General features: G+C 37.5%; 3 protein-coding genes across 3 annotated transcripts; 1 reads left to right on the top strand and 2 right to left on the bottom strand.

Moving 5' to 3' along the window:
• Positions 1-4,006: 4,006 nt before the first annotated feature.
• Positions 4,007-18,449, bottom strand: LOC100368748 (ataxin-7-like protein 3). The gene is made up of 11 exons (XM_002738694.4): positions 18,247-18,449; positions 15,722-15,828; positions 15,359-15,375; positions 14,645-14,813; positions 13,797-13,882; positions 11,586-11,663; positions 10,041-10,087; positions 9,510-9,619; positions 8,079-8,177; positions 6,937-7,076; positions 4,007-4,858 (listed from the first exon to the last, which is right to left on the bottom strand). Exons 1-11 carry the CDS (start codon positions 18,292-18,294, stop codon positions 4,761-4,763), a joined length of 999 nt encoding a protein of 332 aa, XP_002738740.2. The 5' UTR covers positions 18,295-18,449; the 3' UTR covers positions 4,007-4,760.
• An 11,981-nt stretch (positions 18,450-30,430) lies between these two features.
• Positions 30,431-114,421, bottom strand: LOC146735009 (uncharacterized). The gene is made up of 2 exons (XM_085506933.1): positions 114,200-114,421; positions 30,431-35,127 (listed from the first exon to the last, which is right to left on the bottom strand). Exon 2 carries the CDS (start codon positions 34,009-34,011, stop codon positions 32,695-32,697), a length of 1,317 nt encoding a protein of 438 aa, XP_085363059.1. The 5' UTR covers positions 34,012-35,127; positions 114,200-114,421; the 3' UTR covers positions 30,431-32,694.
• A 7,663-nt stretch (positions 114,422-122,084) lies between these two features.
• On the top strand, positions 122,085-123,398 carry LOC146735008 (putative G protein-coupled receptor No18). Its single transcript, XM_085507314.1, has one exon. The coding sequence runs from the start codon at positions 122,085-122,087 to the stop codon at positions 123,396-123,398; it is 1,314 nt and encodes a 437-aa protein (XP_085363440.1).
• The last annotated feature ends 8,421 nt before the right edge of the window (positions 123,399-131,819 follow it).

Here is a 131,819-nt window from a genome sequence, read left to right as displayed (position 1 = left end):
TGTTCAAATTTTCATGAAACTGTTAATATTAAAATACTTTTCCATAATATTTGAAAGGAGGGGTTATTTGAGCCAAGGTGAGCACCCCAGTAAGTATAATAATATGACAAACATCTTTATATCTAAGGATTGAACGTTTATCAACAAATATTGTGCAATTAGTTATAGTTTTTATATTAATATTTTTTAATTCAGAATCTCACCTTTTTAAATTTTTTTTATTGGAAATGGTATATATAAAATAGAACTGTGGTTTGTTTTCAAATTGGTTATTTGCTGATATCTACCTGTATGTTGTTATTACCACATTATAAGTGAAGATAGTTTTCAATATAATATTCCTATATGTGGCAAGATCTGTGATCCCTTGAAGCTTTGAGTGAACACATCTTGCTCACGGTTCTTACTAAGTTGTGCAGTCAAACAAGCAGCTTCTTTTACCAAACTCCACAATTTTGGAGAACACAGCTCACAACAGTTTTATTTTTTTTTAAATCATCATGTGCCGTCTATCAGATTGATACTACATTTTGAAGTCGTTGCATCTTAATTGTAAACTCCATGTTTTCTAAATTGTAACCCGTCCATACTTGATAGAATGTACGAGAAAGTGCAGACACTGACAAAATGTAATTTTTCACACAATTTAATTGTTTCGTTTTTGATAGATTACTGTAACAGGTTTTGAATGGTTTCTGAAGTGCTAGACTGCCAACCATTTATTCTCACTTAATTGGTGCTCTGAACTGATTTTCTATGAGAACCAGAATTATATTATTACAATTACCTGTGTGTGATTATAGCTATCAGGTATTCAACTAAGATTATTGCTTTACAACCGAGGACAGAATGACATGTCAACTGCTTGTACTGGTACACTGCAAGTGTGGAGACTTGTGAATATTGTCTTGTTTTGGTCTATTACCACCATGCATTATCTCGATGGCAGCATTTTCTACATGCTCTGTAGGATTTACTATACATGCTGCATCACAATTGATGTAGACGTGCAGGACAATCATTCATGCAGTCGGCAAGTCACATAATTATCATCCTTGACGTCGTGGTGCATACAGACAAGTGTTCCTACAATTCTCGTAGTACCCTTGGCAAACGTACATTTTTTTCCTGCAGTCAGCATGTATACGAAACAGTCACACTGTTCTGTCCTTGGTTGTATCTCTCATTTGTACATTAGTTTTAGTTAGATGGTGCATATTGATATCGAATATTTGCAATCAAAAAAGTCCGAAATATTGAAATGAATAACTTCAAATGCTGCAAATTGCCTTAAATTTTGCATTATCAGGGTGTAACATATCATTCAGTGCTTTTGTTTAAATTATTATATAATTCAAAATATTTAAAAAAAAAAACAACACTTTTATAACTAGCTTAGCTATTGTGATTTGAACACATACCAAAAATTTGCACACTATATTATGTTATTTAATCAGGAATACTGCAAACGTAACTGCTAATTTAAACTCCATACATTCCTAGTTATTTAAAGGCTGCATTTTGACTTGTAAATGAATACTATACAACTCAATTGTGCATAAATCTTTATTATGTGTTTTGTTTTGTTATGAGTAGTTATACAAGTTTTCCATATTTTCACAAATATTTTAAGTCGAGATATTTCCTGTATTTTGTCTTTATTATGCTTGGTGTGAATATACAAGGACGACACATATTGAGTGTATTGATAATGTTTCATCTTCTTAGTCTTCTGCAAATATACTTCTGGCATTGTTTATGCATCTGCATGCCTTAATTTAAATTGCTTCTTAGTATTCATTCTAAAATCAGGCACAATTTCAAGTGAATTTTAAGAAAAACAAAGTTTTATTTCGCTTTTCTGAACATTTATCCCTTCTACAGTGTATTAAGGGAAATGATGAAATAGTAATGCATTCTGGGTAAAAATGAGCTGTAAATAAGCCTGCAATACCATCCTGTGTATACTGAAAAGCAATTTGTAATCCAGTTAATAAACTTTTTTAATGACATTTTTCAGATTTTTTTCAATTTTACAAATTCTCAATTCTCGTCTTAATTCAGTATTTAAACTTTTAATGTTCATATCATCTATCTTAGTTTTAATACGAATCATGTGACATCACTAACTGATCATGTGACATCACTAACTGATCATGTGACATCACTAACTGATCATGTGACATCACTAACTGATCATGTGACATCACTAACTGATCATGTGACATCACTAACTGATCATGTGACATCACTAACTGATCATGTGACATCACTAACTGATCATGTGTGGGAGATGATACATGTATAATGTTAGCTATGGTGTATATTGAAAATTACATGACTGTGCAATATTTAATAATAGACAGCGCTATATAATTCAGTTCATAGCACCCGCCATCTTGAAAGTACTGCGTGATTGCTCCATATGTAGAATTCGCATGTCCTAATATGGTAAGATGCAAATACCCAGAGCAATACTACAGTGTCAGATGTATTGAAGTTTTTATTTGACACATTACATTTTTTTCATCGAATGTTAGTTGTTAGGCCACTGGAATGAAAAAACAAATTAAATAAGTTACTTAGGTGTGATCACAGACCACAGTGAACACACTTGATCATTACAAACTTAAAGCGAAGGGGTCGTCACGTGCACATGTGAAGAGTCCCAAGCGACATTAAAAATGCTAAGGTTCATGGGTAGATGCTTGTTTGTAAACAACGACACGCCATGCCCATTTGTCGCATACGCAGGTGACGACTCCTCTGCTTTAACTGAAACATTGTCATTCCAAATAATTCCTCAAACCATCAAAACTTTTTTTCACTATTCATAATGTTCAACATGTTTCTCAGACAATTTGTCTGATTCCATATTTAGCTTTCCACATGGCAGTCGCATGTACTTCTTATTTTTGAGTTGTGTACTTCTTTATATGGATTCATTCTGGGTTTTTGCAACAGACGCACAACAAAGAAAACGTTCAAATATAGCGCCCTCTAGTGTTACAATGTTGTTATTCCAGAACAGATATATTAAATTTAATATACATATCAGTGTTTATTGATATTTTAAGGTTTTTTTTTTTCCCATTATTTACAAATTTACTATGTTTTTAATGTTCTACTTCATGTTGTTTCACTTCATCTATTTTAACCTGGGTGGTTATAGAAGTATTTCATCTAGTGTTTTATATCTTATTTAAGAATTTTTACTTGCTTTCCAAAGATTGTAAACTTTACATGTTATTTATTGTAATTGAATTAAAAAAAAAAAGTCTGAAAGGCTATTGTTCAATTGTTTTACTCCAACCCTATGGTAAACCATGCTTTTGAAAAAAAAAAAAAATGTTTTTGTGCCCGGCAACAGTTTTGTATGTGCAAGTTGTAAGTGCTTACATATAGTGCATTTTTGCCACAAGCCATATTCATGTTTTGGGACTACACAGATGACAGGGCTATGTTGCCATCTCTCTATCAAATGGCGATTTTATGCGCTATCCTGGTGTCAACCAGGCTCGGTTGAACACAAGCATCTGCGGACCTTAACCAAGGTTCCCTCAAAGTCGCATTCGTTAGTGAATGAATCTCGGCCAGTGGAATTGGCCTTCCCATTGAGTCTGTGGCACACTCACCCAGGGTAGGGGTTGACCCTTTAGATGTTCAGCCTGAGGTAATATTTGAACTTCGGTCTACTGATCACGAGTCTGATGCAACAACCACTACATGTGTATGCTACCAGTGATCGGTTACAATCAACAATGCTTGAAATCAAACTGCAGTAGCTTTTTCTATTAGAAAAATCCTAAAATGTCCTCTAAAAATCAGCACAACGTAGTTAAAGTACCAGTAGCTCTCCTTTCATAGCAAGTTTTTTGGTTGTAATTATCCTCCCACCTACTTTGTACATGTCATGGTGATAAGCATGTTATCAAATTGCTTTTAAGGTATGGCTATAGAGGGACGTAACAAACTGATCAATTGAAAGAAACTTTTGATGCGAATATTTAGCAAATACTTTTGCTGTTGCTTTTATTACAGTACACATATAGTTGAGACTTCAAGCAAAATTTTGCGAACAACACAACTTTGTTATTCTTGCAATAAAAATTAAATAAAGACAATAATATAGGGTTAGGCAACTGCGACAAACATCAAAGGAATGAAATGATGTTCCGTCTTATTTTACCATTAATTGATTATAAAGACATGTCCAAGATGCAGGTGGGCATGCATGCACGTCATAAGTCCCCCCTTTTTCAGACTGTCCAAACGGAGATTAAGAAAGTATACAACAATCTATGCAGAATGATGATCTACTAGCACATTCCTGGTATACAGCAGCATAATTTCAACAACAAAGCAAACAATGCCGATATTGCAATACATAAAATAATGAAAGAAATTAGAGGCACATACATTGTACATAAATGCATGCATTCTTGCTGCAGTATAAACACAAAAAGAACAAGGTAAGGAATAACAGCTGTGGTCAGACAAAATCATATACACAGCACATTCATTTGTTTGTGACTACGTAGATATTAAACAATATGACATCACTTCAAGGAGCTTCAATTTATTCTTTTAGAGATAAATACACATGCCAATAACCTAATATGCATGAATGCTAAGATTCGGAAACATGCTTCCAAATAATTTAATATTGTTTGTTTTCACTGCAAGCAGCCTTTTTATAAAGAAGTGAATATTTCAATAACAGTTTTATACAGGTCATAAGGTCAGAACAGATATTTTTTTCAGATTTCATTGTCATACTGCACCAGTGTAGAAGTCTTACTTTTCTTGTGTCTCTGTTGCTTGGATTTCTTGTATCTCTTTGCAGTACTGCTTGTACCTGAAAATAAACAAATATCAAAGAAAGCTTAATGCATAATGTAATATCTATGTACCAAGTTTCATTGAAATGCGATTAGAACAAAAAAACTATGAATTATTATTATTAGAGAATTAAAATGAACAAATTTCAACCCAAAATTAATTGGGCCTGTCTATTGTTCTAGAACATTTATATACCAAATTTTATTCAAATGTGATGATCAGTAATTGAGATATCAGTGTTAATTAATTATTTTAATTAGGTGATTAATAAGCATAAATATTTACTAAAAACTAATTGGGTCTCTGCATAGTCCTAGGTTCAGTGAAATGTAATAATGAATACTCTATAAATGTTTCATTAAAATCCAATTAGTGGTTCTATCAGTGGAACATTCATGGAAAAAAATAACTAATTATGCAAATTAGGTAATTAATATCCACAATTATTTATTCTAAAACTAATCAGGTCTCTGCACAGTCCTTAAGTAACTATGTACCAAGTTTCATTGAAATGTGATGATTACTACTTGAAATATCAAAAGCTGAAAATTAATTAATTATGCAAATTAGGTAATTAATATGTACTGATATTACACTAAAAACTATCAGGTCTGTGCAGTGTCCTATGATATCTATGCACCAAGTTTCATTGAAATGTGATGATTAGTACTTGAGATATCAGTGGAAAAAACCAAAAATTGATTAATCATTATGCAAATTAGGTAATTAATATTGCACAGATTTTTACCCAAAACTAATCAAATCTGCGCATTAGTTCGGAGCATCTATGTGCCAAGTTTCATCAAAATCCAATGAGTAGTTCTTTAGATATCAGTGGAACAATCATGGAACACCTAAAAATCAGCTAATTATCATGCAAATTAGGTAATTAATATGCATGGATTTTTACCAAAACCTGATAAAATCTGCGCATTGGCCCAGAGCATCTATGCACCAAGTTTTTTATCAAAAATCAATGTTTGGTTCTTGAGATATCAGTGGAACAGACACACACACAGACATACTAACTGCAAAGACTCCCTTTTTGTGCTTTGCACATGGGAGTCAATTACAATCATAGTAAGATAAAGTTTCACCAACTACATGTATGGTCATCACTATATTCATGCCCAGGGAATGCAAATAAGAGTCAATTACCAAATTAAATTTATTTCGGAATGATGTCATAAGCATGGTCAAACAGTGGGAAAAAAAAAGTCCCCTCTTGATAAATTCTATTTGCCAAGTTTCAGCTGAGATTGGTGTTGTTGATTGCCTGTAACTACATAAGCTGAATGAGTGAAGTAGAGTTTCAAATTTCGATTTTTTAATTAACACTAAGACACAAAAATTGTATCTTGGCTTTGTAACTACTTTGAACAAGCTTACATGTATGTCCAGAAAGTGGATGAGAACACATAAAAATAAAGCCAATATGGCTGCCAGTTCTACGATCATGCCAAGAGAGGAAAAGATGCAATCTAAAATTTAAGACATGCAAGCTATGCAAATTACAATCTGTTCAGTGCTTCCAGTATTGATCCATATAGGATATAATTAATGGTTGCTCAGAGTCAAATGGTTTAGAAATGTTTTGAAGTAATGCACATGGTGCTCTTGAAGTTTTAGGAAATCCATTTTTGGTAGAGGGAGATTGCACTGTAATGGACAACTGGATTTCACCATTTCACCAGCAATTTTGAGATATCTAAGGAGTCATACATGTATGAAAAACAGATATATGAACAAACAAACTCTAGTAACACTTTGTGCATTTTAAAAGGTGGTGGACATTATGCAGCACATGTTTGAATTTCATGTAAAATAAACAAAGTATTCTTATACACGTTGTGTACAATGTTATGAGCCCCATATATTCAACAAAACGTGTCATGACAATCACTGCCCTTTAACCCAAATCGAGTAGTCAGATATAGCATTTATAAAAAATATCAACCACCACCATTGTACGCCTACCGGTAGTAGAGCATGTCATCCCTGTTCCTAATATACTGTTATATGAGCTTGATTCCAACAACCAACATTGAATTCCATAGCTATGCATGTACTGAATAATGGAGGTCATGTACTTACTAGCAGTGGAGTTTGAATCAGCTGGTGATGGATTGGCTGAACTCCCCTCCCAATGAAGGACATCACGGAATGAATTTGCATTTTCTGAATCTTCGTAACCATCAATATCTACATGTATATCATCATTGTCGCCAAGGTTACTGAAAATAACAACAACATTGTCTTCAACAAAGTAGCAATAAGAATCTATTCAAACTTGAACAAATCGGTCCATTAGACAATGACTAACTATTTACTCATTTATGAAAGTATATGATTGGGTGTGGTTTTCACTGGGATCATCATTGTACACCAACCCTGGTTGTATGTGAGCATAAAATAAAGACACCTTCACCTTGAGTGTGACAGTATAACTGTATGTGCTGTCACATCTATGTTTTTATGTGAATGTATTGAACACACTGCTGTTAGTACCAGCAGATGTAGATTGGCATTTCTGGTCAATGACATAGTCCCTGTTTGTAGTTGACTGAATTACCATTCAAGAACACAATTTTATGTATGGTATTTTTCATAACCTTATACAACATCTGTCAACAAGAAATGATTAGGGAATATAAGAACAGGTAATGTTATGATCTGACTATACTAGTCCCAATTGTTCACTAGTGAACAAAACATCTGACTATCTTGAATCATATTGTAAAACACACAGACGTGCATATATAAACCAAGATTCATGATGTAAAGTTTGAATTCGATCAGTACACACACATGTAGGGTAATCCACAAGTCCCAATTTTGTGTCCAAACATTGACTATAAAACCAACATGACCACCAGTTACACATTTTGAAACAAATCATCCTTAGTGTATGGTCAAAGGTTAGTTTACATCACAGTGAATAACAAACAACATGACAAATTTTTGTTTTCTTTTGACGTGCATACAATATATGTATACCATTATGTCTTGTGCAACTATTTTGACAAGTCCAATACCGGTAAATGATGTCAGATGGATTGATGTAACTCTGAAAAACAAGTTACTGGGAGAACTAAAAACATTGAGAATTGACTTTTCTTATGTGTGTGATAATTAAACACTCGGATGTTCCATTCTGAAATGGCTCAGCAAATTAATGCAGTAGCTTACTAAGATATTACACATCTGATTTGAGGTGAGAAAGCAAATTGACTTACCCATCTGTTCTGACTCTTACTGCATCATGATATCCACCTAATAAGTAGGCTCTGACAGATCGTCTTTGCTCATCAGAATGTTGAGGACAGCGGTGGGATCTGAAACAAGTCATTGAAATCAAACGCCTCAGATAAGTTATTTAATGATTAGTTGAACATTTCTGATTACATGTACATATAACAACAATTTGTCAATATTGTCATAAACTGGACACTGGTGGTGCTATCACTGAAATATTATTCAGAAGTTCTTGGTTATTACAGGCTAGGAGGCATTTTGTAAAATCTTATTGTGAATATTATTGTGAATTTCTAGTGTCAATATTGCAATTGACAGGTAGCATTAGTGGTAGGGTAAAAAAAACGCAGATTATATACACTATATTAAAACAAGCCATGCATGACACAGTCCTCTTTAGTTATGAAATTTAAGGTACCGGTACATCTGTATATCTATGACATCAAATTTGAATTGAATTCGGCCATTTTGAATCAGATCGTCAAAGCAAAATATCTGTAAATCTATGACATGATGTATAATGAATATTTTGAACATAACCAGTCATGTCAGAGATATGGTAAGCAAATAACACCGAATAAACGGCAAGGTAAAGACTATGTCTAATTATAGTAAACACGTACTGCGTGCGTGACTCGAACCGGCGCTCGCGTACGGCACCTAATCGCCTAGCTTCATGACACTACACGTCTTCCCCTCGGCCACCGGGCATCCCCAAAAAAGGATGCTTAATAACCGAGCTTATTACATGCAGAGAACATGAAACCCGTCCACGCGATACGCGCCACACAGCATGGCCAGAATGCGGCAAAGGCCTTCAGATCTGGCTGTAGTAGGATGGTGAAAGTAATGGTACAGCATTGTAACAGTGAATAAGTACTGAGAAATAATTTTAAACTCATAGTTGCTGTCGACATAGGAAGTAAAGTAAGCAAATAACACCGAATAAACGGCAAGGTAAAGACTATGTCTAATTATAGTAAACACGTACTGCTAGCGTGACTCGAACCGGCGCTCGCGTACGGCACTAGAACCTCTTTCAATAAAAGAAAATGGCTGGCAGTCTGCCATTTTGAATCTGATCTGAAAAACAAAATGACGTGCATCACTTAAGGTCCCATATTGTCCAATGTATGCAACAAGTTTGAACAAAATCCATCTGTAAATATCTAAGATCCGGGTCCGGAATGCCAGAAATGCTTGATTTAGATGATTTTTCAACACAAAATCCTGAATCAGATCGTGAAACAAATTGATGTGCATATATATAATATTATGTATGATGTATGTGTGAAGTTTGAACGTAAATGGTCCAGATATGTCTAAGATATATGTTCGAATGAAAGCACACACAGAGGTCAATCCGTAGGTCCTTGTTTTCAGGTGGTGTTCGAAAAGGGACTAATAATTACCTGGTACACATTTTTTTGGTATGTTCGGATATAACACCACATGTACTCATCAATAGTTGTTTTCGTTCTTCCATTGATAATGCTTCATGTCCTGGTAGATACCCCGTAGACTATTAAAAATTAGATATGACAGAGTTAAAATATGAGTTTTGTTGCAGCTAGACTCTTTGTGTAAGGCCCAACATGTAATAACAGCATGAAATTACTATAATTATAAAAGAAAACTGACAAACCAACTTGGTACATTACACATACATTACACATACTGGTTATCGTAAAAACTTTCAGACTATTTAATAATTCATGAACCCAATTCATTTTAAAAAACTAAAAATTATCAAATGTATTCTTTTAATACACTTTGTTCAAAAAAATTTAAACTTGGATTTGTTTTCTAAGTTGTTAATGCATAACATGGCACAGAAATAACTATAAAGCAAATTTAAAAAAATATATATTAATTTTTTATTGGTACTATATCTGATACAATAATATCTAATATTTATTATCTGTATTAAGATTATTCCATACCTTGTAACTTACAACACTAGACTCTGAATGTACACTGTTGGTATCACCTTAAATAATGAAAGAAACATTCATTCTCATTTGGGTAATAATAACCAGCCCACTAGTAAATGGAACCTTTGCAGGTTTCTATGTCAAATGACATTTTTGTCTGAATACCGGTACATCATTATTATCGACCATTTTGTCGTCCTTATCGTATTTGAAGCTGTTTGTGATAAATCAACTAAGATAATCCTCCAAGTACCCATTTGATACAACACCAAGGATTTGAGGGGAAATGTTTGATTATAGTACCGTGAATTCCTCAAAATGTGCAGTCTCTTTGTACAAATTTGGGTAAATATGAGCCATTGACAATGTCTGGCATAATAAGACTCAAATCCACAAGTTGAACATTAGTAACAACAAATTATCCAGAAATGTTTTGCTTGAATATGTTGTGTAAAACATTAAAAAAAAACATTGTAAATTGTAGCCAATATGATTCCTGTTCAATAAATATTTATTTGTTTTAAAAACAGGAGGGGTACCCAGACAAATAACAGCGCAATTTACTTACACCATGGAGCTAAAAAAAGAAGGAGAGAGGACCCTATTGTCTTTCCTGTGTACCACGTTAGTTGGTTCTTGTTTGCTTAGCCAAAAGATAAACAATCTCTTCCCTGTTGTCTGTTTAATCCCTTCTAATTGGATTACGTGATTCGTGTATATTCGGAACGCATTCGGTATTCACCGGCACACTGTGTGCAAAGGCCTCTGGGACGGAGAGCGCGATTAGAGTTGACTGCGCATGCGCACAGTAACAAACAGTACAGTAATCTTCCAACCTAGCGGCGAACCATCGATAAATGAAATGCGATCTTTACCGATCACTGGACGTCGCTCGCAGAAAATGAAAATAGAGTCTAAAAGCCAACTTCACAATGATAATAAATCAAGTTGAACTGTTTTGCAAATGTTTGTGGAAAATTTGGTAATCAAGCCTCGAAAATCGTCAACTCACGTAGCACAAAAATGTTGTAAATTGACGCCAATTCTTGAATAATCGTCCGACTGTTGTGCTTCCGGTCTTCAAATACGCAGAATGACCTAATGCACCAATCACACGCCACTGCGCATACGCAGTGACCTTATTTGTTAACTGCGCATTCAATTTTATGAGAGGGGCGTACATCTCACTTGAAATACAGGACTACGGCACGTCTCACTGTGCAAACATACACCAGCTATCGTGGATTTCCATAGAACGAAATTCAATGGGTTTAATTGGATAATCTGGGCGTGAAACAAAGGGAGTTTATTGGCTTATATTGCGTCCTCTCTCCTTTTTTTAGCTCCATGCTTACACATTCACAATTTACCCATGGCAAGTTCAATGAGTTTATATGTACACATTGCAGACACACAATAATGAGCTGTTATGTCGCAAGCAGCTGGATTAATTTGAAACTTGAAGATATTAAAAAATCAGTTTTTAAATCAAATTAACAAAATATGTCAACTTTAAGGCAATTACAATATTTTGTATACTATACAAACACATACCATTTTTATTTTTTCCTGACTTTGTAGCTCGTCTTGGTGAATTAACCATCTTTTCTTTCTTAAGTTTCTTTGATGGATCTAAAAAAAAATGAAATAATAAAATCCTGTGGGTCAGTTAAACAGTATATGCTTGCGCGTAATCTGTCATTATTTTTTTACTGCTGCTGAGCCAGTCTACTCAATTCCTAGTGTGGTCCACATGATAAAATAAAATGTGTGATGCAAATGTGATAAATGCACAATCTGAAAGTGATAGTACCTCCTGTAAATGTGCGTATATTTGTGACAATTTGAATAAAAGTTGTATTTACTGTATGCTCAGGTAACCAGTCACACCAAGATAGAGAAATGTGTTTATTACTGTACTTATCTGGGTAAGAGCCCATGCCTGGGCAAACGCCCCCCCCCCCCTTTTGACACATTAAAAAAGTTGAGGTCATATTCGGGCACATGCCCAGGGGGTCTTTTTCTACAAAAAAAATATAAAAAAAACTATGTCCTATTCGTTGACTGTGGTTGTATTAACAGTTGACTTTCTTGAAGTCTGTTGTGATACTTATAAAAATTTTTAATTGCGTAAAACAGGGGGTGAATGCAAAATAGCTGCGACAGCTTTCTGCCTTCAAGCAAATCATATAAGGAGCCTGAGAGCCGCTAAGCAAGTGTCGCACTCGTTCGGCTTTAGCGTAGTCGACAATGAAACCAATGTTGCAATATTGTAGCAACCCGTACCTGGGAGAGTGGTTGAAATCACGTTATTTTGGCTTTATAAAATATTTTGTAGCAGCTTGCGAATTCATAACTGGGGCCAGCAATTTTGCAATGTCACGTCGAAAACTGCCAACTTTTTTACCATCTTTCATCACCGGTATTGCATTTCTGTCATGAAAACTATTCTTCTGTCGTTGGATAAAAAAAACTTCCTATTTCAAGTCCATCGCGATATCCATATAGTGAGACATTCCAATCACTGGAACTTGCTGAATGATAACCTACACCGTGATTGATAAGCATCGAGTTTGATAAGGAAGCAATGTCACGATTTGACCTTTATGATGAAATACTACCGTAAAATCTGTATTAGAAGCCGCATCCCTAATAGAAGTCGCACACACTCTTTTAAAATAATTGAGAACAAAAAATTCCTCATTTCTCATATGTGTAGATGCTCTAATAGAAGCCGCATTTCCCTCTGTTGCATTGTACCATTTCAATAGAAGATGCAGCTTCTAATACAGATTTTACAGTAGTAGTGATGTCATTCTTAGCCAATCAGTAAAGCAGATGCATAAAGGTCAAAGATGATTGTTAGACTGTAAACAAAAGCATCGTGTGCCACCGCAACAGAGCGACCCCATTTTTCTTGTTTCTTTAATATGATTAGACATGAATGAAAAGTGCCAAGCTGACAGACTGCGAAAATCCGTGGATTAAAAGTTCTATTAAAATCCAAATTGTGTTGGAATAAGTTGTAGCGATTTTGTTCGACTGCTACAATGACGCCGACTTGGACTTTGAGGGTTTTGAGTTTGACGAAGATGGCAATGAACGTACAAATAAAGATCTGAGAAGTTTTTTTCAAACAGCTATGAATTTTTATAATTTTTACTGTGTAAATTTGTAAATTATTATTGATCTTGTATGACAGTTGATTCGTAATTTGTCGAGACCGGAAATCATTTTACGCAGTTTAACCCCTGACATTTTAATTCATTTTGAGTTTACGCGTATTGTTTGTCGGCGGGAAAATCCTAATTCAAATGATTCCTTACTGTCGATTTTTATTATTTCTGGTTTATTTGTCACATTATAAGCAATACATTATTTTTGTTTTACTTCTAGTGTTGCATATTGTTCATTTATTTTCGTTGCATGTTTTCATTTGCCGTTCTATTCCCTGCCGCAGTTCGATCTGCGTGTTGTCAATTTTCGCGAATTTTCGTTTTTTTGCCGGGAATCTCCTGGCAAACGCCCACCCCTTCTTTTTGGCAATTTTCCTTGTTTAGGACCCTGGGCTTATACCCGAATAAATACGGTAACAAATTCTAGAATTTAATCAACATGCATTGCAATATTGTGCATGCAGACCGAAGGTACATTGTAAGTACTAACTACACCCTCTGTACATGCTTACTTACATTAATGACATCATTACTTGCATACTCTCATATAAACCAACATAACTATTTATAATAACATAAAAACACTTACAATTTTTTTTGTCATTTAACGGCCAATCTGTCTCTTCATTTTCATCATCATTTTCGCTATCAACTTTACCACTATTGGCTATAAGTCTGAAAAGTCAACAGTGAAAAATGGATATTCTGAGCATTTTTTTTCCCCAAAGTCATTCTTTTTTTCCTGGCCGACGTCCCACAGCATACGAGGAAACTAGATGACTACTTATTGTCCTCAAGGCTATTCAACAGGTGTACAGTATTTGTTTATTACAAGTGCATCCTTAATAGAGGCACATGAAAGCCAAAATGTGTTTTGGCCAGATTTTATGTAAACCAACTCACACTATTTACACAAACCAGCTTAACACTTTGTCTGCTGACACTGTTATACACTAGCGGAGAAGACTTTCAACAGGCAATGTATTACTGTAAAAGAATTAATTATTCACTGGGTTTTAATTTTGCTTATTTCGCTGACTTGAAAATGTGCTAAAATAAAACCCAGTGAATATGTAAAATTGAGTATAGAACACATTATCTGAATGATAAAACAATGATTTTAAAACTCACTAAATACATGCATGCCTAAAATGGTAAATCAGCAAAATTTAAACCCAGTGAAAATTAGTCATTTTATAGTAATAGGTCAAATACAGTACGAATACACTGTATATTCAACACAATTGTATTTAAAACATAGTTGCCTATGATAAGGGTTTATACTGCTTGTCTTATGGAAGGACAAATGAAAACAGAATTGAAAGCTTGTTGTGTGTTGGATTAATACATTGCATATGCTGTAACTGAACGCTATTGATTACATGAAGTAATATATTTGCATGAAACTTATGACATTAAGGGAAAGTGTACACATACCTTCTATTAGCTATTCTACTGCTATTGCGCCCCATTCCCATACATTTTTCTAGATGTGGTGCAAATCGGGATGCTGTTAGTGTCCTATTACAATTAGGACATATACACTCCACTGGTTTCTTTAAAGGCACTTGACCGAATACATCAAGACCAGTTTTCTCAACGATTTCTGTATGTGTAAAACACACCAGTTAAATGGGAATACATTCTACAGTCCCTTAAAAATTACAAAATCTAAGTGTTATTGAAACTTTACAATACAATACAATAATGGTAAGCGTTTTGCTTGTGGGAGTTGGAAGAAAGATGCGAATTCCTGCAATCAATCATGTGACAAAAATGCTGTATATCATTTTTGTAATTAGGTAATTTAAGAGTATGAGAAGAACTTCTAAAAATCACTGAATTCATGACTTAAGAATCAACGTTCACTACTCCAAAATTTTACTGACTCAATGTATTTGTCATTAAATTTGTCGCCCCCTTGAAAAAATGTTTCAAGATGAAACCCTTTGTGTCAGCAAAATTTGCCCCACAAAATGTAGAAAATAGCATTTCAGAGGGTCTAGATTTTAAAGGGGGCAGCCCCCTCAGTAAGGTCGTGCCTTTGCGATGGTGAGCAGAGACCAGCCCCCCCACCCCAATGCAAAATTTCTTGCTGCCACCACCTCTAATAATATATAAAAACTTTCTACTTTGTCCGGTCCCACTTACCATATTGTTTCATTGTTCTTCACACATGACCAGACATAGAAATAAAAGAAATAGAATGTAATTAGCAAATGCACATGCACATGCTATATATAGTATATAGTAATTCATTTTTTTTTCAGGAAATAAAAGTTTAATATCTTCATTCATTGTACAGTTCAAACAAGTGACATAAAATAAGCAAGTTTTGGTAAATTGCTAGCAGTCTTTAGATCACTTTGAAGGATGAGAAAATATCAACCTAGTATTACCAACTCTGGTTTTTCTCAAAAAATTTGTAAAAAGACTGTGACACTTTGAGCAGAGGAGTCCTAATTAAAGTAGAATGTGTCTGATTAACAAGACTATCATTTCAACATAACTTACTCTTCATCGACATCATCATGGAAAAATGAACCAGTTTTACAAGATCGATGGAATTCAAAACATAATCCAAGAGTCAAATCATCAATTAGTTCAAAGAATACAGCCTCCTGAAATATAGAAATAAATACATGATAGTTCCCAATCATTACAAAGTAGGTGTGTGAGATTTCCCATGGTGCATTTCACTTACATGCATGCCCAAGTTTCCTTTTGTTTTTTACACCATTCATAAAGGCATAGAATTTTTTTCATATAAATATTTAAAATGTTTTATAAATCCAAATAGTTGGTTTTAATAAAAAAATGATAAAATAACACATAAATCATTTAATCATTGTAGGAAACCTGCAAAGACTCGTGGGTAATTAATGACCATTATTGCATACATGTATGTGATATGGTATTCATAGTACATGCTTGTTCAATAATAATAGTATTTGCTGCAAAAATATACAGATAAAATAGTCCCTTCAACTTTAATTGCCATGGTGCATTTTGACTTTTCATTTATATTGTTTTAATGTTATGGTTACGCATATTTGAATGATAAAACCCCAAGAATCAGAGAACAGGGGAGCAGCGCCCTCATGCCATGCTCATGAGTCCCCTCACCCTGGGGAGCTGATCCTCTGGCAACCATAAATTCTGATTGACCAGGGATCACATGTGGCCACAGTCTTCAACTGTGACGTGTCTGATAGTAGTTTTTGCCCCAAGGAAGCTATAGAATGCTCCATTTTAACTTAGAATTATCAAAAACTCCACACCCTAGTAGGGAGAACCCTATCTACCCCACTTGGTGGCACCGCTGAATTGCAGTGCTCCCTCTTGCAGTTTTTTTCTAGAAAAATCCCTGTCGCACAAACAAGATTATCAAAAGCCATGAAATGAAGGGTAATAAGATCAGTATTTTCACAGGAAATGATGCAAATATGTCGTGTTCACAATTGGGTGCTTGCATTTGGGTAATGTTTTTAATGCCAAACTACGCATAACTTGTGTTTGTTTTCTCTAGAAATTTTTCTTTTTCATTGCTAACTCAACGACGTGTGCGTGTCTGCCAACATTTGCATATGCATAGTAAGGGAAGCCACATTAACCAAAGTATTGGATGAAGTGGTTGTGACGTACTTTCTTAGTGGTTTTTGTAAAGTCTGGGAACATAATTATGTAATAATAACAGAATATATCATAGCTGATTTACACAGAACACGTCATCCTTATAGCGGGGTTACAAGTGAGGTCAATTCACTCAAGACCATACTATAAATTGTAACCAGTCTTCTAAATGAATGAATCATTTAGAATATTGATATATTACTGTAACAGTAAATTTATGCAATTATTTTTTTTTTACAATAATGTATTGGTGACATGTGAAAGCGCAGGATATTTTTAAAAATTTTATTTATTTGTTTTCTACATAAAAATTTGGAATCACTGTACAAAGCCTGCAGCCCTTTCAGCTATCTTTACCCTGGGTTGTTCACAGGACGCCTCATGCTTACAGGCTTTAGAATAGACCATTTTCCGTTCACTGCGAGAATCACGCGTTATGCGTGAAATCGAACGTAAAAACAGGACAAACAAAGGTCATAGCGTCGTAGTCGCGTCAAACTTCACGTGGGATTCGACAAGCGCGAATGTATTTCGGGGACATTTCCATGCTTAATAATGTGCTGTCCACATTTGATGATAGGCAATTTCGATTAAGTAAGGGTATTCGGAAGCAATATTCCACTGTCGAAGATCGGCCGGTTAATGTAAGCTACGAAATAAAGAAATTCTAGTTCAAAATCAAATCGTTCGATTTTTGCGGCAGACGTTCGACGCACGTCTTTCATGCATCTCGCGAGATCTCGCAAATGTACGGAAAATCACCTATTGTTGTTGGTCTAAATGATATTTTGGATAGAGTAGTAAAACTTTATCTTCAATCTTTGAAATTTATAAATATTTATAAAGTTGGAAAAAATGCTTTTGTTGTGCTGAGAGTACTAGTATTATAATTTATTTTCAGGTAGTTTATTAGTTTGTTCTTATCATTATTTATAGTTGCTCTTACTGGGCTCTCTGATGTGATAATCAAAAGTTCAAATAATGTCCATTTTGTTTGACGAATCTGAATTTAAGAAAACAAACAAATACATGCTCAGTGATGGCAATGCGAACATGCATTTGCCAGCATTTTATTTTGTTCAATTGGATTTACACACTTATTAGGCAGACCTTTCACAAACATATTTCTGCTATTATTATCCATAAACTGTGCGAGCATGGAGCAAAGTGAACAACGTACCGTCTGACACGACAAAAGCTTTATAGAAAAAATGCAGTGAATTTGGGTTAAAATGTCTTAAACCAGTTGGTTACATGCAAACTAGAAAGCAATGACATAGTCGTACAACTTCTGCCAAGTAAATGTCATAAGAAGACGACATTCTGTCATTGTCAAGTACTTTGACAATGGAATTGCTCGCACAGCTGAATGAATGTCACTCGCCGCCGACTGGGTGCTCACTCACCTGTAGTTCGGCGTCGTTTTCTAGGCTACTGCCGACCAAACTTGTCATTTTCTCGGGAATCGTTCAGAATTTATTATACTAATCTTGAAAATCGAAATGCACAGATTCAGACGGTTCATTCTCACCCGTTCCGTTTTTGTTTTGTTTTGCTTTGCCTTCTCGCGAATGAGGTCAAGCTGTATGTTTGTTATTTAATTTCTCTGAAGATGCGCCCTCTCAGGTTCAACTATTTGCTTCTTCATAGAATTCTGTTATAACTTAGTGTATATATATAGAGAGGGGTGGGTGATTGTGAGGATGTGATGAGGGAAAGCTCCGAATAACCAAATTGTTATTGCGTTAATTTGAGCGTATTCTTAAATCTATAACTGTGCTTTTGGTGTGCTCCCGTATTACAGTTTGACGCCGGGGTCACTGGTTTAAAATGTGATACAAATGTGAAAAGTATTTCGCAGTGAGCGAATCTTGACTCATTTCTCAAGTTCTCCACCTCAGTTGCGATTTTTCTCCCTTGTGCGAATATTTATTTGTTCGCATGGACCCCTTTCTTCTTCATCTAGGAAGCGAACAAGTGGAACATCGCAACTCAAATATGATAGCGGCGAAAATATAGCCCTCCATGATGCTGGTTCAGACATCTAATCAATTACGCCTTCAAACCTCGTCAAATCGGACTGCTCGTCTGCCCAGCAGGCAAACCTACCAACGAGTTAATTAATTGATTCGCTTGTTAGACAAGTAGTCTTGTTGGATAAGGTTCGAGAGCAACTGGTTTTTACATCTGAACTAGCAAGTGGTGAGCGGCAATGGATGAAAGTTTATCGCGACGGTCCACATCATCACTGGCGAAAAAAGGTACCTGCGAACAAATAAAGATACATGGATATATATATGGATATAAGTTTGGAGAGGTTATTCATAATTTATTCATTGAATATTGACATGTTTTGTAGTAAAAACATCACAAGGCACATTTTAACTCAATTTATAAAGTGCACAAAAACAGCACAGCGAAGAGATTAGTCAAAACATACAACTTTAATGAATAGCTTAACTTTCTCTAATGTATGGAGTACATGTATGAGAAAGGATACCTCAAAACATGAACCACTTGAAGATAAAGTAATGTTCTGTAGCATAATGATATTTATTTCGCGGGCCTTTGATAAAGTATGAAGGAATGTACTTGTATATTATTAAACTAATGAATATTAATACCTGTTGAAAGATATATGAAGTAACTATTCATTTTTTTACTTAACGCCCTCTAGCGACACTGTGCTTTAGTGACGTAGACACTATGTAGTTGGACGATTCTCAGACTACAATAATAATATCGTTCATGAAGGCATGTTTGAACTACGTTGACGGTCATTTAGAGTCTGGTACACCTATAAAGATATAATTTCTTTCATTCACGGATATCTTCAAATCAGGCGAAACAAACCGGGGTGTAACGTCTTTCATTTTACCCATCAATTGTACATGACCGCTTCGACACTAGAGGGCGCGACATTAGGTGACCAGTGTAAAATAGAATCTACTCAGCGATTCGATATTAATAGAATGTGTGATGAGTTCAACTCTATTTTACCATATGTAAATTCTTATTAAAATCACAAAATTATGGAATCTACTTCGCTTCCTAGTATCTGGAGTTTTGTAATTTCGCAGTTTTTGTAGACATCACGAACTTGTGAATAAATATCACATCATAATATCACATATTCGCTGTAAAGTGATCTAATAAAACAATTTGAGCCTAGTATGCACACAGTCACACACGACTACTGCTAAGGGTTGTGCAGCAGGCAACATGCTTATTGACGCATATAAAGACATATGTACACGAACTTTTGCCTTAGATCTGACAGAAGTATAGACATAACACACAGCCCAATGTAAAGCTCACACTATGTACAATCAAACTACTGGTGATTACTGATAAAGACACGTGACTAGATATAGATTATTTAAGCAATAACCCCCGCCGAAGGCGGGTATACCACGAGATATTGCACAATTCACGACATATATGCACGAGCCGCAGGCGAGTGCATATATGGAGTGAATTGTGCAATATCAAGTGGTATACCCGCCTTCGGCGGGGGTTATTGCTTAATTATATTATACCAGTGTATTGACAATTCGATAAAACTTGTAAAAAAAGAGTTTACTTTCATCTACTAAAAGATCATGATTATGGCCCTTGAACATGAATATTTATAAGAATAGTATGTAGTTGTACGCCGAATGCATACAAAAATTACATGCGCAACACAGTTCAAATTGAATACAAACTAATTTTTATTCCACATGAAAAAAAACCATATCCACGTTGAATAGAGCAGCGTAAACACACAAATTAGCATAACAAAGGATGGCCTTTCTGACCTTTTACTGACGCACAACGCGATTTGAAATACAGGGTCGTGTACAGTTTGGATCATTTAAACAACGGATTTTCCACGTTTTCATTCCGGTTTTTGTACAATTTGAACTGTAATTTGCCCATTGAAAGTACAGTTGTGAAATAAACCGGTTTTGTGACTCATCATACTACTTGTAACTGTGGATATTTGACGTTCAGCGGTACGCGGCGGGACGCGGTGTATCATGTACGGCGACCGGCACAGCGACCTCAGTTCCAACATCTGACATGGATATCTTTGGTATAACCAAAGTTTTGTGACAGTATGACTGACAAGTTTTGTCGTTGTTCTGGGGTAAGTTTAATGGTGTAAGATCGGATTTTCGCATCGTTTTTGTGACACGTACATGATATGCCTTGTCTCAACTCCGGCCGAAAGACTTTGCACGCCGTCGCTCTAATACAGTGGTTGGTGTACACTCGGCACAAATCTGTAGCTTTCGCAATTACATTCATCATCTCCTGTAATTTATTTACCCATAGTGAAGAATTACAATACCATATATCGTCGTCGAATCCTGCGTTGTCCCGTATTTTTTGAAACAGATGGCAATTACCCGGGTGCACTGCAATTTTGTCAGCTGCCGCTACCGGACACCGGTTGTTATTGGTGGCATACATTTTTGCCTGTGACTCATAGTTCTTTTGCATTTTTATGTCATTAAATCCCTCAATTATATCTTGTACTTAAAGATCATGTTTTCTTTGTTGGAAGTTTGCAATCCATCTCAAAGTAACAACACTGAGAACATAGCGTTCTGGCGTTCGTGTAGGCACCTCACGGTGTTGAGGGACGGTGGTTTAGGTTTGTGTGGCGAACGACAATCACCCAACGACCGACGCTCAGAACTTGGATCCCAACATTAACAAAAAGCAATATTATAGTTATATAACTTTTCAGATGTTTTTAATTCACTATTTTTTTCAATATTCTTCTAAAATTCAACCACTATATTTCCCTAAAAATCAAATAATACCGGTTTTATGTATTTCGGTATTAAACCTGTAGTCAATTCATGTTCCAGGGCCACTTGGTTTAGCCGTGCATTATCAGCCAATATACCATGGATTGCATATGCAAATTTTGTGTTAGGACCAATCAAATCAATGGATTAACACCATCAATACACTGGTATAATATAATAGTGAATATGTCATCGATATAAATTTAACGTAATGTTCGATTAGTAAATTACCGATGTTAACTTTTTTATTGTGATCTTGGAATTGCATTAAACAAACATAAACAAAAAAACAAAACAAAAATAATGTGCATAAAATGAAATAACTAGACCATTACTGTTGATTACTATTAAAACGAGGTGGATCGTCACCTGCGCACGCGCGGGAATTGATTCCCAAACGACGATAACGACACACGCTAAAAACGCAAAGGCTCATGGGTAGACGCTTGTTTGTAAACATTGATACGCTATAGCCATCTGACGCATGCGCAGGTGACGACTCCCCCGCTTTAACACGGCTATTTGTTATAGACCAATCATTATTGCTGCTGTGTGTGCTAAAATATACTCGCATGTGAAAAACACAGAGTAGTAATCTTCTCTAATGTGTGAATTCAACCATGGACTCTGATAAAGAGATACAATCTAGTTAATTAATATTTCATCACACCATGGAGCCGAATTGTAAATTATAAATGGTCTCATCACTAGCTCAGTTGCATCATTCATTTCAAGGTATTTATAGAGTGCACGTGGAGACACGAATACAATCACGTTGTCGTACTGTGACCAACTACGATGTATCATCTTTGTATCTTTGCACTCAGAATATAACCTAGATAACAATATATAAGAAAAGATGAATCTTGTCAAAATATATTAGAAATCTTAAAGGATATATGCTTATACTAAATTGTATACGTCATATTGTTCAATTTGTCTTTACATCCATTACAGATTGAAGTCTGGTGAATGGAACTATGCAGTGAACTGCAGAACATGGATTGGCTCAAGAACACAATATTGCCTACGCCAATAATGAGAGCACGTACATTCAAGTGACATAGATACTCAACTCTCCCGCTTCTTCAAAATTATGCTCTTGCTGATAAGATGATGTTGATAATAAAATTAATTAGAACTTCCAATGATGTCACGATACCATTTCTGGATTGTTCAATTTGAATTCTGACATCCATTTTGTTTTATAAAACTATATTTATAATATGTGTATAAAGTACAAATTTGTATAAATTATATAGTCAATTTATATCGAACATTTGTCAATATGACGTCACAATTGCATCATAGCTCAAACATACTAGTATACAGAATGATAATTATTACATGGCGGCGATAATCTGACGTCACTTCATTTAAATCGTAATACATTCCCTGGTATGTAACTACGAGTCGTCAAGTATTTGTATTTGAATATTTTATTTCACCATAAAGTAAATACAATTGGGTACTTGCTAAATACATAATGCTTTGACATTATGGTGTGGAACATGATAAATAGCTCAAAAAGAGCTAGTAAAACATCATGTCCCTACCCTAATTATAAACTAGTCAAATTATCAAAAATATTCTTACAAATATTCAAAGGTAATGTATATAAGAATACTTAAAACTGATCAAAAATATGTCATAAGTGTATCTTCGTCTTCCATACATGCAGCGAACACTTTTCATACACTTCAGTAGAAGTTAACAGACACATCAGAATGTTTTACAATTATGTATTTACAATTGACAATGTTACAGAGATTTGATGTGTAACCTCTAATATTTACAGTTCCTGTAACGAGGAAGGCTACCTCTTCAATACATCGCAAAAACATCACGAGTGACACTGACAGATGTACTAGTAGACATCACAGCAATTGCACGGCGATGCAGATGATGGTACTGTGACGATGTCATATTCAATCACTTATAAATTATGTACAAATAACACCATACCCAGTTAAACTCAGTGAATTGAAATTACAAATCCCAAGTAGACAACAAATACATTACATTTGATAACATATGGCGATATCAGCACAATCACCACGTCCTATCGTTGTACGTCTGTCACCGTGTCATCGATCAACGTAGTGCATTGAAAATCACTCAGTAGACAGTTGTAGACATATAAGTCAGGATGAGATGATAAATAAAACGAAGAATGGATAAACTTGTTCTCCAGAGTTGAATTTGTAACCACGCCCGGAGGAAGACGACTTCTGACCCTTCGTCTCTTGGCCCTCAATGACTGTAAAGATTCCGTATTACCCTTGACACTCGACGTTGAAAATTACTTCTAATGTGATTAGTTTAAAATTAGAGAGTGCTTGGCAGTCATCATGGCATTAAACATGACATTGTGAGTATGGACTGGGCAAGTTCAATACAATAACTCTTGGTGTAAAAATGTAAAGACAATAGTAATATGGCACAGGGAAATGAACACATACTGACTAACAATTGAATGCAATTGTCCTCATATGAGGGCGACACATTAAGATGATGACACGTCTCCTACAACAACACGGCTTGTTATCGTGAACTTGATTGATGTAGGTGGTGTTTTCGGGCACATATTATTAGACCAGGGAATAACATAAATGTTTGTTTGTAATATTAGGTAGCTAATAGTCCAGTGAATTGTAAGACAATCGATGCATTTGATAAGAGAGTCCATTTTATACACTACATCGGTCAGAATAGTGAGAGTAAGGCAATATTTCTGAAAGCTTGGGCTAATATGCATTTACGTATGACACACATAAATCATACTGTGACTATGACGCCTCTATTACGTCATGGTGACGTTGTGTATGATTTGTATAGCCAACAAACATTATAGTGGTGTCAAATATGACTATAAGTTTAAAGGGCGGTAGTCGTCGCGCCACGCATGCGCGAGATATATTGGTCTCATTTAAACAAAGATGGCGACTTTGACTGTTGTGCAGATCAACGAGTACAAACTGAAACCGTGACGTTACCAAGTTTTAATTAGATATTTTTTAGGTGATTGGAAGGTATCGAAGGAGTCATTGGCAGGTCAGAGTCGCGCCCAGGTCAAAACTCGTACTTGTGATTTTCATTAGAAGAGCGCACTGGATTGTGGGAAAATCAATGTTCATCAACACAAATGTCGCACATGCGCAGCGTGACGACCACCGCCCTTTAATTGCTTATTTGGGTTGTTTACACGCAAATAATGTATTGCTAAATAATTGTCAACCACATCACACCCAAACCACTCACACATCATACGATTAACTTCATGTAAATGTTGATACAGTCTTGGAACTGAATTCTGACCCCTCCTTAGAAACTCGACATGTTGATACAAAGCTCCACGCCAGTTAATGTAAACATTGACACAAAAACAATTTGTCTGGCGCCAAGTTTTGAACGTACAAATTGAATTTTAATTATGTAACGATTTTGAGACCTTTACTTATAGCGACAAAATGCACAACCATGATAGAAGCATCAGAAATACAAGACTGGAGAGCTGAGCTGTCAGCACAAACCCCCGCGGCAGAATTGTATGCAATTGGCTGAACACCGGAACCGGAACGGATTCGGATGAAGCCAGCGAAAGCTAATCAAACGCAACTCCAAGTTCAGCGAACGCCGGCGAAGCTAGCGAACGCTATTTTAAAATCGACATAACAGTACAACCCGAAATTTCAATTAATTTAAATAATTTAAATTTTTAGTTGAAATTTCATTGAAATGTAGGATTATTACGAGTTTTGTTTTCATTATCTTGAAGGATACTATTCATAAATGTGTGTACTATACGAAATTAGCAAAAAATACGAACATATGCTACAAGGTTCATTTTGGAGTCAGACAGTACGTTTTTATTCAATATTATAGAAATGTGTAAACTTCGCACATCACCTAGTAATTCATTCAAAGAGCCTCGTTTTCAACCATCTTGGTGATACATTGCTTACAATTGTGTGAACAACACATAATTAATTACTTTACGAAGTACAATACACTATTAAAGAGATAATTAATTTAAAAAAAATGTCACCTTAGAAACTTAAATTCTGTAACAAAGAGCTCTAAAAGACAGATAAACAATTAGATTGAAGAACATTTTCTATGAGTTATTGGTGGTATATATTTTGTTATCCGCACATATTATACCAGTATATTTAGTATATTTAAATACCTGTAACCAGTACTTTTTCCTGAAAATAAAGAAATAAATGCTAATATAAAGTGATATATTGAAAATGGTGTAATGATTGACTGTTATCTCGTTATATTGAATAATTATAAAGGACTATGTTTACAATATACCTTGTATTATTTTGCCTGTATATTATGTTTTTTGTTCTTTCCAGTTTCCAGCAATTTTCTTACCTGGGTGATGTCCTACAATAAGCCCAGTCACACAGCATACGTGAAATAAACAATTGCTTATTGGAGTAAACAACGGTGTCCATGATGTAATCCAACGGATTAACATTGGAAATATGTTCTGGGAGCATACTGAGATTTAGAGATTAACTCGGCCTAGTATCTACCTTCACAAACCAATTTGATAACCGATGCACTGCTGAGATCGTGCCAAGCAGCTCAATAATCTGTTGTGACGTAACTCATTGCCTGTTAGACACTGCACGATTAGAAAGGAATGTTTAATATCGCGAAATGACTACACCAAGCATTGAAATAACGTACACCTAACTTTAATGAAATATCGACCAACTGCAACGCCACCCATTCATTGGTTTGATGAATCCGCCGTAGATGCAGAGGCTCTGCAGAAATTGAAAACCCCGCTGTAGAAGTCTAACAAACACAACGTATATTATCAACCTGTTGACGAGCGCTACTAGGCCTGACTTACACGTAGCTGATATTATAACGGAACCATTTTCGAAATTATATTTTTTCATGAGGCTGTTTAAACGTTTAGATCCTTTGCAAAACTTTGCAAATCTCGATTTTCTCGGATCGCATACATTAAGCTAAAGGCTATGTGGCGACCTGTCAGGTGCAGTCGACGAGTAAATTTGCAAAAAATGTTTGGTATTTATGTTTGATCAAGAGTAACCTAATTTATGAACATTATTAAGGCTTAATTTAATTTGGAGGGGAGAGGTTAATCTGTTCGCAACTCCCCTCCCTCTCGACCAAATCAAATTGCCCTCCCACTGTTTTTTGCTCCCACTGCCTTCTCCCCACTCAGTTTTTGTTCCCCGCTGCCTTCCCCCCACTCAATTTTGCTACCCACTGCCCTCTCCCCGCTCATTTTGTTTTTGCTCTCCTCTGGACACGCAGTTGTACCTACTCTCTCTCATCCAGTTCACACTGTCTTAATTCTCCCCTCTCAACAGTTTCTGCCTTCTCCCTATCATTTCCCAGAGAAGACGTTATGGTCACCAGCTCCAATCCTTAAACCCATGTGAATTGAATTTAACGTTTTTCTTTATAGCAGGCGAATTTAATGGTAATATAAAACCTATATTTTCTATGAATTGACAAAATGCCATGACCAATTTCACCGGCAACACTCTTTATTAAGAGAGTTGTACCCAAGTTCAAATTTTGTACTTCTGAACATACAATGCATTATGGGAGACAATAACAAATCGAAGAAAGCTTAGAAAGAACTTGGGATCGGGGTATTCTCAGTCTAAACATTCTCCCCTTTGGCAATTTGGTTGTTGATGCCCGCGGAAAATTCTGCATTTTGCTCTTACCCGCTCAATCTAAAAATGGAATTTGCCTGCCTTCTGAATAAAAATCCTCTCGTACTGGAATTCCCCTTGAGAAACCCTATTTGTAATGCCCCCCCCAACTGAAGATGTTTTATTTTGCCTGCCAGCTAAAAATCCCCTGCGAACACATTTTGATGTCACGATACCATTTCACGAACAGCCCCGTTGACTGCACCTGACCTGTAGTCTCGCGTGGCGTAAAGTTCATCAAAAAGTGCGTGTGGAACCCACAGTTAACCACGATAACCGCCTCATCAAAACTGATCCAAAATAATATCAGAATATTGCAGATCCGTTTCCGTAGTATGATTTCGCCATGAAGCTCTTTCTCAAACATACTAATTGCAATATGCAAACCAATAGTTTGTTTAATAAGCTTTCTTCCGATACTAAATATATTGCAGCTGCCGTACATACGAGTGTATTCCTATCCTTTATATTTGTTCGTGAAACATCCGCTATTTTTATTATTGACATTACCGTGTTTTACATCCCTAATAATGTACAACACGCTACAATACAAAGTTTATACATGACAGATTTTCCGAATACCACATCAATCAAAAATTATGTATATTGGTAATTGAAGCAAGTTGCTATTCAGGGAACAAAAGACGATGCTCTGTCCATTATCGGGTGATAATCAGGACAAGGACATGTGATGTACTACGCAATAATATGCGAGACGTAGTCGAGATCAGCGGAGTTCTTTTTTGTCAGTTATAATACCACGGACTATCTACCCCAGGCGTTGTAATGTTCCGCCCGCCCGGTAGGATAATGCTATACAAACTGCGGAACATTACAACCTCCAGCGCCTGGGGTACGGACTATCGACAAATATAATATATACGTGCAGCGGTAGTTTAAGAAAAAAAGAAATGAACAGACGTGGTTGCACCTTTATTTCAAGCATAGAAGTTCCGTGCTGACACACGTATATTGGAAAATTTCCAGATGAAAATTACTAGAATTTTTGAAAATGCATGTAGCTTTGTTGTTTAACTATTCATACAGATGTGGGGGGGGGGGGGGGAAACATTGATTGCTGACGAGTAACACGCAAACAAACTTTTTCGTATGTTCGTGCATTGACCTCAACTTGCCATGTTACATCGTCCGATATTATAGATGCACGTGGTACCGATCGACCAATAAGACTGCAGAATTTCAATAACGGGCAGCATACGGTATTATAATTTCATGCAATGTATCTTGAATATTTAAATTTGAAAACTCGAGTACATTTTAATTTATAAAATTTCAAACGACTTATATATGACACTTTTATATAATTTGAATGATACAAAAAATGCGGTGAAACAAGACGCGAGTTTATTAATTACACCAATCAATACAACTTAATGTTTTGTTCAAACAGATGATATTGCACCACGCATTTTGGTCAATTTAACGTAAACGTGGTTTGCCAGGATTGGCAACTGTGTGAACGAGATCACATCAATCACCGTGGTATTAATGTCATTCGCACCTGCCACTATATAGCTTTGCGTCAAACCACTTTAGGCCCTTATTATCTTACTTCAAGAGATTTAAGTACACAAATTACTGAAAAACAAAACAATATGTTATGTTTAGCAAATGCATATGCAAATTTCACAAATATTTTAAAATTTTTCCAATCCTTTGTTTCACTGTAACCACTTTCTGCCAGCTAATTATAAAAGTTATAACAGCGAAGAGTAATTAGCCTAATTACAGTGCGTCTATATTTAGCGAAACATTTTGAGAATATTGATTGCTGTCAGGTTGAACAATTAATATTTCATTAATACGCCGATAGCCATTTCATAGCATGCATACTTAGTAGCCAGCCGCCCACGTCATGCATAACAAATAAAGTATGTAAAAGTGTGTGCTATGGACACTTTTATTTTTTAAATTCGTAAAAAAAAGAACAATAAGTTACAATTGAGTAAAAGTCATCAATAATTCTGTGTACCTATAACTGTCTCTCGTCACAGTTGTTGCGATAACATATTAAACAAACAAAAAACACTCTGAGTCATTGCGTTTCCCTTGAAATGTTTATATCGGAGGCTGCTGTTCCAGTGCGAGAACACAAAAAACAATGGCGTGACCGGGTAACGCATTATGTGTTTCTAGAAGCACGCCAGGTCACGTAGAACCACATAAGTACATATATATATAATATAACAATGTATATCCATTGTATGACCATGAAATCAATCACACCCGATGAGATGTATGTCACTAGTTTCTACATAGAATATAACACACCACACCCAGTTTACGCTAATTCCAGAAGTCAGTTATTAGTTCAGCGGGTTATATGCGTTTGATAGTATTACACAGACAAATGGCAGCTCCCTCCAAAGGCAGTCGTATTCTTGGTAATTATTGAATAGAAGCGAAGATTACGAGCAATGGCCCTTCATCAATAATATACATGTTTATAGATTCTTGTGAATCCCTGCGATTTACTTGTCGTTGTTGACGCCTACAGACAAATGTGACAGAATTATCGAAATATGCATCAGCAGTTGGAGGTATTCATCTTGCTGTTCAATGAATTAATTCCAAAGTTAGAGAACAATTGGAAATTACGTCCACATTCTGTAACATCAAGTGACCTCAGACTTACCGAAACACTTAACATACTCCATACATGGTATACTATAATAACATATTTACATTATCACAATGTTACTGAAACCATAAATGATTTTAATAATAAAAAAACTGTTATTCAATATAGGTTAATCAGCAGTTCTTCTGAATGTATGGTGGTTGTTCCAGTGTAACGCATAACTTAAACTTATCAATGTACCGTGTCTTAGCAAATACAGTACACATTTTGTACAAATACAAAAATACATAGTGATTATGCGAGCTTATCTCAAGTGGCCTAGTTTATTTGAACAGCTTATCAAATATCCGTACTGTAACAAAATAAAGTAGACGTAATGCTCGCGACCTGGCAATACTAAAGAATGTATATGTATTGAGTGTCCTTTCAACAACAAATACGTGTCATAAAATAAGAGATGACATGCACATTTCAAATATTTATATGCAAATTTATTTATTCTAAATAATTGTTAAACATTAGCGTAATTGTTTGTAGACAGTTTATTCGTCAATGCACGAATGGTGATGCAGATGTAAAACAAATTGTGACATAATATATCAAAATAAATATATTAATATAAATTAAACTGCAATTCACACATATATTTTAAAATTAAGCAAATAAATGTTTAAGATAAATTATTTGGGCTTATTGTTGAGACCCTAATATACATATAATCAATTAAATAATATTTGCTGAATAATAACTAATACATTGATTGATTGATTAATTAAAAATAAAATGATTCAACAACAACATATAAATTAATAACAGTTTGATCAAATAATTGATTAGACATAAAAGTAAAATGCTGATTTTGATAATAGGTAAAATTCATTCATCAATATGTCTACTTATTAATAGCTGACCTATGCAGTCGTCATACGTGGTTTCATATTAAAAAAAAAACACGGGGTCTCAAATTAAACTGAATTATTACCAAGACGATGACGATTCATAATTAATCAGTACACCCGTGGTCTGTGGTATGTGGTCATTGTGTTTACGCAATTATGCAAATTCACTATTGAGGGTTTGAGATGAAAGTTGATGAACAGGTGATTCACATGGCCGTTTAGCTTTAATTGTGAATTCTTTAGACCTGATTTGTCAATTGTTTCTTCTATTTGGCATAAAAGAAGTCCAGATATTTCAATACAATTATGAATGGTGTAAACTAAACATGAATTACAATTTATTTCATAGCTTGGCATTGATTACCGGTGTACACGTTGATGCAATTATGAATTACACTGTGTTTTGAATGATATATACGTACGTACAGTATTTTTAACGTCAAAACCGAAGGCACTGAATGCGATATGTCTATTTGTGTGGGTGTGGTGATGGTGGCGTGATTCCAACTTAAGAAACCGTCAAGATTGTAATATACATTATTAACATGGTCATTATTGTAGTAACGTTATTATTATTGTTTTGCTGAAAACACTGTCTACATCGTCTGTATGGGTAGTCTGAAATACCAGGTTCACATTCTTTGAAACCTTGGAGGCAGCGACCAAGCGACAACTGTTTTTTTCTTAGTACATGAATTATATATCCCTCTCAAATTGATGAATGCATAGCCATATCCACCGTGTATAGTAAATTTATATTAAAAGGTCGTGCCCCTGGCGCCGCGTCTTGTTTGATGCGGGTCCCATAGCGACCTATACAACGCGTGTAAAGTACATTGTTTGCTTACACGTAATTGGAACATGCGCCACCAGACAAACAGCACCCTCTATATGATTTCATTAATTGTAGATGAGCAACGTCGTTAAACAGTAACACTACCGACCTTAACTTGTCAGTGTACCAGAATAGAAACAAACGCTTATAATCCTTTATGTCACTTCAAATGAAGACACATTAGAGACATGATGTATAAGCGAGTCTCTATTTAAATAACCAATAACGGCATTGAACTTTTATTGGTACAATTGATGTTAGCTGGTAAATTTACATTTTCATAAATGAATGTGAAGCTTATTATTGCATTTTAAAATATTCTCAAACGATATTCCCAATTAGACCTGAACACGTGATTGGTAGCTTATAAGTGATTTTCAGTACTCTCAAAATTAAATGTGTGGAAATTTCAGGACAGGACTTTTAATATTTCATATTTCTTTTTTTAACACCTTTTTTTTGTGTTTTAGCTTGATGCTTAAATGTAACTTTAATATCTGGCCAATTAGTGTGTTAAACAAGGGGAGTCAATTATTTCAATTCTGGGGCCAATGGTGATTTTACTTTGGTAGCAAGTGGGCTAACCTATAGTTATAGGAACGACATCAAATATATCCTGTGATAGTATATGATAGGAAATTGAAAAGAACATCAATAGAAATGACAGGGTGACTAACTGCCAATAGTACCGGCAAAGACAAACCAATGTTACAATAAAATATATTCAGCAAACTATAGTGAAGTCAATCAAGCATATTTTCTTGCGTTCAACGTTGTTCATCAAAATGTCCACGTGTGACTATCATACTGTTTTTTTTCCTATACCAAGTCCTTGTAAACATGATGATAAAATTGTAGTAAAACGCAATAACGTTCCTTCACAAACATGTATTCCTATGCAATAATGGTAGAAGTAGAATGTGTGGTACAATTTTCTCCACAAATATGTTCCAAAGTGAGTGATGGTTAACGGGTTAAATGATGTTTTATTGAGTTCAATCAAATAACAACACCAATATCAAGACCTTTGGGCTCTGGGTGAGTTTCTTCCGAGTCGTCATCGTCGTCATCATCGATATCTTCTCCATCTTCAGAGTTCTGCTGTAAAGCAGTGGCCCCATCTTCTGACGCGTTATCGATATGTACAAGTGCATATGTAGTCCACGTATTTATAGTCCTATTGTAATTGGCCTCAAAGCCTTGTAATGGACTGCCTCGACCAGAGTCCATGCGTTCCAAGGCAACCGGAATATGCATAGGTGATGAAAATAGTGGTGTACTTCGGTTTTCCTGCTCACTGTCACTACTTCTGTACCCACTGGCTGACATACTACCATCAGTGGATTCTATACTATCCATGTCACAAATGTTTCCCTGAAGTCTGCTACGCCATTGAGGAGTTGCTCTGGTGGATGCTTGCTCACATTTACTTTGCCGGAGTGAGTCGGTGGTATTCGCTGCAGAACTTTCACAATGTGCTTGCATTGTTTGGCAGGTTGAATCACAATTCGTTGCGTTAAGGCACTTGCAAATTTCTTTGCTGCACTGTGTGGTATGTGAGGGTTGCTCTATCGGTTGTGAATCACTCTTCTCACTGTCTAATCTGCATAATGGTTCCCTGTCGCTTTTGAGTTTTTCTCTGCTAATTTGACCCCTGTCACTATTTTTTCTTGGCATCTGCTTGCTTCCGCTGGCCCTGAAGGACACTTTTTCCGAAACTGGTTTCTCGCGAGATTTCAATTTATCAAGTAATTTTCTTTGTTGTATCCCAACGCAATGGTTATCTGAGAACACGCCCACGTACTTCGCTTTCCTTGTCTGCAAATCATTGCGTATAACCGTTGATTTGTGATTGCATTTAAGTATGGCTGGTTTTCTGACGTAAATTGGTTCACTAGTAGATGCTGAACATGTCGACCGCTTATCTTTTTCCTTAACAGCCTCTCGATTTTCTCTCCTTGTAATAAAGGGTTCGTTTACTGGGAAATCAGTCTCTTGGACAGGAGCTCGCGTCGTCTGAGACGTATGTGCAATATTGCTGAGAGAGTAGCCTGAAAAATTGTTCAAAAAATCAACCTCGGTTGGTTTTGGAACAAGACTTTTATAGGTTGCTTCTTCTAGTTCCGGGGAGCGCAATCCATGTTCACAGCCTTGTAACAATGCATAGGTAACCCGGTCGATCTGAACTAACAGAGACCGAAGATCTTTTGTGACGCCAGATAGTTCACCCACTACAGCTTCCAAATCGGTGACAACACACTTCATTTGCGATTTGACTTTCTTATTTTGAGCAGCCTTCATAATTTTCCAGCACATTACTGCTCGTGTCGCCTTTCATATTGACTACCCACAAACAGCAAATACAATAAAATCTGTTTTCAGTAATTCGTACTGAGGATTAATGAGAAGTGTATTATGAAGACCCATAGTATTGAAAGGTTGTTTTAAATTTCAGCGTTCTTTCAGCTTAATTACTCCCTCTTTTTTCGACCATGTGTTTTATGCCTTTGCTAATTTCTCTTCACTGCATATTAACGATTCGCTTCCATACATTGTCGGAAACATATTAATATGAACACAATTTCAATGAATTTAAAACTGCTGTGTGTACAATATTCTCCCGACGTTGACGGTGACGCCATAAATTATCTCGCAACAATGCTGTGTTTCCCGATACGATTTAGCATGTGGAAATTCCTCGAAGACATGTTTAATCACGGTCCAAGCGAGACATTATTCCTAACTACGTCCACCATGCTTTCCCGAAAACACGACGTAGGATCGAGCCAGGAGCCTTGCAGATTAATCGCCTGTGGCCGCTTCTGTGCGACGTCGTAGGAATTGGCGAACATGCACACTGAAATCGCTTCATTTACATTGCGAGATGTCTCGATGTAAAACAGCAGTAGCCTAAAGGGTTCTTGGGGAACGAAATGTTCTTATCAAGTATCAGCTTTCCATCTAGGCGATTGCAGGTCGGAGTGCTACGATAAGTTGTTGATGTGCATTGTATAGCAGACGTTCATGGATCACTGGCAAATAGTATGTGCAGAAGACAATCTACAGAGGTGCAGTCATGTGTGGCTCTAATTTGTTAGGTGCTATGCCTGCCTCGCTGATCCGATAACTCCTCTCTCTCTCTCTCTGTCTCGCGTCTCTACATGTACGAACACAATTTAATTATGTGTAGCTTGTATTATAACCAGGTGTGCTACACAGGGAAGATTGTTGGCGATTTCCCCGATGGCAGGTACAAATTGTTAGATAGCAAACACAAGGATGTGCTGTAGATACTTTATAGCCAGTCTGTGTCAGCTTTAATCTCGGGGTGGTTCTTCACCATTCTCAAGAAGCCAGTTCATGAAATAAATCACGGGAATAAATTATCACGCGGCCCTTTTCCGGTGATATTCGTCTTCGTGCAAATATATCCTATTTATCACCAAAAGAGAGAAAAAAAAGAGGAAATTTCATTAATATGTACAATATTAAATATTGAACACAAGTATCTTTTTAATTTACATGAACAATATTGTCAGACCATTCTAAACGAACAGGCGCAGTATTAATTTCCGAAATATGCAGGAAACCCATAGTGAGTACTATATGATCTTGATTACTATTCTATTATCCGACACTAAACAGACGTAAACCAATGGTTAGCTGACTGACTGGACGATTAGTCTGATTTATAAGCCTTACAAGATAAATCCATTATTCCACTGCAAACAGTCTAGAATTCATAATTATGTGTATTGCCATGGTTACGCTGTGAATAGAATAAAGCATCCCAGTCACATTGTAAGGTTTCTATATGAATTACATTCAGTAAACATATACGCATTTAGTTTAGCATATCGAATGTATCAGTATGTGACTGTGGGTGTATGTGATATATTGAATACGCATACATATTGTATTACTTATTAAGGATGTTCTCTGTACCCGGGGTAATGTATATCGATGAATGCGTATAGCACAATTCCGACACACGGAAATTAACCACACTACATTATTTCTATGCATACACACTGAATGAAAAAGATTAATTACGTTATCCAGTTTGACGTTAAATTCTTGTCACATTCTCCGTGATACATAAATTGATATAAGCCTATTTTTACCGAAATTGAAATATATAGATAGATACACATGACTTTTTAGATATATACATTTGAATGAATCTATAGCAAATCCATATAAAATGGCCGAGCTTCCGTCATGTATTACTTGTCGATTCTGCTCTATCGACTCATTTAGTATGCATCGAAACCTGAAACAATCACCAGGGACATCAAAACATAAACGAACGACACCCTAGAAAAAAACCCATTCATTCTCATGCTACACCTAATAATAGTGCGTGATGATGTTGACTCAGAGTCGAGCTATAGTTTAACGAGTGTCAGCTCTGCATTACAGATGCTGCAACGAGCCAGCGCACAAATGGATAAATTAAAACTTGTTTAATACGAGTCCTGAATAATTGAATAACTAGTGAATAATCAACAACACTGGACGTCGAAAACTGCCACAATAAAGGAGATGTACAGTATACGAATCCACAAATAAAGCCTTCACAAAATCGTAATCTGGAAAATGGGATGATGTTAATGTATCCCTTTTATATGACACTTCATTAGTTAACATTGCTCCGCAATGATTACACCACAGACTAATGCCATTGGATTTCACATACACATTTTAAAATAAGGAGGATACGGAAGTCCGGAAAGAGTAGTAGCGTACAGTGTATAGAACATATACATATGATGCACTATGTACAGTCGAGAAACAATTTTAGCATTTCAAAGTTGCCATAGTTACCATTCAGTCATGATAAATAGAATAATATGTATGAACTACTTAGAGGTGTTATACAGTGCAGTGTCATGTATACAACGACATTACATAGAACATATAGGACAGGAATTGTAGCCAAATTGAATAAGTAAAATAACACTAATATATTACTAATTACTATTACTACTAATTACTAATATAACAAAGTGGGTAGTATTACAAGCACAGTCACTCGTAAATTCAGAATATAAATGTACCCCTGTCTTCAGAAATTAGTATGTGCGTGTTTCAGTCCTTGAGGTAGCAAATGAGTATCTGGTCATGCCGTCCGAAATGATCCCCACCCTTGAGACGAAGTATCAGTATATGCGTCCATATCGTCAGAAATAACTTACTCTGTAAGAGACACAGTTAGAGGGAGAGGGAGAGGAAGAGAATAATTATGCGCCAATGTCGTCAGAAATGACCTTAGTCCGTGAGATAGAGAATGAGTAAGTGCCAATGTCGCTAGAAATGACCCAAGTCCTTGAGATACAGAATAAGTATGTCTCCATGTCACCGGAAATGAACTTGTCCCTTGAAATAGAGAATAAGAAATGTACCTTATATCGATTCCTCGAAGATGATTATGTGCCCATTGTCCTCAATAATGACCCTGGCCTTTGAGTTAGAAGATAATAATATACCCATATCCAGAGTGGAGTTTTCAAGACAGAGAATCATGAACAAAATAACACTGAAGATAACGCTTACTATATATTTAACTGGGCTGCAATTCGTATGAAATCCATACATTATTTCACTGAATTACAATTTTAGAAGTAAAGTTATTTGTAATTCATCACTGAAACATACAACACCTTGATGAGATGCAAAGATCTATATATGTAAATAACGTCCTTCTATGTAATATTGAGTTGGTCATTTTGATTTAATCGCTACATGTGTAATGGACACCTCAGGCCTATTTGTCATCATGTCGTTTAATTTAATTTTATGGCCTTGGTTTGTAACATGCGATAATTGTACATAAAGCCATGCAGCGGATTATCTAAGTTATGAATCTAGTTTTAGTGCCATACGCCCATTGATTCTCATTAATTGCTACGCCTATGTTCGTAATTAGTCTCGTAATTCAAGAACTAATACGTCAAGTTTTCTATATTGGATAAAAAAAGAGTTCGACCTATTTTTCAGAGAGTTCAAATCACTACGCGTCGTCGGTTTGAGCTCATGGAGTAGACACATTAAGAGCAAAAATGCGAACATCTTGAAACGTAACCAGAGAATCTGAGAGCTAATTGGAAAAAAAGATCAAATGGCGTTGACTTGTCGGCTTGAAACCCTCAATTGACAACACACGAATTGTCATTCTTTCAATGCAAGATGTCACATGTGATGTAAACATGTACGGTGATGAGCATCTCACACGTGAATACCTCGAATCTAAGTATGCTGATCATCGTTTCAGAAAATACATTCGTATTCATTATTTTTTGCCAATTGCTGAGATACGTACGAAAAGCACACTGTTATACTCTATAGGCTAATATTCGCTGAGCACTGGTTGCAGTTATACATACAGAGTAACCCGTAATTCCCTAATGCTTACAAGGACAATCATAGATTTTACGCGTGCGAGCAAGTTATTTTCAATAGACGTGAATGTTATGTTTTAAGCAGAATAAACGTTCCACCTTTGCATAGGACATACATGAACACAGGGTTATAATATAACACACATTCACTCAGTGTGAGCTCTCGTGTTCAGACGATAGAAATCTTGAATATGAGTGCCGATTTAGCCGCGTATATTTCGTTATAATACCTTCACCATAGGATGTTTGGATGAAATATACATACTTCAAAGCGAACAATGCTTATTTATTGAAACGCGTGTACAACGCCAATGGGTATATAAGTATAGTCGAGTTTAACACTTAGTGATGCAAGTTTTTGTACTTTTATGTAGTCGAATGTTATAGACAACGTGAAAAAAATCTGACGGCAAGTAAAATTGCTAAACAGATACACTGCTCTGCATTCATTGCACAAGTTTACATGTAGCTTATCGCTTGTGTATGATGTAGTCTGAAGCTACATAAGACTATCGAAACAGGAACAAGACAGTTTCATATGGCATATACAGAACGTGCCATTACGCCATAGCGGCGACATAGATATAATGTCCGCTGACCTACCTTATTATAAACAGCACTATATTGGACTGAGAACCGAATAACTGCTAATACGTGTCGTCTGGTTATTAGAGAAGCTATTAGCTCAACACATAACGCGCAAGTCAGAACCCGAGAAAATGAGCTCAATGGGCGTGTCTGCAGTGACTAGAAGGTCTGACAACTCGCCTGTGCAGCTTGTCAGCTCCTTCACTCAGCTCAACATGTATGTTTTGTCAATATTTGACGTCCGCGAAACGATAATCCGCTAAACTCGTCGATGTCACGAGAAATAATTTCTAAGGCGGGTGACCCCTCTCTCTTTTATTATAATTTACGCATGATCCACCGAGTGTCTTTTTTATTCGCGTTTATCGCGTTTTACACCTTGTTAAACAACCTCGTCACGATGCTTGCCTTGATCGACTTAATGCTTGGTTACGCAAAGTAATGATTGATTGGTACCGTAGATGATGTGCTGGTGGCTAGTATACCATGGAATAGAGTAGTATGAAATGCAAAGCACGCCTTATATGGTGGGTCTGTAATTATAAGCGGTGTCTCGAATACAATGTCATTGTAATTTATCGCACTTGAACATTTCTTGCTAGATTGTATAATTGTTTATACACATTGTTAGCAATAAAATACAATATAATATAATATAATATAATATAATATAATATAATATAATATAATATAATATAATATAATATATTATAATATAATATAATATAATATAATATAATATAATATAATATAATATATAATATAATATAATATAATATAATCGGGTGAACGCGGTGCTTTTCAGCGCTCCCCGATTTTCTGCCTGTTTTGCGTTTTTGCGCTCGTTGTGCGCCCGTGTTTCTACACAGCTGTATATATAGTGTGTCTACCTTTTACGTGAGTAATTTATAGTTGTTGTTTTCGTTATTATTGTGGGTTTTGGAGTGTTTTTGCCTTTGCCTTGGCAAGGTGGTCGGCAACCAAGATGGCTGCCGCTCACACAAGGCCACCGTCAACACCAACAGGTCACCTTACTAGAAACCATGCGGTACGATGTGAAAACATTGATGGCATTCCTGTTGAAACTTATGTGGAGTCGGTTGCATATTTAATCGGGGCCAGTAATATTGTGGCTGCATCCCGTGTTGAACCGATCGGTTATTGTCTTTTTAAATAAGGTTACATGGGTCGACATGGTTTCTGCCGCTGGCCTTGACATTGGAGACCTCCATGTTTCTGTTGAACCTCTTGTCCGCCCCTCTACAAAAATTGTGCTATCAAATGTTCCCCCTTTTTTACCTGACAATTTTATTACTGATGCCTTAGCTAAATACGGGCGTGTCATGAGCGCGGTGCGAGCGATCCCACTCGGGTGCAAAAGACCAGCACTGAAACATGTAAAGTCTTTTCGCCGCCAAGTTTATATGTATATTTAAAATATCTCAATATCAACGGTTTATTACCTATTACTTTTCAAGGTCAGACATATAATATTTACGTTTCGTCTGACTAATTGACGTGCTTTTCATGTAACATGAAGGGACATACACGTAAAACTTGCCCAAACTCTCAAACAACGAATATGCAAATGATGAATGATGAAAACAATAGTGCTCAAAATAGCACTCAAACAGACTCTCAACAGGTGAATGTAGTAACTAATTTAAATTCCCCTGACACATTGCACGACAAAGACGATGACATAACTGATATAATTAACACCCAAGCACCAGATACTGAGATAAATAAACAATCATGAGACCGATGGTACAATAGATAACATTGAAATTGAAACTGAAATGAATACAGATTCATCCAAATATATGAGCAAAAAGCGCACGCGCTCTAGATCACCAGTTCATAGAGAAGAACAAAACAATGACCAGTTAAATGACGAAAATAAATGTGAACCAAGTTCTAAAAAGCGTAACGATGAAAATGCAATCGAAATTGTTGAACAAAATTGTCCGATTGATGAAGAGAGGGTACGAACCCCTCATTCCCCTTCCATTGCACCACCATCGCCTCTCCCACCCCCTCCACCCCACAGACCCTTTCCCCACGTATATGTCAATGTTACAGTGTGCACTCCAAAGCCACAGCCCGAGCTTACGGAGTCGGCCCCATTTCCATCATCTCCCTCACTTGAGTTCACAGTTGAATCCCCGCGCGATTCGCCGCTATCCGAACTCCCCATTAATTTAAGTGGTTTAACTGATCAATCACAAGACCTTTTCAGCACACCTATGTCACAAAATAAAACCGCTGATGATATGGAGGAAACTGCCAGCGAATGTAGTGAGAATGAGGGGTCTATCATTTCAAATGTTTCAACATGTACTGATAACAGCGAATCAACAATATCAAACGCTAATATCAAAACCTTTTTAGTGTCTACACTTCACTCACGTAGATTTATAGACAAGTGTTTTGAATTTTGCCCCAATCTTAAAATATTGGTCCGACATCTGATAAACTACCGCAATACCACGCAGTTGAACACATCTGACAAATCTCGCATGCACAGACTCATTAAAAAAATTAAACAGCAAATCAAAACGGGTAACTTTATCGCTGATTTTTAATTTCCCTCGTTATGATGGCAAACACAATTACATGCGCAACTTACAATTTCAATGGTTGCCGGGACGCCCTCAAACGGTACAGTGTTTTCAATTATCTCAAGCGTGACTATCCCTGTAATATTTATATGCTCCAAGAAACACACTCTCTTGTCTCCGATGAAAATATTTGGAAACTTGTGTGGCGTGGCCTTGGTATTTTTTCTCATGGCACTGTTAATCGTGCGGGTGTGGCTATTTGTTTTCGCCAGGAGCAACTGTGAATATTTTATCACAATCTGAGATCATGCCTGGGTACGTGTTGCACGCTCATGTTCAAATTAATGAAAATCTTGTTCACATAATTAATGTATATGCACCTATTAATGGCGCTGAGCGTGTGGAATGCTTCACTAAAATTGAACAATTCATCAGTTCTCTAAATAATGACCCAGTAATCATGGGAGGTGATTTTAATTGTACTGCTGAACCCGACATTGACCGTAATAGAGGGACTGAACCGGACATGCGCACTGCAAAGCTCCTCAAATCTGTCCTGAATCATCACAAACTGTTTGATGCATGGCGCCAATACCACGGGAACACATTAAACTTTACTTGGGGGCGTGGTGGTACGCTTGTGCGCCTTGATAGGTTTTATGTCAGCAAAGGTATGCGTGGGAATATTGACATAAGCAATGGCGCATTAGCTTTTTCTGACCATTCCCTTGTCCACATCAACATCGCCATTGGTGACAGTAAAAACAAAAAACCAGTGTGGTGTATGAGTACAGAAATTCTGCGCGATGAAGTGTATGTGGCAATCTTAACTGATTTTTGGGCGAAGTGGCAAACACTTCGAAATAATTATGTAAATACACAGGCATGGTGGGATATTGGCAAAAATAAAATAAAGTTACTCACACAACAGTATTGCACACTCAAACAAAATAAATACAAAACCGAAAAACAAGCATTAGAAAAGGAAATTAAAACCATCGAACGTTGTATTGCACACGATGCACCGCTCTTAAACAGTTACACTGAAAATAAAAAACTTCTCGCACGCCTTGTTCAACGTGAACACAAAGGCAGTGCTACGCGTGCGCTACATCAGTTTTTAAATGAAAGTGATGTTTGCAATTCCTTCTTTTTCCAGTTAGAGAAAAAGAAGGGAACCAAAAAGGCGATCTTTCAGTTGAGGCACCAGGATAACACTCTTACTGAAAATCAAACTGAAATACGGAAAATCATACACACCTTTTACAATAACCTGTATACACCTGATAACATTGACATTGAAGCTCAAAATAGCCTCCTTGAAGGGCTACCTCAACTAAATGAAACAGATCGTGATGACCTTGACAAACCAATCACGTTTGACGAACTGAGTGCCACGGTCAAACTACTTCCCATGGGCGTACTCCCGGTATCGACGGAATACCAAACGAATTTTACCAAACTTTTTGGCATATCATTGGAAGTGATCTGTGCGATGTATTTACTGCTGCCACAAACGAAAATGTGCTCCCCCTATCCTGCACAAGGGCCGTGGTCACTCTTCTCCCTAAAGAAGGTGACGTTACCAACGTAAAACACTGGCGACCCGTGAGTCTGTTATGTAGCGATTACAAAATGTTCACTAAATCGCTTGCATTGCGTTTGCGCGGTGTTTTTAGGCAGCATTATTCATCCAGACCAAACTTGCAGCATACCAAACAGGCATATTCACGACAATATAAATCTACTTCGTGACAGTATTGACTATGCCAACTTAACTAACTCGCCCCTGGCTATTGTTGCCATTGACCAGGAAAAGGCATTTGATAGGATACATCACGGATACCTCTTTAATACGCTTCGTGCCTTTGGTTTTGGTGACCGTTTCCTTTCTTACATTCGCCTCATGTATACCAATGCCCAGTCCCTGGTCCGCGTTAACTGCGCCCTTACTACACCCATCACAGTGGCCCGTGGCATTAGGCAAGGGTGTTCAATGTCCACTGCCCTCTGCGTCATTGCCATTGAACCACTACTTCATAAAATTAGGAATGATGAAAACATTGAAGGGTTGGTTATACCTCATAGCAAAAACCAACGTTCTAAACTCACCGCTTACGCCGACGACGTGGAATTTTTCATAACTCGCAAGCAGGATTTCAACTTACTAAGTCGCTGGTTACATGTCTACGAGCTTGGGTCAAACTCTAAAATCAATCTCGAAAAATCAGAAGGGTTATGGGTAGGTAGCTGGCGCAACATCACTTACTCCCCTCTCAATATAAAATGGAACAGGGAGGGGTTGAAACTGTTGGGTGTTTATCTTGGGAATAATCTAACTTATACGAATCAGAACTGGGCTGAACTTGTTGCAAAAGTAAATAATAAGATCAACTTCAGGAATCATTTTGTTTACAGCATGTCTTACAGAACGCGCGCTCTTATCATTAATAATCTGATTTCATCGCAGTTAATGTATCGCTTTAATAGCCTTGTGCCGCCATCGGACGTAGTTCTGAAGGTACAGAAAATGCTGCTCGACTTCTTTTGGCAAGGGCGACATTGGGTATCTGCTGCAACACTGTACCTCCCCTTGGAAAGAGGTGGACAAAATGTTACACATCTTCCAACACGCATAAGTACTATGCGACTCTCCTATATTCAAAGATATCTATATAATAATCATGACCACCCCTGTTTTAAGTTCACAGACTACTTTTTTTATGCAAGCGAGCAATATGTCATATGCAAGTCAACTTCTATGCACCACTATCAAAGCACCTTTACAAAGATTGCCATTATTTTATTGTGAGCTCCTCCAGTGTTGGAAATCTGTCGAGAAAGTGCGTAAGTTCAATGATAATAACGTAACTGATATTCTTAATGAGCCACTGTTTAACAACCCACTCATCATACATCCCATACGAAATGAGCCTTTTGCGCTCAGACATTTTGTTGACGCGGGAATAACCAAAGTATGTGATTTGGTATCAGAAACGAATAAAACTTGGTTGGAGGCCGCTGATATGTCGGATAAAATTAAAATCCATTCCGAGCGTATTCTCCATCTCAGTATCAAGGTCATTCACGATTCTATTCCTACCAAATGGAAAGATACTATCAACACCTACTTCAAAGGGAACGGGAAGTGTAATCAACCTCTTTCACATCATAGCTTTGAACTGCACTTTTCTGATGAACTAAATTTGCCACTATATAAGTTTGAAAATGGCGCAATCTATAAATATCTAATACGTGTCCAGTCAATAACACAACACTTACAAAAACTTGACACTGTTTGGCGGGACATCCTTAGTCTGCCTGAAAGTGCTAAACCCAACTTCAAGGATTGCTATGAAACACCAGTCATTAACAAATATGGGGATCTGCAGTGGCGTATTGTCCATGGTGCCTTTCCAACGGGGAGATTTCTGTTCAAAGCTCGTTTGAACAATTCAGATAAATGTCCCTTTTGTGATGAAGTTGACACACTTCAACACATTTTTTATGATTGTCCATCAAATAGCGCCTTACTCCATTATTTTAATAACATCGCGTCGCGACTGCTTCAACCAGATTTTCGCATTCCGATTTGGTGGTTCACTATTTTACCACCCCATCGCTCAAAACACTTTATGTCGAGCAAGGCACAAGGTTTATTTTGTTTCTTAGCGTGCATGGCTAAGGTTGCAATTCATGTCAGCCGTCGTAATAAAAGGCAAAACAAAGGATCGAGTGAGCCTCTGGACATTTTTATTCAAAGTATTAAGTCGAGGCTTGAAACAGAATATGAATGTTTCCGGATCATGAACCAACTGCCTGAATTTGAGATTATGTGGACGGTAGAGGATGCACTATGTAAAATCGAGGATAACACACTTCGCATTCTACTGTAAACATGGCAGGTACGATCTATTTAAAGCAGGAAGTTGCTTTGTCTTGTTGTTAAACATCGATACAAACGAACATCATTATATTTACAAACTTAGCACACGCACAGGAGCCAAGAGTTTTGTTCTCTTGGTGGGCTATCATTGCACACACTTACAGCAGCGCATATATGTTTTATGTTACTTGTTCTGTGTTTTAAATGTTTTGATTTTCCCTTGGAATTTGGCAGGGGGGTTGGTACCCCCTTAAGTGCGAACCGGTGTCACCGGCCTGCCTACGGGGTTCCAAGGTGTTTTTGTACTGTTACGTGATCGTCTTTTATTTTATTTTACCCGTGAACCAAAAAGCATAATATAATATAATATAATATAATCGGGTGAACGCGGTGCTTTTCAGCGCTCCCCGATTTTCTGCCTGTTTTGTGTTTTTGCGCTCGTTGTGCGCCCGTGTTTCTACACAGCTGTATATATAGTGTGTCTATCTTTTACGTGAGTAATTTATAGTTGTTGTTTTCGTTATTATTGTGGGTTTTGGAGTGTTTTTGCCTTTGCCTTGGCAAGGTGGTCGGCAACCAAGATGGCTGCCGCTCACACAAGGCCACCGTCAACACCAACAGGTCACCTTACTAGAAACCATGCGGTACGGTGTGAAAACATTGATGGCATTCCTGTTGAAACTTATGTGGAGTCGGTTGCAGATTTAGTCGGGGCCAGTAATATTGTGGCTGCATCCCGTATGAACCGATCGGTTATTGTCTTTTTAAATAAGGTTACATGGGTCGACATGGTTTCTGCCGCTGGCCTTGACATTGGAGACCTCCATGTTTCTGTTGAACCTCTTGTCCGGCCCTCTACAAAAATTGTGCTATCAAATGTTCCCCCTTTTTTACCTGACAATTTTATTACAGATGCCTTAGCTAAATACGGGCGTGTCATGAGCGCGGTGCGAGCGATCCCACTCGGGTGCAAAAGACCAGCACTGAAACATGTAAAGTCTTTTCGTCGCCAAGTTTATGTATATTTAAAAGATCTCAATATCAACGGTTTATTACCTATTACTTTTCAAGGTCAGACATATAATATTTACGTTTCGTCTGACGAATTGACGTGCTTTTCATGTAACATGAAGGGACATACACGTAAAACTTGCCCAAACTCTCAAACAACGAATATGCAAATGATGAATGATGAAAACAATAGTGCCCAAAATAGCACTCAAACAGACTCTCAACAGGTGAATGTAATAACTAATTTAAATTCCCCTGACACATTGCACGACAAAGACGATGACATAACTGATATAATTAACACCCAAGCATCAGATACTGAGATAAACAATCATGAGACCGATGGTACAACAGATAACATTGAAATTGAAACTGAAATGAATACAGATTCATCCAAATATATGAGCAAAAAGCGCACGCGCTCTAGATCACCAGTTCATAGAGAAGAACAAAACAATGACCAGTTAAATGACGAAAATAAATGTGAACCAAGTTCTAAAAAGCGTAACGATGAAAATGCAATCGAAATTGTTGAACAAAATTGTCCGATTGATGAAGAGAGGGTACGAACCCCTCCTTCCCCTTCCATTGCACCACCATCGCCTCCCCCACCCCCTCCACCCCACAAACCCTTTCCCCACGTATATGCCAATGTAACAGTGTGCACTCCAAAGCCACAGCCCGAGCTTACGGAGTCGGCCCCATTTCCATCATCTCCCTCACTTGAGTTCACAGTTGAATCCCCGCGCGATTCGCCGCTATCCGAACTCCCCATTGATTTAAGTGGTTTAACTGATCAATCACAAGACCTTTTCAGCACACCTATGTCACAAAATAAAACCGCTGATGATATGGAGGAAACTGCCAGCGAATGTAGTGAGAATGAGGGGTCTATCATTTCAAATGTTTCAACATGTACTGATAACAGCGAATCAACAATATCAAACGCTAATATCAAAACCTTTTTAGTGTCTACACTTCACTCACGTAGATTTATAGACAAGTGTTTTGAATTTTGCCCCAATCTTAAAATATTGGTCCGACATCTGATAAACTACCGCAATACCACGCAGTTGAACACATCTGATAAATCTCGCATGCACAGACTCATTAAAAAAATTAAACAGCAAATCAAAACGGGTAACTTTATCGCTGATTTTTAATTTCCCTTGTTATGATGGCAAACACAATTACATGCGCAACTTACAATGCCAATGGTTGCCGGGACGCCCTCAAACGGTACAGTGTTTTCAATTATCTCAAGCGTGACCATCCCTGTGATATTTATATGCTACAAGAAACACACTCTCTTGTCTCCGATGAAAATATTTGGAAACTTGTGTGGCGTGGCCTTGGTATTTTTTCTCATGGCACTGTTAATCGTGCGGGTGTGGCTATTTTGTTTTCGCCAGGAGCAACTGTGAATATTTTATCACAATCTGAGATCATGCCCGGGTACGTGTTGCACGCTCATGTTCAAATTAATGAAAATCTTGTTCACATAATTAATGTCTATGCACCTATTAATGGCGCTGAGCGTGTGGAATGCTTCACTAAAATTGAACAATTCATCAGTTCTCTAAATAATGACCCAGTAATCATGGGAGGCGATTTTAATTGTACTACTGAACCCGACACTGACCGTAATAGAGGGACTGAACCGAACATGCGCACTGCAAAGCTCCTCAAATCTGTCCTGAATCATCACAAACTGTTTGATGCATGGCGCCAATACCACGGGAACACATTAAACTTTACTTGGGGGCGTGGTGGTACGCTTGTGCGCCTTGATAGGTTTTATGTCAGCAAATGTATGCGTGGGAAAATTAAGAATATTGACATAAGCAATGGCGCATTAGCTTTTTCTGACCATTCCCTTGTCCACATCAACATCGCCATTGGTGACAGTAAAAACAAAAGTCCAGTGTGGTGTATGAATACAGAAATTCTGCGCGATGAAGTGTATGTGGCAATCTTAACTGATTTTTGGGCAAAGTGGCAAACACTTCGAAATAATTATGTAAATATACAGACATGGTGGGATATTGGCAAAAATAAAATAAAGTTACTCACACAACAGTATTGCACACTCAAACAAAATAAATACAAAACCGAAAAACAAGCATTGGAAATGGAAATTAAAACCATCGAACGTTGTACTGCACACGATGCACCGCTCTTAAACAGTTACACTGAAAAGAAAAAACTTCTCGCACGCCTTGTTCAACGTGAACACAAAGGCAGTGCTACGCGTGCGCGACATCAGTTTTTAAATGAAAGTGATGTTTGCAATTCCTTCTTTTTCCAGTTAGAGAAAAAGAAGGGAACCAAAAAGGCGATCTTTCAGTTGAGGCACCAGGATAATACTCTTACTGAAAATCAAACTGAAATACGGAAAATCATACACACCTTTTACAATAACCTGTATACACCTGATAACATTGACATTGAAGCTCAAAATAGCCTCCTTGAAGGGCTACCTCAACTAAATGAAACAGATCGTGATGACCTTGACAAACCAATCACGTTTGACGAACTGAGTGCCACGGTCAAACTACTTCCCCATGGGCGTACTCCCGGTATCGACGGAATACCAAACGAATTTTACCAAACTTTTTGGCATATCATTGGAAGTGATCTGTGCGATGTATTTACTGCTGCCACAAACGAAAATGTGCTCCCCCTATCCTGCACAAGGGCCGTGGTCACTCTTATCCCTAAAGAAGGTGACGTTACCAACGTAAAACACTGGCGACCCGTGAGTCTGTTATGTAGCGATTACAAAATGTTCACTAAATCGCTTGTATTGCGTTTGCGTGGTGTTTTAGGCAGCATTATTCATCCAGACCAAACTTGCAGCATACCAAACAGGCATATTCACGACAATATAAATCTACTTCGTGACAGTATTGACTATGCCAACTTAACTAACTCGCCCCTGGCTATTGTTGCCATTGACCAGGAAAAGGCATTTGATAGGATACATCACGGATACCTCTTTAATACGCTTCGTGCCTTTGGTTTTGGTGACCGTTTCCTTTCTTACATTCGCCTCATGTATACCAATGCCCAGTCCCTGGTCCGCGTTAACTGCGCCCTTACTACACCCATCACAGTGGCCCGTGGCATTAGGCAAGGGTGTTCAATGTCCACTGCCCTCTACGTCATTGCCATTGAACCACTACTTCATAAAATTAGGAATGATGAAAACATTGAAGGGTTGGTTATACCTCACAGCAAAAACCAACGTTCTAAACTCACCGCTTACGCCGACGACGTGGAATTTTTCATAACTCGCAAGCAGGATTTCAACTTACTAAGTCGCTGGTTACATGTCTACGAGCTTGCGTCAAACTCTAAAATCAATCTCGAAAAATCAGAAGGGTTATGGGTAGGTAGCTGGCGCAACATCACCTACTCCCCTCTCAATATAAAATGGAACAGCGAGGGGTTGAAACTGTTGGGTGTTTATCTTGGGAATAATCTAACTTATACGAATCAGAACTGGGCTGAACTTGTTGCAAAAGTAAATAATAAGATCAACTTCTGGAATCATTTTGTTTACAGCATGTCTTACAGAACGCGCGCTCTTATCATTAATAATCTGATTTCATCGCAGTTAATGTATCGCTTTAATAGCCTTGTGCCGCCATCGGACGTAGTTCTGAAGGTACAGAAAATGCTGCTCGACTTCTTTTGGCAAGGGCGACATTGGGTATCTGCTGCAACACTGTACCTCCCCTTGGAAAGAGGTGGACAAAATGTTACACATCTTCCAACACGCATAAGTACTATGCGACTTTCCTATATTCAAAGATATTTATATAATAACCATGACCACCCCTGTTTTAAGTTCACAGACTACTTTTTTATGCAAGCGAGCAATATGTCATATGCAAGTCAACTACTATGCACCACTATCAAAGCACCTTTACAAAGATTGCCATTATTTTATTATGAGCTCCTCCAGTGTTGGAAATCTGTAGAGAAAGTGCGTAAGTTCAATGATAATAACGTAACTGATATTCTTAATGAGCCACTGTTTAACAACCCACTCATCATACATCCCATACGAAATGAGCCTTTTGCGCTCAGACATTTTGTTGACGCGGGAATAACCAAAGTATGTGATTTGGTATCAGAAACGAATAAAACTTGGTTGGAGGCCGCTGATATGTCGGATAAAATTAAAATCCATTCCGAGCGTATTCTCCATCTCAGTATCAAGGTCATTCACGATTCTATTCCTACCAAATGGAAAGATACTATCAACACCTACTTCAAAGGGAACGGGAAGTGTAATCAACCTCTTTCACATCATAGCTTTGAACTGCACTTTTCTGATGAACTAAATTTGCCACTATATAAGTTTGAAAAAGGCGCAATCTATAAATATCTAATACGTGTCCAGTCAATAACACAACACTTACAAAACCTTGACACTGTTTGGCGGGACATCCTTAGTCTGCCTGAAAGTGCTAAACCCAACTTCAAGGATTGCTATGAAACACCAGTCATTAACAAATATGGGGATCTGCAGTGGCGTATTGTCCATGGTGCCTTTCCAACGGGGAGATTTCTGTTCAAAGCTCGTTTGAACAATTCAGATAAATGTCCCTTTTGTGATGAAGTTGACACACTTCAACACATTTTTTATGATTGTCCATCAAATAGCGCCTTACTCCATTATTTTAATAACATCGCGTCGCGACTGCTTCAACCAGATTTTCGCATTCCGATTTGGTGGTTCACTATTTTACCACCCCATCGCTCAAAACACTTTATGTCGAGCAAGGCACAAGGTTTATTTTGTTTCTTAGCGTGCATGGCTAAGGTTGCAATTCATGTCAGCCGTCGTAATAAAAGGCTAAACAAAGGATCGAGTGAGCCTCTGGACATTTTTATTCAAAGTATTAAGTCGAGGCTTGAAACAGAATATGAATGTTCCCGGATCACGAACCAACTGCCTGAATTTGAGATTATGTGGACGGCAGAGGATGCACTATGTAAAATCGAGGATAACACACTTCGCATTCTACTGTAAACATGGCAGGTATGATCTATTTAAAACAGGAAGTTGCCTTGTCTTGTTGTTAAACATCGATACAAACGAACATCATTGTATTTACAAACTTAGCACACGCACAGGAGCCAAGAGTTTTGTCCTCTTGGTGGGCTATCATTGCACACACTTACAGCAGCGCATATATGTTTTATGTTACTTGTTCTGTGTTTTAAATGTTTTGATTTTCCCTTGGAATTTGGCAGGGGGGTTGGTACCCCCTTAAGTGCGAACCGGTGTCACCGGCCTGCCTACGGGGTTCCAAGGTGTTTTTGTACTGTTACGTGATCGTCTTTTATTTTATTTTACCCGTGAACCAAAAAGCATAATATAATATAATATAATATAATATAATATAATATAATATAATATAATATAATATAATATAATATAATATAATATAATATAATATAATATAATATAATAATAAAAGAAAGTGTTTGATAGTACGGTATGTCTTGTTGACGTTAACATGTCATTGTGACATTGACAGAGAATGCTTAAATAAATTTAAATCCCCTACAAAATATAGACAAACAAACAAGGAATATAGTCCGTAAGAACCCACTAAGTAAGTAGAATAATGTTGTGGTTTGTAGCTTTTTTAATTTCAATTTAGATTAAATAAATGAATACGTGAGTTTTTTATATGTTGCTTCGTGTTTTAATTCGAGCATCAATTGTGTCTGACGTCATTTGGACTTTATAGTAGTGTGAAATCTTCAATGTGTTGAAAGAGTGTTAGAGTAACTATCATTTATATCATCAGTTGAAAGTTAACTGGTCCGTCATTTCGAAATTTCATCTTTTGTTGAAATTTTACCCACAAATCTAAACGCAGTTATTCTGGCATTACATTAAATAAAACAACATATGAGCACATTTGCAAAATATTTTTTTTTTTTCGAAATAAATGGGATTGTATTTTACCCTGCGTATTCATATAAATGATATTGCAGTGCGAAACATGGGAGGCTTTAAGTACAATGTTATTAGGTATGCATATCCAGTTCTATCAATAGCAATCTTGATCAGGTATTCAACGCCGAACTACCATGTAACAACGTGTGGCACGATCACACAAACGTGTTTATAATAATTATCATACTGTTTCTAAAAACACTAAACGGGTGATACTCTTTATAGTAATAGTAGTAACGCGGCCATCGCATCACAATGCATACACTTGCGCATTAAAAAACAGTGCACACCTCAGTACATATGCTTAATAACAAGAACTACTTTTCTTTTTACAGTTAATCTCTAGCAGTTTGTATGTACGTGCACATCAGCCAAAACAGTTTCGATAAATGACAAAATAAACACAACCAGCGATGCATTTTTAGAATAATAAAATAAACATGTATCAGGAGTGATTGTCCACTCTGACTGTGTTTTGGCTGTATTTGTATTTTATTATGTTTCCTATTATGTCAAATGCATTCTTAGTTCTTGAGGATTTGAAATGCTAACAACTAATAAATTACGAAACACTTGCACGCCTTCAATGATTTCTTAGAGAGTTTGTTGCGCAACCATACAGAATAATGTTGATGATGAAAACATCAATTTCATATCTTATCATTTCCTTTATTTGGATTACGCCAATGTTATAACAAAATGTTAAATAATTTATGTTGCACACTAAAACATTAACCAATCATATGGTGGCTACATTTCTATGTTCGGTTTATGAATTAATATGAGGTTATTTTTAGGATACCCCCAAAGTACTGTCTGAGTGCATACTTTGACGTATCCTCGTAATAACCTTATTATTATACATCGTTTCCTTCCAAAGATATATCATAGGAATGCCGAAATCAAAAACGTTTGGACAGAATCAGTGAACTTCTTTGTGTGGAGTCCGGTTATTCTGTTTCCCTTATGGTGATTCGACATAGCGCAATCAAATTTAAAGCGGGAGGGTCGTCACCTGCGCACGCTCTGGAATTCAGTCCCAAGCGACGATAACAACACACACTAATAACGCAAAGGCTGATGGGTAGACGTTTGTTTGTAAACAATGACACGCTATGACCATTTGACGCATGCGCAAGTGACGACTCCCCGCTTTAATATTTTGAACAAAAACAGTTATTACTGCGATTTATTTTCTTTCTATTTTTCGGTTTAAAATACATATGTCATATAGGTATACATAATATTTGATCTACCACACAGGATAGTAGAACGGTAATTGCATGAATCTATTAAATAACAAACAAACAAACAAACAAACAAACGAACTTGACTGTCCATCTATTTCTGTGTACAGATCTGTGATACGTTATCAATACTCTACACAGTTGAACATAGACACTGTCAGTGGAACCGTAACTGACTGTACTTGGTTCACAAACTGATAACAGTAACAATTCCATATCCGAATATGCCAATCACCATATGCAACATGATATGAACTGAGCAATGTATAACTTATGATAACTGCAATGAGAACATTTTCTTTTCAATGGATTATCATGGCATTTAACAAATAGTTTAATTAATTCAGACACTTACGCAAGCCTCGTTTTCAATTGAATATCACACCATATATCATTACGTGATACTGTTTTTTATGACGTAGTTAATCACTACGTCTAGACTATTCAATGTTGGCAGCAATAAAACTGTCAACCGATGTGTCTATACTTGGTCTAGTTATACCATCTCACATTTAGGGAGCCTTGATATTGACATAACATTACATAACAAATCCAGATGAAATCCAACAAGCGTTCAGTCATGGCGTGTGTTAAAACAGTACATTCCCCAAGTGAATGTGACCAGCCATTGGTGTTCACTCGGATTCCGCTCCATTTTGACTTTAGATTTTGATGCTAACGGCGGATTCTTCTTAAGGTAGTACGTGGACCCGCCCGCCAGATTTAGAATCACCCAAACCATGGGCCCTCTTCGTTGGGTAAAATCTTATTCTATTGTGTCAATCGTTACTTGGTTTACAACACCTGTACATTCAGCACACGGATACTTACCATTGAAATTCAGTATGTCATTAGGGACGACATCCGGGGCATGTAGCACAAACTACTTTCAGACATGTGTACATGTAGTGTTAAAACTCTTGGTTATAATTCATACCAGAGTGTGGAATGTTATCAGTTTATACAGTGAAAATAATTAAATACATGAATAAATTATCTTCGTTTCTTATATTTTATGACATTGCCAGAGTGTGCAATATTAATGAGAACTGAAAACATGCCAATGCCTTCCCGGTGAATCAATACTGGGTCATTGAATTGTCTGCGTACTTAGTTGTATGTTAAACGAACTACTGCCCCATACAACGGACAATTTAGGTAATCCCCTCAAACAATCATAGTTTGACATCGGGTAGTATTTTTTATTCTCGCTACTTGAAATACATGCAGTCATGGCAACAAAAATATAGGCAATGCAACTTAGTTGAAATTTAAAGATACACTAGATGCTAAAACTTTCTGCTTTCAATAATTCGACATCTTTATATCTGATAATTGTTTAACTTGAACATTATCGTGCCCGTCAAGTTCAATTGCTTAAAATACCAATGTAACTCAGAGATCCTCATTAATTTAAACAAAAAACAGCTTTATATTATACTAAACATTCAGATAATTCTTTCAAATGTTTGTAGGTTATAATTAGTAAGGATTGAGGATGTACATTTAAAGATACATTATCGGTACCATAGACCACCATTGTTGTTTTAGGTTGGGCTTCTGAGAGCCTTAAATCAACACAGATGTACCCCTCATTTGTTTGTAGGAATACCGACAATGGTAATTACGTCAGAAAAAGAAGTCTTGAATCGAATAATCCAGAGTGACAGTCGAATTAACCTTCTGTGTGAGTGTAAATTGTACTCCACTATTTCCACATAGTTACATTGCTTTTATGTTCGTTAAGACGAATATATGTAGTTTGCATTGCCTCAGCGCCCTTAAGGTAAAGAGAATTGAAGAAATTACAGACTAAACTACTTGATGTCAAGTATGTGAGAGGATTACCTAAAACGCTCGTTATATAGTTTGTGTAATACGAACAATTTAATCTAATGACCCAGTATTGACATGTTTTAATTTCTCTGTTTTTGTTTAATTAATATTCTACTCTCTGGTAATGAGAATAGATCGTTTTTTCCTTTCACTGCGAGGTCCCGCAATATGAGTGAAGTCGAACAAAAAACAGGACGTAGTGCTGTCAAAACAAACAAACACGAAAGTACACATTTGATGATGGTCAATTTTTATGCAATAAGGGGTTATCTCATCGCAATACTTCTTTCGCCAAAGTTCAAGTTCAAAATCAAATCGTTCGATTTTTGCAACAGACCTTACCTCGCATGATGTATTGTGTAAATAAATTACTACTTAACACAACAAATTAAGATCCTTCCACATTTGCATAATATTTGAAAATCAGCTGTGTGCTCAAAAAAGTGTTAAACATTCGTTCATTTTAATGTTTACGCTATCTTCGGCACATTTAGTGAGAGCAACGCAATTCATGTTTGTATCTATATTTTCAGCTTATCCATGGAGCAGTAGTGGGCAATAAAAGTAGTTCATATCGGTATCATTAAACTGCTTGAAATCAACCAGGGGCTTTGCGCATATAAATATTACATATTATCATACATAAAACGTGCGGTCCCATTGAGCGTACAATAAAACATATGACGTCATATTCAAAGACTCGTCAAAAACGGAAAATAGTTTTAATGTGATGCATGAACTATTTATTTGGTAACAACTCGACCACGGTATGATGTTTTTACAACTGTTTAGAGCCGGTGACTGACAACTGTATTTTGGTTGTATTTAGCATGTACTAGTTGGCGCCCCTTGTGAGCGGAGGTGGGGTACTCTTATAGTTAAAGTATAGAGGCGTGCGCCGCTGTTTTGAGATTCTTGGCTATTTTTGCAAAATTTATGCCATTTTTATTAACAAAACAACAATTTTTAAGTCAAAACACTCTCAACGTCTATGTTTTTGGAAGCAGTATTCAACTGGATACGGAGTACACCCACCCAAAATCCAGGCGGAGGTTCAAAATTGAACATCGCAGTTGGAGCGTTGTATATAGTTCGTAGACTTTCAATTATTAAAACTGCACCGTAGCTCGACGTCTGTTTCGGACCAATTACGCAACTTCCAAAATCGTTACAATAATAATTTACTAAACGTCATAAACAGTCATTATTATCCAAATTGTTTTGCTAGTTTTAAATTGAGCGTACGCGATATTACGGCTCCCCATCAACTACGAAGAGCCCGACGAACTTCGAACAACAGCGCGCGGGTATATCTTTCATTCATTCATTCATTCATTTCTGCAGTGCGAGCATCTTGCTCTCACTGTGGAATATCGTCCACTTGACCACGGGTTGCGTATTTAAAAAAACGTTCTCACTCAATCAGAACGACGTATTAATTGTCATATTAGCAACTGTGCTATATGCAATGTACGATATATTTTACCTCGTGTTATTTTTTGAACATTATGTTATTTTTGACCCTGGCAACAAATAACATCGGCAAACATATCGCAAGTTTGCACAAATATATAGCATTTATCTTGCCATTTTTGGTCACTTTGTAGTAACATCCGTAAACTTTGTCGATTTTTGACATCAAAAATAATATTCCGACTCGCGAAATTTGATTCGTTTGCGACAAAGGACCAACGCAGAAAATGGAGTCAGCCAGATAACGTAATTAGAGCGTTGCATGGCAACAGTTACGGGAGATTCTTCTAATGTGGATACTGTAGTTACATGTATTATATGCACATCACAATTTTTTCGCAAATTTAATATTACTGATTAAAGAAATTAAATTCAAGAAAGTATGTACGTTCACTAATTTTGAGCTAGTAAATCGGCAAAGCAAATCGTTTAATGTTCAACAGTGATCCTCGCGTCAAATACTCAATAAGAATAACAGTGTTCCCGGTCGCTACTTATATCACACACTTGTGATTTTCGTGCTGAGGCAGTTACCACTCAGATACTCGTGTTATTTAACACTTTTAGTTTTAAAGAATTTTCCCACCCGTCGAAATCCCAGGCGTGCTTTGCACGAGTAGCCATTTAAAAAGCCGATATGACCGAAGTGATATCGCCTGTATGAATATGTTCTTACGAATGGCTGACAATTGAAAACCTTTTACCATTATATAAATGTCATATTACGATGATGAATGAGACCAGATAGAAAACAACACATAAATAGAATTAGGGTCACCGACATCAAACACCTTTAGATGTCATTAAACTCTGTCAAATTGTGCCTACAGTTGTTTTTAAAAAGTGTCAAAACCTGGGCTTAATGGTGGGTTATTCTTAATGGGTGATGGTCTGGCCTGATGTAAACAAAGCAATGTATTCTGGTCTATCGGATCGTGATTTATCTTTACACACACTATATTCACATATAGTTGTAAGCCATTTTGAATTCTTGTTACGAGTTCAGACACACTGTTAGTGGAATGATCATCCACATCAACAGAAACACGACAACATCATCGCTATATGTGCATGTCGCTGTTCGGTTATCAGAAATACTCCGAAAAGAATCCCCACGAAAATATCTTCATATGCATTAAATACCATTAGATAGAAGTCTATACTGTGTATATGCGACACATCCATACAAGCTTATGTAAGCTCCTATTTTTGGACTTGGCTGAAATGGCAAATAATTTGTAGGGCCTCGTCATTTACATTACTTGACACAATAGTGCTATATTAATAAACATTGTATAGTAGACATGAATAGTTACGTCATACGTGAATATTTGCTAGATATACCATGTGTTGAAATGGACGAACATTGACAATGTTCTGTGCTACTGAGTTAACTGCAGTTTAACGCGTATCATTAATAAAAACAAAACAAAACAATCGAAAATTAAAATCATGAAAACATATACATTTTTTACTCTTTTGACAATGTAATTTTTCGTTGGTTAAATGCTGAACCACGTCGTAGCTATTGTTCAGCAAACCAACATACACTAAACAAAGTGAAGCCACGGATCGGAGAGCAATTACTTCCACATTTGCTGACAGCCAATTATATTTTGAAATAGCAGTTTTGTTTGTTATTTTTAACTCGCAAAATGATATAGAAAGTAATACATCTAGGCAAAAGCGTGTACGCAGGATCACCGGTCTGTGTTAATTCTTCCCCCGGGGACTTTCACAAACCGAGATACTGTCAAATGTCATTACCACATGGTAAGCGATAAATGAAAGAGCTTTTACTTTTCAGTTGTGTGGACAATAAAGTTCATAGTCACGTGAACCAAAGTCCTAATTGCTTTTTGTAGGTCAATGTAAAACAGAAAGGTCAGTATTGTAACGCCGTGTTGACATGGAAACAAAATGGAAGATCTGGATAGTTGCAAACAAGCAAACTTGACATGAAAACATCTACAAATAATATGATTTCGTTTACACAAAGAGACCTCAATACATTTAATTTTAACTCATGATGAAGTTTGCATGATAAATGACTGCACTGGCTCGATATCACATTCTTGTTCCCGAACGAGGTCTATAATATTGATATATGGCTAACCCCAAATCCTCTAACTCAGACTGAACACCGACCCACCTATTCTCTACCCTACCACCTCGACAATACGTGTCTTTGTGTCCGACACCGCACGAAATGACTCCAATACACACCTTAAACTAGATAGATAAATTAAGCGCGCATAAATAATGAGAAAATCACAAATCTCGACATCATCATCTACATCATTAGTTGCACATGCAAGCAGCATCCGTGAGATAGAGATAATTTTGATTGACAAATGATGCTTGGTTGTGTAGATGGCGGTAATCATCACGATAATTACATTGCAAATCGGTTCTTGTGTGTCGCAACAAATAGCTACTTATAGTAGAATGTTTTTCGTTTGGGGCAATTAAGGTCGTTGTCAATGGTTTTCAAAAGCTCCCTAATAGGACAAGCATTCTGGGAACTCGCATGAAGCGTATAAATTAATTCAATTTCACAAATAGCATTCAGATTACTTCCTTTGACATATCCTGCATGAACTATCAACTGTTCAAATAACAATGAAATAATATGCTTTTTTGTAAATAGTATATTTTATATGCGATTTTCAGCGTTCAAAAGCACATCTCAATTGCTGTGACATTGGTTTACATGTGACATTGAACATTTCATTGAGGGTTATATTCCCAGTAATATTGGGGGTAGCATGTAACTATCGGAAACACTGCGCTGTGGTACCACAGACGGCAACCATCGTGCCAATCTTTTTTTTGCATCATACAAACACGCAATATTGGCATGAACATATGAAATAACGGAATGGTCGCGATTAAAGCATTATTTAATATATTTGAACATTTGTTTATTTTATTATTATTTTAAAATGCAGAAAAGTTGTAAGCAGACCCACATTCACGTGTGAAATATACTACCCCCCCCCCATTCAATATTCATCTTTAGGACTTTAACTCACCGGATTTACTCTATGAAATTCAGATCACAGACAAACAGGGGCTCTTTTCTTCATTTTATTACGTCTGTTTTTTCGTATCACATTTAATCTTTGTCTTAACCTTGTCACCAACCGCGTTTTAACCACTGTTCTCACTACAGGCATTAGTCTGCACAATACTATTTCCGAATCTTAAACGCAGTATTGAGAGAACATTGGAACATATCTGTAATTTTACGTCGTAGCTAAACAAATTATGCTGATAAAACAAGATTGGAGATGTAATCGTCTAGCCCACAGCGTTATAAATTTTCTTTGTAATTCAAAGGTTCTTAGCGTGACTAGAAGTATTAAACAAACGGTGTTTTCAATACACACAATAGCGGTATTGTCCGTCAGATGATCCCATATATACATATACGTTGATACGGCATATGCACTACCGTGTTCGCCTATATCTAAGCTTTCCGAATATATATAGGTTGTTATAATATCATGCTTAGAGACTTTGAGATAATGTCTGAATTACTGATCAATTTTAACTTGTGTATCCCCAGTTGCTACCTTAATATTTAATATATATTTATGGATGCAGAGCAACGTTAATGCTAAATCCTGTATTGGACCAGAGTGGTCGTCACCGCGATTTAGTGTGTGTTGCTATAATGTGAACTCACTAATCAAGAATTTAAAATATCACAAGTATTATTAAATGTTGAATAGATGCGAGCGATAGAATGAAACGAGTCGAGATTTACTTAATCCCACGAGAGGCGGTATTGCGGAAAGATTAAACTTCTACACACTCATAATAATCTGTTTTTTTTTTTATGCGTATAGAATGATGAACATTTGATAATCCTTTGTGGGGGTTCGTGATGTTACGCTTCCATTGATTTTGTCAGTATATTTCTTCTAGACTACTAATATTTAGAGAATGGCTTATTGGTACTACTATAATTATTAAGTATGTATAAACGTAATGTAAATAGGTTTAGTTTGCTGTTTTTAGGGGTACGTTTGGAATCAAGATAATTTTTGATGGGGGTAATTGTCTGATTTGTTAAATAAATAAATGCTTCGAAACTCGATTTGTTCTTTATTTAAAACAACAATAAATCAGAAGCGTATGTAAATATGATAATTGTGTTTCGTCGTAAGAAGACATTAATAGAATAAAGTACAAGTGAGAATTAGTCATTTGCGTTTGTGGTTTCTTGTTCGTACTGTGCTGACATGCGTTAATTCACTAACATCACTTGTTTGAAAATTTCACACACGGTCGTTATGGTGACGCTTTATCACCAATTGGCATAGAATACATTTTCATTCAAGGTTGTGTGTTTATAATATATTATTTGGGACCTGGCACTTTATTACGCAAATAGGCAGTAAAATATACGTTGTATTTATGATTAATATTTCCCCAGTGGCCAAGTAATTTGATTGACATATGAATATACAAATCAATATACCAACATTTTTTTTTTACAAATATAAAGGGTCTTTATAGAAATTTAATTCTCAATATATAAAAATGTGCACTAAAGAAACGTAATGGCGAGTTCCATCGTTTAATCGGATCGCATAACTGTTTGATGCGGAGAGAAAGCCAACGGTCCCATAATGCTGCTGTGAAGGACTGTATAATCAGCTTGCTAGCGGGAATTGTAAAACTGCGTTGTTAAAGGTTGAACGACCAGTGGGTATGAGTTGTCACTCAGTTGAAGCAGTGCTTCTAGTAAGATCTAATGTACACAAACATACGTTGCTTTTATTGACTCCATACTAATGGTTTGGTATGATTTTGTATTTGTAGTTACGTAAGAATCTGCTCGACCGGGAAGTGCGTTTGATACGGTATTTATATACGTTAATTTTTATGACTGATTGGTGGTGGCATAAATTACCTTGGAGACTTCGGGGGAACGCATGCCAAATGAGAATGTATGAGCTGTAACATAATTCTGACATAGTATGGTAAATCTGCCAATTTCATTACCATATGTGTAGTTGTGAACGAACTCAGATACCCACGGACATTCTCGGGATATTCATTTTATTTGCTAGGTCTGATGTGAGGTTTGGAAGCATATTCGACCAAAACACTATGCTATACATTTTTCTTACATACATAGGTTTTCGTGATGCGGACAGGGTTATTAATTTCCAAGAAAACTGTCTTCTTTTTTTGAAAGGATTGTATTTTTGGTAATCAGTGAACATCGAATCGTGAATATGCTCATTCACTCTGGTCATATTATAGATATCATATTACATTTCACACACGTATTTGAATGACTCATATTACGTTGTTACATTATTTAGATTGGACTGAATGTAAACACACAATACAAAGTCTACATATCTAGTAATCACAATGTATTTAATATAAAACAACTTCTAATATCTCACGTTTCAAACAATTGCACTTGTGTGTGTTCATGTGTCGTGTTGTGTGGTGTGGTGTATTGTATTATACCGAAGCGTAATTAGAAGTAGTGAAGTTCAGCGCTCCGATGACTAAAAAATACGATACTGCATGTACATAGCTAAACAATAGTTTTTCAGCTTCCCTGTCACATATAATCTTTCAACTATATTGTATTATTTGCAAGTATGTAGTGTACACCTAAGAATTTGGATTTTGATGCATCAAATAGTTACGGGCACCGACGGCGTATCACAGAAAAAAAAGCTAGATTACAAATGTAAGCTCGGAAAATCCTACCTGTACAACAGCGAAAGAGAATGTACTTTATAATCGTCTCACGTGTTCTGACACATTCCATACAAGGATCATGTCTCGATTATGACGGTTCAATTACCATCAAGTCGCGACATGTGTCTCCGCAAATATAGAATGATATTGGAATATGTGATGAGTGTTGATTTAATTACAGTGGAGTGGAACTCATGCAAAGACAATGATTCCGCACTGAGACTCGAATGATTACCTTCCAAATGGTTGTTTTTATTTTCTCCAATGTAAACGTGAAGACAGCTCCATATTAAATGTAACTGTGTTTAAAATGTGTTTGTCTGGGAGTAAACTACAATAAGTTGTTTCGTGTGACTCCGTCAAGATCATATAGCCATTCTTTCTTTTTTGTTATTTCCTGACTCAAGATAGAAATGGAAAAAAAATCACCTATACACAGTATAGTCCTTTGTGCTAATATGTTTAATTTCATAGATGAGTGAATGCATATTCCTTGCTCTACGGCACATGACTATTAAATTAGAAGTCAGTGACAAGCATAAATGTAATAGCGAGATTACACAAAGGATGCCGGTATGGAAATATACAATAGTAACAAGCATGTTAAACATGTAAGTTCAATCTCCTGGTGCAGTATAATCCCAATTACACGCATAGTTAGTAGGGTTTATGAATACAGGTACCGGCGTGAAGATATCGTAAACATCGGAATTTGAAGATTGCACAGTATTAATCGTGCACAAGTGATGAACATTTGTGAAAGGACTGTCTGATTGAACAAACGTAAGGGAAACGTATACTACCCAGAGTACATTTCCTTTGGGAGTATTGATTATACACAATCTACTACCTTATCGATATAAGTCTGTATAAATAAACATCAAGTTATTTGGTTACACCTGTCATGCCACCTGCTCCCTTCTTTGGAGCTATATATTGTTTTTGCTGCGTTATATTGAGCCCGTTATACATTGCAATCAAGTCGTGTGCTGACATTATTTATATAGTTCTACCGAAACTGAAAAATATAAATAAGCAATACAATTCACGTGACCGTCGCAGAAACAGAAAGTATGACAAAGATAAATAGTCCGGTATTGTTTTCTGACTTGTATTCTAATTGAAAACTATGGTCACTGACTCCGTCAATATCTGGTTCGTGTATTTGGGCCATCAGCGGGTCGAGCTCCCGATATTTCGGGTGTACATGTATGTGTGTGTGAACAGATTTATGCGATTGCTTCGTAATTTAAAGCGGGGACATAGCGTGTCATTATTTACAAACAAGCGTCTACCCATGAACCTTTGCGTTTTTATCGTGTGTTGTTATCGTCGCTTGTGACTTAATTCCAGCGTGTGCGCAGGTGACGACCCTCCGGCTTTAAATTGTATATCTGTACATGATAGCCTTGTTATGCACGTCTACACTTGATGTCATGCTTATGACGTCACGGTTTCAAGTCTTACACAGTATTGTTACATTGTGATAAGATTGAACCTACCAACCCCCACTTTTTATACATATTTGGACTCAAGTCAGAAAAAGTATTTACCAGTAATATCACCATTTTTTTATGAGGAGTTCTACTATATTACTGTTTCAGTAAGTGAGTAAACGTAGCCTTCGCCACGTGGTGTGCTCTCAGAAAACGGCAAAGAAGATTAAACTGTTTTTTTTTAAAATAATGTTATTAAATGTCAGCGTAAAGTACATTTAGCAATGACAAACCTGTCTAAACAAGGCCGTGCGTACTTATACAGATTAATTATATTAATTCATCTTGTAAATCGTCATGTTTGATTACAGACTTTAGATTAATCTTCTCAGTGTATACGTACTTTTAATGCAGCCCATGCAAATCCTGCGATCCTCAGAACATTAACGAAGACTATCAAATGTTTTGCAACTTGATGGGTAACTAATAATTTGTGTATCACGTACGTTTCGATAAAACACGGGAATTGAGATGATGTCACACGCTGTGATAAGTTGACTGACTTGCTGTTATTTTATATGATACTGCGCTGAATTATTATCATGTATTATCACAGTGGTCATGTTGCTGATTTTATCATTATAATAGACTTTAAAAACCGTTTTTATTTTGTCTTTACGGCATTCAGTTTTTATTACTTTCGGTGTGATTTTAGTTCTCTTTGTCGCCTAGAGAATTATGGAAACTATAACTTTGTTTTATTGTTACGTTTTATCCGTGTAGTTAAATGTAATCAAATGTTTCCTTAAATTCAGTTTTTCACACGACTTAACAGATGCACGGGAGTTGTATTACTCTTGCCCGCCCTCAATCATTCCCCTGCAATGTGCAATACGTACGTCTACTTGGGATCATGCTGTTACACACTACTTGGAGCTCGTAAATGTCGACGAGCGAGGAGTCGCATCATTGAGAGGGTCTGGATGAGGCCATGGATGTAGCGCCGGTTGTTAACAATCTGCTACAGGAACTACAATGAATGGAACGTTGAACATAGTTGTGTTATTTGAACTGTTCATATAAAAAACATTTATCCAGCATGTCTTTTTTTTCTCGTTCGTTCAAAATATCAGATCCTTGATTAGTACGTCTGATGCCTGACCCCCGTGAATGGATGCAGGTTATACCGCTAGTTGGACGCAGATGGTTATAACTGAGTACATCAATACGTGCAACACCTCATGCATCTTACGTCGTCACCAGGCTGAAAAATGGCACAAGAGTAGCCATGGAGCCTGTTACGACTAGTCGTCGGCTTTAGTGAGGCGACATCCCATGAGATTATTATTCACACGCAGTGTCGATTATGCATGCTACAAGCTTATCTAATCTGATCTCATCAGATTTAGACACGACAAAACGTGGCAGTGTGCTTTTCTATGACTATTATTTTTATTTTTATTTTTTTTTCGATTCGAAGATATTATTGTATCATGTAATGAGATGTTTGACTAGCCCTTGAACTTACATCCAATTGGGTAGCAAGATTTGGTCATGTGACATGTTAACCATGATTTTTTTATGGATTGTAGCGAGAAAATCAATACATTCGACGTCCGAGAAAATAAAACTATTACGAGTATGCTAATATCACAGTTACGTCGTGATTGAATAAAACAAATGGGATTCTGCATGGTCTTGGGCACTAACAAGAGTAGTTTAGTTGAATAACATTGTAATTATTCAATCACAGAGGACACATCATTAGAGTAAATGACCACAACCGGCCAACCACTAACGAACGTAAGGTGAAATTTTAATTCAAAGATCAAAGCCTGTATATTAAGTTACTTAGGATGAATGATACACACGTAGTTATCACCTACCGGGGGGACAACACATCGCGAAATAAGGAGTGGCATTAATAAAAACAAATGTATTAAAAATGACACACACGTCATGTGACTAGCTATTTATATCTTGAGCCAGACACATATTTTCTGTTAATTATTGATCACGTCACTTCCGCTTGTTTGATGAATTTAGAATACAGCTAAAATTATGTGTGTTGCACATGCGTTTATTATTAATAATAAACACATGACGTAATTTTCTCTCTCAAAAAAAAATAATATTGATACTACGTGTATAAATTACTCAACCCACTCAAAAATTCATGTGATACATCAAATGGAAGATATTTTAATGTATAATACAACTCTGAAATAAAATCATAGGTAGGAATATTAATTTTTGGATACCATTATTGTAGTTCCAAATTTTTGCATTTTTTTTAAATTACTCAAAATGGAAATTAAGTCATTTATTTACACTTTAACCGACCCTATATTATTATTATTATTATATATCACGCTCTTTTTATGTGGAACTATATTCTGAAATTGAAATTCTAAAATTTTAAAATTGAACTATTTATGTGAATATTATGTGCCTGAACGCAAAAATAAAATGATGAAGTCAATACTATTAGCACAATGGTATTATATACAAGGTATTTAAGTGAATTGTGGTCCCATGTGCAATGCTTGTTAAACGTTGGCAACATTATTATAATTATACTTAATTGTGAAATTCACAAAGAGAACAACATGTTTTTTTCGATCTTTGTGATCTATGAAATCCATGATGGCGCCAATGATAGCCATGTGACCCATACATACCTATAAATATAGATTGAAGTGTCAAATATGTGTTATTAAGACCAAAGTCTCCATAAATTTGCAAATTTAATTACAAAATGATATTTGGCACAAATACAAAATAAAAATAAACGACGTATGTATTTGTCCATGGGAGTTGCTACAAATAGAGTTACCATATACCTTCATTTAAGCAATCTTGGTATGTTAGGTCCAATATTCTAGCTATAATAATGCTATTGCTAATGCTATTAATTTGCATATCGAGGCAAACGAATGACACGATTGAGAATAAAGTGTTGCTTGCAATTTATCGAGTACAGGTTCACCATGAGTCAAACAATGATAATAATTTACATGTTACAATAAAGACCTTGCTACTGATAGTTACGGCAACTCAAACACTAACGATGGTTAACGGTATGTTTTCCTATTTATTATAATACTAGCAGCTTTCGAGGGCAACGGATGAGCACCACGTGATGCAGCTGTTACATATTGGACTTAAGAGTTATTTTTAGTTTTTCAGTGACGTATGAGTATTTACGGACTCTTTATTTAGCCGAACACCCGTTGTATTGGCAGCGTGATGAACAAAGTTCATGTTCCTACTAAACCCACACACAAATCATGCAGAAAAAAAACACCGATGTTATATATAAATTTAATAGGATTTTAGTTGACACGGATGATGTGGTCAGTGACCGGAAAAAGGTGAACACTGTGTTAGTATGCACACTATTGAACGGATGTGTATATAGGCTTGCACCACGTTTTCAACAGCGCTTCGCGCAATGGCTTGACGCAGGGCATTATTTTTCAATATATCCGGATGTGTGTAGTATCACGTGATCATACATCACAAAGCATATATTTTATTTTATTCAACAAATGTAAAAATTACAACAACAACAACAACAACAACAACAACACATGTACCAGTGCAATAGCGTTCAACTATCACTAATACATTTTTCAAATATGGTATATATCGGTTAAATTATTCACGATTGTTAATATTTTATAATAAAGTTTTAGTTTCGTGTTCTTCACGAAGTATGTTCACGAGTATAGAATCATTTAAACATTCTGACTTGCATATTTGATAAAATTGTGTTCTCCGTCCAACGAGTGACACAGGGTCACAGCCCACACTATTTTTGAAATAACTGATGTATGACGATTCACAACTAATATATTTCATATTCATTATTTTTTCATTTCAATCACCAAACGGTATCAAATGGGCTCCACTTATTTTACATAGTTTTGAATGAAAAATTATTGTTGTCTTTCTAAAAAAAGAAATTAAATACTTCTATTGGATGAAACTTGCACGTCCGTGTACCTTAAAAGTGCATTGCCACTTCTATGGTCTAAAGATAAAACTCATACTGACCCCTATATAGATCATAACGGCTTCGTGTTTTGTACAGTTCATACATTCGTTTCACAGTTTTTACAACGTGCGTACTTACAGGAATCGTGATTTCTGAGCGCGTACTCAAGGCTCCTTAGAGTGTTGTCTAACCCGCTCATAAGATCACCGTCCACCAACGGCCAAACATCAGTGTACCCCATGCGATAAAGGAACACGGTAATTTCTAGCCATCAATGTACGATTTGGGAGGTTCATTTGTAGCAAGATTACTAATTTAGAAGTCAATACAATCCGTTGCCTTTAACAATCCGTGCGAAATGACGTCCATGCGCGGACATGTTAAGATACGGAATAATAACAAACAATTTCCCACGTTTCTGTGTAGGTTTAAAATAAACAGACACATTTTACCTGACACCTGAAAATACCAGAAATATTCGATTTAAAGTATTCCTAACATCGTTCATGAAATATAGCGTAAAAACTACCAACATGCATGCTTGCATTTTTTAATTAAAAAACCCTGAATTTTATTACATAGTAAGCATATATCGAACTTTATTACACGGCTCCATCACACTCAGCTGCATGGTATATGGGATAATATAAATATAGTCTGCGTGTTTACAGTCAAAATGATCGTTTAGGACACGCTCGGTTACCTTTTATCGTATTGTTGACAAAAGTCACTGAGAGTCTAATTGCGCAATGTTTGTCGTATATTGAGATCAATATCAAATGTTTTATAAATCGCTATGAGAAATTGGGTAGACATATTCTTTGTATAACATGTCATATTCGGTATCTAAAAAACATACAATTATGAAAGATAAAATACAGTCGTAAATAGAGCGAAATTAAAGAGACATTCTTGATCCATATTTAGTATGTGTACCACACTAAAATACTGAATCCTGTTTACGAAAATGAGAAAGGGGCTATCGTGTTCGACGTCGGCTTCAATCGGTACAAGTTAATCCAAATAATACATACTGTTTAGCATCTAACAGTTTTAGTTGTTACATTTTCACTTTTTAAATTCGAACATTTGTACTGTACTAATATTCATATTTGTCATGATATAACATTGGTTGTTTTCATAAAATGATCGAAAATAAACTTATTGTACAAACGTTTTTTTATTCCTAAATTGATTCTTTTATAATTATAATTTCTTATTTTTTTCAATGAAATAAAAGCTGTCGCCACTGTAATCAGTTTAGTTGTGTGCGTAACAAAAGAATGAACTTTGTTATTAATTTTTAATAAAATGTGATTATTATGATTAGGTTCAGAAAGTTGACTAAATTTTGTACTTACACTCTGTCAAAGACTTTCCAATTTGTCGTATGTGTGAATTGGATCGGGAATTATAAATAATGATATACTGCACGTCTCAGTTTTCTAGATTTGGGGTTTCATTGAGTTTAATACATTATTGTATTCCTTACAGTCGATGATATAAATTAAAAAGCAAAGTTTATATTTGTGTGATCAAAACTATTATATAATTTACTCTTCCAACTGTACCACTGTGACAACAGTCAAATTATATCACCTAATTTGTCCATTGGTTGCAAACTGTATTACCCGATTGTCTAATCATTCTAATTGCGAAAATAGTAAATTAATGACAGTTGGTTAGGGAATATTAACCTACTTGGTGGTAATTATTACCTAAATTGGGTTTCTCTATTTGATTAGTGTGACAAAATAATGCTAATTAAATAAAGCGATATCCCAAAAACAATTAAATACGATATGGGGGGGGGGGGTCGAACTTGGTCATGTGATATGAACTGGCACAAGAAAGGACTTCAAAGCGAGCAATGTCAATGTCACAATATGAATAAAAATGTTAAAGCGTATTGTGTCACTATACAAGAAAAAACAAAACGAAATGATGATTTCTTTTATTCCTAGCCGACGTCTTGGTATATGCAATAAAAGTTATTATGGAAGTTATCGGGGTATACAGTTAATTCAGCGTGCAACAATTATCGTAGAATGAATTTTGTTTATATTATCACATTTTGCATATAATTTTCAAATTAAAAATATAACGACGTTTTGGACAGATTATTTAAAGATACAAATAACTCACAACAAATAGAAAGCACTGACGTAATTTAGATTGCTAATATCTGTATAGGTTCGTGTTTTTCATGAAGTCTAGCAACATTACCAATATATTTAATTACACATCTTTTCTTGGGATGTTCTTAAAGACATAGACCGTGACACAGATGTGATTACAATTCTCTATTTATCATTTGCTTTGAGTTTCACGGTTTAAAATAGTGACATACGGGGATGTTACATTCAGCCATGCGTGCCGTAGTTATGTGTATGCATCGTTGCTATGTAGCAAACAGTTGTTTCTGATGTCGGGCGGAGACGGGTTCGACAAAACTCTGCTGGATAGCGTTATTGACCAGGGTCTATGACTATTTCAGATACTAAATGATTACGTACATTAGCTGGATGGCACATTCAGCAAATAGTCTCATAGTCTCTGTTACTGTAGAATACTTTATTTTCGCTTGGAATTTATTTTCGCTATTTTCGCTGAAGGGATGATTCTGTGAAAATAAAATCCAGCGAATATACTTTTTTTCCCATATTTCACATTAAACTCATCAAAAATCAGTGAAAATAAGTTCCACACAAAACGCCCAAAAAGCTATTTCAGCGAAAATTAATTCCACCGAAAATAAAGTATTCCACAGTAATTGTTGAAAAATAGTTCATAGTAAGAAAACAGCAACAAGCTAATGCTATGGGGCTGATTAGCTAAGACTTGAAAAGTGCATTAAGTAAACGAGAGCGTTTTCTCGGAATAAACATCCTGAGATGGCCTTTAAAAACACAACTATGATGGTATATTAAATTTGGCACATTAATAATACAGAATATTAAAAAAAGACGTGCTCCGTCTTTTAGTATATCAAGAAACTACTACTAAGGCAACGAAGATGCAAAACAATAAATGGACAAATGAATGAATGAATACTCTATAAATGTGGTAGATATAGAATTAAAAAAGAAGTATCTAGATAGTTATGCCCGGGAAAGATGACCTGCTCGCGCATGCGTAAGCGTAAGCATTGACATGGATATACCTTTCGAGCAAATTCGTATATTGACACGGGACACGTGACCACAATGTGTATAGAATACAAGTGTCAAGCATTTAAATATACAGGTGTAATTACAGACGATAGTAAACCTCACGTGGTTCTTTAACCCCATGGTCATTCCTGGCAAGGCAGCACAGTTAACGCGACAGTTGACATTTTTATATCAACAGAGGATTCCCCGAAGCAGTTTGGTAACAAATGCAACATACTACAATGTCTCAGACACTTTGCCAAGCTAGACTGATTGATAGGCCAACAACGATGGTGCTCTGACGTAAATAGGTTACTTGCATTATGTCTTGCGGACGTGCATATTCAGCATCGAATTGGGTGTGACGCGACATGAATCTCCCTTACCCTGTCCTATATATAACATCAATTAGACGATCATTTAAGCTTAAAAACAAGAACATTGTAAATATTTTGAGTGGTTATTTTGAGAGATATTTTGATGTAGTAGTAGTCATTATAATAAGACGTATGTGTGAGTGGAGATGACAATACTTTGTGAGTAGAGATCACAATACTGTGTGAGTAGTGATCACAATACTGTGTGAGTAGAGATCACAATACTGTGTCAGTAGAGATGACGATACTGTATGAGTTGAGATGACAATACTGTATGAGTAGAGATCACAATACTGTGTGTGTGAGTGGATATGACAATACTGTGTGAGTAAAGATGACAATACTGTGTGAGTAGAGATGACAATACTGTATGAGTTGAGATGACAATACTGTATGAGTAGAGATCACAATACTGTGTGTGTGAGTGGAGATGACAATACTGTGTGAGTAGAGATGACAATACTGTGTGAGTAGAGATCACAATACTGTGTGATTAGTGATCACAATACTGTGTGAGTAGTGATCACAACACTGTGAAAGTAGAGATCATAATACTGTGTGTGTGAGTGGAGATGACAATACTGTGTGAGTAGAGATGACAATACTGTGTGAGTGGAGATGACAATATTGTGTGAGTAGAGATCACAATACTGTGTGAGTAGAGATCACAATACTGTGTGTGAGAGTGGAGATGACAATACTGTGTGAGTAGAGATCACAATACTGTGTGTGTGAGTGGAGATGACAATACTGTGTGAGTAGAGATAACAATACTGTGTGTGAGTTGAGATGACAATATTGTGCGAGTAGAGATGACAATACTGTGTGAGTGGAGATGACAATATTGTGTGAGTAGAGATCACAATACTGTGTGAGTAGAGATCACAATACTGTGTGTGTGAGTGGAGATGACAATACTGTGTGAGTAGAGATAACAATACTGTGTGTGAGTTGAGATGACAATATTGTGCGAGTAGAGATGACAATACTGTGTGTGAGTGGAGATGACAATACTGTGTATGTGAGTGGAGATGACAATACTGTGTGAGTAGAGATGACAATAATGTGTGAGTTGAGATAAAAATACTGAGTGTGAGTTGAGAAGACAATATTGTGCGAGTAGAGATGACAATACTCTGTGAGTAGAGATGACAATCCTGTGTGTGTGAGTGGAGATGACAATATTGTGTGTGTGAGTGGAGATGACAATACTGTGTGTATGAGTAGAGATGACAATACTGTGTGAGTAGAGATGACAATACTGTGTGAGTAGAGATGACAATACTATGTGTGAGTGGAGATGAAAGTACTGTATGTGTGAGTGGAGATGACAATACTGTGTGTGTGTGTGAGTGGAGATGACAATACTGTGTGTGTGTGAGTGGAGATGACAATACTGTGTGTGTGTGAGTGGAGATGACAATACTGTGTGTGTGTGAGTGGAGATGACAATACTGTGTGTGTGTGAGTGGAGATGACAATACTGTGTGTGTGTGTGTGAGTGGAGATGACAATACTGTGTGTGTGTGAGTGGAGATGACAATACTGTGTGTGTGAGTGGAGATGACAATACTGTGTGTGTGTGAGTGGAGATGACAATACTGTGTGTGTGTGAGTGGAGATGACAATACTGTGTGTGTGAGTAGAGATGACAATACTGTGTGTGTGAGTAGAGATGACAATACTGTGTGAGTAGAGATGACAATACTGTGTAAGTAGAGATCACAATACTGTGTGTGTGAGTAGAGATCACAATACTGTGTCAGTAGAGATCACAATACTGTATGTGTGAGTAGAGATGACAATACTGTGTCAGTAGAGATGACAATAATGTGTGTGTGTGAGTGAAGATGACAATACTGTGTGTGTGAGTGGAGATGACAATACTGTGTGTGTGAGTGGAGATGACAATACTGTGTGTATGAGTAGAGATGACAATACTGTGTGAGTAGAGATGACAATACTGTGTGAGTAGAGATGACATTACTATGTGTGAGTGGAGATGAAAGTACTGTATGTGTGAGTGGAGATGACAATACTGTGTGTGTGTGAGTGGAGATGACAATACTGTGTGTGTGTGAGTGGAGATGACAATACTGTGTGTGTGTGAGTGGAGATGACAATACTGTGTGTGTGTGAGTGGAGATGACAATACTGTGTGTGTGAGTGGAGATGACAATACTGTGTGTGTGAGTGGAGATGACAATACTGTGTGTGTGTGAGTGGAGATGACAATACTGTGTGTGTGTGAGTGGAGATGACAATACTGTGTGTGTGTGAGTGGAGAGGACAATACTGTGTGTGTGAGTGGAGATGACAATACTGTGTGTGTGTGTGAGTGGTGATGACAATACTGTGTGTGTGTCAGTAGAGATGACAATACTGTGTGTGTGAGTGGAGATGACAATACTGTGTGTGTGTGAGTGGAGATGACAATACTGTGTGTGTGAGTGGAGATGACAATACTGTGTGTGTGAGTAGAGATGACAATACTGTGTGTGTGAGTAGAGATGACAATACTGTGTCAGTAGAGATGACAATACTGTGTAAGTAGAGATCACAATACTGTGTGTGTGAGTAGAGATGACAATACTGTGTCAGTAGAGATGACAATACTGTGTGTGTGAGTAGAGATGACAATACTGTGTCAGTAGAGATGACAATACTGTGTGTGTGTGAGTGGAGATGACAATACTGTGTGTGTGTGAGTGGAGATGACAATACTGTGTGTGTGTGAGTGGAGATGACAATACTGTGTCAGTAGAGATTACAATACTGTGTGTGTGTCAGTAGAGATGACAATACTGTGTGTGTGAGTAGAGATGACAATGCTGTGTGTGTGAGTAGAGATGACAATACTGTGTGTGTGAGTAGAGATGACAATACTGTGTGAGTAGAGATGGCAATACTGTGTGTGTGAGTAGAGATGACAATACTGTGTCAGTAGAGATGACAATACTGTGTCAGTAGAGATGACAATATTGTGTGTGTGAGTGGAGATGACAATACTGTATGAGTAGAGATGACAATACTGTGTAAGTAGAGATGACAATACTGTGTGTGTGAGTAGAGATGACAATACTGTGTCAGTAGATATGACAATACTGTGTGTGTGATTAGAGATGACAATACTGTGTCAGTAGAGATGACAATACTGTGTGTGTGTGAGTGGAGATGACAATACTGTATGAGCAGAGATGACAATACTGTGTCAGTAGAGATGACAATACTGTGTGTGTGAGTGGAGATGACAATACTGTGTCAGTAGAGATGACAATACTGTGTGTGTGAGAGGAGATGACAATACTGTGTCAGTAGAGATGACAATACTGTGTCAGTAGAGATGATAATACTGTGTGTGTGAGTGGAGATTACAATACTGTATGAGTAGAGATGACAATACTGTGTCAGTAGAAATGACAATACTGTGTGTGTGAGTAGAGATGACAATACTGTGTGAGTAGAGATGACAATACTGTGTCAGTTGAGATGACAATACTGTGTGTGTGGGTAGAAATGACAATACTGTGTCAGTAGAGATGACAATACTGTGTGTGTGAGTAGAGATGACAATACTGTGTGAGTAGAGATGACAATACTGTGTGTGTGAGTAGAGATGACAATACTGTGTCAGTAGAGATGACAATACTGTGTGTGTGAGTAGAAATGACAATACTGTGTCAGTAGAGATGACAATACTGTGTGTGTGAGTAGAGATGACAATACTGTGTGTGTGAGTGGAGGTGACAATACTGTATGAGTAGAGATTACAATACTGTGTCAGTAAAGTTGACAATACTGTGTGTGTGACTGGAGGTGACAATACTGTATGAGTAGAGATGACAATACTGTGTCAGTAAAGATGACAATACTGTGTTTGTGAGAGGAGATGACAATACTGTGTGTGTGAGTGGATATGACAATACTGTGTGTGTGAGTGGAGATGACAATACTGTGTGTGAGTGGAGATGAAAATACTATATGAGTAGAGATGACAATACTGTGTGAATAGAGATGACAATACTGTGTGAGTAGAGATGACAATACTGTGTGTGTGAGTAGAGATGACAATACTGTGTCAGTAGAGATGACAATACTGTGTGTGTGAGTGGAGATGACAATATTGTATGAGCAGAGATGACAATACTGTGTGAGTAGAGATGACAATACTGTGTGAGTAGAGATGACAATACTGTGTAAGTAGAGATGACAATACTGTGTCAGTAGAGATGACAATACTGTGTGAGTAGAGATGACAATACTGTGTAAGTAGAGATGACAATACTGTGTCAGTAGAGATGACAATACTTTGTGAGTAAAGATGACAATACTGTGTGAGTAGAGATGACAATACTGTGTCAGTTGAGTTGATAATACTGTGAGTGGAGATGACAATACTGTGTAAGTAGAGATGACAATACTGTGTCAGTAGAGATGACAATACTGTGTGTGTGAGTGGAGATGACAATATTGTATGAGCAGAGATGACAATACTGTGTGAGTAGAGATGACAATACTGTGTGAGTAGAGATGACAATACTGTGTAAGTAGAGATGACAATACTGTGTCAGTAGAGATGACAATACTGTGTGAGTAGAGATGACAATACTGTGTAAGTAGAGATGACAATACTGTGTCAGTAGAGATGACAATACTGTGTGAGTAGAGATGACAATACTGTATGAGTAGAGATGACAATACTGTGTCAGTAGAGATGACAATACTGTGTCAGTAGAGATGATAATACTGTGTGAGTAGATATGACAATACTGTGTAAGTAGAGATGACAATACTGTGTCAGTAGAGATGACAATACTGTGTGAGTAGAGATGACAATACTGTGTGAGTATAGATGACAATACTGTGTAAGTAGGGATGACAATACTGTGTGAGTAGAGATGACAATACTGTGTAAGTAGAGATGACAATACTGTGTGAGTAGAGATGACACTACTGTGTCAGTAGAGATGACAATACTGTATGAGTGGAGATGACAATACTGTATGAGCAGAGATGACAATACTGTGTCAGTAGAGATGACAATACTGTGTGTGTGAGTGGAGATGACAATACTGTGTCAGTAGAGATGACAATACTGTGTGTGTGAGTAGAGATGACAATACTGTGTGTGTGAGTGGAGATGACAATACTGTGTCAGTAGAGATGACAATAATGTGTCAGTAGAGATGATAATACTGTGTGTGTGAGTGGAGATTACAATACTGTTTGAGTAGAGATGACAATACTGTGTCAGTAGAGATGACAATACTGTGTCAGTAGAGATGACAATACTGTGTGAGTAGATATGACAATACTGTGTAAGTAGAGATGACAATACTGTGTGAGTAGAGATGACAATACTGTGTGAGTATAGATGACAATACTGTGTAAGTAGGGATGACAATACTGTGTGAGTAGAGATGACAATACTGTGTAAGTAGAGATGACAATACTGTGTGAGTAGAGATGACACTACTGTGTCAGTAGAGATGACAATACTGTATGAGTGGAGATGACAATACTGTATGAGCAGAGATGACAATACTGTGTCAGTAGAGATGACAATACTGTGTGTGAGTGGAGATGACAATACTGTGTCAGTAGAGATGACAATACTGTGTGTGTGAGTAGAGATGACAATACTGTGTGTGTGGGTGGAGATGACAATACTGTGTCAGTAGAGATGACAATACTGTGTCAGTAGAGATGATAATACTGTGTGTGTGAGTGGAGATTACAATACTGTATGAGTAGAGATGACAATACTGTGTCAGTAGAAATGACAATACTGTGTGTGTGAGTAGAGATGACAATACTGTGTGAGTAGAGATGACAATACTGTGTCAGTAGAGATGACAATACTGTGTGTGTGAGTAGAAATGACAATACTGTGTCAGTAGAGATGACAATACTGTGTGTGTGAGTAGAGATGACAATACTGTGTGAGTAGAGATGACAATACTGTGTGTGTGAGTAGAGATGACAATACTGGGTCAGTAGAGATGACAATACTGTGTGTGTGAGTAGAAATGACAATACTGTGTCAGTAGAGATGACAATACTGTGTGTGTGAGTAGAGATGGCAATACTGTGTGTGTGAGTGGAGGTGACAATACTGTATGAGTAGAGATTACAATACTGTGTCAGTAAAGATGACAATACTGTGTGTGTGACTGGAGGTGACAATACTGTATGAGTAGAGATGACAATACTGTGTCAGTAAAGATGACAATACTGTGTGTGTGAGAGGAGATGACAATACTGTGTGTGTGAGTGGAGATGACAATACTGTGTGTGTGAGTGGAGATGACAATACTGTGTGTGAGTGGAGATGAAAATACTGTATGAGTAGAGATGACAATACTGTGTGAGTAGAGATGACAATACTGTGTGAGTAGAGATGACAATACTGTGTGTGTGAGTAGAGATGACAATACTGTGTCAGTAGAGATGACAATACTGTGTGTGTGAGTGGAGATGACAATATTGTATGAGCAGAGATGACAATACTGTGTGAGTAGAGATGACAATACTGTGTGAGTAGAGATGACAATACTGTGTAAGTAGAGATGACAATACTGTGTCAGTAGAGATGACAATACTGTGTGAGTAGAGATGACAATACTGTGTAAGTAGAGATGACAATACTGTGTCAGTAGAGATGACAATACTTTGTGAGTAAAGATGACAATACTGTGTGAGTAGAGATGACAATACTGTGTCAGTTGAGTTGATAATACTGTGAGTGGAGATGACAATACTGTGTAAGTAGAGATGACAATACTGTGTCAGTAGAGATGACAATACTGTGTGTGTGAGTGGAGATGACAATATTGTATGAGCAGAGATGACAATACTGTGTGAGTAGAGATGACAATACTGTGTGAGTAGAGATGACAATACTGTGTAAGTAGAGATGACAATACTGTGTCAGTAGAGATGACAATACTGTGTCAGTAGAGATGACAATACTGTGTAAGTAGAGATGACAATACTGTGTCAGTAGAGATGACAATACTGTGTGAGTAGAGATGACAATACTGTATGAGTAGAGATGACAATACTGTGTCAGTAGAGATGACAATACTGTGTCAGTAGAGATGACAATACTGTGTGAGTAGATATGACAATACTGTGTAAGTAGAGATGACAATACTGTGTGAGTAGAGATGACAATACTGTGTGAGTAGAGATGACAATACTGTGTGAGTATAGATGACAATACTGTGTAAGTAGGGATGACAATACTGTGTGAGTAGAGATGACAATACTGTGTAAGTAGAGATGACAATACTGTGTGAGTAGAGATGCACTACTGTGTCAGTAGAGATGACAATACTGTATGAGTAGAGATGACACTACTGTGTCAGTAGAGATGACAATACTGTGTGAGTAGAGATGACAATACTGTGAGAGTAGAGATGACACTACTGTGTCAGAAGAGATGACAATACTGTGTCAGTTGAGTTGATAATACTGTGAGTGGAGATAACAATACTGTGTGAGTAGAGATGACAATACTGTATGAGTAGAGATGACAATATTGTGCGAGTAGAGATGACAATACTGTGCGAGTGGAGATGACAATATTGTGTGAGTAGAGATCACAATACTGTGTGAGTAGAGATCACAATACTGTGTGTGTGAGTGGAGATGACAATACTGTGTGAGTAGAGATAACAATACTGTGTGTGAGTTGAGATGACAATATTGTGCGAGTAGAGATGACAATACTGTGTGTGTGAGTGGAGATGACAATACTGTGTATGTGAGTGGAGATGACAATACTGTGTGAGTAGAGATGACAATAATGTGTGAGTTGAGATAAAAATACTGAGTGTGAGTTGAGATGACAATATTGTGCGAGTAGAGATGACAATACTCTGTGAGTAGAGATGACAATACTGTGCGAGTAGAGATGACAATCCTGTGTGTGTGAGTGGAGATGACAATATTGTGTGTGTGAGTGGAGATGACAATACTGTGTGTATGAGTAGAGATGACAATACTGTGTGAGTAGAGATGACAATACTGTGTGAGTAGAGATGACAATACTATGTGTGAGTGGAGATGAAAGTACTGTATGTGTGAGTGGAGATGACAATGCTGTGTGTGTGTGTGAGTGGAGATGACAATACTGTGTGTGTGTGAGTGGAGATGACAATACTGTGTGTGTGAGTGGAGATGACAATACTGTGTGTGTGTGAGTGGAGATGACAATACTGTGTGTGTGTGAGTGGAGATGACAATACTGTGTGTGTGTGAGTGGAGATGACAATACTGTGTGTGTGTGAGTGGAGATGACAATACTGTGTGTGTGTGAGTGGAGATGACAATACTGTGTGTGTGAGTAGAGATGACAATACTGTGTCAGTTGAGTTGATAATACTGTGAGTGGAGATAACAATACTGTGTGAGTAGAGATGACAATACTGTATGAGTAGAGATGACAATATTGTGCGAGTAGAGATGACAATACTGTGTGAGTGGAGATGACAATATTGTGTGAGTAGAGATCACAATACTGTGTGAGTAGAGATCACAATACTGTGTGTGTGAGTGGAGATGACAATACTGTGTGAGTAGAGATAACAATACTGTGTGTGAGTTGAGATGACAATATTGTGCGAGTAGAGATGACAATACTGTGTGTGTGAGTGGAGATGACAATACTGTGTATGTGAGTGGAGATGACAATACTGTATGAGTAGAGATGACAATACTGTGTCAGTAGAAATGACAATACTGTGTGTGTGAGTAGAGATGACAATACTGTGTGAGTAGAGATGACAATACTGTGTCAGCAGAGATGACAATACTGTGTGTGTGAGTAGAAATGACAATACTGTGTCAGTAGAGATGACAATACTGTGTGTGTGAGTAGAGATGACAATACTGTGTGAGTAGAGATGACAATACTGTGTGTGTGAGTAGAGATGACAATACTGGGTCAGTAGAGATGACAATACTGTGTGTGTGAGTAGAAATGACAATACTGTGTCAGTAGAGATGACAATACTGTGTGTGTGAGTAGAGATGGCAATACTGTGTGTGTGAGTGGAGGTGACAATACTGTATGAGAAGAGATTACAATACTGTGTCAGTAAAGATGACAATACTGTGTGTGTGACTGGAGGTGACAATACTGTATGAGTAGAGATGACAATACTGTGTCAGTAAAGATGACAATACTGTGTGTGTGAGAGGAGATGACAATACTGTGTGTGTGAGTGGAGATGACAATACTGTGTGTGTGAGTGGAGATGACAATACTGTGTGTGAGTGGAGATGAAAATACTGTATGAGTAGAGATGACAATACTGTGTGAGTAGAGATGACAATACTGTGTGAGTAGAGATGACAATACTGTGTGTGTGAGTAGAGATGACAATACTGTGTCAGTAGAGATGACAATACAGTGTGTGTGAGTGGAGATGACAATATTGTATGAGCAGAGATGACAATACTGTGTGAGTAGAGATGACAATACTGTGTGAGTAGAGATGACAATACTGTGTAAGTAGAGATGACAATACTGTGTCAGTAGAGATGACAATACTGTGTGAGTAGAGATGACAATACTGTGTAAGTAGAGATGACAATACTGTGTCAGTAGAGATGACAATACTTTGTGAGTAAAGATGACAATACTGTGTGAGTAGAGATGACAATACTGTGTCAGTTGAGTTGATAATACTGTGAGTGGAGATGACAATACTGTGTAAGTGGAGATGACAATACTGTGTCAGTAGAGATGACAATACTGTGTGTGTGAGTGGAGATGACAATATTGTATGAGCAGAGATGACAATACTGTGTGAGTAGAGATGACAATACTGTGTGAGTAGAGATGACAATACTGTGTAAGTAGAGATGACAATACTGTGTCAGTAGAGATGACAATACTGTGTGAGTAGAGATGACAATACTGTGTAAGTAGAGATGACAATACTGTGTCAGTAGAGATGACAATACTGTGTGAGTAGAGATGACAATACTGTATGAGTAGAGATGACAATACTGTGTCAGTAGAGATGACAATACTGTGTCAGTAGAGATGACAATACTGTGTGAGTAGATATGACAATACTGTGTAAGTAGAGATGACAATACTGTGTGAGTAGAGATGACAATACTGTGTGAGTAGAGATGACAATACTGTGTGAGTATAGATGACAATACTGTGTAAGTAGGGATGACAATACTGTGTGAGTAGAGATGACAATACTGTGTAAGTAGAGATGACAATACTGTGTGAGTAGAGATGACACTACTGTGTCAGTAGAGATGACAATACTGTATGAGTAGAGATGACACTACTGTGTCAGTAGAGATGACAATACTGTGTGAGTAGAGATGACAATACTGTGAGAGTAGAGATGACACTACTGTGTCAGTAGAGATGACAATACTGTGTCAGTTGAGTTGATAATACTGTGAGTGGAGATAACAATACTGTGTGAGTAGAGATGACAATACTGTATGAGTAGAGATGACAATATTGTGCGAGTAGAGATGACAATACTGTGTGAGTGGAGATGACAATATTGTGTGAGTAGAGATCACAATACTGTGTGAGTAGAGATCACAATACTGTGTGTGTGAGTGGAGATGACAATACTGTGTGAGTAGAGATAACAATACTGTGTGTGAGTTGAGATGACAATATTGTGCGAGTAGAGATGACAATACTGTGTGTGTGAGTGGAGATGACAATACTGTGTATGTGAGTGGAGATGACAATACTGTGTGAGTAGAGATGACAATAATGTGTGAGTTGAGATAAAAATACTGAGTGTGAGTTGAGATGACAATATTGTGCGAGTAGAGATGACAATACTCTGTGAGTAGAGATGACAATACTGTGCGAGTAGAGATGACAATCCTGTGTGTGTGAGTGGAGATGACAATATTGTGTGTGTGAGTGGAGATGACAATACTGTGTGTATGAGTAGAGATGACAATACTGTGTGAGTAGAGATGACAATACTGTGTGAGTAGAGATGACAATACTATGTGTGAGTGGAGATGAAAGTACTGTATGTGTGAGTGGAGATGACAATGCTGTGTGTGTGTGTGAGTGGAGATGACAATACTGTGTGTGTGTGAGTGGAGATGACAATACTGTGTGTGTGAGTGGAGATGACAATACTGTGTGTGTGTGAGTGGAGATGACAATACTGTGTGTGTGTGTGAGTGGAGATGACAATACTGTGTGTGTGAGTGGAGATGACAATACTGTGTGTGTGTGAGTGGAGATGACAATACTGTGTGTGTGTGAGTGGAGATGACAATACTGTGTGTGTGAGTAGAGATGACAATACTGTGTCAGTTGAGTTGATAATACTGTGAGTGGAGATAACAATACTGTGTGAGTAGAGATGACAATACTGTATGAGTAGAGATGACAATATTGTGCGAGTAGAGATGACAATACTGTGTGAGTGGAGATGACAATATTGTGTGAGTAGAGATCACAATACTGTGTGAGTAGAGATCACAATACTGTGTGTGTGAGTGGAGATGACAATACTGTGTGAGTAGAGATAACAATACTGTGTGTGCGTTGAGATGACAATATTGTGCGAGTAGAGATGACAATACTGTGTGTGTGAGTGGAGATGACAATACTGTGTATGTGAGTGGAGATGACAATACTGTGTCAGTAGAGATGACAATAATGTGTGAGTTGAGATAAAAATACTGAGTGTGAGTTGAGATGACAATATTGTGCGAGTAGAGATGACAATACTCTGTGAGTAGAGATGACAATACTGTGCGAGTAGAGATGACAATCCTGTGTGTGTAAGTGGAGATGACAATATTGTGTGTGCGAGTGGAGATGACAATACTGTGTGTATGAGTAGAGATGACAATACTGTGTGAGTTGAGATGACAATACTGTGTGAGTAGAGATGACAATACTATGTGTGAGTGGAGATGAAAGTACTGTATGTGTGAGTGGAGATGACAATACTGTGTGTGTGTGTGAGTGGAGATGACAATACTGTGTGTGTGTGAGTGGAGATGACAATACTGTGTGTGTGTGAGTGGAGATGACAATACTGTGTGTGTGTGAGTGGAGATGACAATACTGTGTGTGTGTGAGTGGAGATGACAATACTGTGTGTGTGTGAGTGGAGATGACAATACTGTGTGTGTGTGAGTGGAGATGACAATACTGTGTGTGTGTGAGTGGAGATGACAATACTGTGTGTGTGAGTGGAGATGACAATACTGTGTGTGTGAGTAGAGATGAGAATACTGTGTGTGTGTGAGTAGAGATGACAATACTGTGTGAGTAGAGATGACAATACTGTGTAAGTAGAGATCACAATACTGTATGTGTGAGTAGAGATCACAATACTGTGTCAGTAGAGATCACAATACTGTGTGTGTGAGTAGAGATGACAATACTGTGTCAGTAGAGATGACAATAATGTGTGTGTGTGAGTGGAGATGACAATACTGTGTGTGTGAGTGGAGATGACAATACTGTGTGTGTGAGTGGAGATGACAATACTGTGTGTATGAGTAGAGATGACAATACTGTGTGAGTGGAGATGACAATACTGTGTGAGTAGAGATGACAATACTATGTGTGAGTGGAGATGAAAGTACTGTATGTGTGAGTGGAGATGACAATACTGTGTGTGTGTGAGTGGAGATGACAATACTGTGTGTGTGTGAGTGGAGATGACAATACTGTGTGTGTGTGAGTGGAGATGACAATACTGTGTGTGTGTGAGTGGAGATGACAATATTGTGTGTGTGAGTGGAGATGACAATACTGTGTGTGTGAGTGGAGATGACAATACTGTGTGTGTGTGAGTGGAGATGACAATACTGTGTGTGTGTGAGTGGAGATGACAATACTGTGTGTGTGTGTGAGTGGAGATGACAATACTGTGTGTGTGTGTCAGTAGAGATGACAATACTGTGTGTGTGTGTGTGAGTGGAGATGACAATACTGTGTGTGTGTGAGTGGAGATGACAATACTGTGTGTGTGTGAGTGGAGATGACAATACTGTGTGTGTGAGTAGAGATGACAATACTGTGTGTGTGAGTAGAGATGACAATACTGTGTCAGTAGAGATGACAATACTGTGTAAGTAGAGATCACAATACTGTGTGTGTGAGTAGAGATGACAATACTGTGTCAGTAGAGATGACAATACTGTGTGTGTGAGTAGAGATGACAATACTGTGTCAGTAGAGATGACAATACTGTGTGTGTGTGAGTGGAGATGACAATACTGTGTGTGTGTGAGTGGAGATGACAATACTATGTGTGTGTGAGTGGAGATGACAATACTGTGTCAGTAGAGATTACAATACTGTGTGTGTGTCAGTAGAGATGACAATACTGTGTGTGTGAGTAGAGATGACAATACTGTGTGTGTGAGTAGAGATGACAATACTGTGTGTGTGAGTAGAGATGACAATACTGTGTGAGTAGAGATGGCAATACTGTGTGTGTGAGTAGAGATGACAATACTGTGTCAGTAGAGATGACAATACTGTGTGTGTGAGTGGAGATGACAATACTGTATGAGTAGAGATGACAATACTGTGTAAGTAGAGATCACAATACTGTGTGTGTGAGTAGAGATGACAATACTGTGTCAGTAGATATGACAATACTGTGTGTGTGATTAGAGATGACAATACTGTGTCAGTAGAGATGACAATACTGTGTGTGTGTGAGTGGAGATGACAATACTGTATGAGCAGAGATGACAATACTGTGTCAGTAGAGATGACAATACTGTGTGTGTGAGTGGAGATGACAATACTGTGTCAGTAGAGATGACAATACTGTGTGTGTGAGTAGAGATGACAATACTGTGTGTGTGAGTGGAGATGACAATACTGTGTCAGTAGAGATGACAATACTGTGTCAGTAGAGATGATAATACTGTGTGTGTGAGTGGAGATTACAATACTGTATGAGTAGAGATGACAATACTGTGTCAGTAGAAATGACAATACTGTGTGTGTGAGTAGAGATGACAATACTGTGTGAGTAGAGATGACAATACTGTGTCAGTAGAGATGACAATACTGTGTGTGTGAGTAGAAATGACAATACTGTGTCAGTAGAGATGACAATACTGTGTGTGTGAGTAGAGATGACAATACTGTGTGAGTAGAGATGACAATACTGTGTGTGTGAGTAGCGATGACAATACTGTGTCAGTAGAGATGACAATACTGTGTGTGTGAGTAGAAATGACAATACTGTGTCAGTAGAGATGACAATACTGTGTGTGTGAGTAAGGATGACAATACTGTGTGTGTGTGAGTGGAGGTGACAATACTGTATGAGTAGAGATTACAATACTGTGTCAGTAAAGATGACAATACTGTGTGTGTGACTGGAGGTGACAATACTGTATGAGTAGAGATGACAATACTGTGTCAGTAAAGATGACAATACTGTGTGTGTGAGAGGAGATGACAATACTGTGTGTGTGAGTGGAGATGACAATACTGTGTGTGTGAGTGGAGATGACAATACTGTGTGTGAGTGGAGATGAAAATACTGTATGAGTAGAGATGACAATACTGTGTGAGTAGAGATGACAATACTGTGTGAGTAGAGATGACAATACTGTGTGTGTGCGTAGAGATGACAATACTGTGTCAGTAGAGATGACAATACTGTGTGTGTGAGTGGAGATGACAATATTGTATGAACAGAGATGACAATACTGTGTGAGTAGAGATGACAATACTGTGTGAGTAGAGATGACAATACTGTGTAAGTAGAGATGACAATACTGTGTCAGTAGAGATGACAATACTGTGTGAGTAGAGATGACAATACTGTGTAAGTAGAGATGACAATACTGTGTCAGTAGAGATGACAATACTTTGTGAGTAAAGATGACAATACTGTGTGAGTAGAGATGACAATACTGTGTCAGTTGAGTTGATAACACTGTGAGTGGAGATGACAATACTGTGTGTGTGTGAGTGGAGATGACAATACTGTGTGTGTGTGTGAGTGGAGATGACAATACTGTGTGTGTGTGTCAGTAGAGATGACAATACTGTGTGTGTGTGTGTGAGTGGAGATGACAATACTGTGTGTGTGTGAGTGGAGATGACAATACTGTGTGTGTGTGAGTGGAGATGACAATACTGTGTGTGTGAGTAGAGATGACAATACTGTGTGTGTGAGTAGAGATGACAATACTGTGTCAGTAGAGATGACAATACTGTGTAAGTAGAGATGACAATACTGTGTGTGTGAGTAGAGATGACAATACTGTGTCAGTAGAGATGACAATACTGTGTGTGTGTGTGAGTGGAGATGACAATACTGTGTGTGTGTGAGTGGAGATGACAATACTATGTGTGTGTGAGTGGAGATGACAATACTGTGTCAGTAGAGATTACAATACTGTGTGTGTGTCAGTAGAGATGACAATACTGTGTGTGTGAGTAGAGATGACAATACTGTGTGTGTGAGTAGAGATGACAATACTGTGTGTGTGAGTAGAGATGACAATACTGTGTGAGTAGAGATGGCAATACTGTGTGTGTGAGTAGAGATGACAATACTGTGTGAGTAGAGATGACAATACTGTGTGTGTGAGTGGAGATGACAATACTGTATGAGTAGAGATGACAATACTGTGTAAGTAGAGATCACAATACTGTGTGTGTGAGTAGAGATGACAATACTGTGTCAGTAGATATGACAATACTGTGTGTGTGATTAGAGATGACAATACTGTGTCAGTAGAGATGACAATACTGTGTGTGTGTGAGTGGAGATGACAATACTGTATGAGCAGAGATGACAATACTGTGTCAGTAGAGATGACAATACTGTGTGTGTGAGTGGAGATGACAATATTGTGTCAGTAGAGATGACAATACTGTGTGTGTGAGTAGAGATGACAATACTGTGTGTGTGAGTGGAGATGACAATACTGTGTCAGTAGAGATGACAATACTGTGTCAGTAGAGATGATAATACTGTGTGTGTGAGTGGAGATTACAATACTGTATGAGTAGAGATGACAATACTGTGTCAGTAGAAATGACAATACTGTGTGTGTGAGTAGAGATGACAATACTGTGTGAGTAGAGATGACAATACTGTGTCAGTAGAGATGACAATACTGTGTGTGTGAGTAGAAATGACAATACTGTGTCAGTAGAGATGACAATACTGTGTGTGTGAGTAGAGATGACAATACTGTGTGAGTAGAGATGACAATACTGTGTGTGTGAGTAGCGATGACAATACTGTGTCAGTAGAGATGACAATACTGTGTGTGTGAGTAGAAATGACAATACTGTGTCAGTAGAGATGACAATACTGTGTGTGTGAGTAAGGATGACAATACTGTGTGTGTGTGAGTGGAGGTGACAATACTGTATGAGTAGAGATTACAATACTGTGTCAGTAAAGATGACAATACTGTGTGTGTGACTGGAGGTGACAATACTGTATGAGTAGAGATGACAATACTGTGTCAGTAAAGATGACAATACTGTGTGTGTGAGAGGAGATGACAATACTGTGTGTGTGAGTGGAGATGACAATACTGTGTGTGTGAGTGGAGATGACAATACTGTGTGTGAGTGGAGATGAAAATACTGTATGAGTAGAGATGACAATACTGTGTGAGTAGAGATGACAATACTGTGTGAGTAGAGATGACAATACTGTGTGTGTGAGTAGAGATGACAATACTGTGTCAGTAGAGATGACAATACTGTGTGTGTGAGTGGAGATGACAATATTGTATGAACAGAGATGACAATACTGTGTGAGTAGAGATGACAATACTGTGTGAGTAGAGATGACAATACTGTGTAAGTAGAGATGACAATACTGTGTCAGTAGAGATGACAATACTGTGTGAGTAGAGATGAAAATACTGTGTAAGTAGAGATGACAATACTGTGTCAGTAGAGATGACAATACTTTGTGAGTAAAGATGACAATACTGTGTGAGTAGAGATGACAATACTGTGTCAGTTGAGTTGATAACACTGTGAGTGGAGATGACAATACTGTGTAAGTAGAGATGACAATACTGTGTCAGTAGAGATGACAATACTGTGTGTGTGAGTGGAGATGACAATATTGTATGAGCAGAGATGACAATACTGTGTGAGTAGAGATGACAATACTGTGTGAGTAGAGATGACAATACTGTGTAAGTAGAGATGACAATACTGTGTCAGTAGAGATGACAATACTGTGTGAGTAGAGATGACAATACTGTGTAAGTAGAGATGACAATACTGTGTCAGTAGAGATGACAATACTGTGTGAGTAGAGATGACAATACTGTATGAGTAGAGATGACAATACTGTGTCAGTAGAGATGACAATACTGTGTCAGTAGAGATGACAATACAGTGTGAGTAGATATGACAATACTGTGTAAGTAGAGATGACAATACTGTGTGAGTAGAGATGACAATACTGTGTGAGTAGAGATGACAATACTGTGTGAGTATAGATGACAATACTGTGTAAGTAGGGATAACAATACTGTGTGAGTAGAGATGACAATACTGTGTAAGTAGAGATGACAATACTGTGTGAGTAGAGATGACACTACTGTGTCAGTAGAGATGACAATACTGTATGAGTAGAGATGACACTACTGTGTGAGTAGAGATGACAATACTGTGTGAGTAGAGATTACAATACTGTATGAGTAGAGATGACAATACTGTGTGAGTAGAGATGACAATACTGTATGAGTAGAGATGACAATACTGTGTCAGTAGAGATGACAATACTGTGTGAGTAGAGATGACAATACTGTATGAGTAGAGATGACAATACTGTGTGAGTAGAGATGACAATACTGTGTGAGTAGAGATGACAATACTGTGTCAGTAGAGATGACAATACTGTGTGAGTAGAGATGACAATACTGTGTAAGTAGAGATGACAATACTGTGTGAGTAGAGATGACAATACTGTGTCAGTAGAGATGACAATACTGTGTGAGTAGATATGACAATACTGTGTAAGTAGAGATGACAATACTGTGTGAGTAGAGATGACAATACTGTGTGAGTAGAGATGACAATACTGTGTGAGTAGAGATGACAATACTGTGTAAGTAGGGATGACAATACTGTGTGAGTAGAGATGACAATACTGTGTAAGTAGAGATGACAATACTGTGTCAGTAGAGATGACACTACTGTGTCAGTAGAGATGACAATACTGTGAGTGGAGATGACAATACTGTGTGAGTAGAGATTACAATACTGTGTAAGTAGAGATGACAATACTGTGTGAGTAGAGATGACAATACTGTGTCAGTAGAGATGACAATACTGTGTGTGTGAGTAGAAATGACAATACTGTGTCAGTAGAGATGACAATACTGTGTGTGTGAGTAGAGATGACAATACTGTGTGAGTAGAGATGACAATACTGTGTGTGTGAGTAGCGATGACAATACTGTGTCAGTAGAGATGACAATACTGTGTGTGTGAGTAGAAATGACAATACTGTGTCAGTAGAGATGACAATACTGTGTGTGTGAGTAAGGATGACAATACTGTGTGTGTGTGAGTGGAGGTGACAATACTGTATGAGTAGAGATTACAATACTGTGTCAGTAAAGATGACAATACTGTGTGTGTGACTGGAGGTGACAATACTGTATGAGTAGAGATGACAATACTGTGTCAGTAAAGATGACAATACTGTGTGTGTGAGAGGAGATGACAATACTGTGTGTGTGAGTGGAGATGACAATACTGTGTGTGTGAGTGGAGATGACAATACTGTGTGTGAGTGGAGATGAAAATACTGTATGAGTAGAGATGACAATACTGTGTGAGTAGAGATGACAATACTGTGTGAGTAGAGATGACAATACTGTGTGTGTGAGTAGAGATGACAATACTGTGTCAGTAGAGATGACAATACTGTGTGTGTGAGTGGAGATGACAATATTGTATGAACAGAGATGACAATACTGTGTGAGTAGAGATGACAATACTGTGTGAGTAGAGATGACAATACTGTGTAAGTAGAGATGACAATACTGTGTCAGTAGAGATGACAATACTGTGTGAGTAGAGATGACAATACTGTGTAAGTAGAGATGACAATACTGTGTCAGTAGAGATGACAATACTTTGTGAGTAAAGATGACAATACTGTGTGAGTAGAGATGACAATACTGTGTCAGTTGAGTTGATAACACTGTGAGTGGAGATGACAATACTGTGTGTGTGTGAGTGGAGATGACAATACTGTGTGTGTGTGAGTGGAGATGACAATACTGTGTGTGTGTGTCAGTAGAGATGACAATACTGTGTGTGTGAGTGTGAGTGGAGATGACAATACTGTGTGTGTGTGAGTGGAGATGACAATACTGTGTGTGTGTGAGTGGAGATGACAATACTGTGTGTGTGAGTAGAGATGACAATACTGTGTGTGTGAGTAGAGATGACAATACTGTGTCAGTAGAGATGACAATACTGTGTAAGTAGAGATCACAATACTGTGTGTGTGAGTAGAGATGACAATACTGTGTCAGTAGAGATGACAATACTGTGTGTGTGAGTAGAGATGACAATACTGTGTCAGTAGAGATGACAATACTGTGTGTGTGTGAGTGGAGATGACAATACTGTGTGAGTGTGAGTGGAGATGACAATACTATGTGTGTGTGAGTGGAGATGACAATACTGTGTCAGTAGAGATTACAATACTGTGTGTGTGTCAGTAGAGATGACAATACTGTGTGTGTGAGTAGAGATGACAATACTGTGTGTGTGAGTAGAGATGACAATACTGTGTGTGTGAGTAGAAATGACAATACTGTGTCAGTAGAGATGACAATACTGTGTGTGTGAGTAGAGATGACAATACTGTGTGAGTAGAGATGACAATACTGTGTGTGTGAGTAGCGATGACAATACTGTGTCAGTAGAGATGACAATACTGTGTGTGTGAGTAGAAATGACAATACTGTGTCAGTAGAGATGACAATACTGTGTGTGTGAGTAAGGATGACAATACTGTGTGTGTGTGAGTGGAGGTGACAATACTGTATGAGTAGAGATTACAATACTGTGTCAGTAAAGATGACAATACTGTGTGTGTGACTGGAGGTGACAATACTGTATGAGTAGAGATGACAATACTGTGTCAGTAAAGATGACAATACTGTGTGTGTGAGAGGAGATGACAATACTGTGTGTGTGAGTGGAGATGACAATACTGTGTGTGTGAGTGGAGATGACAATACTGTGTGTGAGTGGAGATGAAAATACTGTATGAGTAGAGATGACAATACTGTGTGAGTAGAGATGACAATACTGTGTGAGTAGAGATGACAATACTGTGTGTGTGAGTAGGAATGACAATACTGTGTCAGTAGAGATGACAATACTGTGTGTGTGAGTGGAGATGACAATATTGTATGAACAGAGATGACAATACTGTGTGAGTAGAGATGACAATACTGTGTGAGTAGAGATGACAATACTGTGTAAGTAGAGATGACAATACTGTGTCAGTAGAGATGACAATACTGTGTGAGTAGAGATGACAATACTGTGTAAGTAGAGATGACAATACTGTGTCAGTAGAGATGACAATACTTTGTGAGTAAAGATGACAATACTGTGTGAGTAGAGATGACAATACTGTGTCAGTTGAGTTGATAACACTGTGAGTGGAGATGACAATACTGTGTGTGTGTGAGTGGAGATGACAATACTGTGTGTATGTGTGAGTGGAGATGACAATACTGTGTGTGCGTGTCAGTAGAGATGACAATACTGTGTGTGTGAGTGTGAGTGGAGATGACAATACTGTGTGTGTGTGAGTGGAGATGACAATACTGTGTGTGTGTGAGTGGAGATGACAATACTGTGTGTGTGAGTAGAGATGACAATACTGTGTGTGTGAGTAGAGATGACAATACTGTGTCAGTAGAGATGACAATACTGTGTAAGTAGAGATCACAATACTGTGTGTGTGAGTAGAGATGACAATACTGTGTCAGTAGAGATGACAATACTGTGTGTGTGAGTAGAGATGACAATACTGTGTCAGTAGAGATGACAATACTGTGTGTGTGTGAGTGGAGATGACAATACTGTGTGTGTGTGAGTGGAGATGACAATACTATGTGTGTGTGAGTGGAGATGACAATACTGTGTCAGTAGAGATTACAATACTGTGTGTGTGTCAGTAGAGATGACAATACTGTGTGTGTGAGTAGAGATGACAATACTGTGTGTGTGAGTAGAGATGACAATACTGTGTGTGTGAGTAGAGATGACAATACTGTGTGAGTAGAGATGGCAATACTGTGTGTGTGAGTAGAGATGACAATACTGTGTCAGTAGAGATGACAATACTGTGTGTGTGAGTGGAGATGACAATACTGTATGAGTAGAGATGACAATACTGTGTAAGTAGAGATCACAATACTGTGTGTGTGAGTAGAGATGACAATACTGTGTCAGTAGATATGACAATACTGTGTGTGTGATTAGAGATGACAATACTGTGTCAGTAGAGATGACAATACTGTGTGTGTGTGAGTGGAGATGACAATACTGTATGAGCAGAGATGACAATACTGTGTCAGTAGAGATGACAATACTGTGTGTGTGAGTGGAGATGACAATACTGTGTCAGTAGAGATGACAATACTGTGTGTGTGAGTAGAGATGACAATACTGTGTGTGTGAGTGGATATGACAATACTGTGTCAGTAGAGATGACAATACTGTGTCAGTAGAGATGATAATACTGTGTGTGTGAGTGGAGATTACAATACTGTATGAGTAGAGATGACAATACTGTGTCAGTAGAAATGACAATACTGTGTGTGTGAGTAGAGATGACAATACTGTGTGAGTAGAGATGACAATACTGTGTCAGTAGAGATGACAATACTGTGTGTGTGAGTAGAAATGACAATACTGTGTCAGTAGAGATGACAATACTGTGTGTGTGAGTAGAGATGACAATACTGTGTGAGTAGAGATGACAATACTGTGTGTGTGAGTAGCGATGACAATACTGTGTCAGTAGAGATGACAATACTGTGTGTGTGAGTAGAAATGACAATACTGTGTCAGTAGAGATGACAATACTGTGTGTGTGAGTAAGGATGACAATACTGTGTGTGTGTGAGTGGAGGTGACAATACTGTATGAGTAGAGATTACAATACTGTGTCAGTAAAGATGACAATACTGTGTGTGTGACTGGAGGTGACAATACTGTATGAGTAGAGATGACAATACTGTGTCAGTAAAGATGACAATACTGTGTGTGTGAGAGGAGATGACAATACTGTGTGTGTGAGTGGAGATGACAATACTGTGTGTGTGAGTGGAGATGACAATACTGTGTGTGAGTGGAGATGAAAATACTGTATGAGTAGAGATGACAATACTGTGTGAGTAGAGATGACAATACTGTGTGAGTAGAGATGACAATACTGTGTGTGTGAGTAGAGATGACAATACTGTGTCAGTAGAGATGACAATACTGTGTGTGTGAGTGGAGATGACAATATTGTATGAACAGAGATGACAATACTGTGTGAGTAGAGATGACAATACTGTGTGAGTAGAGATGACAATACTGTGTAAGTAGAGATGACAATACTGTGTCAGTAGAGATGACAATACTGTGTGAGTAGAGATGACAATACTGTGTAAGTAGAGATGACAATACTGTGTCAGTAGAGATGACAATACTTTGTGAGTAAAGATGACAATACTGTGTGAGTAGAGATGACAATACTGTGTCAGTTGAGTTGATAACACTGTGAGTGGAGATGACAATACTGTGTAAGTAGAGATGACAATACTGTGTCAGTAGAGATGACAATACTGTGTGTGTGAGTGGAGATGACAATATTGTATGAGCAGAGATGACAATACTGTGTGAGTAGAGATGACAATACTGTGTGAGTAGAGATGACAATACTGTGTAAGTAGAGATGACAATACTGTGTCAGTAGAGATGACAATACTGTGTGAGTAGAGATGACAATACTGTGTAAGTAGAGATGACAATACTGTGTCAGTAGAGATGACAATACTGTGTGAGTAGAGATGACAATACTGTATGAGTAGAGATGACAATACTGTGTCAGTAGAGATGACAATACTGTGTCAGTAGAGATGACAATACTGTGTGAGTAGAGATGACAATACTGTGTGAGTAGAGATGACAATACTGTGTGAGTATAGATGACAATACTGTGTAAGTAGGGATAACAATACTGTGTGAGTAGAGATGACAATACTGTGTAAGTAGAGATGACAATACTGTGTGAGTAGAGATGACACTACTGTGTCAGTAGAGATGACAATACTGTATGAGTAGAGATGACACTACTGTGTGAGTAGAGATGACAATACTGTGTGAGTAGAGATTACAATACTGTATGAGTAGAGATGACAATACTGTGTGAGTAGAGATGACAATACTGTATGAGTAGAGATGACAATACTGTGTCAGTAGAGATGACAAAACTGTGTGAGTAGAGATGACAATACTGTGTGAGTAGAGATGACAATACTGTGTGAGTAGAGATGACAATACTGTGTCAGTAGAGATGACAATACTGTGTGAGTAGAGATGACAATACTGTGTGAGTAGAGATGACAATACTGTGTAAGTAGAGATGACAATACTGTGTGAGTAGAGATGACAGTACTGTGTCAGTAGAGATGACAATACTGTGTGAGTAGATATGACAATACTGTGTAAGTAGAGATGACAATACTGTGTGAGTAGAGATGACAATACTGTGTGAGTAGAGATGACAATACTGTGTGAGTAGAGATGACAATACTGTGTAAGTAGGGATGACAATACTGTGTGAGTAGAGATGACAATACTGTGTAAGTAGAGATGACAATACTGTGTCAGTAGAGATGACACTACTGTGTCAGTAGAGATGACAATACTGTGAGTGGAGATGACAATACTGTGTGAGTAGAGATTACAATACTGTGTAAGTAGAGATGACAATACTGTGTGAGTAGAGATGACAATACTGTGTAAGTAGAAATGACAATACTGTGTCAGTTGAGTTGACAATACTGTGAGTAGAGATGACAATACTGTGTAAGTAGAGATGACAATACTGTGAGTAGAGATGACAATACTGTGTAAGTAGAGATGACAATACTGTGTCAGTTGAGTTGACAATACTGTGTGAGTAGAGATGACAATACTGTGTGAGTAGAGATGACAATACTGTGTGAGTAGAGATGACAATACTATGTGTGAGTGGAGATGAAAGTACTGTATGTGTGAGTGGAGACGACAATACTGTGTGTGTGAGTGGGGATCACAATACTGTGTGTATGAGTGGAGATGACAATACTGTGTGAGTAGACATTGACAACACTGTGTAAGTATAGATGAAAATACTGTGTGAGTAGAGATGACAAAACTGTGTGAGGGAGAAGATATTACTGTGTGAATGGAGAAGCACACCACTGTGAGTAGAGAATACTGTACTGTGTGAGTAGAGATTACAATACTGTGTGAATAGAGATGACAATACTGTGTGAGTAGAGATAAAAATAAAAATATTATTATAAATATTTTCGGTGGTTATTTTGAGAGATATTTTGGTGTAGCAGTCGTCATTATAATATGACGTGTGTGAGAGTGGAGATGACAATACTGTGTGTATGTGAGTAGAGATGACAATACTGTGTGTATGTGAGTGGAGATGACAATATAGTGTGAGTAGAGATGACAAAACTGTGTGAGTAGAGATGACAATACTGTGTGAGTAGAAATGACAATACTGTGTGAGGGGAGAAGCACACCACTGTGTGAGCAGAGATGATACTACTACATGAGTGGAGAAGCACACCACTGTGTGAGTAGAGATAACAATACTGTGTGTGTAGAGATGACAATACTGTGTGTGTGTGAGTGGAGATGACAATACTGTGTGTGTGAGTGGAGATGACAATACTGTGTGTGTGAGTGGAGATGACAATACTGTGTGTGTGAGTGGAGATGACAATACTGTGTGTGTGTGAGTGGAGATGACAATACTGTGTGTGTGTGAGTGGAGATGACAATACTGTGTGTGTGTGAGTGGAGATGACAATATTGTGTGTGTGTGAGTGGAGATGACAATACTGTGTGTGTGTGTGGAGATGACAATACTGTGTATGTGTGAGTGGAGATGACAATACTGTGTGTGTGTGTGAGTGGAGATGACAATACTGTGTGTGTGTGAGTGGAGATGACAATACAGTGTGTGAGAGTGGAGATGACAATACTGTGTGTGTGTGTGTGTGTGTGTGTGTGAGTGGAGATGACAATACTGTGTGTGTGAGTGGAGATGACAATACTGTGTGTGTGTGAGTGGAGATGACAATACTGTGTGTGTGAGTAGAGATGACAATACTGTGTGTGTGAGTAGAGATGACAATACTGTGTCAGTTGAGATGACAATACTGTGTAAGTAGAGATGACACTACTGTGTGTGTGAGTAGAGATGACAATACTGTGTCAGTAGAGATCACACTACTGTGTGTGTGAGTAGAGATGACAATACTGTTTCAGTAGCGATGACAATACTGTGTGTGTGTGTGAGTGGAGATGACAATACTGTGTGTGTGTGAGTGGAGATGACAATACTGTGTGTGTGTGAGTGGAGATTACAATACTGTGTGTATGAGTGGAGATGACAATACTGTGTGAGTAGACATTGACAACACTGTGTAAGTATAGATGAAAATACTGTGTGAGTAGAGATGACAAAACTGTGTGAGGGAGAAGATATTACTGTGTGAATGGAGAAGCACACCACTGTGAGTAGAGAATACTGTACTGTGTGAGTAGAGATTACAATACTGTGTGAATAGAGATGACAATACTGTGTGAGTAGAGATAAAAATAAAAATATTATTATAAATATTTTCGGTGGTTATTTTGAGAGATATTTTGGTGTAGCAGTCGTCATTATAATATGACGTGTGTGAGAGTGGAGATGACAATACTGTGTGTATGTGAGTAGAGATGACAATACTGTGTGTATGTGAGTGGAGATGACAATATAGTGTGAGTAGAGATGACAAAACTGTGTGAGTAGAGATGACAATACTGTGTGAGTAGAAATGACAATACTGTGTGAGGGGAGAAGCACACCACTGTGTGAGCAGAGATGATACTACTACATGAGTGGAGAAGCACACCACTGTGTGAGTAGAGATAACAATACTGTGTGTGTAGAGATGACAATACTGTGTGTGTGTGAGTGGAGATGACAATACTGTGTGTGTGAGTGGAGATGACAATACTGTGTGTGTGAGTGGAGATGACAATACTGTGTGTGTGAGTGGAGATGACAATACTGTGTGTGTGTGAGTGGAGATGACAATATTGTGTGTGTGTGAGTGGAGATGACAATACTGTGTGTGTGTGAGTGGAGATGACAATATTGTGTGTGTGTGAGTGGAGATGACAATACTGTGTGTGTGTGTGGAGATGACAATACTGTGTATGTGTGAGTGGAGATGACAATACTGTGTGTGTGTGTGAGTGGAGATGACAATACTGTGTGTGTGTGAGTGGAGATGACAATACAGTGTGTGAGAGTGGAGATGACAATACTGTGTGTGTGTGTGTGTGTGTGTGTGTGTGTGTGTGTGAGTGGAGATGACAATACTGTGTGTGTGAGTGGAGATGACAATACTGTGTGTGTGTGAGTGGAGATGACAATACTGTGTGTGTGAGTAGAGATGACAATACTGTGTGTGTGAGTAGAGATGACAATACTGTGTCAGTTGAGATGACAATACTGTGTAAGTAGAGATGACACTACTGTGTGTGTGAGTAGAGATGACAATACTGTGTCAGTAGAGATCACACTACTGTGTGTGTGAGTAGAGATGACAATACTGTTTCAGTAGCGATGACAATACTGTGTGTGTGTGTGAGTGGAGATGACAATACTGTGTGTGTGTGAGTGGAGATGACAATACTGTGTGTGTGTGAGTGGAGATTACAATACTGTGTGTGTGTCAGTAGAGATGACAATACTGTGTGAGTAGAGATGACAATACTGTGTGTGTGAGTAGAGATGACAATACTGTGTGAGTAGAGATGACAATACTGTGTGTGTGAGTAGAGATGACAATACTGTGTCAGTAGAGATGACAATACTGTGTGTGTGATTAGAGATGACAATACTGTGTCAGTAGAGATGACAATACTGTGTGTGTGATTAGAGATGACAATACTGTGTCAGTAGAGATGACAATACTGTGTGTGTGATTGGAGATGACAATACTGTATGAGCAGAGATGACAATACTGTGTCAGTAGAGATGACAATACTGTGTGTGTGAGTGGAGATGACAATACTGTGTGTGTGAGTGGAGATGACAATACTGTGTGTGTGAGTGGAGATGACAATACTGTGTCAGTAGAGCTGACAATACTGTGTCAGTAGAGATGACAATACTGTGTGTGTGAGTGGAGATGACAATACTGTGTGTGTGAGTGGAGATTACAATACTGTATGAGTAGAGATGACAATACTGTGTCAGTAGAGATGACAATACTGTGTGTGTGAGTAGAGATGACAATACTGTGTGAGTAGAGATGACAATACTGTGTGTGTGAGTAGAGATGACAATACTGTGTCAGTAGAGATGACAATACTGTGTGTGTGTGAGTAGAAATGACAAGACTGTGTCAGTAGATATGACAATACTGTGTGAATAGAGATGACAATACTGTGTGAGTAGAGATAAAAATAAAATATTATTATAAATATTTTCGGTGGTTATTTTGAGAAATATTTTGGTGTAGCAGTCGTCATTATAATATGACGTGTGTAAGAGTGGAGATGACAATACTGTGTGTATGTGAGTGGAGATGACAATACTGTGTGTATGTGAGTGGAGATGACAATATAGTGTGAGTAGAGATGACAAAACTGTGTGAGTAGAGATGACAATACTGTGTGAGTAGAAATGACAATACTGTGTGAGGGGAGAAGCACACCACTGTGTGAGCAGAGATGATACTACTACATGAGTGGAGAAGCACACCACTGTGTGAGTAGAGATAACAATACTGTGTGTGTAGAGATGACAATACTGTGTGTGTGTGAGTGGAGATGACAATACTGTGTGTGTGTGAGTGGAGATGACAATACTGTGTGTGTGAGTGGAGATGACAATACTGTGTGTGTGAGTGGAGATGACAATACTGTGTGTGTGTGTGAGTGGAGATGACAATACTGTGTGTGTGAGTGGAGATGACAATACTGTGTGTGTGTGAGTGGAGATGACAATACTGTGTGTGTGGAGATGACAATACTGTGTGTGTGAGAGTGGAGATGACAATACTGTGTGTGTGTGAGTGAGTGGAGATGACAATACTGTGTGTGTGAGTGGAGATGACAATACTGTGTGTGTGTGAGTGGAGATGACAATACTGTGTGTGTGTGAGTGGAGATGACAATACTGTGTGTGTGTGTGAGTGGAGATGACAATACTGTGTGTGTGAGTAGAGATGACAATACTGTGTGTGTGAGTAGAGATGACAATACTGTGTCAGTAGAGATGACAATACTGTGTAAGTAGAGATGACACTACTGTGTGTGTGAGTAGAGATGACAATACTGTGTATGTGTGAGTGGAGATGACAATACTGTGTGTGTGAGTGGAGATGACAATACTGTGTGTGTGTGAGTGGAGATGACAATACAGTGTGTGAGAGTGGAGATGACAATACTGTGTGTGTGTGTGTGTGTGTGTGTGTGTGTGTGTGTGTGAGTGGAGATGACAATACTGTGTGTGTGAGTGGAGATGACAATACTGTGTGTGTGTCAGTAGAGATGACAATACTGTGTGAGTAGAGATGACAATACTGTGTGTGTGAGTAGAGATGACAATACTGTGTGAGTAGAGATGACAATACTGTGTGTGTGAGTAGAGATGACAATACTGTGTCAGTAGAGATGACAATACTGTGTGTGTGATTAGAGATGACAATACTGTGTCAGTAGAGATGACAATACTGTGTGTGTGATTGGAGATGACAATACTGTATGAGCAGAGATGACAATACTGTGTCAGTAGAGATGACAATACTGTGTGTGTGAGTGGAGATGACAATACTGTGTGTGTGAGTGGAGATGACAATACTGTGTGTGTGAGTGGAGATGACAATACTGTGTCGGTAGAGCTGACAATACTGTGTCAGTAGAGATGACAATACTGTGTGTGTGAGTGGAGATGACAATACTGTGTGTGTGAGTGGAGATTACAATACTGTATGAGTAGAGATGACAATACTGTGTCAGTAGAGATGACAATACTGTGTGTGTGAGTAGAGATGACAATACTGTGTGAGTAGAGATGACAATACTGTGTGTGTGAGTAGAGATGACAATACTGTGTCAGTAGAGATGACAATACTGTGTGTGTGTGAGTAGAAATGACAAGACTGTGTCAGTAGATATGACAATACTGTGTGAATAGAGATGACAATACTGTGTGAGTAGAGATAAAAATAAAATATTATTATAAATATTTTCGGTGGTTATTTTGAGAAATATTTTGGTGTAGCAGTCGTCATTATAATATGACGTGTGTAAGAGTGGAGATGACAATACTGTGTGTATGTGAGTGGAGATGACAATACTGTGTGTATGTGAGTGGAGATGACAATATAGTGTGAGTAGAGATGACAAAACTGTGTGAGTAGAGATGACAATACTGTGTGAGTAGAAATGACAATACTGTGTGAGGGGAGAAGCACACCACTGTGTGAGCAGAGATGATACTACTACATGAGTGGAGAAGCACACCACTGTGTGAGTAGAGATAACAATACTGTGTGTGTAGAGATGACAATACTGTGTGTGTGTGAGTGGAGATGACAATACTGTGTGTGTGTGAGTGGAGATGACAATACTGTGTGTGTGAGTGGAGATGACAATACTGTGTGTGTGAGTGGAGATGACAATACTGTGTGTGTGTGTGAGTGGAGATGACAATACTGTGTGTGTGAGTGGAGATGACAATACTGTGTGTGTGTGAGTGGAGATGACAATACTGTGTGTGTGGAGATGACAATACTGTGTGTGTGAGAGTGGAGATGACAATACTGTGTGTGTGTGAGTGAGTGGAGATGACAATACTGTGTGTGTGTGAGTGGAGATGACAATACTGTGTGTGTGTGAGTGGAGATGACAATACTGTGTGTGTGTGAGTGGAGATGACAATACTGTGTGTGTGAGTAGAGATGACAATACTGTGTGTGTGAGTAGAGATGACAATACTGTGTCAGTAGAGATGACAATACTGTGTAAGTAGAGATGACACTACTGTGTGTGTGAGTAGAGATGACAATACTGTGTCAGTAGAGATGACAATACTGTGTGTGTGAGTGGAGATGACAATACTGTATGAGCAGAGATGACAATACTGTGTGTGTGAGTGGAGATGACAATACTGTGTGTGTGAGTGGAGATGACAATACTTTGTGTGTGAGTGGAGATGACAATACTGTGTCAGTAGAGATGACAATACTGTGTGTGTGAGTGGAGATGACAATACTGTGTGAGTAGAGATGACAATACTGTGTGTGTGAGTAGAGATGACAATACTGTGTGTGTGAGTGGAGATGACAATACTGTGTGTGTGTGAGTGGAGATGACAATACTGTGTGTGTGTGAGTGGAGATGACAATACTGTGTGTGTGTGAGTGGAGATGACAATATTGTGTGTGTGTGAGTGGAGATGACAATACTGTGTGTGTGTGAGGAGATGACAATACTGTGTATGTGTGAGTGGAGATGACAATACTGTGTGTGTGTGAGTGGAGATGACAATACTGTGTGTGTGTGAGTGGAGATGACAATACAGTGTGTGAGAGTGGAGATGACAATACTGTGTGTGTGTGTGTGTGTGTGTGTGTGTGAGTGGAGATGACAATACTGTGTGTGTGAGTGGAGATGACAATACTGTGTGTGTGTGAGTGGAGATGACAATACTGTGTGTGTGAGTAGAGATGACAATACTGTGTGTGTGAGTAGAGATGACAATACTGTGTCAGTTGAGATGACAATACTGTGTAAGTAGAGATGACACTACTGTGTGTGTGAGTAGAGATGACAATACTGTGTCAGTAGAGATCACACTACTGTGTGTGTGAGTAGAGATGACAATACTGTTTCAGTAGCGATGACAATACTGTGTGTGTGTGTGAGTGGAGATGACAATACTGTGTGTGTGTGAGTGGAGATGACAATACTGTGTGTGTGTGAGTGGAGATTACAATACTGTGTGTGTGTCAGTAGAGATGACAATACTGTGTGAGTAGAGATGACAATACTGTGTGTGTGAGTAGAGATGACAATACTGTGTGAGTAGAGATGACAATACTGTGTGTGTGAGTAGAGATGACAATACTGTGTCAGTAGAGATGACAATACTGTGTGTGTGATTAGAGATGACAATACTGTGTCAGTAGAGATGACAATACTGTGTGTGTGATTAGAGATGACAATACTGTGTCAGTAGAGATGACAATACTGTGTGTGTGATTGGAGATGACAATACTGTATGAGCAGAGATGACAATACTGTGTCAGTAGAGATGACAATACTGTGTGTGTGAGTGGAGATGACAATACTGTGTGTGTGAGTGGAGATGACAATACTGTGTGTGTGAGTGGAGATGACAATACTGTGTCAGTAGAGCTGACAATACTGTGTCAGTAGAGATGACAATACTGTGTGTGTGAGTGGAGATGACAATACTGTGTGTGTGAGTGGAGATTACAATACTGTATGAGTAGAGATGACAATACTGTGTCAGTAGAGATGACAATACTGTGTGTGTGAGTAGAGATGACAATACTGTGTGAGTAGAGATGACAATACTGTGTGTGTGAGTAGAGATGACAATACTGTGTCAGTAGAGATGACAATACTGTGTGTGTGTGAGTAGAAATGACAAGACTGTGTCAGTAGATATGACAATACTGTGTGAATAGAGATGACAATACTGTGTGAGTAGAGATGAAAATAAAATATTATTATAAATATTTTCGGTGGTTATTTTGAGAAATATTTTGGTGTAGCAGTCGTCATTATAATATGACGTGTGTAAGAGTGGAGATGACAATACTGTGTGTATGTGAGTGGAGATGACAATACTGTGTGTATGTGAGTGGAGATGACAAGAAAGTGTGAGTAGAGATGACAAAACTGTGTGAGTAGAGATGACAATACTGTGTGAGTAGAAATGACAATACTGTGTGAGGGGAGAAGCACACCACTGTGTGAGCAGAGGTGATACTACTACATGAGTGGAGAAGCACACCACTGTGTGAGTAGAGATAACAATACTGTGTGTGTAGAGATGACAAGACTGTGTGTGTGTGAGTGGAGATGACAACACTGTGTGTGTGTGAGTGGAGATGACAATACTGTGTGTGTGAGTGGAGATGACAATACTGTGTGTGTGAGTGGAGATGACAATACTGTGTGTGTGTGTGAGTGGAGATGACAATACTGTGTGTGTGAGTGGAGATGACAATACTGTGTGTGTGTGAGTGGAGATGACAATACTGTGTGTGTGGAGATGACAATACTGTGTGTGTGAGAGTGGAGATGACAATACTGTGTGTGTGTGAGTGAGTGGAGATGACAATACTGTGTGTGTGAGTGGAGATGACAATACTGTGTGTGTGTGAGTGGAGATGACAATACTGTGTGTGTGTGAGTGGAGATGACAATACTGTGTGTGTGTGAGTGGAGATGACAATACTGTGTGTGTGAGTAGAGATGACAATACTGTGTGTGTGAGTAGAGATGACAATACTGTGTCAGTAGAGATGACAATACTGTGTAAGTAGAGATGACACTACTGTGTGTGTGAGTAGAGATGACAATACTGTGTCAGTAGAGATGACAATACTGTGTGTGTGAGTGGAGATGACAATACTGTATGAGCAGAGATGACAATACTGTGTCAGTAGAGATGACAATACTGTGTGTGTGAGTGGAGATGACAATACTGTGTGTGTGAGTGGAGATGACAATACTTTGTGTGTGAGTGGAGATGACAATACTGTGTCAGTAGAGATGACAATACTGTGTGTGTGAGTGGAGATTACAATACTGTATGAGTAGAGATGACAATACTGTGTCAGTAGAGATGACAATACTGTGTGTGTGAGTAGAGATGACAATACTGTGTGAGTAGAGATGACAATACTGTGTGTGTGAGTAGAGATGACAATACTGTGTCAGTAGAGATGACAATACTGTGTGTGTGAGTAGAAATGACAAGACTGTGTCAGTAGATATGACAATACTGTGTGAATAGAGATGACAATACTGTGTGAGTAGAGATAAAAATAAAAATATTATTATAAATATTTTCGGTGGTTATTTTGAGAAATATTTTGGTGTAGCAGTCGTCATTATAATATGACGTGTGTAAGAGTGGAGATGACAATACTGTGTGTATGTGAGTGGAGATGACAATATAGTGTGAGTAGAGATGACAAAACTGTGTGAGTAGAGATGACAATATTGTGTGAGTAGAAATGACAATACTGTGTGAGGGGAGAAGCACACCACTGTGTGAGCAGAGATGATACTACTACATGAGTGGAGAAGCACACCACTGTGTGAGTAGAGATAACAATACTGTGTGTAGAGATGACAATACTGTGTGTGTGTGAGTGGAGATGACAATACTGTGTGTGTGTGAGTGGAGATGACAATACTGTGTGTGTGAGTGGAGATGACAATACTGTGTGTGTGAGTGGAGATGACAATACTGTGTGTGTGTGTGTGTGAGTGGAGATGACAATACTGTGTGTGTGAGTGGAGATGACAATACTGTGTGTGTGTGAGTGGAGATGACAATACTGTGTGTGTGTGGAGATGACAATACTGTGTGTGTGAGAGTGGAGATGACAATACTGTGTGTGTGTGAGTGAGTGGAGATGACAATACTGTGTGTGTGTGAGTGGAGATGACAATACTGTGTGTGTGTGAATGGAGATGACAATACTGTGTGTGTGTGAGTGGAGATGACAATACTGTGTGTGTGAGTGGAGATGACAATACTGTGTGTGTGTGAGTGAGTGGAGATGACAATACTGTGTGTGTGTGAGTGGAGATGACAATACTGTGTGTGCGTGAGTGGAGATGACCATACTGTGTGTGTGTGAGTGGAGATGACAATACAGTGTGTGTGAGTGGAGATGACAATACTGTGTGTGTGTGTGTGAGTGGAGAAGACAATACTGTGTGTGTGTGAGTGGAGATGACAATACTGTGTGTGTGTGAGTGGAGATGACAATACTGTGTGTGTGAGTAGAGATGACAATACTGTGTCAGTAGAGATGACAATACTGTGTAAGTAGAGATCACAATACTGTGTGTGTGAGTGGAGATGACAATACAGTGTGTGTGAGTGGAGATGACAATACTGTGTGTGTGTGTGAGTGGAGAAGACAATACTGTGTGTGTGTGAGTGGAGATGACAATACTGTGTGTGTGTGAGTGGAGATGACAATACTGTGTGTGTGAGTAGAGATGACAATACTGTGTCAGTGAAGATGACAATACTGTGTAAGTAGAGATCACAATACTGTGTGTGTGAGTAGAGATGACAATATTGTGTCAGTAGAGATCACAATACTGTGTGTGTGAGTAGAGATGACATTACTGTGTCAGTAGAGATGACAATACTGTGTGTGTGTGTGAGTGGAGATGACAATACTGTGTGTGTGTGTGAGTGGAGATGACAATACTGTGTGTGTGAGTGGAGATTACAATACTGTGTGTGTGTCAGTAGAGATGACAATACTGTGTGAGTAGAGATGACAATACTGTGTGTGTGAGTAGAGATGACAATACTGTGTGAGTAGAGATGACAATACTGTGTGTGTGAGTAGAGATAACAATACTGTGTGTGTGAGTAGAGATGACAATACTGTGTGTGTGATTAGAGATGACAATACTGTGTCAGTAGAGATGACAATACTGTGTGTGTGAGTGGAGATGACAATACTGTATGAGCAGAGATGACAATACTGTGTCAGTAGAGATGACAATACTGTGTGTGTGAGTGGAGATGACAATACTGTGTGTGTGAGTGGAGATGACAATACTGTGTCAGTAGAGATGACAATACTGTGTGAGTAGAGATGACAATACTGTGAGTAGAGATAACAATACTGTGAGTGGAGAAGACAATACTGTGTGAGTAAAGATGACAATACTGTGTGAGTAGAGATGACAATACTGTATGAGTAGAGATGACAATACTGTGTGAGTAAAGATGACAATACGTTGTGAGTAGAGATGACAGTACTCTGTGAGTAAAGATGACAATACTGTGCGAGTAGAGAAGACAACACTGTGTGAGTAGGGATGACAATACTGAATGAGTAGAGACGACAATACTTTGTGAGTGTAGAAAACAATACTGTGTGAGTAAAGATGACAATACTTTGTGAGTAGAGATGACAATACTGTGTGAGTAGAGATGACAATACTTTATGAGTAGAGATGACAATACTGTGTAAGTAGAGATGACAATACTGTGTCAGTAGAGATGACAATACTGTGTGAGTAGAGATGACAATACGGGTGTAAGTAGAAATGACAATACTGTGTGAGTAGAGATGACAATACTGTGTCAGTTGAGTTGATAATACTGTGAGTGGAGATGGCAATACTGTGTGAGTAGAGATGACAATACTGTATGAGTAGAGATGACAATACTGTGTCAGTAGAGATGACAATACTGTGTGAGTAGAGATGACAATACTGTATGAGTAGAGATGACAATACTGTGTGAGTAGAGATGACAATACTGTATGAGTAGAGATGACAATACTGTGTCAGTAGAGATGACATTACTGTGTGAGTAGAGATGACAATACTGTATGAGTAGAGATGACAATACTGTGTGAGTAGAGATGACAATACTGTGTGAGTAGAGATGACAATACTGTGTAAGTAGAGATGACAATACTGTGTGAGTAGAGATGACAATACTGTGTAAGTAGAGATGACAATACTGTGTGAGTAGAGATGACAATACTGTGTCAGTTGAGTTGACAATACTGTGAGTGGAGATGACAATACTGTGTGAGTAGAGATTACAATACTGTGTAAGTAGAGATGACAATACTGTGTGAGTAGAGATGACAATACTGTGTAAGTAGAGATGACAATACTGTGTCAGTTGAGTTGACAATATTGTGAGTAGACATGACAATACTGTGTAAGTAGAGATGACAATACTGTGAGTAGAGATGACAATACTCTGTAAGTAGAGATGACAATACTGTGTCAGTTGAGTTGACAATACTGTGTGAGTAGAGATGACAATACTGTGTGAGTAGAGATGACAATACTGTGTGAGTAGAGATTACAATACTGTGTGTGTGAGTGGAGATGACAATACTGTGTGAGTAGAGATGACAATACTGTATGAGTAGAGATGACAATACTGTGTGAGTAGAGATGACAATACTCTATGAGTAGAGATGACAATACTCTGTGAGTAGAGATGACAATACTGTGAGTGGAGATGACAATACTCTGTGAGTAGAGATGACAATACTGTGTGAGTGGAGATGACAATACTGTGTGAGTAGAGATGATAATACTTTATGAGTAGAGATGACAATACTCTGTGAGTAGAGATGACAATACTGTGAGTGGAGATGACAATGCTCTGTGAGTGGAGATGACAATACTGTGTGAGTAGAGATGATAATACTTTATGAGTAGAGATGACAATACTCTGTGAGTAGAGATGACAATACTGTGAGTGGAGATGACAATACTCTGTGAGTGGAGATGACAATACTGTGTGAGTAGAGATGATAATACTGTATGAGTAGAGATGACAATACTGTGTGAGTGGAGATGACAATACTGTATGAGTAGAGATGACAATACTGTGTCAGTAGAGATGACAATACTGTGTGAGTAGAGAAGACAATACTGTATGGGTAGAGTTGACAATACTGTGTGAGTAGAGATGACAATACACTATGAGTAGAGATGACAATACTGTGTGAGTAGAGATGACAATACTGTGAGTAGAGATGACAATACTGTGAGTGGAGAAGACAATACTGTGAGTGGAGATGACAATACTCTGTGAGTGGAGATGAAAATACTGTGTGAGTAGAGATGACAATACTGTGTCAGTAGAGATGACAATACTGTGTGTGTGAGTAGAGATGACAATACTGTGTGAGTAGAGATGACAATACTGTGTGTGTGAGTAGAGATGACAATACTGTGTCAGTAGAGATGACAATACTGTGTGTGTGAGTGGAGATGACAATACTGTATGAGCAGAGATGACAATACTGTGTCAGTAGAGATGACAATACTGTGTGTGTGAGTAGAGATGACAATACTGTGTGAGTAGAGATGACAATACTGTGTGTGTGAGTAGAGATGACAATACTGTGTCAGTAGAGATGACAATACTGTGTGTGTGATTAGAGATGACAATACTGTGTCAGTAGAGATGACAATACTGTGTGTGTGATTAGAGATGACAATACTGTGTCAGTAGAGATGACAATACTGTGTGTGTGAGTGGAGATGACAATACTGTATGAGCAGAGAAGACAATACTGTGTCAGTAGAGATGACAATACTGTGTGTGTGAGTGGAGATGACAATACTGTGTGTGTGAGTGGAGATGACAATACTGTGTGTGTGAGTGGAGATGACAATACTGTGTCAGTAGAGATGACAATACTGTGTCAGTAGAGATGACAATACTGTGTGTGTGAGTGGAGATTACAATACTGTATGAGTAGAGATGACAATACTGTGTCAGTAGAGATGACAATACTGTGTGTGAGAGTAGAGATGACAATACTGTGTGAGTAGAGATGACAATACTGTGTGTGTGAGTAGAGATGACAATACTGTGTCAGTAGAGATGACAATACTGTGTGTGTGTGAGTAGAAATGACAAGACTGTGTCAGTAGATATGACAATACTGTGTGAGTAGAGATAAAAATAAAAATATTATTATAAATATTTTCGGTGGTTATTTTGAGAAATATTTTGGTGTAGCAGTCGTCATTATAATATGACGTGTGTGAGAGTGGAGATGACAATACTGTGTGTATGTGAGTGGAGATGACAATACTGTGTGTATGTGAGTGGAGATGACAATATAGTGTGAGTAGAGATGACAAAACTGTGTGAGTAGAGATGACAATACTGTGTGAGTAGAAATGACAATACTGTGTGAGGGGAGAAGCACACCACTGTGTGAGCAGAGATGATACTACTACATGAGTGGAGAAGCACACCACTGTGTGAGTAGAGATAACAATACTGTGTGTGTAGAGATGACAATACTGTGTGTGTGTGAGTGGAGATGACAATACTGTGTGTGTGTGAGTGGAGATGACAATACTGTGTGTGTGAGTGGAGATGACAATACTGTGTGTGTGAGTGGAGATGACAATACTGTGTGTGTGTGTGAGTGGAGATGACAATACTGTGTGTGTGAGTGGAGATGACAATACTGTGTGTGTGTGGAGATGACAATAATGTGTGTGTGAGAGTGGAGATGACAATACTGTGTGTGTGTGTGAGTGAGTGGAGATGACAATATTGTGTGTGTGTGTGTGTGAGTGGAGATGACAATACTCTGTGTGTGTGAGTGGAGATGACAATACTGTGTGTGTGTGAGTGGAGATGACAATACTGTGTGTGTGTGAGTGGAGATGACAATACTGTGTGTGTGTGAGTGAGTGGAGATGACAATACTGTGTGTGTGAGTGGAGATGACAATACTGTGTGTGTGTGAGTGGAGATGACCATACTGTGTGTGTGTGAGTGGAGATGACAATACAGTGTGTGTGAGTGGAGATGACAATACTGTGTATGTGTGTGTGAGTGGAGAAGACAATACTGTGTGTGTGTGAGTGGAAATGACAATACTGTGTGTGTGTGTGAGTGGAGATGACAATACTGTGTGTGTGAGTAGAGATGACAATACTGTGTCAGTAGAGATGACAATACTGTGTAAGTAGAGATCACAATACTGTGTGTGTGTGAGTAGAGATGACAATACTGTGTCAGTAGAGATGACAATACTGTGTGTGTGAGTAGAGATGACAATACTGTGTCAGTAGAGATGACAATACTGTGTGTGTGTGTGAGTGGAGATGACAATACTGTGTGTGTGTGAGTGGAGATGACAATACTGTGTGTGTGAGTGGAGATTACAATACTGTGTGTGTCAGTAGAGATGACAATACTGTGTGAGTAGAGATGACAATACTGTGTGTGTAAGTAGAGATGACAATACTGTGTGAGTAGAGATGACAATACTGTGTGTGTGAGTAGAGATGACAATACTGTGTCAGTAGAGATGACAATACTGTGTGTGTGATTAGAGATGACAATACTGTGTCAGTAGAGATGACAATACTGTGTGTGTGAGTGGAGATGACAATACTGTATGAGCAGAGATGACAATACTGTGTCAGTAGAGATGACAATACTGTGTGTGTGAGTGGAGATGACAATACTGTGTGTGTGAGTGGAGATGACAATACTGTGTGTGTGAGTGGAGATGACAATACTGTGTCAGTAGAGATGACAATACTGTGTGAGTAGAGATGACAATTCTGTGAGTAGAGATAACAATACTGTGAGTGGAGAAGACAATACTGTGTGAGTAAAGATGACAATACTGTGTGAGTAGAGATGACAATACTGTATGAGTAGAGATGACAATACTGTGTGAGTAAAGATGACAATACGTTGTGAGTAGAGATGACAGTACTCTGTGAGTAAAGATGACAATACTGTGCGAGTAGAGAAGACAACACTGTGTGAGTAGAGATGACAATACTGTATGAGTAGAGACGACAATACTTTGTGAGTGTAGAAAACAATACTGTGTGAGTAAAGATGACAATACTTTGTGAGTAGAGATGACAATACTGTGTGAGTAGAGATGACAATACTTTATGAGTAGAGATGACAATACTGTGTAAGTAGAGATGACAATACTGTGTCAGTAGAGATGACAATACTGTGTGAGTAGAGATGACAATACTGTATTAGTAGAGATGACACTACTGTGTCAGTAGAGATGACAATACTGTGTGAGTAGAGATGACAATACTGTGTGAGTAGAGATGACAATACTGTGTGAGTAGAGATGACAATACTGTGTCAGTTGAGTTGATAATACTGTGAGTGGAGATGGCAATACTGTGTGAGTAGAGATGACAATACTGTATGGGTAGAGTTGACAATACTGTGTGAGTAGAGATGACAATACTCTATGAGTAGAGATGACAATACTGTGTGAGTAGAGATGACAATACTGTGAGTAGAGATGACAATACTGTGAGTGGAGAAGACAATACTGTGAGTGGAGATGACAATACTCTGTGAGTGGAGATGAAAATACTGTGTGAGTAGAGATGACAATACTCTGTGAGTAGAGATGACAATACTGTGAGTGGAGATGACAATACTGTGTGAGTGGAGATGACAATACTGTGTGAGTAGGGATGACAATACTTTATGAGTAGAAATGACAATACCCTGTGAGTAGAGATGACAATACTGTGTGAGTAGAAATGACAATACCCTGTGAGTAGAGATGACAATACTGTATGAGTAGAGATGACAATACTTTGTGAGTGGAGAAGACAATACTATGTGAGTAAAGATGACAATACTGTGTGAGTAGAGATGACAATACTATATGAGTAGAAATGACAATACTGTGTGAGTGGAGATGACCATACTGTGAGAGTAGTGTTGACAGTACTGTGTGAGTAGAGAACACACCACTGGGTGAGTAGGGTTGACAATCCTATGTGAGTAGAGATGACAATACTGTGTGAGTGAAGAAGCACACCACTGTGTGAGTGAAGATGCCTTATAATGCGTGAAAAAAGCAATAGATATTGGGTAATAAAAATAAAATGTGTTGCCCTCTCTACTAAATAACGTACTATGTAGTTTTTTTTGCATCTCCAAGCACCAGGAAACAGTTAATGTCAGAAATCGAATTATTCTTAAAATGTCTTTGCCTGGTGCTTGGTTGTCGTGGATACCAGGCATACGGCAAATATGACATATATTGAAAGATATTACAGATTTATGAGTTGAGGTTAAATTTGGTAGGAAAATTGATCAAAGAAGCTATACATATAGATATAAATTAGATTGTGTTCAACCATCTGCAATATGCTTCCTATGCAAATGTTCATTCCATCGGCTACCCTTTGTCGGCACGGGCACACTGTTCTGAACAACAGGCGGGCAAAGATGAAATAAGTATCCATGTCTGTGATTCATACCATTGTGTTCGGCAACGCATCAATGCGACAGAATGGAGTATTACTCTTGAATCTTCAGGACGTGTTTTATTAGTTCAATTCGATTGAGACGGTATGCATGTTGGCAGTGAATGTTTCAGTGTATGCATATATATCTCAGACCATTCGTCCAGGTTAGATGTTCAGAAAAGCACAATAGTCGTTTTGTTTTCGAAGGCTCATATATAACGCATGCGGAATACATTGATCGAAACAAAAAATGGTATGCAAGACAAATTCGGTGCTTCGAGACACGATCATTGCTGAAACTAAGTTCCGTTGAGATTTAGCCTTACGATCACGCACATCCAGACTTTTCTATTAAAAACTTATTTTCTGAACTATCACGACTAGAAGATTATGTGCATTACAATATAAGTAGTCTTAAATTACAAAGACTCAGACATGTGTACACCTGAACAGTGGAAACAACTATTTTTATGCAATATACAAAGAGCCTTCAAGTATCTTTTTGTTCACAAATGTATGGGATTAATACAATTGTTAAATACGATTAGAAATAAATGTGGTCTTTGCCATCTATATTTGAACATTAAGCGAAAGCATTAGTAGGTAATCTTTCTGCTAAATATCAATTTCGAGAAAATGCGCTGGTAAATGTATATTGTTACAGATGGAACGGCATAGTAGATTGTTTGGTTGTTATCTCTGATTATCAAGTAAATTTATTGCTATTTATGGCGATAAAAGGGTATTTCGAGCCACGTGTTGTTGTATAATGGTGGTTATCTGGTCATTAATAGGAAACACGTAGTATTAACATTGATGGATGGGCAGTATAAGCGACGGTAAATTGCAGGCACACTGCAACGGAATGTTAACGTACCCGTCACCACGCTGAGTGACAGGTAAACACCCGATCGGCAATTGTTTCCGTAATAATAGCATTCCAGGTTAATTCCTTCACCGACGAGAGGACGTGTTTGCTGTCACTGCGCAGTCTCAGTGCCACAGTGTAATACGTTTATAGGCATAAGGTGTACATGTATGCTGAAGGGATTGGCGGAATGTCCCGGTATCATTAATCATACTCCCTAGATCACCGCGCAAATCTTGCGGCAATAGCGAAGTCATTGTACATACGGTATTGACGAGATCCCGTGGTAAACACAATACAGGTAAATACACATAGAGGACACCCGCTTATTTTTCATCCGTGCTAAATAATGGCTGCTCCCATTCAACAACGGTGAACCGTGCACACCATGTTGTACGCAATACGCCATTTTAGGACACACCGTATTGCGACATTCGCCAATACGTAATATAGCTCAATGTTAGAATGATCAAGATGTATTCATTCACAATAGAAAAAAAAAATGTTTTGTGATGTCACGGTAATTGCAACTCTAGGCATGTGAATATATCAAGAACACCAACACTAAGACCTACCTTGATTGAATAGTTTCCTCAGCTGTTACCGGTAACTACTCACACGTCAGCACGGGCAGCACAGGTTCGATGTCGGCGAACCGCTGTATGTAGTAGAAGAAGAGCGCTACTGTGTGAGTACCCTATTGAATGAACATAGAACGTAATTTAGACACAGTAGTACATGCACAACTTTTCAATGAATTATGCAAATATAAGTTTAACACACGAGACCAGCCTATGGTATCCTTCTGCCTAGTTAGTAATATGGACCCAATACCCTAAGCTCACCAGTCAATCAAATGCACGCGCTACTAATTAGCATGTCATGCCCATATCATCGAGTCGACCAATCAGCAGCTCATACGCACGGTTTCGCATTGGTGTTTGGTGTCTCTAAATATCCTGCTACATTGACTGTGATGGAAACAAACGAAATATTCTATATGTAGTGATTTATTTACTCTACGATGTCCTCTGCTAAATTACCCAAACTCGATTTATAACGCCCACGAATATTGTTCTAACAAAGCAACAGTGTTAATACGAAGGCTGTTATCTGTGTACAAATGCTAGGGGCGCTTCACATTATGGCAGACGCATTCGACATTCGACATTCCAATTGCAATTCCACGGATTATGTATCCATGACTCACAATCCACACTTAACTAACACCACTCACCACTAGCATTCATTCATTGATACACCGATGTGTTCTGATATTCCAGTTGGTTGTTGTTGCTCATCAACTTCCTATTCTCGCGTGTCGCAGTTAACGCCAAATCAAAATTCAAACTGAATAAATTCCGCCTGATATATTTCATATTAATAAAGAAACCTGTAGGAAATAAACAATCACGTTCACCTGGAGAAAATAATAAAAAAAAATCATGGAAAATTATATAAAATTGTACAAATTACTGCGTCAATATTGCGCCATGGAAACATGGCATAACGTCACCGAGAATGTCCATATATATGATAATCCCCTCAATATAAACATGAATGATATTATTTTACTTTACTATTAATTTTTATTAACGACGTTATTGTTACCTTTGTTTACACAATTTAATTACAGCAGATGAAATGAATATAGCCTCCACTATTTATTCAAGCGGACAAGGTCACGTGAGCGTAACATGCGAACACCCATAGACATGAAGAAGCATGCATACTAGTATGCATACTATAGGCGTAAAGAATATTATCGATATTCTCACCCATTTCAACAACAATAACAAAAAAAACCCACTTAGGTACATATTTTATTGTAAAGACATATGTTATTTTTATATATGTATATATATATATATATATCCATAGAGACTCCATGGATACGGCTAAAATATTGAACACTATTACAATCGTAGTCGGTATACATATGGATACACACACACGTTAAGTCAGTTATGTAAGTGCCTAGAGTTATACACGAGGGGCATTGAAAGCTAAGAACAGATGAATTTAATGACAAACCCCCGTAATGCCGATAACATGACAGATGGTCACAACTGAACACATCCATTCATATACATTTTGACAAGCAGAAAATTGAAAATTGTATTCACAATCCATCAGAAGTCGACGGAAGGAGCATATGTCAGGTGTTTTTAATTACCGGTACGCTGAACGCGTGACGATGCACCTAGATACATCAGATACATTGATTTAATGCACTAACACGAGCTCAGTTTCTCTGTTAATACTACGCTACATTCTACAATTACATCACTGATATAGTTATTACTATGGAGAGTCGGGTGTAGTCAGGGTAACACTTACATCCCACATGCCTAATCACAACAATGTTTCGAATGCCGGGTGTTATTTTCACACCTGACCCGGGGGGGGGGTATTTCATCTCAGCTTGTTGACTCAAACGTGTTCTCATTTCATTGGTAGTAGTCAAAACAAATGATGGATATACAAATCATTACATCAGCACTGTCGTTCATTATATTTTCATCAATATGGTTCATTTTATATAGCTAATCAAAAATTGGAAATAGAAATTTATTTGCTCATTAAAGTGTGAGCGAGAGTAACTAACCATGGTAACCGTATCCCCGCATACATTTTGCACACAGAGTAGCCCCTGGCTCATACAAAACGATGCCAGTACATTCAATGGAAATGAAAATGATTTCGCCTTAACACCCGTAAATAATATTTAAATGAATATTGCATTTCTAGGAAAGGTCACTAACTGCATTACGGTGTGCACTTTAGGAGTCTAAATCATCAGTGTGCTGTAAATTGATTCAATCGTGTGGAAAAAAGGTTCTTGTTCCAATTTGTCTTGAAAGCTCTTACGTAAAACACCATCGGCCATGATGAATTAGATTGTTCTGCATATCCAATAGTGCGGCGCTGCGCCAAATGTTATACACAAAGAATAAATTGAATCTGATCGAGATATGTAATACTAATGTAACAGTGTATATATGTATGTAATAATTAGTTTAAATATCACGAATTCAAATCATGTCGTATATATTTCATGTTACTTTAAATAAAAATTGTTATTAAAATGAACATTCTTTATTGCGTGGCAATCTATAATGACATCACTTTCAAATAAATGGAAACAGTGGTTGCTTTTCTTTTTGATGAATCAGTTTGATTTGCGAATCATTTTGTTTTGTCTGGCGCCCCCTGGTTTGAATTACGACTTGTTTTGAAGAGGACACGTGATGGCGCTAGTTTTTATTTTTTGACGTTAATAGGAATAATTTACAAACAGGAGAGCTGTTTGAATTGGGAGCGTCGCCAAGGATAAACTAGATCAGCGTATTCCTTTCGTGGCTATGGCATCTTTCGTGACAACATATTTTAACTAGTTTTAATCGAGGCAACGTTTTTAAAAAAAATATTATCAATATTATCCACTTGAAAGAAGAATGTATAATATTCTGATGTTCTTCAAATACAAAAAAATGCACTTTTATCAATATCTCCAAAAATATATATGTCAGACACACCAAGACACCGGATTCTTCATTGTCTCTACCTCGGGGAATATTTCTCGAGGATACATCTAGTTCACGCCAATAACTATACGCAACTCTATAGGTTCAATCTAATATAATTTACGAGCAGAGCAGTGGCCGAAGCCAACGCCCCATTCAACACAAACTCTTTCTTTCTTTTTTTCTCAGTGAAAGTATGTAAAGTTATACACTCAGAAGTCGCTGACGTAAACTTCCAAAGTTTCACTAACCAATCGCATGTCAATGATTTAACTTCTTCTTAACATTCAACCAATCATAGACGCTTTAGTTCATGGGTCATGGGTCTACGTCGAATAATATTGCACCTATTTATTTGAAAGAGGGACCATGTAGACATAGTTTAGGGTATGCTGATAAACCTATGTAAGCGGTCATTTTCAAAAACTACAAGCTTTTGAAATTGTATTCTTTTATTTGAAAAAAAACAAACAATACAATAGCTCACGTAGTCAGGGAGGAATATTGGCTAAAACCTTGAAGTTGCGTATTGAAATAGTAATTTTATTGTGTAGATCATGATCCTAAAGAAGCTATGCTGGTAAACAAGTGAAGTTTGGAAATGAAAAAAATATATAAAGTTATGTTGCAGCAGAAATTTAAACATATTTCCAATAAATCAAATTTCAAATTATTCTGCAAAATATAACATAAATACAAATTAATTCTTAATATACATTAATGAGAAAGCTTGATACACTTTCACTAATGCCTGGTATATCACTGTATTATAATATATTAGCAATAATAAAAAAACGTGGTCGTTGTGACATGAAAATGGTGAACAAATAAATGTGCTCGAAATTGTCCAAAATATTTCCCCTAATCACGTATTAATTAATCTTGATTAGTTGTTTCTAAATATTTGTCGCCTTATTTTGTTACACTGATGGTTTGGGTGATATTTAGCCATATTCTTATTTTCGAAACATCTAATTATTAATCCATGTTTTGGAATTGTTATTTTATGTTTATGATATTGTTATTTTAATATTTTATTAATATTCTGATAATCTCATTCTTCTGCCAGAAGATGAAAATGCGATAACATTTCAGTTATTGACAGATTTATTTAATAGTTTATTTATATATTTTAAATATTGTTTGAAATTTCAACAAATATAAACATGATATTGGAACAAGAAATGAAATATTAACTAAAGGTTTTCCAGTTTTTTAAAATCATATTTCGTTATAATACAACCATTTAGACATTGTTATATAATAGAAAGGATGCAGGTATAGAGCAATTAATCAAATTGAATCAAATGTGACTACAGTAGTATCGCAATATAATTCTCATCCAACGGGGCTACTCGTCAAAGACCATTCAAGAAGCGTTTTATCACTACAGTGTATTCAGATGCAAAGAGACTAGTTTGATGACTTCACCTGAAATACCTCTCAGATAGACTTGAAATCAATATATGCATTTATTAACCACATGATCCATAATACCAAAGCAAAATACTATAAAAATGAAATTGGAGACAAATCAGATGACCAGAAGGCTTTGCTTAGTCTTGTCTCGTGTTCAACTCGTGGGCAATCATCTTTAAAAATCGTCAGTTAATTGACGAAATTTGCTACAACCTAAATACAATTTTTGGGATCTAGTGATCAAATTTCTGCAATTTTTTTTATTTTTGTCTCGATTCACCTCTACTAATGACGTCATTCAAAGCGTGACACCTAGATCATATTCCAACATATTACACCCAATATTGGATTATCAATATCTCCTTTCAACATGGATCTGTTCTAGACTCTATAGACCAATTTCAAATTTCATCTTTAATAAATCATATTCTTCAGGCTCAATGAACATCTTATCCCCAACCACAATACTGAAACTGCTCTACCTATAAAGTCCACAAGGGCATTACCATTCGCTCGTCATTTGGTTAACAACGCTCCTCAGTATGCATATATCATGTGCATATAGTAAATAGAAAAATATAAAGCCAATAATCAACATTAAGAAAACCCCGACATTAACTGAATCCGCAAGCAAATTTACAATTCCAGAAAAGTAAAAGAGACAAACACATGACAGTACAATGCAGTCAATTCAGGGAGACATTCCTCCTGTAATTCATTCAAGAATCAACAACAACATTGATAATCAATATCTACAATTCATCTTTACATTTAAAACACATTAATGTCGTAACTGGAACACTGTATTACATGACGTAGCCTCAACATTTGAAATAAACAACATACTTTTCTCTACAAGTGTGCCAATGTGTTTCTGTATTGCAATGTATAAGTGTACGATGTTTAAATTTAAATGTACAAGACGCCATTACAAAATTACGACAAGTTATTTTTAAGAAACTTCATTAGTATGCTTCGCTATTCTAGTTGCCAATTCCCACTCATTCAATGCAGCAATGGCAAATTATAGCGCGTTTTCAACGTAGCAACTTGTGATTTTGTTGAAAATTGTGCATATTATGCGGAGTTGGATCAAATTTGTCATTCGCGGGCTTTGTTTGACCTATAATGTCACATTGAACCGGACCAAACAATGATGTACTCTAGCTGCATGTTGAATTTCTGGCTGAAATTATGAAGTTAACATCGACCATGTAAAATCGGTACCCAGGACAATGTGGTTTAATTTATTATTAGATATAACTTTACAAATGTTTCACTTACTCATTTCTGCGATATCTCTGGGTTTCAAATGAGGGGTAGAATCCCGTAGAATTGAGCCGACCAATATAAGAAGTTCACCGTGTTCAACACCGGCTTAACTTCAATCATTTAGACACGAACTGATGACAGTACATATGCCAAACAATGATGTCAACTCACGCTAACACAGGTATTGTCTATGACTATTAAAATAATCACCACACACGCAAAATAAAAATCCTGTTCGTTACCATTAATCCACATCAAACATGCATTGACCTGCTGAGGTCGGCCATGAAGCGTGCACGCCATGGAGACAGGTAGCAGTTTTTTTTTAGAAAACATAGCTCAGCCATAATATTATTGCCTAATCATTTTAGTATTGTAAATCGAGCTATTAAGTACTGAGCATAAATACAACCGCAACACGTGTGAATTTTTTGACCTTAATGTATTTTCCGTGTCATTTGATTGTATTTGTAATGACATGGGAGCTATAAAATATATGTAATACAATGTATTCCCATGTCCAATGAAGTAAATACAGTGACGTAGAGGGTGGTTTAGGTCATACCGGCCAGTGTCTAATGGAATAAAAAGATTGCTTGGCTAATTAATCAATTGAAGTGTTCACAACGGTTTAAATACATTGTATTACGTATATTTAATAGCTCCCATGTTAAATAAAGTAAATACAGTGACGTTGTGGGTGGTTTGGGTCATACTACCTCACCTGTGTACGTTCTTGGGTTTAATAAATGAATTCAGCGTTCTGTCGGTTATAATAGACCATTTTCCGTTCATTGCGAGAATCACGCGTTATGCGTGAAATCGAACGTAAAAACAGGAGAAACAAAGATCATAGCGTCGTAGTGGCGTCAAACATCGCGTGGGATTCGACAAACACGAAGTATTTTGGAGGACATTTCCATGCTTAATAATGTGCTGTCCACATTTGATGATAGGCAATTTTGATTAAGTAAGGGTATTCGGAAGCAATATTCTTCTGTCGAAGATCGGCCGGTCGATGTGAGTTACGAAATAAAGAAATTCTAGTTCAAAATCAAATCGTTCGATTTTTGCGGCAGGCTTTCGAAGCACAGGGAGCCCAGGAACTATAATCAACTGTAATACGCAGTCTCTATGAGCGGGGGGGGGGGGGTATCGGCTGGTATCTAGTGCAAGAAATAGACAAGGGATGAAGGCTCCAGCCAGCTCACATTTTTTAAACTCGAAAAAACAAACGGAAAAAATAAAAAAATAAAATCTAAAAAAAATACCAGGTTGAAGAATATTAGTTGCTCCTTCGAATTTCGTCAAAGCCATACCTACATTTTACCGATATCTGCAGAATAAATCAAGAAAACTACAAAAATTGACTCCATTTAGGAATTCCTAACGGTTAGTCCGAACGCACGACACCGTTAGAGGCGTGGCCTGTTCAGCATTTGTCAACAACCAATCACAAGACTGGTTACGAACCAGTTGAGCAAGGCTAACCGAGTCGTGACCTCGATGTGGTTCGTAAACCAGTCTTGTGATTGGTTGTTGACAAATGCTGAACAGGCCACGCCTCAAACTGTACATGGTTTAGTGACTACCTTATATGTTTTTAAATTTTAGAATTTCTTTTATTTGGGAAGGTTCTTCTATAAAAATAGAACAGATGATTTATGATTTATATCTCAGATCGTTTCTACGCTATAAGAACTTGGGAAATGATAGTCAACAAGCATTTTGAGAGGACCCCGAATAACCCATTTTAGTAACGTTCAAGAGTTTGCATTAAACATCGACTGTTGAACGCAAGGTAGTTTTCAGGTAATCCATAATATTCACTCTTGTTCTCACCAACGGATATTATAAACATGGGTCGAGTGCACGTGGCAAATACGTATGTGTACTTTTGAATGGGTTTGGTTTAACTAGACTTTAATAACATATAATGACACAAAATAGCACGTATTCGGTATCTTTGATATGGCAATGATATGGAAATTTAAGTTACTCGCTTCTGGACAGGAGCAACTTGAACGATTTTCTCGAAATTGCGTTTCCAATTTGTCACGACTTCTCAATTTACAATAATGAGTGACATTTTACTTAAAGTTCACGTATCACTCCGCTTACTAAGACATTACATATTTCAAAGAGCAAGTTTTTGACAGATTGTCAACAACCTCATAAACAACGTGAAGGAAGTCTTCTGGAACACCATATGTTTTACACTCAACATATTTATTCAGTAGATATGGATTCTATCGGAAATACGACTACTAATAGCAACGAGTCAGCTGTAGAACCTAGTATACCTGCGGTTGAGATAACCGGAGAGATTCTTTATTTCGTAATATGTCTAAGTTTCGTAGCAGTGTGCGTTGTTGGGGGAAACTCGCTGGTCCTCTTTGCTGTATTCATTAACAAGAATTTACGGTCAGTAGAACATTATTTCATTGTATCGCTATCTGTAGCTGATATATTGGTAGGTTTATCGTATCCATACGTGGCAGTTCCTGTGATAAACCCATATCTGTTCAGCCAGTTTTATCAGTGTCTACTATCGTTCACGTTTTTTCCCATCTTAGTAAACGCTTCGATATATCAACTGTTGACGATTAGCATCGATCGTTATTTCTCGATAACCCGCCCATTTTGGCACAATCGGTACATGACTCCATTTGCGTACAAGCTTTGTATTTTCGTTGTATGGATTGTTGCAGTGTCTCAGGGACTGTGTCTTTATATTTGGCTCGGCGAGGAGAAGTACTATTTTGGATACTGTTCGGTCCCCATGGTGTGGCAAAAACAAAGTCTGAATATGTTGCTCTACCTTTGGATGAGCTGGGCTGTACCAACCAGTCTCGTCGTTCTCGTGCATGGTTTGGTGTTTTGTGTTGCTTACCGTCAGACCAAGCGCATCGATCCCACCATGGGAACCTATGAAATGTCTCCGACGGGACGTATAGACACTGAGGCGACACCCAGTGAGGCGGACATTGTCTCTCAGCTTGAAACCACATTGAAGTCAAGTACGGCAGAAGGATTGATGCCGACCAGAGACACACCTGTTCCGACAATCACAATACAAGAAGCTTCGGAAGAAGAAAGCAGCACTTCCACGCTATCCATGATAACACTCGCGCAATTAACAACGTCATCTTCTAGCAACTCAACTCAAAGAGAACCAGACACAGTTACTGTTCCTGCTGAATCAGTAGCCGATCATTCGAATCCAGTGCCTATCCAACGTCCGAGAGGGAAAGGGAATAAATCGAATGACTCTGTTTCACAAAAAAAGAGAATCATGAAAGCGGTAGTCACATTGGGTATTATAGTCGGCATGTTTCTTCTCTGTTGGTTGCCGTATCAGATTATTACAGCCGTGACAGTTCTCTGTCGGAAAAGTCAGTGTGAGGTGAGCCGTATTTTACGCAACTATCTGGCGATGTTGGTGAACGCCAACTCCGGTATTAATCCTATTATCTATGCTTATCGAATCAAAGAATTTCGGCGGACTTTTAAATCGATGTTTCGCGCCGTATTCTGTCGCCAGAGACACCGTTGATTACAATTGTGTCTGCATTGGAACAGTAGCTATTTTTGGCGCAATCAGATAAATAAGATATCATTAAAACGTACCTCTCCTGCAATTGACGGATCATTAAATGGACTAAAAACTGAGTTAAGTTGAACTCCATCTTTATATGGTGTAATCCGGTGGATAGCAAGACGGACGCCAACCTTTGTCTGGTTTCACATAGTCACATATCTACATAAAGCCTAGTTTTATTATTTAACTACAGTTATGAAGAGTTTCATCCTTCACGCACGGCAACGCAGAAATAATATACACAAAAGTTAACAAATCGAATCATTTTCGTTATCTTTTTTTATGTCGATAAACTCCACGTTATAATTAAATACTTTTCTAAATTCGACGTTTATGCGAAGTCAACAATGTGAATGTATGCGGATTTAGTTCATTCTGTTCAATGCGTTGTAAACATTGTATTCAGAATATGGGAAAACTGAAAATATTTTTGTTTTTGTATACTAAGTACCAATAATTCAAGTATATATATATGTATAATCTTGCTAAATGCACTGAATTAGGACTGAAAATATTACTTTGCACATTTATATTTATATGTATTTATATTATATCATTTCACTATACTAGTTTTGGAAAATAAAGTGCTAAACAATTATTAAGTCTGATAAAAAAAACTACTGTTCATTCGAAGAAAATATATACTATTATAGTAACGATGTAAATTACTATGTTATAGACGTGACAGCAAAATCATTCACCTCAATTGTTCGATTGTGTATCTAAATCCTTGTATATTCGGATACTTTATACACAAGTTACGAGCGAGATATAAAGTCAAATTGCAAAAAATCCATAACTAAATCAATTAGTGTTCATGTACATACTCAGTACCTACACATATGTACTATATGATTTTAACGAACCCGAAAAAATGGTTTTTCAATTTATTTATCGACAGAAACTACTACTACAATTTCCCAGCGAAGGGCTACTATTTTAAACTATAATTATCGTAGTCATGGAAAAGGCATGTTTAAGAATCAGTACCCTGACTACCGGGTTTTAGATTGTTCGTAGATACACACGTAAACATATTCCTTTAATTTTAACTTTGGAGGTATTGTTGTACAATAGACGCTTCTAAAACCTTTATATGTATGCACTCACCATCGGTAACGCATGAGAAGAGCGAAACGACTACACTGTTTTTCTAAGTGTTTTAAAATATGACACATTTTGTACCTACTTTAAGTGTTTTATAATTAAACACATTAAGTGTTTTTCTTAAAATCGCAAATGAGTTATTCTACAACATTACTGTTTTAAAATAAAACATTTTTAATGTTGTGTGATAAAACATTTAAAGTGTTCCCACGTTAAAAGCTTGTTTAAAAGCTTGTTCCCACTTTAAATAATTGCGAGAAGTGTATATTATGAAAATACTCGCAGTTAGTGTTTTTATTGCAGCATTTCAGGGATGTTTTTGTAAATAACACATTATGTAAAGCGTTTCCGTTAGAAGCACGTATTGAAACGTCTCCCTACCAGAAACATGTATAAAAGTGCATCCCAGTTCGAGTGTCTTTTAACGTTATATGAAGTGTTAATTGGCATAACACAATACTTGTAAACGTGATTTTACTAGACACACATTTTGTAAATTGTTTCCACCAGGAATATGTATTGAAAAGTTTTTTTTATCACAACACTTGTAAAAGTGATTTTACTAGACAAGACAGGAAAAGCGTCTCAAACGATGACATGTTTTAATAAAGTGTTTAATATCATAACTCTTTGAAAAGTGATTTCACTAGACACACATTTTGAAAAAACATTTCCACCAGAAATATGTATTGAAAAACTGTTTATCATCGCAAAACTTAAAAAGTGCTTTCACGCAAAACACACACTTAATATTAACAAGTACTTGTAACAGAGACACATTTTAAAATCTATTTACATTAATAACATGGTAAAAAATCGTCAAAATTATCATTTTGGAAAACAAAATATATCAAATGCGTTTCATGATCAAGCACTTTGCAGTAGCTTTCGAATTTCAACCCACAATTTATATATTAAGACAGGAAGAAGAGAAAATGTACCAAGAATAGATAGATTATGTAAATTCTGTAAGAATCTTGTTGAAGATGAGTTTCATTTCCTACTTTATTGTCCACGGTATTTGGATTTAAGAGAGAAATATATTCCACCATACTATTGTAATCACCCAGACCGAACAAAGTTTATACAGTTATTGAAAACCAACAAACAAAAACAATGGAACCTTGCACGCTTTTTACAACACGCATTTTTAAGTAGGGGTAGTTGAGAAATAATTATTATTATATTATTGTTAAATATACTTTCTAGTGTTCAATAGAATTACTTTATATTCTCACATTTGTACATAAGGCCGGTGGCCAAAGTACTGAAAAAAAGTCTTATATATATAATATCGTGTTCAATTCATGGCAATTTTTTCCCGAACTAACCTTGCAGCATGTTGAATTACAAGACGATAGCTCCCCCAATAAATGCCAACCGGCTTTGCTCTTCACTACTAGCTTCGTTTTGTCAATGCAAATGTACTCAATATATTCTCTCCAGTACGTGTTTGCGAGGTAGCTATTATATGTGCACAGTCCCTCGTAGAGAACAACGCATAAACGATGTGACATTTCATGATGGAAACAAGTTGACCCGAACAATAGAAATGTAAATGCATGTGTTGTATTCAACAAGAATGTATTAAAAAGCGTATCTGTAATACTGTAGGACACAGAGAAACTAATTTCCTGCTTTGCTATTTTTGGAGTAGCTCGCTGTAATATGAGAATTGTTTCCCATTGTATAATATGCATAAACATATCACCTTTCCCGTACGTTGCTAAGATGTTGTTTCGTTTAGCGAAAAAGTCAGTGAATGAACATTTTGGGGTGTGGGTCACTAGACGAAGGTTCAAATGAATGTATATCGTCATACACGTAGAAATATGCAACGGCATTGAAATTAGTAACAATTTAAGTCTTGCAAATCACGCAAGTAAACAATCAGAAATGTTTCCAAATTAAAACAATAAGGAAACAATGAATTGTTCCAAAACTAAATGCGTTTCCAGTGATTAACTGCTCACACTGTTAATCAAATCAAAGATACAAACAAATGCGAAACAAAAGTAATAAAGTGTCCAACTAATTTGTTTTGACGCTAATGCAACGATAGTTTGATCACACACTAATGCAGTGTTCACACGTGTACCATAGAGCCGACTTGATAACATATCGTAGTTTTAATTGGTCCTGTGTATGTGACTCTATGCTATGGGGTCCTCCCTTTCTCATCTCTCGTACCTCAATATATTCTCCATATGTCAACATTCTCTAAACAAAGAAACATGAACCAATCACTGCAATCAAATCAACATCTTCAACAGAACTGGACAAACGAGAAAAACGTAGCCAACATCACCCACATTTAAGTACATGAGATGCCCTTCTTAACTTCTTGACAATCTGCTCAAATATTTACTCTTTTCCAATGGCTAGCAATCTTACAGCTATTACCCATGGTATGATAAACTTAGATATTAAATTGGCACTGGTGTCTATTGGTGGTTGCACTGGCTGTTGTTATACTATTGATATGACATGAGGCTGTGTTGATTGAGCGATCAATATCAGTACTCGCACAGAAGACCTGTTTTGTTAAAACCTCTCCACACATCTCACACAATTCACTGGTGTTTCCCCACCTATCTCCACGACGTCTAACCTTTGTGATGAATATGTTCAATCACTAATCTTGGTTGCAGTACGAGCGTCCGATTTTTCGCTTCTCTTTTCTGGCCAAACAGTCTTCATTCTTCCATCAAAGTAACATTATTGTGACTCATTCCTTGAATATTGGCGCCCATCACTGGCCAAAATAAGGGGCATGTCACTCCTGCTGTACAATATGTAATAAACATTCCTTCTGCTAGTCCGATCATAGATGCTCACTTAGTCTTTGGCGACTGTCTGCACTTTGACTGTGCTCCACCTTTCGGGTTTTCCATTCTTGCCTCCGCGTAACTTCTATTTTGTTAATTCTAGGCCCTTGGGTCACATGTTGTTGGCGTTGATACTAGGCTGCATTGTATGGTCCCTTTGCATAGTCTCTTCATACTTTGTCCCTCCCTGTCCAGTTTCTTTGCAATATACTGACTTTCATCCAATTTCGGGGAGTTTTTATCCTTCTCTCTCCGGTCCGACCCAGTCCTTATCATCGCAGCCCATTTTCGATCTGTGGTCAGGTGTTATCGCAACAGTACGGCAACCGTACTAATGGATTTTGAAAATGGTATTTGAAAACGAAAATGGATTTTAAAAATGAAAACGGATTTTAAAAATGAAAATCGATTTCAAAAACGAAAATGGATTTTAAAAATGAAAACAGATTTTGAAAACGAAAACGAATTTTAATAAAAACAAAATTTGATTTTAAAAATAAAATCGGATTTCAAAAATGAAAATGGATTCAAACAATTGTTTGTTTTTTTCAAAATAAAAACAGAACCCAGAACCGAAAATGGTTTTTACAAAAGGATTATAAAATAAAAATGAGTTTTCAAAATTGAAATGAATTGTAAAATTGGTTATATAAAATGCCATGTTGGGAGTCACCTCGCTTGCCGTACAACAGCCATTCCAACACAACAAATTACCTATTTTCATCTTTCTCTCAGTCCATTGGGTTTCATCAAATTTTCCGCGTTTTTTTTCTGGGGGCATTACCTCTATCTCTGCTTTCTGGCAGGTTTAATCAACGGTCCCAAGTATGGTTTTAGATGGCCGTAATGCAATATTTCGCACCTCGCTGTTGAGATCCACTGAATTAACCTTATACAGCACATTCTTTGGGGACCAAATCTCATGGAACGAGAACCAACACGAAATGGTCACTATTTAGCTCATCCTTTTATAGCTGGTTTATATTGTCTCTGCTCTGTCCGTCATTCACTTCTTTGGTAGTTTTTTGGCATATCCTGCATCCGTCGGTGTATCAATTATGGAATGGTGACCACATGATCCTTCGGGTTCCAGCCTCATTCTCAAATCATGACCTACCATCATTATATAATTTGTCTTTCAGCTACCATCCAAATCAAGTCCATAGAGCTTCTAACACTGCCTGTGTCACCAGTAACCGATCCGGGTAGATATAATAGAGACCATTCACCAGCACCACCAGTTACCAATATCCAAGTACGTCCACAATACACCAGTTCACAATTACCAAGCCAAGGTTGATATGCCGTCACTCCCCCTGTTCCATTCAGCAAAGAACAGAACCACTGACACCAGCAAACTCGTCCTGTATGTACACAGGTATAAACGTAACGCTGGTTGTACTGTTAATCTTGTTCTGCAGCATATGCAAGGTGACGAAGAGCCAGAAATGCCCTTACAAACTGCTGTTAGTTAAAGCTGAGTACGGTGCTCACACTTTGACGGCTCGTGGTCTACTGACTTGCTACGTCGATCACACAACTCACATGAATTTGCATAACAAAGCCACCTGCACCCCACATGCAACTTCACGTTACCATGGTCATTCATATTCAAATACCCAAACCATACGCTGTACAAAGCAAATACAACACTTGGCTTGGTTAGGCTCGACCCGGGGTCAGGCCAATTTTATTTATAAATTTATCTTACATTTACATAGCGGAAAACTAGACTGATTTTCCTACAACAAATATATTGCTACAAAACGACCTCAAAAAATGAACAAAAAAGCGTGGTTTGTGTAGTTTACAATTGGTTTCTATGGTAGAACCATTCTATCATATCTCAAAATGTCCTTAAATGACCTATGCTGAAAAAGGATATGTAGTATTTTGAGGGCTACATATGGATGTCACGATTTTGAATAATGAATAGAATAATGTGTTTGAATGAAATCCTATGAAAATATTCTAAAATGGTCACGTTTTAGATAATGTTTACTTGAAAACACATCCTTTTTTTCTTCTAAAAATTTAAATATGAATGACTCGCATGTATGTTAATCAGCATACAACTATTTCAATGTTTTATTGGCAACGTACTATCTTAACTACACACTAAAAAATCGACATTCATTCATATTGCAATGATGGTGCATTATACCTTACACTTTGTATAAAGTTTATTTGACGTAAATTCACTTACCACGTGTCTTCATCAGCTGTACTAAATCTTGTAATGGGTTACAACTCTACTTATCAGTACAGTAATTGTTTAAATTAGACACTCCCATGCATTTGAACCAATGGGGTTTATTTCACTTTAATAAAAGCTGTTACACTTTAATAAAAACTGTCAGATTTACTAATTAACTAATTAATAAAGATTACTGGAAGAGTGACGACTAGCGTAATCGTTACAAGGGGAGACGTCGTATAACATGAATACAGGTATGGTTTGAACTTTGGTCACTTGCATAATAATAATGTATAATAAACTATAACAAAAGAAATGCTTGGTCACAATGTCGACATGGTCACGTGATTATGTGTTCTGTAGATATCACGCACGATTGCAAAAGAAAGACGAAGTCAATGCAGGTCGGCACGCGTGAATCATCTAGTTCTCATATGACAATTGTAATACACACATACTGGACGAGGAAGAAGCACGCCCGCAATGTTCTGGCTCATCGGACTGGCTTTGTAACGCGTGGTGGCGCTGATACTTTCCCTTATTAATGGTTATATTCAAGATATAGTCACATTACCTTTGATGAGGGTCAGAATTGTCATGGTAATAGCAGACAGTGACAACGAAATTCTTGAAATCGCATCATCCAAAGCAAAAGCCTTCTTGCCAATATTCAATAGATATTGAATTGAAAATATTCAGTGTATCATAGTTTGAACGCAAAAGAGAGAAAAAATAATGTTGGCAATTTGTTTCACATCATGCATTTTCAGCAACACTGGGAGAGACGTGATTTGTCTTGATCGAAAACGGAAGAAAAGTTAATTTCCAGATTTACTACATTATTTCGTCTCAAGGAGGTCTAATATCACGGCGCCTTTTTAGTGTATATGGAAATAGAGCTTCTGTATAATACTACAACACAGTTCACTGTAATAATACAACTGTGCAATGTATGTACAAGACAATTTAAATTGTATATGCAACAACCGACAGTTTTACGAGTCCAAGACACCGTACAACAGGGAATACAACCATGGAGAAAAAGTAATCAGCGCAAAACTAATTCACGCAAATTAATTAAAAGTTGTCGAAAATCGAGTTGTAGTAGTCGCCATGGAAATAATGATAAGTTGTATGAGTTGTCGTTTTGCGTGGCATCTGTGCTACTCCGATTGAGCTAAATGTAGGCAGCGGCAATCACACTTTTTGTAGAAGAAGCAGCATGATTTTGAGTTATATGTTTTACTATGCAAACATATTGGCGCAGTAGGACCCCGTGTAGCTTTCCATATTTATTAAAACTAAAAAAACGTGATTACAACCATATATCTCATATATATCAAGTCACTCTCATACAGTGAAGCGATGTGCTTTTGTTTAATTACCTCTTTCAATTTTACATTACCTGATATCACAATCTTTAAAGACGTCGATGCTTGTTCAGTGAGTGGTTTGACAATATTGTTTTATGAATCGCCGGTAAAGTATAGTAATACATCTTAATGTTGAAGTGTCTTTTCGTTTTAATTAAAGCATTGTAAAAAAAGCAGTACACGTATGCTTGTTCTCTCCCGGTCCACGAAATATGTGAACGAATGAACGTATAGTAAAGACGTTTTCAATGCGTCTACAAAACCACCAACACAGATGTTCTGGTGATCACACAAGATAAATCATTTTCATCACTCCGTTTATGTATGTAATGTGGAGTCTGTTGATATTTTCATATTTCTGTTTGTTTGTTTGTTTGTTTTTTTTGAAATTCCGCTAGGTAGGTATTTCTGAATATATAACATGTTGCCGAGCCATCTGTGGTTTTGCATCAGATCGAAATGACGTAAACAATACGAGATATTAAAAGGATCCCTTAACGGCGTGAAATGTTTTTATTTCTTTTACACAGGGGGCAAACAATATCACGTTGTTTGATAAGAGAAGTGTTTATCTTTATATTACAAGCGACTGTGGAATGCCGACAAAATGTAATCGCCATAGAGATTGAGAACTCAGATTATGACTGCAACAAATGTATTATTCTACATAAAACCATATACTAAATATAGAAGTGAAGCATTAATTAGCAATAAAATGATAATGTGCCACGCTTTCTCTCCTCTCCGTCTTTGAATGGTCCTGTCCTGATTACCATTCTAATATTTCGTAGGTCCCTTGGCCTTTTCAATAGGACCCACAAAATACTAGGAAGATAACCAAGATAGTTGGTCTCTAGCACGACACTGTTTT

Source organism: Saccoglossus kowalevskii, chromosome 13 (genome assembly GCF_978046115.1).
Source record: "Saccoglossus kowalevskii chromosome 13, keSacKowa6.1, whole genome shotgun sequence".
Classification (NCBI taxonomy): Eukaryota; Metazoa; Hemichordata; class Enteropneusta; family Harrimaniidae; genus Saccoglossus; species Saccoglossus kowalevskii.
This window is presented reverse-complemented; position numbering and strand designations above follow the sequence as displayed.

Excerpts from the sequence above, each read along its gene's own strand:
- LOC146735008 (XM_085507314.1), top strand. The coding sequence starts at position 122,085 with ATGGATTCTATCGGAAATACGACTACTAATAGCAACGAGTCAGCTGTA.
- LOC100368748 (XM_002738694.4), bottom strand. The coding sequence starts at position 18,294 with ATGACAAGTTTGGTCGGCAGTAGCCTAGAAAACGACGCCGAACTACAG. Across the intron at positions 10,088-11,585 it reads GTCAGGAAAAAATAAAAATG|GTGATACCAACAGTGTACAT; the intron begins GTATGTGTTTGT and ends TCATTATTTAAG. Across the intron at positions 4,859-6,936 it reads TGATTCAAACTCCACTGCTA|GTACAAGCAGTACTGCAAAG; the intron begins GTAAGTACATGA and ends GTTTATTTTCAG.
- LOC146735009 (XM_085506933.1), bottom strand. The coding sequence starts at position 34,011 with ATGTGCTGGAAAATTATGAAGGCTGCTCAAAATAAGAAAGTCAAATCG.